The following is a 143,654-nucleotide window of genomic DNA, read 5'->3' as shown; positions in this document are numbered from 1 at the left end:
CATCTCTTTCGCCGCCGACCCCTGGAACGCCCTCCCTCTTTATCATCATCATCATCAATCATATTTATTGAGCGCTTACTATGTGCAGAGCACTGTCCTAAGCGCTTGGGAAGTACAAACTGGCAACATATAGAGACAGTCCCTACCCAACAGTGGGCTCACAGTCTAAAAGAGGGAGACAGAGAACAAAACCAAAGATACTAACAAAATAAAATAGAATAGATATGGAGAAATAAATTAAATAAATAAATAGAGTAAAAAAATATGTACAAACATATATACATATATACAGGTGCTGTGGGGAAGGGAGGAAGGTAAGATGGGGGGATGGAGAGGGGGATGAGGGGGAGAGGAAGGAAGTCCTCCTAGACTGTGAGCCCGCTGTTGGGTAGGGACCGTCTCTAGATGTCTCTAGATGTTGCCAACTTGGACTTCCCAAGCGCTTAGTACAGTGCTCTGCACACAGTAAGCGCTCAAGAAATACGACTGAATGAAGGAATATCCGACAGACAGTGACTCTCCCCTGCTTCAAAGGCCCATCTCCTCCAAGAGGCCTTCCCTGACTAATCCCTTCTTTCCTCTTCTCCCACTCCTGCGTCACCCTGACTCGCTCCCTTTATTCATCCCCCTCTCCCAGCCCCGCAACACTCATGTATCTAGCTCTGATCTGATTTATTTGTATTAATGACAACAACGATGACATTTGTTAAGCGCTTACTATGTGCAAAGCACTGTTCGAAGTGCTGGGGAGGACACAGGGTGATCGGGTTGTCCCACGGGGGGCTCACAGTTTTAATCCCCATTTTGCAGATGAGGGAATGGAGGCCCAGAGAATAATAATAATAATAATGATGATAGCATTTATTAAGCGCTTACTATGTGCAAAGCACTGTTAATAATAATGGCATTTATTAAGCGCTTACTATGTGCAAAGCACTGTTCTAAGCACTGGGGAGGTTACAAGGTGATCGGGTTGTCCCACGGGGGGCTCACAGTTTTAATCCCCATTTTGCAGATGAGGGAATGGAGGCCCAGAGAATAATAATAATAATAATAATAATAATAATAATGGCATTTATTAAGCGCTTACTATGTGCAAAGCACTGTTCTAAGTACTGGGGAGGTTACAAGGTAATCGGGTTATCCCACTGGGGGCTCACATTTAATCCCCATTTTCCAGATGAGGAAACGGAGGTCCAGAGAATAATAATAATAATAATAATAATGATGGGATTTATTAAGCGCTTACTATGTGCAAAGCACTGTTCTAAGCACTGGGGAGGACACAGGGTGATCGGGTTGTCCCACGGGGGGCTCACAGTTTTAATCCCCATTTTGCAGATGAGGGAATGGAGGCCCAGAGAATAATAATAATAATAATAATAATGATGGGATTTATTAAGCTCTTACTATGTGCAAAGCACTGTTCTAAGCACTGGGGAGGACACAGGGTGATCGGGTTGTCCCACGGGGGGCTCACAGTTTTAATCCCCATTTTGCAGATGAGGGAATGGAGGCCCAGAGAATAATAATAATAATAATAATAATAATAATAATAATGGCATTTATTAAGCGCTTACTATGTGCAAAGCACTGTTCTAAGCACTGGGGAGGTTACAAGGTGATTGGGCTGTCCCACTGGGGGCTCACATTTAATCCCCATTTTCCAGATGAGGGAACTGAGGCCCAGAGAAGTGAAGTGACTGGCCCAAAGTCACCCAGCTAACTGGCGGAGCCGGGGTTTGAACCCGTGATCTCTGACCCCACTGAGCTACGCTGCTTCTCCATTATTAACGCGTTAACATCCGTCTCCAAGTCTAGACTGTAAGCGCGTTGCGGGCAGGGCTGTCTCTCGCACCGTACTCTCCCAAGCGCTGTACGGGGCTCCGCACACCGTAGGCGCTCAATTAATCGTATTTATTGAGCGCTTACCGTGTGCAGAGCACCGTATAAACACGACCGACGGACCGAAGGAGCTCGACGGCCCGTGCCCCCCGCCCTTCCCGGTTTCCCTGCTCACCGCCGTCGCTCTTGGAGAAGAGGGCCGCGTTGATGTCGCGGTTGAGGGCGTCGCAGGCGCTGCTGTGGGCCTGCTCCGGGAACTTCCCCTTGAAGTCGTCCAGGCACTCGAGCGCTTCGGCCACGTACTTGAGCTCGAAGAGGCAGCGGGCCAGGCGGAAGTGGGCCTTCAGGTGGCAGGGGTTCAGGGAGATGGCCTTCAGGCAATCCCGGAGCGCGTCGTAGTGGTCCCCGTCCCTTCAGGGGAGAGGGGAAGGCGAGCGGGTCGGCCTCTCCCCCCACCAAGGAGACGATGCCCGGAACAATCCAATCAATCTGCGCCTCAGGCAGAAACTCCTCACCCTGGGCTTCCAGGCCGTCCATCCCCTCGCCCCCTCCTACCTCACCTCCCTTCTGTCCTTCTCCAGCCCAGCCCGCACCCTCCACTCCTCCGCCGCTAATCTCCTCACCGTACCTCGTTCTCGCCCGTCCCGCCATCGACCCCCGGGCCTGGAATGCCCCCAATCCCTCTGCCCATCCGCCAAGCTCGCTCTCTTCCTCCCTTCAAGGCCCTGCTGAGAGCTCACCTCCTCCAGGAGGCCTTCCCACACTGAGCCCCTTCCTTCCTCTCCCCCTCATCCCCCCTCCATCCCCCTCATCTTACCTCCTTCCCTTCCCCATAGCACCTGTATATATGAATATATGTTTGTACATATTTATTACTCTATTTTATTTGTACATATCTATTCTATTTATTTTATTTTGTTAGTATGTTTGGTTTTGTTCTCTGTCTCCCCCTTTTAGACCGTTAGCCCACTGTTGGGTAGGGACTGTCTCTAAATGTTGCCAATTTGTACTTCCCAAGCGCTTAGTACAGTGCTCTGCACAAAGTAAGCGCTCAATAAATACGATTGATGATGATGATGATGATGATGATGAACAATCGATCGTATTTATTGAGCGCTTACTGTGTGCAGAGCACTGGACTAAGCGCTTGGGAAGTACAAGTTGGCAACATATAGAGACAGTCCCTACCCAACAGTGGGCTCACAGTCTAGAAGGGGAAGACAGAGAGCAGAGCACTGTACTAAGCGCTTGGAAAGTCCAAGTTGGCAACATAGAGAGGTGGTCCCTACCCAACAGTGGGCTCACAGTCTAGAAGGGGGAGACAAACACCGCCTCACCCGGGTTTGCCGGCCCTAGCCGCAGCCCGGCCCCACACATAATAATAATAATGATAGCATTTATTAAGCGCTTACTATGGGCAAAGCACTGTTCCAAGCACCAGGGCTAAGGGCTAAGCATTCCCAGACTGAGCCCCCTCCTTCCTCTACCCCTCCCCGCCGCCTTACCTCCTTCCCTTCGCCACAGCACCTGTATATATGTATAGATGTTTGTACGGATTTAGTACTCTATTTATTTTACTTGTACATATCTATTCTATTGATTTTATTTTGTTAATATGTTTGGTTTTGTTCTCTGTCTCCCCCTTCTAGACTGTGAGCTATTACTCTATTTATTTTACTTGTATATATCTACTCTATTTTATTTTGTGAATATGTTTGGTTTTGTTCTCTGTCTCCCCCTTCTAGACTGTAAGCCCACTGTTGGGTAGGGACCGGCTCTAGATGTTGCCGACTTGGACTTCTCAAGGGCTTAGTACAGTGCTCTGCACACAGTAAGCCCTCAATAATTACGATTGATTAACTTGTACTTCCCGAGCGCTTAGTACAGTGCTCTGCACACAGTAAGCGCTCAATAATTACGATTGATTGATAACTTGTACTTCCCAAGCGCTTAGTACAGTGCTCTGCACACAGTAAGCGCTCAATCTCTCCCCCTTCTAGACTGTGAACCCGCTGTTGGGTAGGGACCGTCTCTAGATGTTGCCAACTTGGACTTCCCAAGCGCTTAGTACAGTGCTCTGCACACAGTAAGCACTCAATCTCTCCCCCTTCTAGACTGTGAACCTGCTGTTGGGTAGGGACCGTCTCTAGATGTTGCCAACTTGGACTTCCCAAGCGCTTAGTCCAGTGCTCTGCACACAGTAAGCGCTCAATAAATAGAGAAGCAGTGTGGCTCAATGGAAAGAGCCCGGGCTTAGGAGTCCGAGGTCATGGGTTCAAATCCCAGCTCCGCCAACTGTCAGCTGTGTGACCTGGGGCAAGTCACTTCACTTCTCAGTTCCCTCATCTGTAAAATGGGGATGAATCAATCAATCGTATTTATTGAGCGCTTACTGTGTGCAGAGCACTGGACTAAGCGCTTGGGAAGTCCAAGTTGGCAACATCTAGAGACGGTCCCTACCCAACAGTGGGCTCACAGTCTAAAACGGGGAGACAGAGAACAAAACCAAACATACTAACAAAATAAAATAAATAGAATAGATATGAATAATAATAATAATAATGGCATTTATTAAGCACTTACTACGTGCAAAGCACTGTTCTAAGCGCTGGGGAGGTTACAAGGTGATCAGGCTGTCCCACGGGGGGCTCACAGTCTTCATCCCCATTTTACAGATGAGGTCACTGAGGCCCAGAGAAGTGAAGTGACTTGCCCAAAATCACACAGCTGACAATTGGCAGAGCCGGGATTTGAACCCATGACCTCCGACTCCAAAGCCCGTGCTCTTCCCCACTGAGCCACGCTGCTTCCCGTGGGACAGCCCAATCACCTTGTATCCTCCCCAGCGCTCAGAACAGTGCTTTGCACATAGTAAGCGCTTAATAAATGCCATTATTATTATTATTATCATTAAATACGAATGAATGAATGAGGTGGCACAGGCTCCCGGGTCCTTACCGGGAGAAGATCCCAGTGATCGGCGGGCCGCGTTCCAGGAGGGAGGTGATTTACAGGCCTACCCCCGAGCCCCGCTGAGGTCCGACCCACCCCGACGACCCCGCCAGCCCAGGGGCCGGCCCCCCGTGAGCCGAAAAGCCGCCCCCCGGGCCTCCCCGCTGGCCCGGGTCCGCGGCTCCGGCCCCCGGCCCCGCCCGGGGCTCACCACTTGCGCTTCATGTAGGCCGCGGCCCTGTTGCCGTACAGCATGGCGTTGTGCGGTGCCCTCTGCACGGCCTTGCTGTACAACTGGATGGCCTGGGTCCACTGCTGGCAGGCGAAGGCCTCGTTGGCTTGCTGCTTCACCCGCTCCAGGGACGGGGGCAGCTCCGGCTGGGGGCTGCGGCGGGAAAGGAACCGCGGGGGTGGGCAGCCGGGGACGGACGAGCGAACGAGAGCGGGGCCTACGGGCCGTGCCAACCAGTGGTGCCCGGCCTCTGGCTTCCCTTGCCCAGTGACTGGACACTACGGACCAGCCCCGGCCGCACTGCCGGAGGCCAAACAGGAGCCCCGGGGCACGGTCACCTCTGGTCCTCAGACCGAGGGACCCCCGAGGTCATCGTCTCTCCGCTCCCCGGGTCTCCCGAAGGCCGACGGCGGGGCCGGGCGGGGAACGGCGGGCCCTTTTACCTGCTGTGGGCTCTTCCCTCAGCCAACCGGAAGCCGTTGCTATGGAGATGGAGTCCATTGGACACCCCGTTGGTGGGCACCTTCCCATTCTGCACCTCTGGGACCCAGGCGGGGTGGAAGGGAGGAGAGTCAGAGAGGAACAGGTCAAAAAAAAAAAGTCAACGCTTCCCCGCGGCGGGCCGGGTGTGGACCCTCCCCAAGAGGCAGGACCGTCGGGGAACGTTTGGCCCCGCTGGTCCCGGAGGGCTCGACTGTAAGCTCGCTGCGGGCAGGGCATGTGTCCGTTCGTTCGTGGTTGTATCGTACTCTCTCAAACGCTTAGTACAGCCAAACTCTCCGCTCGTCCCCCCCCGTCCCCCACACGCTTCTTCACTCAGTTGTATTTATTGAGCGCCTACTGTGCGCGGAGCGCTTTACTAAGCGTTTGAGAGAGTAGGAAACAACCACGAACGGACACATGCCCTACCCGCAACGAGCTTACAGTCGGGCCCTCCGGGACCAGCGGATGAGTGGAGCCCAAGGGGCCACAGTCACTTCCTGCCTCTCTAAGCCTTCATTCGTTCAATCGTATTTATTGAGGGCTTACTGTGTGCAAAGCACTGTACTGAGCGCTTGGGAGAATACGACATAGCAACAAACAGTCACAGTCCCGCCCCCAGCGAGCTCACAGTCTAGAGGGGGAGGCTTTGCGGCTACGGGAACTGATCGACGAAAGGAGGGCCATTCATTCATTCATTCAATCAATCGTACTTACTGAGCGCTTACTGTGTGCAGAGCACTGTACTAAGCGCTTGGGAAGGGCCAGGCCTGGGCTGGCAATCAATCAATCAATCAATCGTATTTATTGAGCGCTTACTGTGTGCAGAGCACTGGACTAAGCGCTTGGGAAGTACAAGTTGGCAACATCTAGAGACGGTCCCTACCCAACAGTGGGCTCACAGTCTAGAAGGGGGAGACAGAGAACAAAACCAAACATATGAACAAAATAAAATAAATAGAATAGATATGTACAAGTAAAATAAATAGAGTAATAAATATGTACAAACATATATACAGGTGCTGTGGGGAAGGGAAGGAGGTAAGATGGGGGGATGGAGGGGGGAGAGGAAGGAGGGGGCTCGTTATGGGCAGGGAAAGCGTCTGTTTAATGTTATAGTGGACTCTCCCAAGTGCTCAGTACAGTGCTCTGCACGTAGTAAGCGCTCAGGAAATTCACCTGACTGTAAGGTCATTATAGGCAGGGAATGTGTCTGCTAATTCTGTTGTATTGTACTACCCTAAGTGCTTCGTACGGTGCTCTGCACATAGTGTGTGCTCAATAAGTACGATTGATTGATCCAGTGGGAAGAGTGCCAGGCCACGTGGACGGACAGACAGAAGGCAAAGGTGCCGTGAGGCTAGCTTGCCAAAGGTGGACACTTTGGGTGCTGGGTGACCTTGGCCGAGTCACTTCTCCGAAGTGAGAAGCAGCGTGGCTCAGTGGAAAGAGCCCGGGCTTGGGAGTCGGAGGGCATGGGTTCAAATCCTGGCTCTGCCGCTCGTCGGCTGTGTGACTTTGGGCAAGTCACGACCTCCCTGGGCCTCAGTGACCTCACCTGTCAAATGGGGATTAAGATTGGGAGCCCCACACGGGACAACCCGATCACCTTGTATCCTGAGCAGTGCTTTGCCCATAGTAAGCGCTTAGACTGTGAGCCCACTGTTGGGTAGGGACCGTCTCTAGATGCTGCCAACCTGGACTTCCCAAGCGCTTAGTACAGTGCTCTGCACACAGGAAGAGCTCAATAAATACGACTGAATGAACGACACTCCCCAGGGGCACCGGACCCAGAGACCCCAGGTCAGGGCTGGGCTGACGGTCTGGGCCGCAGCCCCCCGTCGTGCTCCCCTTTCATCATCAATCGTATTTATTGAGCGCTTACTATGTGCAGAGCACTGTACTAAGCGCTTGGTAAGTACAAACTGGCAACATATAGAGACAGTCCCTACCCAACAGTGGGCTCACAGTCTAAAAGACTTTCCCCTTTCCCCCCTCCCCGGCCCAAAACCAGGCGGTTTGCACTCACCCCCCGAGGAAGGGCACTTCTTGGGCAGGAGGAAGGTGTACGGCCGCTGCTTGTAGGTCAGGTCAAACAGATAGACCTGGTGATGAAACGGATGGGAAAGACTTTTAGACTGTGAGCCCACTCTTTTAGACTGTGAGCCCACTGTTGGGTAGGGACTGTCTCTATGTGATGCCAATTTGTACTTCCCAAGCGCTTAGTACAGTGCTCTGCACATAGTAAGCGCTCAATAAATACGATTGATTGATTGATTGATTGAAAGGTGAGGGGTGCCCGCCGTCCGGATCGTCTGACCGGGCGGGAGGGCGTCCGAGGGGACTCCTGGGGGTGGGGCGGGACGGAGAAAGCCAGAGACCCCGGCCGGACGAGGAGATTCTGGACCCACCAATGCCACACTAGGGTCACTGGTGACCGGTACAAACCCCAGCTTCCTGCGTGAACTTTAGCCCCAGGCCGGGGCTGAGAGGTTCAGGCAATCCCCCGCAGTGAGACCAGTATGCTGGGAGCTGCTGGGAGGGCTGGTTTCGGCCACCCCACCCTGCCCCTTCCCCTGCCGGGGCCCCGCTCCTCCGGCCCGGGCCCCCCGCCCGGGCAGCGCCTACCTGCTCGCCCCCCATATTGACCAGCAGCTCGGTGCCGCTGGGGCTGAAGGTGACGTAGGTGGCGACCAGGACTCTCAGCCGGTTGTTGTAGTCGGGCAGTTTCACGGGTAGGTGCCCTGGCGGGGGGCGGGAAGGGAAGGGGGGGAGACGTGTCGGGACAAGCGACTGGCCTCCTCTGCAGCAGCTGCTTGCTAACAGGCCGCCCGCGGGGCAACTGGGCCACATCTCAGTGGCCACTGGGCCCGGGGAGTCCCGGAGCTGAGCGGGGGGCGGAGGGGGCCGAGCTGGGCGGTACCTGCCACGTAGTACTGGGCTGCGCCGTCGGGCAGCGGTTTCTGCCGATCACAGAAGGTGTGCACCGCGGCCAGCGGGCTCTGCTTCATGCTCTTCCTGGCCAAAGAACCGAAGCTACGGTCACCGCCCGGGCCCCCCGCCGCTCGCCCCACCCTGGATCAGGGGTGCCTTCCTCCACGCCCCCCCGGCCCGAGACCCAGGGGCACGACCCATCGGCGGGCACGGGGCGGCACCTGCCTGTGGTTGTGGATCATGCGGATGTCGTAGAGCCTGACGAAGGGCCCGCTGGCCCCCACGGCCAGGCAGTTGTTGTCCTGGGGGTTGACCGTCAGGCACTTGGCCTCCACCAGCTGGCCGCAGTACTCCGTCAGGTCGATGAGCACCTCCGAGTGCTTGCTGTTCTCGCGCAGGTCATACTGCCTGAGGGCGGGCCGGGGTGCCGTCAGAGCGGAGGGCGGGGGGCGAGGGACACCCTAGGGGGGCTCCGGCGGCCGCTCGCTTCCCCGGATTCGCCGGAAGGCGTGCCTCTCCCGACTCCCCCCGCCCCGCGCTGGACGCCCGGCCCCACGGGGACGGCGGAACCGGACCCGGGCCGGCGGAGAGCGCGGCGGGAGCGGGGCGGGGCCCGCCGTCACCTGATGAGCCCGTCCTCGGCCGCGCTCCAGAACGTGTTGGGCCACATGGGGGCCGTGGCGATGCGCTTCACGCGGTTGGTGTGGTCTCCGAACATGTGGATGGTCTCCTTCACGGTCAGGTCGTGCACGTGCACCTTGGAGTCGGCCGCGCCCGTGATGAGGATGCGGTCCCCGGCGTGCGGCAGGAACTGGGGGCGGGGGGGGATGAAGAGTGGACGGAGGCCTCAGCCCTGCCGGACCGCTCCCCCCAAGGCAGCCGGCTCCTCCTGACTCACCCGCCTCCCATCTCCTCCGCCCCACCTGCCCCGTCCTCGCCCAAGGCCTCCAGCGTACCCACCCCAGGGCAAGGACACAGCCGGGGGCGTTGGCACCCAGCCCCCGTCAAACCAGCGGGCAGGAGACCCCCGCCGGCCTGAACCTCCAGAGCCAGGGCAGCCCATAGGCCCTTCACTGCGGGGGTCCGCTGACCCAGCACCATGAGGTTGGTATATATAATACGATTGATGATGGTAAGTCCACGTCTTGGTGCTAGAGGGTATGCGGAGGGCGTTTAAGGATCCTTCCGGGTGTCCTCTCAGCGAGCATGGCCTAGCACCTGTATTTATGTTTGTACGTACTTATTACTCTATTTATTTTACTTGTACATATTTACTAGTCTATTTTATTTTGTTAATATGTTTTGTTTCGTTGTCTGTCTCCCCCTTCTAGACCGTGAGCCCGCTGTCTCTCTTCCTCCCTTCAAGGCCCTGCTGAGAGCTCACCTCCTCCAGGAGGCCTTCCCAGACTGAGCCCCTTCCTTCCTCTCCCCCTCGTCCCCCCTCCATCCCCCCATCTTACCTCCTTCCCTTCCCCACAGCACCTGTATATATGTATATATGGTTGTACATATTTATTACTCTATTTATTTATTTATTTATTTTACTTGTACATTTCTATCCTATCTATTTTATTTTGTTGGTATGTTTGGTTCTGTTCTCTGTCTCCCCCTTTTAGACTGTGAGCCCACTGTTGGGTAGGGACTGTCTCTATGTGTTGCCAATTTGTACTTCCCAAGCGCTTAGTACAGTGCTCTGCACATAGTAAGCGCTCAATAAATACGATTGATTGATTGATTGATTGTTGGGTAGGGACCGTCTCTCTACGTTGCCGACTTGGACTTTCCCAAGCGCTTAGTACGGCGCTCTGCACACAGTAAGCGCTCAATAAATACGATCGAATGAATGATTGAAATGACAGAAATCCCCCCAGGCCGGCTCCCCGCCTGCAGGGTCGGGGCAGGGGGCAGACCCTCGAAGGTGGGGAACGGGGGAGCCGACAGAGTCGCCTTGGGGAGGACCTCAGAGCTACCGGAGCCGGGCACGTTCCTCGGGGAAACTTGACTTCAGTCCCTTTCCCACATCCAGTCCGCCCCGCCGGCCATCGCGTGTTACGGCCCAGGAACACGTAGCAACTACAACAATCGTGATCATAATAATAATAGTAATTGGGTTGTTTTTTTTTTTTTTTTAAGTGCTTACTCTGTGCCAGGCACGGTACGGTGGGCTGGGGTGGATACGAGCAGATCGAGTCGGACAACAGTCCCCGTCCCACGTGGGGCTCACAGTCTTAATCCCCATTTTCCAGATGAGGTAACTGAGGCACAGAGGAGCGAGGCGACTTGCCCAAGGTCACACGGCAGACAAGTGGCAGAGCTGGGATTAGAGCCAGGGTCCTTCTGCCTCCCATTCATTCAATCGTATCTATTGAGCGCAATGTGTGCAGAGCACTGTACTAAGCGCGCCTGGGCGCTACCCACTAGGCCACGTTGCCTCCGCACTTCAGCCTCCAAGGGGGCCGCAGGGAGGCAGCTTTTGAGTTCTCCTGTCTGGGCATCGGGGAAGCTCATCGCTCTGTGGACGTCCCGTCGACACCTCAAGCTCAACATGTCCCAAGCTGAGGTTCTCATCTTCCCTCCCAAGTCCTCTCCTCCTCGTTTTTCCACCATCGTCGCCAACGTCACCACCAACCCCATCTTTGAAGTCCGCAATTTAGGCATCACCCCCGTCGACGGCTCCGCTTTCAACCCCGACGTTCGGTCGGTCCTCCCTCCGCAGACCCGGGAAAGACCAGCCGACTGGGCCCGGAAGCGTTCGGAGAGCCGGCCCCGCCCCTCACCTTGACGGAGAAGATGTTGGCCGTGTGGCCCGTGTGCATGGACAGCAGCTTCTTGTGATGCAGGGGGTCCCACACGATGGTGTGCTGGTCGTCGGAGCCGGAAGCCAGCAAGCTGAAACCCAGAGGCAAGCGTCTGAGCGTCGGCCCTCAAATCCCAACTCTCCAGCATTCCCTTCTCTTCCTTTCCCCTCCCGCTGTCTCCAGCCTTGACTCCCTCCCCTCTCCCCGCACGGAACAGAGGGTAGACTCCGGTGACCCCGGTTCTCCATCGGACACCCCGAATCACTCCCACCTGATTCTCCACAGCTTCTTGCCAAACCCAACCAACTCTCCTCCGTCCCCACCCTCCGCGACCTCTCGGCCGGCTGGCCGCACCCGTTTTTCCTGAAAACGCTACCTAACTTTGGCTTCGCCGACGTCATCCCCTCCTGGTTCTCCTCCTATCTCTCGGGCCGCTCCTCCTCGGTCTCTTTCCCAGACTCCTCCTCTGCCTCCCCTTCTCCCGCCGGGGTGTCCCTCGAGGGTCAGTTCTGGGTCCCCTTCTAGTCTCCATTTTTACAGCCGCTCCCTGGAGGACTCATTCTCTCCCACAGCTTCGGTTCTCATCTGTACAAGGACGCCTCCCAGCTCCACCTCTCCGGCCCCGACTCCTCTCCCGCTCTACAATCTCCCATCTCCTCGATCGCTCCGTGGATGTCACCTCAAGCTCAACGGGTCCCAAGCTGAGACTCTCATCTTCCCTCCCAAGTCCTCTCCTCCTCGTTTTTCCACCATCGTCGCCAACATCACCACCAACCCCGTCTTTGAATTGCTCAATTCAGGCATCACCCCCGTCGACGACTCCTCTTTCAACCCCGACGTTCGGTCGGTCCTCCCTCCGCAGTGCTTTCGGAATCCATCCCTTCCACTCCATCCGGCCCCTCTGCCGCATCTCACTTTGAACACTGCGTCGGCCTCCTCGTCGTTCTCCCCTCCTCCAGTCTCTCCCCTCTCCAGGCCACCCTTCACTCCGCTGCCCAGATCGTTTTTCTATAACACCATTCTGCTCACCTCTCCCCGGTTCTCAAACCCCTCCCAGGCACCGCCTCAAGCCAAAAATCCCCCTCGCCATCTTTAAGCTACTCAGCCGGCTCTTCCCCTCCAAACATCGCTCCTCTCTCCCTCCACCCCAGCCCGCACGCTTTGCTCCTCTAACTCCAACCTACGAACTGTGCCTCGATCACGTCTCCCTCGTCTTGGACCCCTTCCTCTCACCCTCCCTCCCGCCCGTAACTTCCTCCCTCTTTGTATCTGCGACGCCACCCGCTCTCCCAATCTTCAAAGCCCTTCTGAAATCCCATCTCCTCCAGGTGGTCTTCCCTGAGTAGCCCCTCATCTCCCCACCTACCGCTTTGGCCCCCTCACGCCTAAGTGCTTCAGTCACCCTAGCCCCCGGGACACCTATGTATATATCCCATAAACTCTCTTACTTCCTCCAGTCTGGAATTTATTACTGTGTCGGTGTTCCCGGCTAGACGGGAAGGCCCTGGAGAACGGGGATCGGGTCTTCTGGCTCTACTGCGCTCTCCCGAGCGCTTAGTACAGTGCACACACCGTCGGCGCTCTAGCAATGATTGATCACAGGCTTGCTGTTTGGCATTGGGGGGGTGGGCGGGGGCCGAGGAGGGGTCGCTACCTGAGCTCCTTCTCCCCGGCCAGCCATACCCCAAGCTCGGGCCAGGGTTCACAACTCACCCCCCATCCAGAGACCCCTCCCCTTCCTCCCCACTCCTCCTCCTCCTCCCGTCCCCCTCAGTGCAGCCTCACTTACTCCCCCTTCTCGTTCCATTCCAGACAGTTCACGCAGCCAGAGTGCCCCTGACGATAAAGAAGCGGGAAAAAGGAAAAGGAGGTGGGTCGCTACCCTGGATCGTCTGAAACCCTTCCAACTGGGGCACGGGACCACACCAAGCAGGGAAGAGGGCCGGGCCTGCCCTCACGGAGCATACATCCTCAGCCTGGGAGGCCTTCCCAGACTGAGCCCCTTCCTTCCTCTCCCCCTCGTCCCTCTCTCCATCCCCCCCATCTTACCTCCTTCCCTTCCCCACTACGCCTGTATATCATCAATCGTATTTATTGAGCGCTTACTATGTGCAGAGCACTGTACTAAGCGCTTGGGAAGTACAAATTGGCAACATATAGAGACAGTCCCTACCCAACAGTGGGCTCACAGTCTAAAAGGGGGAGACAGAGAACAAAACCAAACATACTAACAAAATAAAATAAATAGAACAGATATGTACTAGGGATCCCAGGGATTTTGGGAGGTATATATGTATATATGTTTGTACATATTTATTACCCTATTTATTTATTTTATTTGTACATATCTATTCTATTTATTTTATTTGGTTAGTATGTTTGGTTTTGTTCTCTGTCTCCCCCTTTTAGACTGTGAGCCCACTGTTGGGTAGGGACTGTCTCTATATGTTGCCCACTTGGACTTCCCAAGCGCTTAGTACAGTGCTCTGCACACAGTAAGCGCTCAATAAATACGATTGATTGATTGATTGATTGGGAGGGCCGACTGCTCTTGAAAGAGGGCGAGAAAAGAGCCGGGTTCCTACCTGCAGCTCAGCCTCCAGGCCCAGCCGGCGGATGAACGGGTCAGTGACGTGGTAGCGTCGCTCGAACCTCACGGCGCCCCTCTCCTGTGCAGCAAGCGAGCTCTGGTCAGCCCCGGGGGCGGGAGTCAGGGCCGGCCCGTGGGGTGGGACGGGCCCCCGGGGGTGGCCTACCTTTATCTGCCGATGGATGAGGTCCCGGGCGACGTTGGCCATGGTCTCGGCACGGAGTCGGGGCTGAGGAAGAGCTAGAGCCGGACCGGCCGTCCACACGGGCGTTACGGACCGGCCGGCTCCGCCCGGGGCCTCCGCACACGGGTACCGGGCATGGGTCGGCCCCCCCAACCCATCGGTGGCCCGGGCCACCGCGGAGGATGGAGGAAGGGGACGGGAGAGGAAAGGGGAGGTCTCTCTATGTTGCCAACTTGTACTTCCCAAGCGCTTAGTACAGCGCTCTGCACACAGTAAGCGCTCAATAAATACGATTGATGATGATGATAGGGGAGCTGTCTCCCCCGTTGCTCCCGGCCACAGCCTCCCGGGTAACCCCTGCCCGTGTAGACCCTCCCACGGACGGCCCACCCGACCACCCCGGCCTCACATTCCCGCTCCCGCGGGATGCAGGGAGGCCCCGCGGTTCAGACTGGCCCATCCACTTATTAATAATAATAACAATAATAGCATTTATTAAGCGCTTACTATGCACAAAGGACCGTTCTAAGCGCTGGGGAGGTCACAAGGTAATCAGGTTGTCCCCCCGTGGGGCTCACAGTCTTCATCCCCATTTGACAGATGAGGTCACTGAGGCCCAGAGAAGTGACTTGCCCAAAGTCACCCAGCTGACAGTCGGCAGAGCCGGGATTTGAACCCACGACCTCTGACTCCAAAGCCCGGGCTCTTTCCCATTGAGCCACGCTGCTTCTCTATTAAGCGCTTACTGTGTGGCAGTAAGCACTGGGGGAGAGCGCGATGAAACAATAAACAGGCAGATTTCCTGCCCGCAACGGGCTTTCGGAGTTGGGGTGCGGGGGGAGAGAGGAATCAACAGAAATATATGACAGATACGGACAGAAGTGCCGGGGGGATGGGGCGAGCAAAGGAAGCGAATCCCGGCGACACGGAAGGGAGTGGGAAAAGAGGAGAGAAGGGGAAGAAGGCCTCTTGGAAGAGATGTGGCTTCCCTACGGGGGACGGTGGCTGTCTGTCGGATTTGGGGAGGGAGGGCGGGGAGACAGGCAAGATCTAGAGAAGCAGCGTGGCTCAGTGGAAAGAGCCCGGGCTTTGGAGTCGCAGGTCACGGGTTCGAATCCTGCCCCCGCCACGTGTCAGCTGGGTGACTTTGGGCAAGTCGCTTCACTTCTCTGGGCCTCAGTTCCCTCACCTGTAAAATGGGGATTAAGACTGTGAGCCCCCCACGTGGGACAGCCTGATCGCCTTGTAACCTCCCCAGCGCTTAGAACAGGGCTTTGCACATAGTAAGCACTTAATAAATTATTATTATTATTATCTAGGCCCGGCGGGAGGGTAAGCGCTAGAGAGATAATGCTTCCCTTCCCCACAGCACCTGTATATATGTATATATACATATATACACCTGTATATATGTATATATGTATGTACATATTTATTACTCTATTTATTTTACTTGTACATATCTATTCTATTTATTTTATTTTGTTAGTATGTTTGGTTTTGTTCTCTGTCTCCCCCTTTTAGACTGTGAGCCCTCTGTTGGGTAGGGACTCTGTCTCTATATGTTGCCAATTTGTACTTCCCAAGCGCGTAGTCCAGTGCTCTGCACATAGTAAGCGCTCAATAAATACGATTGATGATGATATATGTTTGTACATATTTATTACTCTATTTATTTATTTAACTTACTTGTACATATCTATTCTATTTATTTTATTTTGTTAGTATGTTTGGTTTTGTTCTCCGTCTCCCCCTTCTAGACTGTGAGCCCGCTGTTGGGTAGGGACTGTCTCTATATGTTGCCGACTTGTACTTCCCAAGCGCTTAGTCCAGTGCTCTGCACGCAGTAAGCGCTCAATAAATACGATTGATGATGATGATATATGTTTGTACATATTTATTACTCTATTTATTTAACTTACTTGTACATATCTATTCTATTTATTTTATTTTGTTAGTATGTTTGGTTTTGGTCTCTGTCTCCCCCTTCTAGACTGTGAGCCCGCTGTTGGGTAGGGACCGTCTCTATGTGTTGCCGACTTGTACTTCCCAAGCGCTTAGTCCAGTGCTCTGCACACAGTAAGCGCTCAATAAATACGATTGATGATGATGATGATGATTTATTTTATTTTGTTAGTCTGTTTGGTTTTGTTCTCCGTCTCCCCCTTCTAGACTGTGAGCCCGCTGTTGGGTAGGAGACTGTCTCTATGTGTTGCCGACTTGTACTTCCCAAGCGCTTAGTCCAGTGCTCTGCACACAGTAAGCGCTCAGTAAATACGATTGATGATGATGATTTATTTTATTTTGTTAGTATGTTTGGTTTTGTTCTCCGTCTCCCCCTTCTAGACTGTGAGCCCACTGTTGGGTACGGACTGTCTCTATCTGTTGCCGACTTGTACTTCCCAAGCGCTTAGTCCAGTGCTCTGCACACAGTAAGCGCTCAATAAATACGATTGACGATGATGATTTATTTTATTTTGTTAGTATGTTTGGTTTTGTTCTCCGTCTCCCCCTTCTAGACCGTGAGCCCGCTGTTGGGTAGGGACTGTCTCTATGTGTTGCCGACTTGCAATAATAATGATGGCATTTGTTAAGCGCTTACTATGCGCAAAGCACTGTTCTAAGCGTCTCTATGTGTTGCCAACTTGTACTTCCCAAGCGCTTAGTCCAGTGCTCTGCACACAGTAAGCGCTCAATAAATACGACTGATTGATTGATATACGGGCACGTACGGGGCCGCTCCCTGCCTCGTTCCTTGGGGCGAGTGCTGCTCTCAGTTCTCCCCCATAGTCGCTATCTGCTCTCTCCATCCGCTGTCCCCTCTTCCCCCGGCATTCCCCACCGGATTCACTCTTCCCGAGCCGACGTCCGACCCGCTCCCGTCCAACCCGAGAGGCCAGCCTCCCTGCCACCTTGGAATTCCGACCCATTCGTCGCTGATGCGACTTTTAGACTGTGAGCCCACTGTTGGGTAGGGACTGTCTCTATATCATCATCATCATCATCAATCGTATTTATTGAGCGCTTACTATGTGCAGAGCACTGTACTAAGCGCTTGGGAAGTACAAATTGGCAACATCTAGAGACGGTCCCTACCCAACAGTGGGCTCACAGTCTAAAAGGGGGAGACAGAGAACAAAACCAAACATACTAACAAAATAAAATAAATAGAATAGATATGTCCAAGTAAAATAAATAGAGTAATAAATATGTACAAACATATATACAGGTGCTGTGGGGAAGGGAAGGAGGTAAGATGGTGGGGATGGAGTGGAGGACGAGGGGGAGAGGAAGGAAGTGGCTCAGTCTGGGAAGGCCAATTTGTACTTCCCAGGCGCTTAGTACAGTGCTCTGCACACAGTAAGCGCTCAATAAATATGATTGATGATGATGATGATGCCACAGAAGCCCCGAGCCGGAAGAAGGGCCCAGAAAGACCCAGCGTCAAGACCCCGGGATCTGGCGGGGGGAGAGGGTGAGATGCTCTTTTTCACCGGGGAGGTATTTGTTAAGCGCCTACTTTGTGCCGGGCAGCATTCGGGTTCTCCGGCGCGGAGAGGCCCCTTGAGGGAAGGCACCTGTGCCAACCTCGGAGGCCGCCCCCCACCCCGGCCCCTTTCACCTGACCCTTGACCCCCGGGCTGGCGGAAAGAGCCCGGGCTTTAGAGTCACAGGTCATGGGTTCAAATTCCGCCTCTGCCAACTGTCAGCCGGGCGACTGTGGGCAAGTCACTTCTCTGGGCCTCAGTTCCCTCATCTGGGAAAAGGGGACGAAGACAGAGCCCCACGTGGGACAACCTGATCACCTTGTAACTCCCCCAGCGCTTGGAACAGTGCTTGGCATATAGTAGGCGCTTAACAAATACCGAAATTATTATTATTCTCTGTGCCTCAGTTCCCTCATCTGTCAAATGGGGATGAAGACTGTGAGCCCCCCAACCTGATGACCTTGTAACCTCCCCAGCGAACAGAACGGTGCTTCGCACGTAGGAAGCGCTTAACAAATGCCATCATTATTATTAGAGGGGCAGCATTTGGGTTTTCTGGCGCGGAGAGGCCCCTTGAGGGAAGGCACCCGTGCCAACCTCGGAGGCCGCCCCCCCCACCCCGGCCCCTTTCACCTGACCCTTGACCCCCGGGTGGGCGGAAAGAGCCCGGGCTTGGGAGTCACAGGTCATGGGTTCAAATCCCAGCTCCACCACTTGTCAGCTGTGTGACTTTGGACAAGTCATTTAGCTGCTCTGGGCCTCAGTTCCCTCATCTGGAAAATGGGGATGAAGACTGTGAGCCCCCCGTGGGACAATCTCATCTCCTTGTAACCTCCCCAGCGCTCAGAACAGTGCTTTGCACATAGTAAGCGCTTAATAAATGCTATTATTATTATTATTATGTCAAAGGGCCCTGTCGGTGCCGAGTGTGGGGCAGGCAGAACTTCCTCCTCCTCCACTTCATCACCTTGTAACCTCCCCAGCGCTCAGAACAGTGCTTTGCATATAGTAAGCGCTTAATAAATCCTATTATTATTATGTCAAAGGGCCCTGTCGGTGCCAAGTGTCGAGTGGGCAGAACTTCCTCCTCCTCCACCTCATCACCTTGTAACCTCCCCAGCACTCAGAACAGTGCTTTGCACACAGTAAGTGCTTAATAAATCCTATTATTATTATGTCAAGGGGCCCCGTCGGTGCCAGGTCTGGGATGGGCAGAACTTCCTCCTCCTCCACCTCATCACCTTGTAACCTCCCCAGTGCTCAGAACAGTGTTTTGCACATAGTAAGCACTTAATAAATGCTATTATTATTATTATGTCAAAGGGCCCTGTCGGTGCCAAGTCTGGGGCGGGCAGAACTTCCTCCTCCTCCACCTCATCACCTTGTAACCTCCCCAGCGCTCAGAACAGTGCTTTGCACACAGTAAGTGCTTAATAAATCCTATTATTATTATGTCAAAGGGCCCTGTCGGTGCCAAGTGTCGAGTGGGCAGAACTTCCTCCTCCTCCACCTCATCACCTTGTAACCTCCCCAGCACTCAGAACAGTGCTTTGCACACAGTAAGTGCTTAATAAATGCTATTATTATTATGTCAAAGGGCCCTGTCAGTGCCAAGTCTGCGTTGGGCAGAACTTCCTCCTCCTCCACCCCATCACGTTGTAACCTCCCCACCGCTCAGAACAGTGCTTTGCACACAGTAAGTGCTTAATAAATCCTATTATTATTATGTCAAAGGGCCCAGTCGGTGCCAAGTCTGGGGCGGGCAGCACTTCCTCCTCCTCCCCCGCATCACCTTGTAACCTCCCCAGCGCTCAGAACAGTGCTTTGCACACAGTAAGTGCTTAATAAATCCTATTATTATTATGTCAAAGGGCCCTGTCGGTGCCAAGTGTGGGGCGGGCAGAACTTCCTCCTCCTCAACCTCATCACCTTGTAACCTCCCCAGCACTCAGAACAGTGCTTTGCACATAGTAAGCACTTAATAAATGCTATTATTATTATTATTATTATGTCCAAGGGCCCTGTCGGTGCCAAGTCTGGGGCGGGCAGAACTTCCTCCTCCTCCACCCCATCACCTTGTAACCTCCCCAGCGCTCAGAACAGTGCTTTGCACACAGTAAGTGCTTAATAAATCCTATTATTATTATGTCAAAGGCCCCTGTCGGTGCCAAGTTTGGGGCGGGCAGAACTTCCTCCTCCTCCACCTCATCACCTTGTAACCTCCCCAGCGCTCAGAACAGTGCTTTGCACATAGTAAGCGCTTAATAAATGCTATTATTATTATTATGTCAAAGGGCCCTATCGGTGCCAAGTGTGGGGCGGGCAGAACTTCCTCCTCCTCCACCCCATCACCTTGTAACCTCCCCAGCGCTCAGAACAGTGCTTTGCACATAGTAAGCGCTTAATAAATGCTATTATTATTATTATGTCAAAGGGCCCTGTCGGTGCCAAGTGTGGGGTGGGCAGAACTTCCTCCTCCTCCACCTCATCATCTTGTAACCTCCCCAGAGCTCAGAACAGTGCTTTGCACACAGTAAGTTTTTAATAAATCCTATTATTATTACGTCAAAGGGCCCTATCGGTGCCAGGTCTGGGGCGGGCAGAACTTCCTCCTCCTCATCACCTTGTAAACTCCCCAGTGCTCAGAATAGTGCTTTGCACACAGTAAGTTCTTAATAAATCCTATTATTATTATGTCAAAGGGCCCTGTCGGTGCCAAGTCTGGGGCGAGCAGAACTTCCTCCTCCTCCACCTCATCACCTTGTAACCTCCCCAGCGCTCAGAACAGTGCTTTGCACATAGTAAGTGCTTAATAAATGCTATTATTATTATTATTATGTCAAAGGGCCCTGCCGGTGCCAGGTCTGGGGTGGGCAGAACTTCCTCCTCCTCCACCTAATCACCTTGTAACCTCCCCAGCGCTCAGAACAGTGCTTTGCATATAGTAAGCGCTTAATAAATCCTATTATTATTATTATGTCAAAGGGCCCTGTCGGTGCCAAGTCTGGGGCGGGCAGAACGTCCTCCTCCTCCACCTCATCACCTCGTAACCTCCCCAGCGCTCGGAACAGTGCTTTGCACATAGTAAGTGCTTAATAAATGCTATTATTATTATGTCAAAGGGCCCTGTCGGTGCCAAGTCTGGGGCGGGCAGAACTTCCTCCTCCTCCACCCCATCACCTTGTAACCTCCCCAGCGCTCAGAACAGTGCTTTGCATATAGTAAGCGCTTAATAAATGCTATTATTATTATGTCAAAGGGCCCTGTCGGTGCCAAGTGTGGGGCGGGCAGAACTTCCTCCCCCTCCACCTCATCACCTCCCCAGCGCTCAGAACAGTGCTTTGCATATAGTAAGCGCTTAATAAATGCTATTATTATTATGTCAAAGGGCCCTGTCGGTGCCAAGTGTGGGGCGGGCAGAACTTCCTCCCGCTCCACCTCATCACCTCCCCAGCGCTCAGAACAGTGCTTTGCATATAGTAAGCGCTTAATAAATGCTATTATTATTATGTCCAAGGGCCCTGTTGGTGCCAAGTCTGGGACGGGCAGAACGTCCTCCCCCTCCACCTCATCACCTCGTAACCTCCCCAGTGCTCGGAACAGTGCTTTGCACACAGTAAGTGCTTAAGAAATCCTATTATTATTATGTCAAAGGGCCCTGTCGGTGCCAAGTGTGGGGTGGGCAGAACTTCCTCCTCCTCCACCTCATCATCTTGTAACCTCCCCAGCGCTCAGAACAGTGCTTTGCACACAGTAAGTGCTTAATAAATCTCCTATTATGATGACGTCCAAGGGCCCTGTCGGTGCCAAGTGTGGGGCGGGCAGCACTTCCTCTTCCTCCCCCCCATCACCTTCTAACCTCCCCAGTGCTCAGAACAGTGCTTTGCACATAGTAAGCGCTTAATAAATGCTATTAATCAATCAATCGTATTTATTGAGCGCTTACTGTGTGCAGAGCACTGTACTAAGCGCTTGGGAAGTACAAGTTGGCAACATGTAATTATTATTATGATGATGATGTCCAAGGGCCCTGTCGGTGCCAAGCGTGGGTCGGGGAGAACTTGCTCCTCGTCCTCTTCCCTTAGAGAAGCAGCGTGGCTCAGTGGAAAGAGCCCGGGCTTTGGAGTCAGAGGTCATGGGTTCAAATCCCGGCTCTACCAATTGTCAGCTGTGTGACTTTGGGCAAGTCACTTAACTTCTCTGGGCCTCAGTTACCTCATCTGTAAAATGGGGATTATGATTGTGAGCCCCACGTGGGACAACCTGGTCACCTTGTACCTCCCCAGTGCTTAGAACAGTGCTCTGCACTTAGTAAGCGCTTAATAAATGCCATTATTATTATTATTATTATTATTATTCCCTCCTTCCCGCTGACCTCTGACCTCCGGGCGGCCTGGCCCAGGAGGACTGGTCCAGTCATCATCATCATCATCAATCGTATTTATTGAGCGCTTACTATGTGCAGAGCACTGTACTAAGCGCTTGGGAAGTACAAATTGGTAACATATAGAGACAGTCCCTACCCAACAGTGGGCTCACAGTCTAAAAGGGGGAGACAGAGAACAAAACCAAACATACTAACAAAATAAAATAAATAGAATAGATATGTACAGATAAAATAAATAAATAAATAAATAAATAAATAGAGTAATAAATATGTACAAACATATATACATATATACAGGGGGTGGGTGGTCCGGGCAGCCCCACCGAGTCCTGGGCCCGGCCCCCCTCTGCCCCGGGGGGCTCCTGAGCCCTCCCCGGCCTCCTGGTCCCCAGGCGGGCGCTCAGCACAGTGCTGGGCACAGAGTCAGAGGTCATGGGTTCAAATCCCGGCTCCGTCAACTGTCAGTTGTGTGACTTTGGGCAAGTCACTTCACTTCTCCGGGCCTCAGTTCCCTCATCTGTAAAATGGGGGGTGAAGACTGTGAGCCCCCCGTGGGGCAACCTGATCACCTGGTATCCTCCCCAGCGCTTAGAACAGTGCTTTGCATCATCATCATCATCAATCGTATTTGTTGAGCGCTTACTATGTGCAGAGCACCGTCCTAAGCGCTTGGGAAGTACAAATTGGCAACATACAGAGACAGTCCCTACCCAACAGTGGGATCACAGTCTAAAAGGGGGAGACAGAGAATCAATCAATCAATCAATCGTATTTATTGAGCGCTTACTATGTGCAGAGCACTGTACTAAGCGCTTGGGAAGTACAAATTGGCAACACATAGAGACAGTCCCTACCCAACAGTGGGCTCACAGTCTAAAACCAGAGAGAACAAAACCAAACATACTAACAAAATAAAATAAATGAAAGTGCTTAATAAATGCCGTTAAAACAGAGTGAGCGCTTAACACATAGCACCATGAGGATGAGGGCGGGGGGGGGACAGAGAACAAAACCAAACATATGAACAAAATAAAATAAATAGAATAGACAGGTACAAGTAAAATAAATGAATAAATAGAGTAATAAATAGGTGCAAACATATATACAGGTGCTGTCGGGAAGGGAAGGAGGGAAGACGGTGGGGATGGAGGGGGGGGACGGTTACCTGTCAGGCCTCGTCTCCGGAGTGGCAGGCGGGGCCCATGCCCACCCTTGGGGTCAAGGGGTCAAGGGTCAGGGGTCAGGGCTCCAGGCTGCCCAGCCTTCTCATGCCCTCCACCCCCCCACATGCAAACACACACACGTACACGCACTCACACTCACCTATACACACATATACACACCCACAGACACACACAGACACACAAATACAGCCCCCTCCTGCTCTGTTTATCTCCCCCAGCTGTCCTGGGCCAGGGCGAACCCCCGCACTGCGCCTGCGCCACGCCGCTAACGCGGGCGCCCCCGCCCGGCCAAGAAGCTACGCTACGCCGCTGGCGCCCGGCCCCTTGGAGAATCGCCCCCGCCCACCCGTCTGCGCGCGCACACACCCGTTCAACGTCCGCCGGCCGCCGGCAGCCAATGGGAGGGGAGGGCGGGGGAAAGGAAATGAGGCCTCACGGGCGGGGGCCGCGGGGCACGCTGGGAGTTGTAGTCAATCAATCAATCGTATTTATTGAGCGCTTACTGGGTGCAGAGCACTGTCCTAAGCCCTTGGGAATCAATCAGTCGTATTTATTGAGCGCTTATTACTCTATTTATTTATTTATTTTACTTGTACATATCTATTCTATTTATTTTATTTTATTAATATGTTTGGTTTTGTTCTCTGTCTCCCCCTTCTAGACTGTGAGCCCACTATCATCTCTACGCTGATGACACCCAGAGCTACATCCCTGCTCTGTCCCCCTCTCTCCAGGCTCGCATCTCCTCCTGCCTTCAGGAAATCTCCATCTGGATGTCTGCCCGCTACCTAAAACTCAACATGTCCAAGACTGAACTCCTTGTCTTCCCTCCCAAACCCTGCCCTCTCCCTGACTTTCCCATCTCTGTTGACGGCACTACCGTCCTTCCCATCTCACAAGCCCGCAACCTTGGTGTCATCCTCGACTTCGCTCTCTCGTTCACCCCTCACATCCAAGCCGTCACCAAAACCTACCGGTCTCAGCTCCGCAACATTGCCAAGATCCGCCCTTTCCTCTCCATCCATACCGCTACCCTGCTCGTTCAAGCTCTCATCCTATCCCGTCTGGACTACTGCACCAGCCTTCTCTCTGATCTCCCATCCTCATGTCTCTCCCCACTTCAATCCATACTTCACGCCGCTGCCCGGATTGTCTTTGTCCAGAAACGCTCTGGGCATGTTACTCCCCTCCTCAAAAATCTCCAGTGGCTACCAATCAATCTGCGCATTAGGCAGAAACTCCTCACCCTGGGCTTCAAGGCTGTCCATCCCCTCGCCCCCTCCTACCTCACCTCCCTTCTCTCCTTCTCCAGCCCAGCCCGCACCCTCCGCTCCTCTGCCACCGCTCACCTCCTCACCATTAGGCCTCGTTCTCGCCCGTCCCTCCGTCAACCCCTGGCCCACGTCCTCCCCCTGGCCTGGAATGCCCTCTCTCTGCCCATCCACCAAGCTAGCTCTCTTCCTCCCTTCAAGGCCCTACTGAGAGCTCACCTCCTCCAGGAGGCCTTCCCACACTGAGCCCCTTCCTTCCTCTCCCCCTCGTCCCCCTCTCCATCCCCCATCTTACCTCCTTCCCTTCCCCACAGCACCTGTATATATGTATATATGTCTGTACATATTTATTACTCTATTTATTTATTTATTTTACTTGTACATATCTATTCTATTTATTTTATTGTTAGTATGTTTGGTTTTGCTCTCTGTCTCCCCCCTTTCAGACTGTGAGCCCACTGTTGGGTAGGGACTGTCTCTATATGTTGCCCACTTGTACTTCCCAAGCGCTTAGTACAGTGCTCCGCACACAGTAAGCGCTCAATAAATACGACTGATTGATTGATTGATTGATTGTTGGGTAGGGACCGTCTCTATATGTTGCCAACTTGTACTCCCCCTCGTCCCCCTCTCCATCCCCACCGTCTTACCTCCTTCCCTTCCCGACAGCACCTGTATATATGTATATATGTTTGTACATATTTATTACTCTATTTATTTATTTTACTTGTACATATCTATTCTATTTATTTTATTTTGTTAACATGTTTTGTTTCGTTCTCTGTCTCCCCCTTCTAGACTGTGAGCCCACTGTTGGGTAGGGACCGTCTCTAGATGTTGTCCTCTCGTCCCCCTCTCCATCCTTACCGTCTTACCTCCTTCCCTTCCCGACAGCACCTGTATATATGTGTTTGTACATATTTATTACTCTATTTATTTTACTTGTACGTATCTATTCTATTTATTTTATTTTGTTAATATGTTTGGTTTTGTTCTCTGTCTCCCCCTTCTAGACTGTGAGCCCACTGTTGGGTAGGGACCGTCTCTATATATTGCCAACTTGGTCTCCCCCTCGTCCCCCTCTCCATCCCCACCGTCTTACCTCCTTCCCTTCCCGACAGCACCTGTATATATGTATATATGTTTGTACATATTTATTACTCTATTTATTTATTTATTTTACTTGTACGTATCTATTCTATTTATTTTATTTTGTTAATATGTTTGGTTCCGTTCTCTGTCTCCCCCTTCTAGTCTGTGAGCCCGCTGTTGGGTAAGGGCCGTCTCTATACGTTGCCAACTTGGACTTCCCAAACGCTTCGTACAGTGCTCGGCACACAGTAAGCGCTCAATACGATTGATTGATTGCAGAGCACTGTACTAAGCGCTTGCACACAGTAAGCGCTCAACAAATATGATTGATTGCAGAGCACTGTACTAAGCGCTTGGGAAGTCCAAGTTGGCAACATCTAGAGATGGTCCCTACCCAACAGCGGGCTCACAGTCTAGAAGGGGGAGACAGAGAACGAAACAAAGCATATTAACAAAATAAAATAAATAGAATAGGTATGTACAAATAAAATAAATAAATAAATAAAGTAATAAATCCGTACAAACATATATACGTATATACAGGTGCTGTGGGGAAGGGAAGGAGGTAAAATGGGGGGATGGAGAGGGGGAGGAGGGGCTAGTCCTTAAGCCCCGGAGGGAACGGCTAACCCCCGCCTCGGCCTTTCGGTCAAAACCGTCGTAATAATAACGATGGTGTTTGTTAAGCGCTTACTATGTGCCAAGCACTGTTCTAAACGCTGGGAGGGGGAGAGGCAATGAGGCCAAATGGGTGGGGCCGCGGGGCATACTGGGAGTTGTAGTCCTTAACCCTCTGAGGGAACCGCTAACCTCCGCCTCGGCCTTTCGGTCAAAACCGTCGTAATAATAACGATGGTGTTTGTTAAGCGCTTACTATGTGCCAAGCACTGTTCTAAGCGCTGCTGGGGGGAGGAAATGAGGCCAAACGGACGGGGCCGCGGGGCACGCTGGGAGTTGTAGTCCTTAAGCCTCTGAGGGAACCGCTAACCTCCGCCTCGGCCTTTCGGTCAAAACCGTCGTAATAATAACGATGGTGTTTGTTAAGCGCTTACTATGTGCCAAGCACTGTTCTAAGCGCTGCTGGGGGGAGGAAATGAGGCCAAAGGGACGGGGCCGCGGGGCACGCTGGGAGTTGTAGTCCTTAAGTCCTCTGAGGGAGGTGTTGCCCTCGGCCTTTCTGTCATTTTCGTCAATCAATCAATCAATCAACCGTATTTATTGAGCGCTTACTGTGTGCAGAGCACTGTACTAAGCGCTTGGGAAGTACAAGCTGGCAACATATAGAGACAGTTCCCTACCCAACAGTGGGCTCACAGTCTAGAAGGGGGAGACAGAGAACAAAACCAAACATACTAACAAAATAAAATAAATAGAACAGATAGGTACAAGTATAATAATAATAATGGCATTTATTAAGCGTTTACTATGTGCAAAGCACTGTTCTAAGCGCTGGGGAGGTTACAAAGTGATCAGGTTGTCCCACGGGGGGCTCACAGTCTTCATCCCCGTTTTACAGATGAGGTAACTGAGGCCCAGAGAAGTGACTTGTCCAAAGTCACCCAGCTGACAATTGGCAGAGTCGCAATTTGAACCCATGACCTCTGACTCCAGAGCCCGTGCCCTTTCCATTGAGCCACGCTGCTTTTAATTACGATGATATTTGTTAAGCACCTACTATGTGCCAAGCACTGTTCTAAGTGCTGGGGGGGATACGAGGTCATCAGGTTGTCCCACGTGGGGCTCACTTTCATTCATTCATTCAATCGTATTTATTGAGCGCTTACTGTGTGCAGAACACTGTACTAAGAGCTTGGGAAGTACAAGTTGGCAACAAGTACAAGTTGGCTCACGATCTTCAACCCCATTTTACAGATGAGGAAACTGAGGCCCAGAGAAGAATAGTAAGGATGGCATTTGTTAAACGCTTACTATTCATTCAATTGTATTTATTGAGCGCTTACTGTGGCACTGTACTAGGCGCTTGGGAAGTACAAGCTGGCAACATATAGAGACAGTCCCTACTCAACAGTGGGCTTACTATGTGCAAAGCACTGTTCTAAGCACTGGGGAGATTACAAGGTGATGAGGTTGTCCCATGGGGGGCTCACAGTCTTCATCCCCATTTGACAGATGAGGTAACTGAGGCCCAGAGAAGTGACTTGCCCAAAGTCATCCACCCACAAGTGGCAGAGCTGGGATTTGAACCCATGACCTCTGACTCCAAAGCCCGGGCTCTTTCCACTGAGCCACAATGGTTCACGGGCTTGGGAGTCAGAGGTCATGGGTTCAAATCCCGGCTGAGCCCCCTCCTTCCTCTCCCCCTCCTCCCCCTCTCCATCCCCCCCGCCTTACCTCCTTCCCTTCCCCACAGCACCTGTATATATGTATATATGTTTGTACATATTTATTACTCTATTTATTTATTTTACTTGAACATATTAATTCTATTTATTTTATTCCGTTAATATGTTTGGTTTTGTTCTCTGTCTCCCCCTTCTAGACTGTGAGCCCACTGTTAGGTAGGGACTGTCTCTATATGTTGCCAACTTGTACTTCCCAAGCGCTTAGTCCAGGGCTCTGCACACAGTAAGCGCTCAATAAATACCATTGAATGAATGAATGAATATTCAATCGTATTTATTGAGCGCTTACTGTGTGCAGCGCACTGGACTAAGCGCTTAGGAAGTACAAATCGGCAGGGATCGAATGACCCAGTTGAACCAGTCAGGATCCAGTTTGGGGGACGGCTGGCTGCCCAGCAATGGGTCTTGTGTTTTCTGAAGTGCTGTCTGTCTCCTTTTGGACATTTTGGGGCCTTCAGTATCGTAAGCATCATCATCATCATCAATCGTATTTATTGAGCGCTTACTATGTGCAGAGCACTGTACTAAGCGCTTGGAAAGTACAAATTGGCAACATATAGAGACAGTCCCTACCCAACAGTGGGCTCACAGTCCCGTGGCTTAGCGGAAAGAGCACGGGCTCGGGAGTCAGAGGTCGTGGGTTCTAATCCCGGCTCCGCCACTTCTCTGCTTTGTGACTTTGGGCAAGTCCACTTCTCTGAGCCTCTGTTTCCCCATCTGTAAAGTGGGGATTAAGACTGTGTGTGGGACGACCTAATTATTTTGTGTCTACCCCAGTGCTTAGAACAGTGCTTGGTACATAGTAAGCACTTAACAAATACCAGCATTATTATCTAAGGTGGTAAGATGAGGGTGGAAGTCTTAGGATTAGGGATCATCATCATCATCATCAATCGTATTTATTGAGCGCTTATTATGTGCAGAGCACTGTACTAAGCGCTTGGGAAGTACAAATTGGCAACACATAGAGACAGTCCCTACCCAACAGTGGGCTCACAGTCTAAAAGGGGGAGACAGAGAACAAAACCAAACATACTAACAAAATAAAATAAATAGAATAGATACGTACAAGTAAAATAACTAAATAAATAAATAGAGTAATAAATATGTACAAACATATAAGCATGTCTTTTTATCACCCGTGTGTTTTCTCCCAGGGGTTGGTACAGTGTTGTGCACACGGTAAGCGCTTAATAAATATCACGACCATTACTGCCATCAGGGAAGGGGTGAGGCCGGAGAGGAGGCAGGGCAAAGAGCACTCACGTGATCTTCTTGTCCTCTTCCCACCCTTGCTTCCCTCCCACCTAATAATAATAACGATTCATTTATTCAATCTCCAAGTAAGCGCTCAATAAATACGATTGAATAATAATAAGAATAATAATTTTGGTATTTGTTAAGCACTTACTATGTGCAAAGCACTGTTCTAAGCGCTGGGGAGGATACAAGGTGATCCCTTCCCCACAGCACCTGTATATATGTTTGTACATATTTATTACTCTATTTATTTTACTTGTACATATCTATTCTATTTATTTTATCTTGTTAGTATGTTTGGTTTTGTTCTCTGTCTCCCCCTTTTAGACTGTGAGCCCACTGTTGGGCAGGGACTGTCTCTATATGTTGCCAATTTGTACTTCCCAAGCGCTTAGTACAGTGCTCTGCACCCAGTAAGCGCTCAATAAATACGATTGATGATGATGATGATGATCAGGTTGTCCCATGTGGGGCTCACAATCTGAAAGGAGCGCTTGCCCCTTCAAGAATACTTCTCTGTGCCTCAGTTTCTTCACCCGTTCTCCCTCTCCCTTAGACTCTGAGCCCCACGTGGGGCGTAAACTGTGTCCAATCTGCTTATATTACATCTACCCCCGGCATTTAGTACAGTGCTTGGCCTGCGGTAAGTGCGTGACAAATACCAAAATTATTATTATCATCACTATTATTATTATTACGAGAATGACTCGTTTGGAAGCTGCTATAGAACAAACAGAGAAGAAGAAGAAAAGAGAAGCGGCGTGGCTCAGTGGAAAAAAGCCCGGGCTTTGGAGTCAGAGGTCATGGGTTCAAATCCCGGCTCCGCCAATTGTCAGCTGTGTGAATATCGGCAAATCACCTAACTTCTCTGTGCCTCAGTTCCCTCATCTGTAAAATGGGGATGAAGACTGTGAGCCCCACGTGGGACAACCTGACCACCTTGTAACCACCCCAGCGCTTGCACACAGTAAGCACTTAATAAATGACATTATAAAAATAAAATAAAATAAAATGACCCAAACAAAGAAATGTTTTCAATCTACAACTTTCCCCTTTTCCCCCCCATTTTCGGCTGTGAGCTTCCAATGGGCCGAGTACAGGGTGGGAGACTTCCAGAAATGATCGCAAGCGGGACTTTATGTTCTCTTCCAGAGCGGGGATGGGAAACAGCGCTCTGCACACAGTAAGCGCTCAATAAATGCGATTGATTGATTTATATGTTTTGCTTTGTTGTCCGTCTCCCCCTTCTAGACTGTGAGCCCGCTGTTGGGTAGGGACTGTCTCTATATGTTGCCAACTTGTACCTCCCAAGCGCTTAGTACAGTGCTCTGCACACAGTAAGCGCTCAATATATATGATTGAATGAATGAATGAATATTCTATTTGGTTTTTGTTTTGTTTTGTTGTCCGTCTCCCCCTTCTAGACCGTGAGCCCGCTGTTGGGTCGGGACCGTCCCTAGATGTTGCCAACTTGTACTTCCCAAGCGCTTAGTACGGTGCTCTGCACACAGTAAGCGCTCAATAAATACGATTGAATGAATGAATGAATGAATATTTATTCTGTTTGGTTTATATGTTTTGTTTTGTTGTCCGTCTCCCCCTTCTAGACTGTGAGCCCGCTGTTGGGTAGGGACTGTCTGTCTCTGTATGTTGCCAACCTGTACCTCCCAAGCGCTTAGTACATGCTCTGCACATAGTAAGCGCTCAATAAATACGATTGAATGAATGAATGAATGAATCTCCGGCTTCCCTCTTCCTCCACCTCCTTAGTGACCTCAAGCCGGACCATTCCCAATCCCTGAAGCCTCTTGGCCTGACATCCCAGGAATTAGCCTCGGCGGCTGGACGGATGGGTAAGCGTAGCCCAATCCTCGCTGAAGCCGTGCGTTTTTCAACCGGCTCCGGTGCCGTTCCTGATTTCCGGATCAGGGCCCGCAGCCGAGGGGTTGAGTTGAGCCGGGAGCGGAGGGAACGGGAAGCCGCACGAACTCAGGAATGGCACGGAAGACACCCAGCGCGACCATTCTGGGCTGTTTCTTGACGGGTCACCACCTCCTGGGCTGCCATTTTAGACTGTGAGCCCACTGTGGGTAGGGACTGTCTCTATATGTTGCCAATTTGTACTTCCCAAGCACTTAGTCCAGTGCTCTGCACATAGTAAGCGCTCAATAAATACGATTGATGATGATGACGATTCATCAACAGTTGAAAAACATCCACATCGTCGTAGTGAACAGTGGCGGCAGGTTGGGTAGGGACCGTCTCTATGTGTTGCCAACTTGTACTTCCCAAGCGCTTAGTACAGTGCTCTGCACACAGTAAGCGCTCAATAAATACGATTGATGATGATGATGAGCGTCTTAAGGCTTCGACATAGGCCGGGGGCAGCAGGAATCCACATTTCGGCCAGTCAGCCTCCAAACGGAAGGGCCTGTGGGCTTTGGAGTCGGAGGTCATGGGTTCAAATCCCGGCTCCTCCGCTTGTCAGCTGTGTGACTTCGGGCAAGTCGCTTCTCTGTGCCTCAGTTACCTCATCTGTAAAATGGGGATTAAGACTGTGAGCCCCCCCGTGGGACAACCTGATCACCTTTTCTAGACTGTGAGCCCACTGTTGGGTAGGGACTGTCTCTATATGTTGCCAATTTGTACTTCCCAAGCGCTTAGTCCAGTGCTCTGCACATAGTAAGCGCTCAATAAATACGATTGATGATGATGACGATTCATCAACAGTTGAAAAACATCCACATCGTCGTAGTGAACAGTGGCGGCAGGTTGGGTAGGGACCGTCTCTGTATGTTGCCAACTTGTACTTCCCAAGCGCTTAGTACAGTGCTCTGCACACAGTAAGCGCTCAATAAATACGATTGATGATGATGATGAGCGTCTTAAGGCTTCGACGTAGGCCGGGGGCAGCAGGAATCCACATTTCGGCCAGTCAGCCTCCAAACGGAAGGGCCTGTGGGCTTTGGAGTCGGAGGTCATGGGTTCAAATCCCAGCTCCGCCGCTTGTCAGCTGTGTGACTTTGGGCAAGTCGCTTCTCTGTGCCTCAGTAACCTCATCTGTAAAATGGGGATTAAGACTGTGAGCCCCCCCGTGGGACAACCTGATCACCTTTTCTAGACTGTGAGCCTACTGTTGGGTAGGGACTGTCTCTAGATGTTGCCAACTTGGACTTCCCAAGCGCTTGGTACAGTGCTCTGCACACAGTAAGCGCTCAATAAATATGATTGATTGATTGATTGTAGCCTCCCCGGCGCTTAGAACAGTGCGTTGCACATAGTACACACTTAATAAATGCTATTATTAATATTATTATTACTACCACTAATAATATTATTCATTCATTCACTTCACTTCTCTGGGCCTCAGTTACCTCATCTGTAAAATGGGGATTAAGGCTGTGAGCCCCCCCCCCCCCCCTCCATGGGACAACCTGATCACCTTGTAACCTCCCCAGCACTTAGAACAGTGCTTTGCTTTGCACATAGTAAGTGCTTAATAAATGCCATCCATCATCATTCATTCAATCGTATTTATTGAGCGCTTACTGTGTGCAGAGCACTGTACTAAGCGTAATTAGTAATAGTATATTATAGTATATTATTAGTAATAATAAGTACTTATTAGGTGCCAGGTTCTATGCTGAGCACTGGGGTAGTAACAAGATAATTAATTTGGGCCCAGGCCCTCTGCCACCTGTGGCTTACAACCTAAGCCACATACCTGTATATATGTATATATGATTGTACATATTTATTACTCTATTTATTTATTTTACTTGTACATATCTATTCTATTTATTTTATTTTGTCAGTATGTTTGGTTTTGTTCTCTGCCTCCCCCTTCTAGATTGTGAGCCCGCTGTTGGGTAGGGGCCGTCTCTAGATGTTGCCAACTTGGACTTCCCAAGCGCTTAGTCCAGTGCTCTGCACACAGTAAGCAGCGTGGCTCAGTGGAAAGAGCCCGGGTTTTGGAGTCAGAGTTCATGGGTTCGAATCCTGGCTCTGCCAATTGTCAGCTGTGTGACTTGGGGCAAGTCACTTCACCTCTCTGTGCCTCAGTTACCTCATCTGTCAAATGGGGATGAAGATTGTGAGCCCCCCGTGGGCCAACCTGATCACCTTGTAACCTCCCCAGCGCTTAGAACAGTGCTTTGCACATAGTAAGCGCTTAATAAATGCCATTATTATTATTATTATTATAAGTGCTCAATAAATACGGTTGATTGATTAAAAGGGAGGAAGAGTGGGAATAACAATAATAATAGCATTTATTAAGCATTTACTGTGTGCAAAGCATCATCATCATCATCAGTCGTATTTATTGAGCGCTTACTGTGTGCAGAGCACTGTACTGAGCGCTTGGGAAGTACAAGTTGGCAACATATAGAGACAGTCCCTACCCAATAGTGGGCTCACAGTCTAAAAGCCCTGTTCTAAGCACTGGGGAAGTTACAAGGTGATCAGGTTGGCCCACGGGGGGCTCACAGTCTCAATCCCCATTTTCCAGATGAGGTAACTGAGGCCCAGAGAAGTGAAGTGACTGGCCCAAAGTCACACAGCTGGCGATTGGCAGGGCCGGGATTTGAACCCATGGCCTCTGACTCCAAAGCCCGGGCTCTTTCCACCGAGCCACGCTGCTTCTCTATCTCATTTTTCAGAGGAGGAAACTGAGGTCCAGAGAAGTTAAGTGATTTGCCCAGTGTCACACAGCAGATGGGAAACAGAGTTGGGGCTACATCCTGGGTCTTCTGACTTCTAGTCCTGTGTTTTTTCCACTGGAACAGTGCCTTTGAGCGTTCAGTCAACTTCCCCCCCTTCCTATCTTAACTCGCTGATTTCCTATTACAACACAGCACGTCCACTTCCCTCCTCTAACGCCAAACAAGTCGCTGCACCTCCATCTTTTAGACTGTGAGCCCACTGTTGGGTAGGGACCGTCTCTATACGTTGCCAATTTGTACTTCCCAAGCGCTTAGTACAGTGCTCTGCACACAGTAAGCGCTCAATAAATACGATTGATGATGATGATGATCTCGTGTCCCTCGCCGCTGAGCCCTCGCCCACGTCCCACAGATGTTGCCAACTTGTACTTCCCAAGCGCTTAGTACAGTGCTCTGCACACAGTAAGCGCTCAATAAATACGATTGATTGATTAGTTAAAAAAAAAAAAGGACCAGCAAGGGGGGTGAAAGGCCACCAGTTGTCTGGTTTTTTACTCCACAGTACGGTTCGCAATTAATCCGTCGCCTGTCTGGTACGTACTGAGTGCTTGGTAGGGACCGTCTCTATATGTTGCCGACTTGTACTTCCCAAGCGCTTAGTACAGTGCTCTGCACACAGAAAGTGCTCAATAAATACGATTGAAGGAATGCTACTGTGTGCAGAGCATTGGAGAGGGAAACCGTGTGGCCCTCTAGACTGCGAGCCCGCTGTTGGGTAGGGACTGTCTCTATGTGTTGCCGACTTGTACTTCCCAAGCGCTTAGTACAGTGCTCTGCACACAGTAAGCGCTCAATAAATATGATTGATTGATTGGCCCAGAGGAAACAGCATAGGCCTTAGTCAGAAGACCTGGGTTCTAATTCTGGCTGTTCTAATCCTGGCTCCACCACTTGCCTGCCGAATGACCTTGGGCAAGTCGCAACTTCTCTGTACCTCAGTTTACTCAACGGTAAAATGGGGACTCAATAGCTACTCTCCCTCCTCTTTAGACTACGAGCCCCATGTGGGACAGAGACTGTATCAGAACTGATGATCTTGTATCTCCCCCAGTGATTAGTACAGTGTCCGGCCCGTAGTAAGCGCTTAACGAATACCACAATTACTACTATTACTATTATTATTATTATTACTCTCCGCCAATTGCCAGCTGTGTGACTTCGGGCAAGTCAGTTAACTTCTCAGTGTTTCAGTTACCTCATCTGTAAAATGGGGATTAAGACTGTGAGCCCCCCGTGGGACAACCTGATCACCTTGTAACCTCCCCAGCACTTAGAACAGTGCTTTGCACATAGTAAGTGCTTAATAAATGCCATTATTATTATTATTCTCTGTGCCTCAATTTCCTCATCTCTAAAGTGGTGATAAAATATCCACTCTCCCTCCATCTTAGACAGGAGGGAGTAAGCGCTCAATAAATACAATTGATTATTAGACTCTTGAGTACTGGGTGGGGAAGAGGCCCTGTTTAATCTGATTAGCTTGTCTCTACTGCAGCGTTTAGCACAGTGCTTGGCACTTAGTAAGTGCTTAATAAACCCCCCTGTGAATGAACTGGGGGATGGGGCGGTTTTTTCCCTCCGATTCCCGCTGCTGGCGGCTCTGTGATTCATTCATTCTATATACATGTATATCCTGTATATATGTATATATGTTTGTACATATTTATTACTCTATTTATTTATTTATTGTACATATCTATCCTATTTATTTTATTTTGTTAGTATGTTTGGTTTTGTTCTCCGTCTCCCCCTTTTAGACTGTGAGCCCACTGTTGGGTAGGGACTGTCTCTATATGTTGCCAATTTGTACCTCCCAAGCGCTTAGTACAGTGCTCTGCACATAGTAAGCGCTCAATAAATACGATTGATGATGATGATTCATTCATTCAATCGTATTTCTTGAGCGTTTACTGTGTGCCGAGTGCTGTCCTAAGCGCCTGGGAAGTGATTCTGCACACAGTAAGCGCTCAATAAATGCGATTGATGATGATAATGATGATTCATTCATTCATTCATATTTCTTGAGCATTTACTGTGTGCTGAGTGCCGTCCTAAGCGCCTGGGAAGTGATTCTGCACACAGTAAGCGCTCAATAAATACGATTGATGATGATGATGATGATTCATTCATTCAATCGTATTTCTTGAGCGTTTACTGTGTGCCGAGTGCTGTCCTAAGCGCCTGGGAAGTGATTCTGCACACAGTAAGCGCTCAATAAATGCGATTGATGATGATGATGATGATGATTCATTCATTCAATCGTATTTCTTGAGCATTTACTGTGTGCCGAGTGCTGTCCTAAGCGCCTGGGAAGTGATTCTGCACACAGTAAGCGCTCAATAAATGCGATTGATGATGATGATGATGATTCATTCATTCATTCGTATTTCTGGAGCGTTTACTGTGTGCCGAGTGCTGTCCTAAGCGCCTGGGAAGGGATTCTGCACACAGTAAGCGCTCAATAAATACGATTGATGATGATGATGATGATTCCTTCATTCAATCGTATTTCTTGAGCGTTTACTGTGTGCCGAGTGCCATCCTAAGCGCCTGGGAAGGGATTCTGCACACAGTAAGCGCTCAATAAATACGATTGATGATGATGATGATGATTCCTTCATTCAATCGTATTTCTTGAGCGTTTACTGTGTGCCGAGTGCCGTCCTAAGCGCCTGGGAAGTGATTCTGCACACAGTAAGCGCTCAATAAATACGATTGATGATGATGATGATGATTCATTCATTCAATCGTATTTCTTGAGCGTTTACTGTGTGCCGAGTGCTGTCCTAAGCGCCTGGGAAGTGATTCTGCACACAGTTAGTGCTCAATAAATACGATTGATTGATCGATTGATTGATTCAGCAGCAGAAAGGCCCCAGCCCAGCTGGGAGACGTAATAATAATTACTCCCAAGCCCGTGCTCTTTCCACAAGTAGTTGATACATAGCAGTCTCATTATTATTGTTGTTATTGGGACAGTCACCAACCACAGGGAATCCTGTGCCTGGGAGGGGACGTGGCCTTGTTCTTGATGCCTTTCTGGTTGTCATGGCGATAAGTGGCATCAATCCCCCTGGAAGCATGGTAAGTGATGCCCCCGGGACTGGAGCCGGGGCCCGTGAGTTGGCAACTGAGTGAGGGAAAAGTGCCTGGTTTCTCTAAACTAATGATAATTGTGGTATTTGTTGGGCCCCAGGTGGGACAACTTGATTATCTTGTATCTACCCCAGCAGTTAAAACAGTGCTTGGCACATAGTAAGTGCTTAAAGAATACCATTATTATTATTATTATCATTATTAAGCAGTATGGCTCAGTGGAAAGAGCACAGGCTTGGGAGTCAGAGGTCATGGATTCTAATAATAATCATAATGATGGCATTTATTAAGCGCTTACTATGTGCAAAGCACTGTTCTAAGCGCTGGGGAGTTTAGAAGGTGATCAGGTTGTCCCACGGGGGGCTCCCAGTCTTAATCCCCATTTTACAGATGAGGGAACTGAGGCCCAGAGAAGTGAAGTGACTTGCCCAAAGTCACACAGCTGGCAATTGGCGGATAGTAATAATAGTAATAATAGTAATTATGGTATTCGTTAAGCGCTTACTACGGGCCAGGCACTGTACTAATCGCTGGGGGAGATACAAGATCATCAGTTCTGATACAGTCCCTGTCCCACGTGGGGCTCGTAGTCTAAAGAGGAGGGAGAGTAGGTATTGAGTCCCCATTTTACCATTGAGTAAACTGAGGTACAGAGAAGTTGCGACTTGCCCAAGGTCATTCGGCAGGCAAATGGTGGAGCCGGGATTTGAACCCATGAACTCTGACTCCAAAGCCCGGGCTCTTTCCAGTGGGCCACGCTGCTTCTCCAATTCTAACATTCTCCAAGGATTCTCCAAGAGCGTTCTCCAAGAATGCTCTCCGGATTCTAACCCCGGCTTCGCCACTTCATTCATTCATTCAATCGTATTTATTGAGCGCTTACTGGGTGCAGAGCATTCATTCATTCATTCCATCGTATTTATTGAGCGCTTAGTGTGTGCAGAGCACTGGACTAAGCGCTTGGGAAGTCCAAGTTGGCAACATATAGAGACGGTCCCTACTCAACAGTGGGCTCACAGTCTAGAAGGGGACTCACAGTCTAGAAGGGGGCTCACTTATCAGCTGGGTGACTTGGGGCAAGTCACTTCACTTCTCTGGGCCTCAGTTACCTCATCTGGAAAATGGGGATTAAGACTGGGAGCCCCACATGGGACAACCTGATCACCTTGTATCCCCCAGTGCTTAGAACAGTGCTCGGCACGTAGTAAGCGCTTAACAGATGCCGTCATCATCAACATCATTATTATTATTTTGTGCCAGGCACCATTCTAAGTGCTGGGGTGGATACAAGCCAATCAGGTTGGGCACTGTCCTTGTCCCACGTGGGGCTCACAGTTTTAATCCCCATTTTACAGAGAGGTAACTGAGGCCCAGAGAAGTGAAGTGACTTGCCCAAAGTCACCCAGCTGACAATTGGCAGAGCCGTACTTGTATGTATTTATTCTATTTATTTTATTTTGTTAATATGTTTTGTTTTGTTGTCTGTCTCCCCCTTCTAGACCGCGAGCCCGCTGTTGGGTAGGGACTGTCTCTATATGTTGCCAACTTGGACTTCCCAAGCGCTTAGTCCAGTGCTCTGTGCACAGTAAGCGCTCAATAAATACGATTGAATGAATGAATGAATGAATGTACATATGTTTGTACATATTTATTACTCTACTTATTTTATTTGTACAAATTTACTCTATTTTATTTTGTTAATATGTTTTGTTTTGTTGTCTGTCTCCCCCTTCTAGACTGCGAGCCCGCTGTTGGGTAGGGACCGTCTCTATAGGTTGCCAACTTGGACTTCCCAAGCGCTTAGTACAGTGCTCTGAAACACAGTAAGCGCTCAATAAATACGAATGAATGAATGAATGCATATATGTTTGTATGTATTTATTACTCCATTTACTTATTTTATTTGTACAAATTTACTCTATTTTATTTTGTTAATATGTTTGCTTTTGTTCTCCGTCTCCCCCCCTCTAGACTGTGAGCCCGCTGTTGGGTAGGGACCGTCTCTCTAGGTTGCCAACTTGGACTTCCCAAGCGCTTAGTCCAGTGCTCTGCACACAGTAAGCGCTCAATAAATGTGGTTGAATGAATGTATATATGTTTGTACGTATTTATTACTCCATTTACTTATTTTATTTGTACAAATTTACTCTATTTTATTTTGTTAATATGTTTTGTTTTGTTGTCTGTCTCCCCCTTCCAGACTGCGAGCCCGCTGTTGGGTAGGGACCGTCTCTATAGGTTGCCAACTTGGACTTCCCAAGCGCTTAGTCCAGTGCTCTGCACACAGTAAGCGCTCAATAAATACGATTGACTGAATGAATGAATGAAAAGTGACTTACCCAAAGTCACACAGCTGACAATTGGTGGAGCCGGGATTTGAACCCCTGGCCTCTGACTCCAAAGCCTGCCAACTTGTACTTCCCAAGCGCTTAGTCCAGTGCTCTGCACACAGTAAGCGCTCAATAAATACGATTGATTGATTTCCTCTGAGCCACGCTGCTTCTCTGAAAGGCCTGGGAAAAACTGCCAGGTCCCCTGGGAGCCGGGAAGGAGGAGAGGGGATTGGGAATGGGAAGAGGTGGGGCAGGGTGGGTCTTCCCAGCATCCCAGATTTGTGGGAACAAGTGAGATCTTGTCCCTGGACCTGCTGGGAAGACAGACGGGAACGAACCCCAACACACCGCGGCCCCAGCCCCCTGGCTACTGGCTACAATCAATCAATCAATCGTATTTATTGAGCGCTTACTGTGTGCAGAGCACTGTGCTAAGCGCTTGGGAAGTCCAAGTTGGCAACATCTAGAGACGGTCCCTACCCAACAGTGGGCTCACAGTCTAAAAGGGGGAGACAGAGAACATCCCCCTCTCCATCCCCCCATCTTACCTCCTTCCCTTCCCCACAGCACCTGTATATATGTATATATGTTTGTACATATTTATTACTCTATTTATTTATTTATTTTACTTGTACATATCTATGCTATTTATTTTATTTTGTTAGTATGTTTGGTTTTGTTCTCTGTCTCCCCCTTTTAGACTGTGAGCCCACTGTTGGGTAGGGACTGGCTCTAGTTGTTGCCAATTTGTACTTCCCAAGCGCTTAGTACAGTGCTCTGCACATGGTAAGTGCTCAATAAATACGATTGATGATGATGATACTAACAGAATAAAATAAATAGAATAGATATGTACAAGTAAAATAAATAAGTAGAGTAATAAATACGTCATAAATATAAATATTTATAACATAAATATATGTTGCCAACTTGGACTTCCCAAGCGCTTAGTACGGTGCTCGGCACACAGTAAGCGCTCAATAAATACAATGGAATGAATGAATCTGTAAAATGGGGATGAAGACTGTGAGCCCCCGTGGACAACCTGATCAACTTGTAACCTCCCCAGCGCTTAGAACGGTGCTTGGCACACAGTAAAGTGCTTAATACATGCCATCATTATTTTCCCCCCTTCTAGACTGTGAGCCCACTGTTGGGTAGGGACCGTCTCTAGATGTTGCCAACTTGGACTTCCCAGGCGCTTAGTACAGTGCTCTGCACAAAGTAAGCGCTCAATAAATACGATTGAATGAGTGAATGAATGAATCTGTAAAATGGGGATGAAGACTGTGAGCCCCCCGTGGGACAACCTGATCAACCTGTAACCTCCCCAGCGCTTAGAACAGTGCTTTGCACATAGTAAAGTGCTTAATAAATGCCATCATTATTTTTCCCCCTTCTAGACTGTGAGCCCACTGTTGGGTAGGGACCGTCTCTAGATGTTGCCAACTTGGACTTCCCAAGCGCTTAGTACAGTGAAGCAGCATGGCTCAGTGGAAAGAGCACGGGCTTTGGAGTCAGAGGTCATGGGTTCGAATCCCGACTCCGCCACATGTCTGCTGTGTGATCTTGGGCAAGTCACTTAACTTCTCTGGGCCTCAGTTACCTCATCTGTAAAATGGAGATTAAGACTGTGCGCCCCACGTGGGACAACCTGATCAGCCCGTATCCTCCCCAGCGCTTAGAACAGTGCTTTGCACATAGTAAGTGCTTAACAAATACCAATTATTATTATTATTATTATTACAGTGCTCTGCACACAGTAAGCGCTCAATAAATACGATTGATTGATTGGGTAGGGACCGTCTCTATATGTTGCCAACTTGGACTTCCCAAGCGCTTAGTACAGTGAAGCAGCGTGGCTCAGTGGAAAGAGCACGGGCTTTGGAGTCAGAGGTCATGGGTTCCAATGCCGCTCCGCCACATGTCTGCTGTGTGATCTTGGGCAAGTCACTTCACTTCTCTGGGCCTCAGTTACCTCATCTGTAAAATGGGGATCAAGACTGTGCGCCCCACGTGGGACAACCTGATCAGCCCGTATCCTCCCCAGCGCTTAGAACAGTGCTTTGCACATAGTAAGTGCTTAACAAATGCCAATTATTATTATTACTATTACAGTGCTCTGCACACAGTAAGCACTCAATAAATACGATTGATTGATTGGGTAGGGACCGTCTCTACATGTTGCCAACTTGGACTTCCCAAGCGCTTAGTACAGTGAAGCAGCGTGGCTCAGTGGAAAGAGCACGGGCTTTGGAGTCAGAGGTCATGGGTTCCAATCCCGACTCCGCCACATGTCTGCTGTGTGATCTTGGGCAAGTCACTTCACTTCTCTGGGCCTCAGTTACCTCATCTGTAAAATGGGGATCAAGACTGTGAGCCCCACGTGGGACAACCTGATCAGCCCGTATCCTCCCCAGAGCTTAGAACAGTGCTTTGCACATAGTAAGTGCTTAACAAATGCCAATTATTATTATTATTATTACAGTGCTCTGCACACAGTAAGCGCTCAATAAATACGACTGATTGATTGATTGGGTAGGGACCGTCTCTACATGTTGCCAACTTGGACTTCCCAAGCGCTTAGTACAGTGAAGCAGCGTGGCTCAGTGGAAAGAGCCCGGGCTTTGGAGTCAGAGGTCATGGGTTCGAATCCCGACTCCGCCACATGTCTGCTGTGTGATCTTGGGCAAGTCACTTAACTTCTCTGGGCCTCAGTTACCTCATCTGTAAAATGGGGATTAAGACTGTGCACCCCACGTGGGACAACCTGATCAGCCTGTATCCTCCGCAGCGCTTACAACAGTGCTTTTGCACATAGTAAGCGCTGAACAAATGCCAATTATTATTATTATTATTACAGTGCTCTGCACACAGTAAGCGCTCAATAAATACGACTGATTGATTGATTGGGTAGGGACCGTCTCTACATGTTGCCAACTTGGACTTCCCAAGCGCTTAGTACAGCGAAGCAGCGTGGCTCAGTGGAAAGAGCACGGGCTTTGGAGTCAGAGGTCATGGGTTCGAATCCCGACTCCGCCACATGTCTGCTGTGTGATCTTGGGCAAGTCACTTAACTTCTCTGGGCCTCAGTTACCTCATCTGTAAAATGGGGATTAAGACTGTGCACCCCACGTGGGACAACCTGATCAGCCTGTATCCTCCGCAGCGCTTACAACAGTGCTTTTGCACATAGTAAGCGCTGAACAAATGCCAATTATTATTATTCTTATTACAGTGCTCTGCACACAGTAAGCGCTCAATAAATACAACTGATTGATTGATTGGGTAGGGACCGTCTCTACATGTTGCCAACTTGGACTTCCCAAGCGCTTAGTACAGTGAAGCAGCGTGGCTCAGTGGAAAGAGCACGGGCTTTGGAGTCAGAGGTCATGGGTTCCAATGCCGCTCCGCCACATGTCTGCTGTGTGATCTTGGGCAAGTCACTTCACTTCTCTGGGCCTCAGTTACCTCATCTGGAAAATGGGGATTAAGACTGTGCGCCCCACGTGGGACAACCTGATCAGCCTGTATCCTCCCCAGCGCTTAGAACAGTGCTTTGCACAGAGTAAGTGCTTAACAAATGTCAATTATTATTATTATTACAGTGCTCTGCACACAGTAAGTGCTCAATAAATACGACTGATTGATTGATTGGGTAGGGACCGTCTCTACATGTTGCCAACTTGGACTTCCCAAGCACTTAGTACAGTGAAGCAGCGTGGCTCAGTGGAAAGAGCCCGGGCTTTGGAGTCAGAGGTCATGGGTTCGAATCCCGACTCCGCCACATGTCTGCTGTGTGATCTTGGGCAAGTCACTTCACTTCTCTGGGCCTCAGTTACCTCATCTGTAAAATGGGGATTAAGACTGTGCGCCCCATGTGGGACAACCTGATCAGCCTGTATCCTCCGCAGCACTTACAACAGCGCTGTTGCACATAGTAAGCGCTGAACAAATGCCAATTATTATTATTCTTATTACAGTGCTCTGCACACAGTAAGCGCTCAATAAATACAACTGATTGATTGATTGGGTAGGGACCGTCTCTACATGTTGCCAACTTGGACTTCCCAAGCGCTTAGTACAGTGAAGCAGCGTGGCTCAGTGGAAAGAGCACGGGCTTTGGAGTCAGAGGTCATGGGTTCCAATGCCGCTCCGCCACATGTCTGCTGTGTGATCTTGGGCAAGTCACTTCACTTCTCTGGGCCTCAGTTACCTCATCTGGAAAATGGGGATTAAGACTGTGCGCCCCACGTGGGACAACCTGATCAGCCTGTATCCTCCCCAGCGCTTAGAACAGTGCTTTGCACAGAGTAAGTGCTTAACAAATGCCAATTATTATTATTATTATTATTACAGTGCTCTGCACACAGTAAGCGCTCAATAAATACGATTGATTGATTGATTGGGTAGGGACCGTCTCTATATGTTGCCAATTTGTACTTCCCAAGCGCTTAGTACAGTGCTCTGCACATAGTAAGCGCTCAATAAATACGATTGATGATGATGATATGTTGCCAACTTGGACTTCCCAAGCGCTTAGTACGGTGCTCTGCACCCAGTAAGCGCTCAATAAATACGATCAATCAATCAATCGATTAATCAATCGTATTTATTGAGCGCTTACTGGGTGCAGAGCACCGTACTAAGCGCTTGGGAAGTCCAAGTTGGCAACATCTAGAGACAGTCCCTACCCAACAGGGGGCTCACAGTCGAAAACGAACGAACGAACGAACGAACGAACGAACGAACGAACGAACGAACGAACGAACGAACGAACGAACGAACGAACGAACGAACGAACGAACGAACGAACGAACGAACGAACGAACGAACGAAGACTGACTTCCGGTCTGAGTGGCTGAGGAGTGGGAGGTGAGCGCGAGGGGTCTTCCCGGCCGCCAGGGGTCGCGGGCCGAGCCGGGTGCGGCCGCTCTAGCCGTCGGGGTCGGGCGTCTCTGTGGTGAGTATAAAAGGCGGTGCCGGGCGGCGCGCGGGGTCAGTGCGCTGCAGCCCGGGCGGTGGGCGCGTCGTGAGCGTGTTGTGGGCGTACCGTGGGCGCTTTGTGGGCACTTCGCGGGCACCCCGTGGGCACGGACCGGAGGCCCACACCGGGACCAGAGCCAGGACAGGGACCGGAGCAGGAGGAGCCACCCCCGCAGGACCGGCCCCCCTGCCCACCCCTGCCAGGGTGCCAGCCGGGGTGCCAACCTCGGCCTCCCCTCCGCTGCCCCTTTCCCTTCACCCGCGAAGCCCCTCTCCTTCCAGCCTCCCTCACGGGGCCTTTCCCCAGCCCGGACATCTCCTTCTCCTCTGCCAGTCCTTCCCCTCTCCCCTGACCCTCCCCCCCATCTCCAGAGGGGTCCTCCCTTCCCCCTTATTTTGGGTCCGGGCATCTCCTTCCCCTCTGCCAGTCCTTCCCCTCTCCCCTGACCCTCCCCCCCATCTCCAGAGGGGTCCTCCCTTCCCCCTTTTTGTGGGTCCGGGCATCTCCTTCCCCTCTGCCAGTCCTTCCCCTCTCCCCTGACCCTCCCCCCCATCTCCAGAGGGGTCCTCCCTTCCCCCTTATTTTGGGTCCGGGCATCTCCTTCCCCTCTGCCAGTCCTTCCCCTCTCCCCTGACCCTCCCCCCCATCTCCAGAGGGGCCCTCCCTTCCCCCTTATTTTGGGTCCGGGCATCTCCTCCTCCTCTGCCAGTCCTTCCCCTCTCCCCTGACCCTCCCCCCCATCTCCAGAGGGGCCCTCTCTCCCCCCCTATTTTGGGTCCGGGCATCTCCTTCTCCTCTGCCAGTCCTTCTCCTCTCCCCTGACCTTCCCCCCCATCTCCAGAGGGGCCCTCCCTTCCCCCCTATTTTGGGTCCGGGCATCTCCTCCTCCTCTGCCAGTCCTTCCCCTCTCCCCTGACCCTCCCCCCCATCTCCAGAGGGGCCCTCTCTCCCCCCCTGTTTTGGGTCCGGGCATCTCCTTCTCCTCTGCCAGTCCTTCACCTCTCCCCTGACCTTCCCCCCCCATCTCCAGAGGGGCCCTCCCTTCCCCCCTATTTTGGGTCCGGGCATCTCCTCCTCCTCTGCCAGTCCTTCCCCTCTCCCCTGACCTTCCCCCCATCTCCAGAGGGGCCCTCCCTTTACCCCTATTTTGGGTCCGGGCATCTCTTTCTCTGCCAGTCCTTCCCCTCTCCCCTGACCTTCCCCCCCATCTCCAGAGGGGCCCTCCCTCCCCCCCTATTTTGGGTCCGGGCATCTCCTCCTCCTCTGCCAGTCCTTCCCCTCTCCCCTGACCCTCCTCCCCCATCTCCAGAGGGGCCCTCCCTTCCCCCCTATTTTGGGTCCGGGCATCTCCTCCTCCTCTGCCAGTCCTTCCCCTCTCCCCTGACCTTCCCCCCCATCTCTAGAGGGGCCCTCCCTTCCCCCCTATTTTGGGTCCGGGCATCTCCTCCTCCTCTGCCAGTCCTTCCCCCCCATTTTGGGTCCCCGAGCTTCCCCCGGGGCCCGGGGAATATTTCTCCATCCCTCGCCCCCCGGGGGACCCCGCCGGGCCGCGGTTTTCCCACGGGTCTATTTCGGGCCTCGAGGGCCTCGCCTGTGGCCCCCGCCCCTGCCGAGGCCGGGCTGCCCCCTATGCCCCGGCCTCCGGCCCCGTCGAGGTGAGGGTGCCCACCCCGGGGTGCCCCCCGGGGGAAGATGCCCGGCTCCCGGCTGCGCGTCTTGCCGTCGGTGTTGGCCGTGGCCGCCCTGGCCGGCCTGCTGCTGCCAGTCCTGCGGAGCCACGGCCTTCAGCCCGACCCCACCTCCGGGGCCAGGTCGGTGCCCGGGGAGGTCACCTCCGCCCCGCCGGACCCCCAGGAGCCCCGCTATGTCAACAACCACACGGGCGGCAAGGAGGGCAGGCCCAGAAAACCCTTCCCCGTCCTCTGCCTCGACTACAAACACGTGCGCATCCCCTTCGAGATCTCCCTCTGGATCCTGCTCGCCTGCCTCATGAAGCTGGGTAGGTGAAGTCGCCGGCCGGGGTTGGGGTCTGAGCCCCTCCAGCCCCGTGGATGGAGGGGGACCCATGTGCTAGACGCCCCCGGGCTCGCTTTTCCCTCTTCACACCTTGGACCCTGGCGATTTCCTGGGTGTCCGGGGAGATGCGAGCGGGCGCAGTCCCCGCCCACCCCCTTGGGATCACGGTCTTAAGGAAGGAGAGTGGAGATCTTACTCCCGTTTCACAGACAATAATAATAATCATGATGGCATTTATTAAGCGCTTACTATGTGCAAAGCACTGTTCGGAGAAGCAGCGTGGCTCAGTGGAAAGAGCCCGGGCTTTGGAGTCGGAGACCATGGGTTCAAATCCCGGCTCCGCCAATTGCCGGCTGTGTGATTTTGGGCAAGTCACATCACTTCTCTGGGCCTCAGTTACCTCATCTGGAAAATGGGGATTAAGACTGTGAGCCCCACGTGGGACAACCTGATAACCTTGTAACCTCCCCAGCGCTTAGAACAGTGCTCTGCCTATAGCAAGCACTTAATAAATGCCATTATTATTATTATTATTCTAAGCACTGGAAGGTGATACAAGGTGATCAGGTTGGCCCACGTGGGGCTCACAGCCTAAATCCCCATTTTACGGATGAGGTAAATGAGGCGCGGAGAAGTGAAGTGACTTGCCCAGAGTCACCCAGCTGACAATTGGCAGAGCCGGGATTTGAACCCATGACCTCCGACTCCAAAGCCCGGGTTCTTTCCACTGAGCCACGCTGCTTCCCCAGATGAGAGAATGGAAGCCCAGAGAGGGCCAGCGACTTGGCCAAGGTTGCACAGCAGGCTGTTGCAGAGCTGGGATTGGAATCTGGGGCGCCCAGTCCCGGCCTTTCTTCACCAGGCCCTGCTGAATGTCACAGGGAGGCATCAGTTCCAGTGATGGGAGAAAGGCCCACAGCCGGTTTTCTGGTGGTGGTGGTGGTTGGCACCTGCCGGGATGGCAGGCTCCCCTGCCCGGTCCAGGCCTGAGAGCCCGGCCGAGGCCGAGGCATCTCTGGACTCCGGTGGGACGGTTTCTGCTGTGGAGTTCTGTCTCTTCCTTGGTATTCTCTGTCTCTACCTTGCCCCGTGAGGGCAGCCTGAGGAAAGAGACCTCTGGCTGCTGCTTGGCGGGCACCGTGACCCCGCATGAGGTCAGACGTGGCCCCGTGGCTGAGTGTCTGCCACCCTGGGATGTCGGCTCTGGAGCTGGAAGCGCGATGCAGGAGGTGTTGGGATTCTCCCTGGATCCCTGTCCCCGCTGAGCAGCGGGAATCTTGGCCCCATTCCCGAGGCAGGGCCAGGTTTGCTCTTGGCCGGCAGGCAGAGCACACTTTGTGCCCGATGTCGGTGCCGCTTGGGCATCGGCAGAGCGGAGCTGGGAAGCCCAGGCGGAGGTGGCGGCGGCGGGCCTGGCCGAGGTGGCCCGAGGACTCCTGGTGACGCCAGGGGTGGAGTGGGGACCCTGGGCCGGGGAGCTGGCGGAGGTTGGCAGGGTGGCGTGTTCCCTGAAGCTCCCCAACTGAGCCCGCATTTCACCCCCTGCCAGACTGGGAAGTTTTTTCCCGGGGCCTGGTTTGGCCAGCTCAGGCTTAAGGTCCTGGGGTGACCCGCCTTGGTGTCCCCGTTCCGGTGAGCCGGGTCTGTCCGATGCCTCGGACTTGGGCTTTTGGACTGGGGTTGGACCGAGGCCCAAGGAGGAGTTGGGTCCTCCGGCCGGGACTGAGGGGGTCCACCCTCCCCTCTCCAGCCCCAACACCCTCCTGGGCCACCGACTCTCCCAAAGCCTGCGTAGCTGATTGCTGACCGGAGGCCGGGGGCCCCTTGCCCTCCTGGATTCCCTTCGTGACCTTGACTGGGCAGGTTCACCTCAAGGCCTCAGTCTCCCCGGTGTCAAATGGGTACGCTCCCCAGGGCCGAGAATAGATTGGGGGCGTAGAGGACTGAGGGGGCTGGGACTCTTGCTGCCACTTAGTTCAAGCCCAACCAGAGAGGGACACTGAGATGGGGACACACTGAACAGCGGCCCGAAGCCAGAGGAGGGGGAGAGGAGCCCGAAGCCTGGGCCTGGAAGAGGAGAAGTAGAACCTGGAGCCTGGGCCTAAAGGATGGGGAGAGGAGGCTGGAGCCTGGGCCTGGAAGAGCGGGGAAGTGAATGTGGAGTGGGAAGAGAGGTGGGGTTAGTATAGCCCACCTCTGCCGTCCCACTAGGAGCCATTTAATCGGCGGTTGACCGAGGGAGGGTCAAGGACTCACCGCCCCCTTGGAGCTGATCTGTCACGCGGGACATCCTGGCTGCTCGCTACATCCGGCCTCCAGACTTCAGATCCTGGGAATTGCCGGTTGACTTGGCTCCTTTTTCCCAGTCCTTCTTCCTGAAGCTCCAATCTCTGCTGATTTCTGGTGTGGGGGTAGAGCCATGGTGGGAGGCCGGCCGGGGTTCACCTGGTCACCCCTCAGGTACCGTGGTAGATAGAGCCGTGTTGTAGTCTCCCAAGCTCGTAGTACAGTGCTCTGCTCATGGTAAACGCTCAATAAATATGATAGACTGATTTGAGAGGCTGCCCCAGCCCGGGGTCACCCCTTATCATCATCATCAATCGTATTTATTGAGCGCTTACTATGTGCAGAGCACTGTACTAAGCGCTTGGGAAGTCCAAATTGGCAGCATATAGAGACAGTCCCTACCCAACAGTGGGCTCACAGTCTAAAAGGGGGAGACAGAACAAAACCAAACATATTCACAAAATAAAATAAATAGAATAGATATGTACAAGCCAAATAAATAAATAAATAAATTAGTCATTAAGCACTTACTATGTGCCAGACACTGGACTAAGCGCTGGGGTGGATACAAGTAAATAGGGTTAGGCACAGTCCCTGTCCCACAAGGGACTCACAGTCTCAGTCCCCATTTTACAGCTGAGGGAACTGAGGCCCAGAGAAGCGAAGTGGTTTGCACAAGGTCACACAGCAGGCAAGTGGCAGAGCTAGGATTAGAACCCGTGACCTTCCGACTCCCAGGGCCGCGCTCTCTCAACTGAGGCCGTCCCACTCCTCCCCGCCTGGCCGTCCCTCCCACCCCGATTCCGGCTCGGCTCCCCACGGCTGTACGGAAATTCCCCGGAACGGCGTGGCCCGGGGCCGGAGCGGTCGCCACTTAGTTGTGTGACTTTGGGCGAGTCACTTAGCTTCCCTGTGCCTCAGTTCCCTCACCTGTAAAATGGGGATTAAGACCGTGAGTCCCACGTGGGACAACCTGATCGCCTTGTAACCTCCCCAGTGCTTGGAACAGTGCCTTGCACATAGTAAGCGCTTAATAAATGCCATTAAAAAAAAAAAAGTCGAGGCTGCTGGCTACTTCCAAGAGTTCCACGTGCCAGCCACTTCCCCTTTCGGAGTTTCATTTCCCCATCTAGGGGGCTGAATTCCCCTTCCCCCGAATCCGGATGGATTGTGGCCAGCGGGGATGGGGCCTTGGCAAACTCAGGCTGTGGCTAAATTGGGCGTCTTTAATAACCAAGCCTCCCCTTGGGACTTAGGTTTGTCGGGCTTACGACCCGTTGTGGCGTTCTCGTCAATCCTCTAGATTGTGAGCTCCTTGTGGGCAGGGAACGTGTCTGCTAATTCTGTTGGATTGCACTCTCCCAAGCGCGTAGTATAGCGCTGTGCAAATAGTAAGCGCTCAAAAAATGGAAAAACAGCCTGGTGTAGTGGGTAGAGCATGGGCCAGCAGGTTGTGGGTTCTAATCAATCAATCAATCAATCGTATTTATTGAGCGCTTACTGTGTGCAGAGCACTGGACTAAGCGCTTGGGAAGTACAAGTGGGCAACATGTAGAGACAGTCCCTACCCATCAGTGGGCTCACAGTCTAGAAGGGGGAGACAGAGAACAAAACCAAAGATATTCACAAAATAAAATAAATAGAATAGATATGTACAAGGAAAGTAAATAGAGTACTCAATAAATACGATTAATTGAATATCTAATTAACTGAATTAATTGAATTAGATTAGATTAATCTAAGTCTAATCTAATTGAATTAGATTAATTGAATATTCCACCCTCAACATAGGGAGGAAGACCCAACATAATCCCAGCTCCACCACCCGTCTGCTGTGTCACCCTGGGCAAGTCACTTCACCTCTCTGGGCCTCAGTTTCCTCATCTATAAAATGAGGATTGAGGCCGTGAGCCCCACGGGGGACAGGGACTGCGTCCAACCCGATTTGCTTGTATCCATCCCAGCCCTTAGTAATAGTAATAATAACAATGTTGGCATTTGTTAAGCGCTTACTATGTGCAAAGCACTGTTCTAAGCGCCGGGGGGGATACAGAGTGATCAGGTTGTCCCACGTGGGGCTCACAGTCTTAATCCCATTTTACAGATGAGGTAACGGAGGCTCAGAGAAGGGAAGTGACTTGCCCAAGGTCACACAGCAGACACGTGGCAGAGCCGGGATTCGAACCCATGACCTCTGACTCCAAAGCCCGGGCTCTTTCCACTGAGCCACGCTGCTTCTCTTAGTACAGTGCTTGGCACCTAGTTAGCTCTTAAATTCGACAATTATTGTTAGTTATTATTCATTGATCGATTGGCAGTGGCAGGGGTGACAGGCTGGGTGGGTGGGCATGGGTTGGGGGAGGTCAGTAATGGCTATCTGTCTGTGCCTGCCTCAACATACCTCGTTCTCGCCTGTCCCGCCATCGACCCCCAGGCCTGGAATGCCCCCAATCCCTCCGTCCATCCGCCAAGCTAGCTCTCTTCCTCCCTTCGGGGCCCTACTGAGAGCTCACCTCCTCCAGGAGGCCTTCCCACACTGAACCCCTTCCTTCCTCTCCCCCTCATCCCCCTCTCCATCCCCCCATCTTACCTCCTTCCCTTCCCCACAGCACCTGTATATATGTATATATGTTCGTACATATTTATTACTCTATCTATCTATCTATGTATTTATTTATTTTACTTGTACATATCTATTCCATTTATTTTATTTTGTTAGTATGTTTGGTTTTGTTCTCTGTCTCCCCCTTTTAGACTGTGAGCCCACTGTTGGGTAGGGACCGTCTCTAGATGTTGCCAACTTGGACTTCCCAAGCGCTTAGTACGGTGCTCTGCACACAGTAAGCGCTCAATAAATACGATTGATTGATTGATAGTAAGTGCTTAACAAATACCATAATTATTATTATTAATAATAGTAATAACGATGGCATTTATTAAGCGCTTACTATGTGTAAAGCACTGTTCTAAGCGCCGGGGAGGTTACAAGGTGATCAGGTTAAGGGGATGGGGGAATGAGTTGGGTCGTGGGCAGCCAGCTGCGTCTCGGAGGGAGGGGTAGGGAGTGCCTCTCTCCCCCCCATCCCATCCCCGCCCTGCTCCCCAGGGCAGTTTGGTCAGATTCTCACCCAGGGCCAAACCCTCCTTTCTATCCACCAGCGGAGCCCTGGCATCTTCCAGCCCAACCTCACACTCATCATCATCATCATCATCAATTGTATTTATTGAGCGCTTACTGTGTGCAGAGCACTGTACTAAGCGCTTGGGAAGTCCAAGTTGGCAACACCTAGAGACAGTCCCTACCCAACAGTGGGCTCACAGTCTAAAAGGGGGAGACGGAGAACAAAACCAAACGTACTAACAAAATAACAAAATAAAATAAATAAATAGAATAGGTATGTAACAAAATAAAATAAACAGAATAGATATAATAGAATAATGAATATTCATTCATTCATTCCATCGTATTTATTGAGCACTTACTGTGTCGTGATAAGACTGTCGTGATAAGTCGTGATAAGACTTTTAGACTGTGAGCCCACTGTTGGGTAGGGACTGTCTCTATGTGTTGCCAATTTGTACTTCCCAAGCGCTTAGTACAGTGCTCTGCACATAGTAAGCGCTCAATAAATGCGATTGATTGATTTGATTGATTGCAGAGCCCTGTACTAAGCACTTGGGAAGTCCAAGTTGACAACATATAGAGCCGGTCCTCACCCAGCAGCGGGTTCACAGTCTAGAAGGGGGGGACAGACAACAAAACAAAACATATTATTCATTCATTCATTCATCCCATCGTATTTATTGAGCACTTACTGTGTGCAGAGCCCTGTACTAAGCGCTTGGGAAGTCCAAGTCGACAACATATGGAGCCGGTCCTCACCCAGCAGCGGGTTCACAGTCTAGAAGGGGGAGACAGACAACAAAACAAAACATATTATTCATTCATTCATTCCATCATATTTATTGAGCGCTTACTGTGTGCAGAGCCCTGTACTAAGCGCTTGGGAAGTCCAAGTTGGCAACATATAGAGCCGGTCCTTACCCAACAGCGGGTTCACAGTCTAGAAGGGGGAGACAGACAACAAAACAAAACATATTATTCATTCATTCACTCCATCGTATTTATTGAGCGCTTACTGTGTGCAGAGCCCTGTACTAAGCGCTTGGGAAGTCCAAGTTGGCAACATATAGAGCCGGTCCTTACCCAACAGCGGGTTCACAGTCTAGAAGGGGGAGACAGACAACAAAACAAAACATATTATTCATTCATTCACTCCATCGTATTTATTGAGCGCTTACTGTGTGCAGAGCACTGTACTAAGCGCTTGGGAAGTCCAAGTTGGCAACATATAGAGCCGGTCCTTACCCAACAGCGGGTTCACAGTCTAGAAGGGGGAGACAGACAACAAAACAAAGCATATTATTCATTCATTCATTCCATCGTATTTATTGAGCGCTTACTGTGTGCGGAGCACTGTACTAAGCGCTTAGGAAGTACAAGTTGGCAACATAAAGTATGTTATATATACATAATATATTAACAAAATAGAATAAATATGTACAAGTAAAATAGAGTAATAAATCTGTACAAACATATATACAGGGGCTGTGGGGAGGGGGAGAGGAAGGAGGAGGCTCAGTCTGGGAAGGCCTCCTGGAAGAGGTGGAAATAGAATGCAAATCCTCCGACTTCTTACCTCTGACTGTTGTAACCTCCCCAGCGCTTAGAACAGTGCTTGGCACATAATAAGCGCTTAATAAAAGTCATCATCATCATCATCAATCGTATTTATTGAGCACTTACTATGTGCAGAGCACTGTACTAAGCGCTTGGGAAGTACAAATTGGCAACATGTAGAGACAGTCCCTACCCATCATTATCATTATTATGATTTCCTTCCTTCTCCTCCTCCTCCTCCTCCTCCTCCTCCGTCCTGCTCTTGGTCCTCCAGCGGCGGGGACTCTCCCATCCCCGTCCCCTCCCTCCTTCCCTCTTCTCCACCCTTCCCAAATTCCCCAGGCCCGCATCCAAAACCCTCCTAAAATCCCGCTTTCTCTTATCGATTTCCCGGCGCCCTGAGCCGTTCCGTCCCTTCAGCCACCCCCAGCTCTCACAAACTTACCGATGCTCGTGGGTCTGTGTCCATTCGTTCCCTTTATCTAGAGAAGCAGCGTGGCTCAGTGGAAAGAGCACGGGCTTGGGAGTCAAAGATCATGGGTTCAAATCCCAGCTCCGCCGCTTGTCAGCTGTGGGACTTTGGGGAAGTCACTTAACTTCTCTGTGCCTGTTACCTCATCTGTAAAATGGGGATTAAGATTGTGAGCCCCCCATGGGCCAACCTGATCACCTTGTATCCTCCCCAGCACTTAGAACATTGCTTTGCACATAGTAAGTGCTTAAATACCAAAATTATTATTATTATTTATTTCTTTTGACCACTCCAGGAGCATATACTGGTAAGATCATCCACTTTGTTCAAGTGCAGGTTCTTGATAGGCAGGGAACGAGTCTTGTCTTGGAGTCTAGGATGGTGCCTCTGTAAACTCCTTCAATCAATCAATCAATCAATCAATCAGTCGTATTAATTGAGCACTTAATGTGTGCATAGCACCATACTAGGCGCTTGAGAGAGTACAGTATATAATAATAATAATAATAATAATAATGTTGGTGTTTGTTAAGCGCTTACTGTGTGCCAATTTGTACTTCCCAAGCGCTTAGTACAGTGCTCTGCACATAGTAAGCGCTCAATAAATATGATTGATTGATTGATTGATTGTGCCGAGCACTGTTCTAAGCTCTGGGGCAGATACAGGGTAATCAGGTTGTCCCACTTAGGGCTCAACAGTCTCAATCCCTGTTTTCCAGATGAGGTAACTGAGGCACCGAGAAGTGAAGTGACTTGCCCAAAGTCACACAGCTGACTAGTGGCGGAGGCCGGATTAGAACTCACGACCTCTGACTCCTAAGCCCGGGCTCTTTCCACTAAGCCACGCTGTTTCCCATTCCCTGCCCACAGTGAGCTTACAGTCTAGAGGGGGCAGGGTGTCTACCTCTGGTCCTTTCCCAAGACCCTAGGGCAGTGCTCTGCACACAATAGGCGCTCAGTAAATACCACTGAGTGAGCACTCAGTCAGTTCTACTGCTGCTATACAGTGGGTTTAGATGGTGGCGATGGCCAAAGCCACCCACAGTTGGATTTTCTCCCTTTTTTTCCACCTTTCCCTAAATAATAATAATAATAATAATGGCATTTATTAAGTGCTTACTATATGCAGAGCAAAGTGCTGTACTAAGCACCGGGGTGGTTACAAGGTGATCAGGCCATCATTATTATTATTATTATTACCATGTAACCTCCCCAGCGCTTAGAAAAGTGCTTTGCACATAGTAAGCGCTTAACAAATACTATCATTATTACTATTATTATCAGGTTGTCCCACAGGGGGTTCGTAGTCTTAATCCTCATTTTACAGATGAGGGAACTGAGGCACAGAGAAGTGAAGTGACTTGCCCAGAGTCACACAACTGGCAGTTGACAGAGCCGGGATTTGAACCCATGACCCTGACTCCAAAGCCCGGGCTCTCTCCACTGAGCCACTCCGCTTCTCCAGCAGTTGTATCCGTAATTTACATTACTGTCTCTAAACTGTAAGATCTTTGTAGGCAAGGATCGTGCCTGCCAACTGTGTTCTACTGTCCTCTCCCAAGCGCTTAGTACAGGGCTGTGAACACGGTAAGCGCTCAGTAAATACAGTGGATTGATAATTGAGCTGGGCTTCCTCTTTGGGGCAGTTTGATCAACCAAGGGAATGGTGTTCACTGTGTACATATTTATCACTCTATTTATTTATTTATTTATTTATTTATTTATTTATTTATTTATTTATTTATTTATTTATTTATTTCACTTGTACATTTCTATCCTATTTATTTTATTTTGTTGGTATGTTTGGTTCTGTTCTCTGTCTCCCCCTTTTAGACTGTGAGCCCACTGTTGGGTAGGGACTGTCTCTATGTGTTGCCAATTTGTACTTCCCAAGCGCTTAGTACAGTGCTCTGCACATAATAAGCGCTCAATAAATACGATTGATTGATTGATTGTTAGGGGGAGGGTCCTCCCTGGTTCATCTGGGGAGGGGAGAATGAGCCAGGGAGCTGGGAACAGGTAGGGTATTTTGATAAGCGCTTACTACGTGCCAGGCACTGTACTAAGCCCTAGGGTAGATACCAGCCAATCAGATTCGCAGTCTTAATCCCCGTTTGCCAGCTGAGGGAAACCGAGGCCCAGAGAAGCGACATAACTTTCTAGACTGTGAGCCCGCTGTTGGGTAGGGACCGTCTCTAGATATTCATTCATTCATTCAGTCGTATTGCCAACTTGTAGTTCCCAAGCGCTCAGTACAGTGCTCTGCACACAGTAAGCACTTAGTAAATACGATTGAATGAATGAACTTGGCCAGGGTCACACAGCAGATGGGCAGCAGAGCCAGGATTAGAGTAACAGTAATCATCATCATCATCAATCGTATTTATTGAGCGCTTAATAAATAATTATGGTATTTGTTAAGCTGTTTCGTGGCTCAGTGGAAAGAGCCCGGGCTTTGGAGTCAGAGGTCATGGGTTCGAACCCCGGCTCCGCCACATGTCTGCTGTGTGATCTCGGGCAAGTCACTTAACTTCTCTGAGCCTCAGTTCCCTCATCTGGAAAATGGGGATGAAGACTGTGAGCCCCCCGTGGGGCAACCTGATCACCCTGTATCCTCCCCAGCGCGTAGAACAGTGCTTTGCACATAGTAAGCGCTTTACAAATGCCTATTACTACTACTATTACTATGTGCCAGGCGCTCTGCTAACCAATCAATCAATCAATCAATTGTATTTATTGAGCGCTTACTGTGTGCAGAGCACTGTCATAAGCGCTTGGGAAGTACAAATTGGCAACATATGGAGACAGCCCCTACCCAACAGAGGGCTCACAGTCTAAAAGGGGGAGACAGAGAACGAAACCAAACATATTAACAAAATAAAATAAATGGAACAGATATGTACAAGTAAAATAAATAAATAGAGTAATAAATATGTACAAACATATATACAGGGGGTAAATATGTACAAACATATATGCAGGGGGGATACAAGCAAATTAGGTTGGACAAAGTCCCTGTCCCACGTGGGGCTCACAGTCTCAATCCCCATTTTCCAGATGAGGTCACTGAGGCCCGGAGAAATGAAATGGCCTGCCCAAGGCCACACAGCAGACAATAAGCGCTTAACAAATACCATCATTATTATTAATAAATGCGATTGATTGATGGTCCGGGCCTCTCTCCCAGCCGGGAAGGTAGAAGGATGCTCCCACTGGGCCGGGAAGGGTGGGGACTCCGTCCAGAACGGGGGACGGGAAGTGAGCGCTCGATTTTCTTTTGTTCATATGTTTTGTATTGTTGTCTGCCTCCCCCTTCTAGACTGTGAGCCCGCTGTTGGGTAGGGACCGGCTCTATATGCTGACAACTTGTACTTCCCAAGCGCTTAGTCCAGTGCTCTGCACACAGTAAGTGCTCAATAAATACGATTGATTGAATGAATGAATACGAATGAATGAATGAATGAAATTTTGTACATATTTATTACTCTATTTTACTTGTACATATTTATTATAATAAATAATAATAATGGCACTTATTAAGCACTTACTATGTGCAAGGCACTGTTCTAAGCGCTGGGGGTATACAAGGTGATCAGGTTGTCCCACAGGGGGCTCACAGTCTTCATCCTCATTTTGCAGATGAGGTAACTGAGGCCCAGAGAAGTTAAGTGACTTGCCCAAAGTCACACAGCTGACAAGTGGCAGAGCCAGGATTCGAACCCATGACCTCTGACTTCGAAGTCCGTGCTCTTTCCACTGAGCCATGCTGCTTCTCTTAATTTATTAATTTATTAATTTATTCTATTCATTTTGTTGATTTGTTTTGTAGTCTGCCTCCCCCTTCTAGACTGTGAGCCCACTGTTGGGTAGGGACCGGCTCTATAAGCTGACAACTTGTACTTCCCAAGCGCTTAGTCCAGTGCTCTGCACACCGTAAGTGCTCAATAAATACGATCGATTGAATGAATGAATACGAATGAGTGAATGAATGAAATTTTGTACATATTACTCTGTTATTTTACTTGTACATATTTATTCTATTAATTTTGTTGATATGTTTTGTTGTCTGCCTTCCCCTTCTAGACTGTGAGCCCGCTGTTGGGTAGGGACCGGCTCTATATGCTGACAACTTGTACTTCCCAAGCGCTTAGTCCAGTGCTCTGCACACGGTAAGCGCTCAATAAATACGATTGATTGAATGAATGAGTACGAATGAGTGAATGAATGAAATTTTGTCCATATTTATTACTCTGTTTATTTTACTTGTACATATTTATTCTATTAATTTTGTTGATATGTTTTGTTGCCTGCCTCCCCCTTCTAGACTGTGAGCCCGCTGTTGGGTAGGGACCGGCTCTACATGCTGACAACTTGTACTTCCCAAGCGCTTAGTCCAGTGCTCTGCACACCGTAAGCGCTCAATAAATACGATTGATTGATTGAAAGTAGTGGAGGGGGGATTAGAAGCCAGGCCCTCCTGACTCCCAGGCTGTGCTCAATCAATCAGTCGTATTTACTGAGCGCTTCCTATGTGCAGAGCACTGGACTAAGCGCTTGGGAAGTACAAATTGGCAAATTAGCTGTACCCAGCAGGCCGCCCTGAGTTCCCGGAGGGCTCCGGTGCCGTGTGCCAGAGCGTGCCCCCGCAGAGGTGGCTCCAGGTCGGGGGTGCGGGCCGGCCCCGGCGGAGGCCGGGCTTTCCCTGAGTCATCGGCACTGCTGCACCCGCGCTCCGCAAGCGTCTGACTCAGGCGACGTGTCTGAGCGAGGCCGTCTGCTCCCCTCGTTGGCCGCCCGCCCGCTCCCTGGCTCCGGAGCAATTGCGGATAAACATCCATCCACCGGGCCTCCGACGCGGCCCACCGTGAGCCCCGGGCGTTCGTCATTTCAGGTGGCCAGTCTCGTTTCAAAGCCGCCCAGCATCTCCCCCTCCTATCAATCAATCGTATTTATTGAGCGCTTACTGGGTGCAGAGCACTGGACTGAGCGCTTGGGAAGTCCAAGTTGGCAACATCGAGAGACCGTCCCTACCCAGCAGTGGGCTCACGGTCTAAAAGGGGGGAGACAGAGGACAGAACCAAACATATTCACAAAATAAAATAAATAGAATAGATGTGTACACGTAGAGAAATAGAGTACTCAATAAATACGATTAATTGAATAGCTAATTAACTGAATTAATTGAATTAGATTAATCTAATTCTAATGTCATTGAATTAGGTTAATTGAATATTCCTTCCTCAGAATAGGGAGGAAGACCCAACGTGGCAGCCAGAAGAGGTGCCTCTAGACTGTGAGCCCACTGTTGGGTAGGGACCGTCTCTAGATGTTGCCAGCTTGTACTTCCCAAGCGCTTAGTACAGTGCTCTGCACACAGTAAGCGCTCGATAAATACGATTGAATGAATGAATGAATCTACTGGGGAGGGGGCTTGCCCCTCCGGCCCCCGTGCCCTCCCCGGCTCCTTCGTCACTCTGACCTCAGCGGGGACCGCCTCTTGGGCTTGGAGTCATGGGCCTAATAATAATAATAATAATAATAAGAAGAAGAAGAATAATAAGAATAATAGTAATAATAATGATGGTATTTGTTAAGCGCTTATTATGTGCAAAGCACCGTTCTAAGCGCTGGGGGGTTACAAGGTGATCAGGTTGTCCCAGGTGGGGCTCACAGTCTTAATCTCCATTTTACAGATGAGGGAACTGAGGCCCAGAGAAGTGAAGTGACTTGCCCAAAGCCACACAGCTGACAATTGGCGGAGCCGGGATTTGAACCCCTGACCTCTGACTCCAAAGCCCGGGCTCTTTCCACTGAGCCATGCTGCTTCTCTAGACAGGTGCTTCGAACAGTGCATAGTAAGCGCTTAATAAATGCCATTATTGTTATTATCTTCTTTTCCCCGCACATAGAACAGTGCTTTGCACATAGTAAGCGCTTAATAAATGCCATTATTATTATTATTATCATCATCTTCTTTTCCCTGCACCGGGCACTTTTGTTTTCCGTGGTATTGAGAGCTTACTCTGTGCCAGGCACTGTAATAAGCGCTGGAGTTGATCCAAGCTTATCCGGTTGGACACAAATCCGTATGCCACATGGGGCTCACAGTCTTAATCCCCATTTTACAGATGAGGTCACGGAGGCACAGAGAAGTGAAGTGACTCGCCCAGGGTCACACAGCAGACAAGTGGCGGAGCTGGGATTAGAAGGCAGGTCCTTTTGACTCCCAAGCCCGGCTAAATCCACTAGTCTTTGACAGCAGTGATTTCCCCCAACATCCTCTCCTCATCCTAAGCGCTTGTACTTCCCAAGCGCTTAGTACAGTGCTCTGCACACAGTAAGCGCTCAATAAATACGATTGATGATGATGATGATGATGATCCCTAAGAAGGAGGCAGAGGCTTGTTCTCTGTCTCCCCCTTTTAGACTGTGAGCCCACTGTTGGGTAGGGACTGTCTCTATATGTTGCCAATTTGTACTTCCCAAGCGCTTAGTACAGTGCTCTGCACATAGTAAGCGCTCAATAAATACGATTGATGATGATGATGACAGGCCTGCACCTGTTTCACGGAGGCAGAAACCAGGGCCCACAGACGTCCAGCAGCTTGCCCCGGTTGTTCGTTCATTCAGTCGTATTTATTGAGCGCTTACTGTGTGCAGAGCACTGTACTAAGCGCTTGGGAAGTCCAAGTTGGCAACATATAGAGACGGTCCCTTCCCAACAGCGGGCTCGCGGTCTAGGAAACTGGTTATCCAGTCAGGGGTGAGACCCCGGGTCCCTTCTTTCCCAGCCCTGGGCTCTTCCCACTAGGGAAAACTGCCTTCCCTGGATCCCGGGGATCGTCTAGGGTCACAGGTTGAAGCTGGCAGGATGCCACCGTGCCCATGTCCCTGCCCCTCGGAGCCGGGAAGCGGCCCATGCTGCCGTTTATGGGTGTGCTGAGGGTACTTGGGGGCCGCCCCGCCCTATTGTCCGTGAGGGCCCGCGGACTCCTGGCAGCGGCATGGCGTGCCGGTTGTCATCCCATGACCGCAGTCTCCTCTCCCTGTCCTCCCTGTGCTTGGACTGTGAGCCCACTGTTGGGTAGGGACTGTCTCTATATGTTGCCAATGTGTACTTCCCAAGCGCTTAGTACAGTGCTCTGCGCATAGTAAGCGCTCAATAAATACGATTGATGGTGATGATGATGATGCTTCCCGCTCTCCCCCGGGCAGCAGCGCTGAGGATCGGTCAATACGATTGATGATGATGATGATGATCGGTCCGCTCGCCGGCCTCCTCTGGCCACTCGCCCCTCCGGCCTGGTCGCCGCAGGGAAGCCAAGGATGGCCAGGATATCCGATGGTCAAATGGACTTTAGCCACGGCAACGTGAGTGCTAAGCTCTGGGGAAGCTAGATGTCTCTCCCACTCTAGACTGTGATCTCGGTGTGGGCAGGCAATGTCACTGTTAATCAATCAATCGTATTTATTGAGCGCTTACTGTGTGCAGAGCACTGTACTAAGCACTTGGGAAGTACAAGCTGGCAACATATGGAGACACTCCCTACCCAACAGTGGGCTCACAGTCTAAAATAATAATAATAATAGCATTTACTAAGCGCTTACTCTGTGCAAAGCACTGTTCTAAGCACTGGGGAGATACAAGGTGATCAGGTTGTCCCACGGGGGGCTCACAGTCTTCATCCCCATTTTCCAGGTGAGGGAACCGAGGCCCAGAGAAGTGAAGTGACTTGCCCAAAGTCACCCAGCTGGCAAGTGGCGGAGCTGGGATTGGAACCCATGACCTCTGACTGCAAAGCCCGGGCTCTTTCCACTGAGCCATGCTGCTTCTCTAAAAGGGGGAGACAGGGAACGAAACCAAACATACCAACAAAATAAAATAAATAGAATAGATAGGTACAAGTGAAGTAAATAAATAGAGTAATAAATATGTACAAACATATATACAGGTGCTGTGGGGAAGGGAAGGAGGTAAGATGGGGGGGGGGATGAGGGGGAGAGGAAGGAAGGGGCTCAGTCTGTTTATTGTCGTATCGTATTTTCCCAAGTGCTCCGCACATAGTAAGCGCTCAATAAATGGGATTAAATGATGGAATGTAAGACACAGTCCCCGTCCCGCAAGGGGTTTCCTCGTTTTACTTGTTGGGGGGTGCTGCCGGGGTTCAGAGAGGTTGAGGGATTTTGCAGCGGGCCAGCGGCAGAGCTAGGATTACTACCCGGATCTCCTGACTTTCCATGAGGTCGGGCTGCCATCCCGGCAAGTTGCCCAGTGAGGGGAGCAGCTGCAAGCTGTGCCCGTTGGAGGGGAGGGACGCCTCCCATGCCCTCCCGCTCCAGTGGGCTCCCTCCGTTGGCACTCCCCCCAGCCGAAGACAAGGCAGCCACATACCCCCTTACCCTCGAGGGCCATCGGGATTCGCCTGCTGGGATGTGGGAGAGGAAGGAGCCGGGGTCTCGTTAGTACCGGTCTCTGCTTTGTGCAGAGCGCTGTGCTAAGCGCTTGGGAAGTACAAGTTGGCAACATATAGAGACAGTCCCTACCCAACAGTGGGCTCGCAGTTTCTCTCCTGACGCCCATTGCTCTACCCAACCCAGGGGGGAAAGCTTGAAGAGTGGAGCAACTGTGGCTACTCTTACCGTCAGCCCCCACCTCATCGGAAGTTTTTCCCATCAAGTAGCAAAATATGTTAGAGCCCTTTCAAAATCTGTGCTGATGCGCACCACTGAAAATCCTTTTCTCTCCGAATGCTTCCCTCGTCCCCCTCTCCATCCCCCCATCTCACCTCCTTCCCTTCCCCACAGCACCTGTATATATGTATATATGTTTGTACATTTATTTTACTTGTACATATCTATTCTATTTATTTTATTTTGTTAGTATGTTTGGTTTTGTTCTCTGTCTCCCCCTTTTAGACTGTGAGCCCACTGCTGGGTAGGGACTGTCTCTATATGTTACCAACTTGTACTTCCCAAGCGCTTAGTACAGTGCTCTGCACACAGTAAGCACTCAATAAATACGATTGATGATGCTGCCAGCCAGGAATAATCCCCATGGCCCCAAAGAGCCTCCCCGTTACCCCCGGGAGGAGTTGGGACTCGGGGGGCTGGGCACCCCCGGGGACTGGCACAGAGTGGGCAGCCGGCCGGGGGTGGCGGGGAGGTGAGTGCCCGGTCGGGAACAGAGAAGGGATCAGGGCCACTTGGTTGGTGCCACCCCTGCCTCTGACATCATTCATTCATTCAGTCGTATTTATTGAGCGCTTCCTGTGTGCAGAGCACTGTACTAAGCGCTTGGGAAGTCCAAGTTGGCAACATAGAGAGACGGTCCCTACCCAACAACGGGCTCACAGTCTAGAAGGGGGGAGACAGACAACAAAACACGTGGACAGGTGTCAAGTCGTCAGGTCTCTTCCTGCGATAATAATAATAATGTTGGTATTTGTTAAGCGCTTACTATGTGCCAAGCACTGTTCTAAGCACTGGGGTAGATACAAGGTAATGAGGTTGTCCCACGTGGGGCTCACAGTCGTCATCCCCATTTTACAGATGAGGGAACTGAGGCCCAGAGAAGTTAAGTGACTTGCCCAAAGTCACACAGCAGACAAGAGGCGGATCCGGGATTTGAACCCACGACCTCTGACTCCAAAGCCCGGGCTCTTTCCACCAAGCCATGCTGCTTCCCCAATGCCCGCAGTAATAATGGGGTGTCGGTTAAGCGGTTGCTATGTGCTAAGCGCTGGGGTAGTTATAAAATAATCAGGTCGCACACAGTCCCCCTCACACCCAGAGCTCGCAGTCTCGGGAAATGTGAATCAAATCCTCATTTTACAGGTGAGGAAACAGAGGCAGAGGGAAGTTAAATGACTGGCCCAAGGTCATACGGTGACCTAGTGAAGGGAATGGGAGAAGCAGTGTGGCCCAGTGCAGAGAGCCTGGGCCTGAGAACCCCGGGTCTAATCCCAGCCCCGTCACTTGCCTCCTCTCTGACCTTGGGCGAGTTACTTCTCTGCCTCAGTTTACTCATCTGTGAAATGGGGGTTCGATGACTGTTCTCCCTCCTACTTAGACTCGGGAGTCCTAAATGGGACAGGAACTGGGTCCCACCCGATTATCACTGCACTGCACACAGCGAGCGCTCAAGAAATATGACTGATTGATTGATTGATCCTCCATCTACCCCAGTGTTTAGGGCAGTGTTTGGCCCGCAGTAAATGCTTAATAGATGCCATTGTTATTATTACTGTTGTTACCATTAAGGGGAAGGAGCCGGGATTGGACCACGGGTCCTCTGAATCCCAGGCCCGTGCCCTCTCCGGGGCGGCCACATCTTGTGCCAGGGTCTCAACAGTGTGCAGTGGCAGACAGAAAGTGGCGGTGATTTCAGACCCCGACGGGGGGGATTTTCTCTCCGAAACTACCGGCCGTCTCTGTCCCCGGGCTTTCCCTGCCCCGGAGCCTGGGAAGCGGACGGCCTTCCCGGGCTGTGCCGGTCGGCAGGTCGGGGGAGTCACGTCCCCGCGCTCCCCAACCGAGCCCACGGCCGACTCTCTCCAACCTCCCCCCGGCCCCATCTGTTCCCCACCTGGGGCCCGGATGCCAGGCGCGTGGCAACCCGCTCGGCGGGGAATAAGTTGCCAGGAGGAGCCGGGGACAGCGGCAAGCATCATCATCATCATCAATCGTATTTATTGAGCGCTTACTGTGTGCAGAGCACTGTACTACGCGCTTGGGAAGTCCAAGTTGGCAACATATAGAGACAGTCCCTACCCAACAGTGGGCTCACAGTCTAAAAGGGGGAGACAGAGAACAAAACCAAACATACTAACAAAATAAAATAAATAGAATAGGTATGTACAAGTAAAATAAATAAATAGAGTAATAAATATGTACAAACATATATACAGGTGCTGTGGGGAAGGGAAGGAGGTAAGATGGGGGGATGGAAAGGGGGACGAGGGGGAGAGGAAGGAAGGGGCTCAGTCTGGGAAGGCCTCCTGGAGGAGGTGAGCTCTCAGTAGGGCCTTGAAGGGAGGAAGAGAGCTAGCTTGGCGGAGGGGCAGAGGGAGGGCATTCCAGGCCCGGGGGAGGACGTGGGCCGGGGGTCGATGGCGGGACGGGCGAGAGCGAGGTACGGTGGTGAGATCAGTGGCGAAGGAGCGGAGGGTGCGGGCTGGGCTGGAGAAGGAGAGAAGGGAGGGGAGGTAGGAGGGGGCGAGGGGATGGATGGACAGCCTGGAAGCCCAGGGTGAGGAGTTTCTGTCTGATGAGCAGATTGATTGGTAGCCACTGGAGATTTTTGAGGAGGGGAGTAATATGCCCAGAGCGTTTCTGGACAAAGATAATTAGGGCAGCAGCATGAAGTATGGAGAGGAAGCAAGCAGCATTCCTCTTCCCTCCCTTCCATCCCCGGGGGTCCTGGGTGGCCTGCCTGGGTGGGAGTTGGCCGGTTCCCGTGAGGTTTGCCCGGTCGGCCGTCCCGGGCAGGCCCACTGGGCACCAAGTCCCCTCTGCAGATGCTGATCGCTTTTAGACTGTGAGCCCAATGTTGGGTAGGGACTGTCTCTATATGTTGCCAATTTGTACTTCCCAAGCGCTTAGTACAGTGCTCTGCACATAGTAAGCGCTCAATAAATATGATTGATTGATTTATTGATCGCGCGCCCGGGGTGCCTGGCTCCACCCTGGGAGTACCAGGGTAGGCCGCGCCCCGTCCCGATGGAGTCCGCTGGCACGTAGCGGTCAAGGGGCCGCCTCGGACGGGCCGGATGTGGCCGCCCCGGCCTGGGAGCCCACGGGCATCTCGCAGGGAAGGGGGGTTGGCCTCGGGGACTCCAGCCTCGGCCACTGGAGGAAGCCTTGACTTGCTTCCTCAATTCACCCCGCTCCCAACCCCGTAGCCCTTAGATCCGTATCTGTAACTTATTTCTGTTAATATCTGTCTCAATCAATCAATCAATCGTATTTATTGAGCGCTTACTGTGTGCAGAGCACTGTACTAAGCACTTGGGGAGTACAAGTTGGCAACATATAGAGACAGTCCCTACCCAACAGTGGGCTCACAGTCTAAAAGGGGGGAGACAGAGAACAAAACCAAACATACTCCCCTCTAGACTCTAAGCTCATCGTAGGCAGGGAATGTGTCTGTTTTATTGTACTCTCCCAGGCGCTTAGAGCGGTGCCCTGCACACATTAAGCGCTCAATAAATACGATCGACTGACCGACAGGAAAGATTTGGGCTGAGAGACCAGTCCACGCGGGTGGACTCTCCTCGCCAAACCTGGCCCCTCGCCCCCTCTTCTCAAAAAAGGTTGTTTTTTGTGTTATTAAAATGGCATTTATTAAGCGCTCACTACATGCCAGAGCACAGGCTTTGGAGTCAGAGGTCATGGGTCCAAATCCCGGCTCCGCCACATGCCTTCTGTGTGACCTTGGGCAAGTCACTTCTCAGAGCCTCAGTTACCTCCTCTGTAAATGGGGATGATGACTGTGAGCCCGGCACGGGACAACCTGATCACCTTGTAGCCCCCCAGCGCTTCGAACAGTGCTTTGCACGTAGTAAGCGCTTAACAAATGCCATTATTATTGTTATTTATTATTATTATGATGATGCCAGGCGCCGTACCGAGCTCTGAGGTGGACACGAGACAGGTCCACCTCCCACGTGGGGCTCGCGGTCTTAATCCCCATCTGGCAGATGAGGTGACTGAGGCACAGGGAAGTGAAGCCCTCTTCCTCCCTTTAAGGCCCTGCTGAGAGCTCACCTCCTCCAGGAGGCCTTCCCAGACTGAGCCCCTTCCTTCCTCTCCCCCTCGTCCCCCTCTCCATCCCCCCCATCTTACCTCCTTCCCTTCCCCACAGCACCTGTATATATGTTTGTACATATTTATTACTCTATTTATTTATTCTACTTGTACATATCTATTCTATTTATTTTATTTTGTTAGTCTGTTTGGTTTTGTTCTCTGTCTCCCCCTTTCAGACTGTGAGCCCACTGTTGGGTCGGGACCGTCTCTCTATGTTGCCAATTTGTACTTCCCAAGCGCTTAGTACAGTGCTCTGCACATAGTAAGCGCTCAATAAATACGATTGATGATGATGATGAAGCGCCCGGCCCAAGGTCGCACAACAAAAAAGTGGCAGAGCTGCGACTGGAGCCCAGTTCCTCCGGCTGCCAAGCCCTCGCTCTTTCCACGGGGCCACACTGCTTCAAGCTGGAGGGTGAGCATGTGCGGGGTGGCCCCGATTGACCCTGGAGTGCTGTCTAGTGACTAATTTTCTCCGCTCAGCCCCCCTCCTCCTCCTCCCTGCTCCCTCTCTCCCCTCCCTCCTTTTCCCAAACTACAGCTGTTCCCGCTCCCGAGCAGCGGTGGTTCCCGGATGCCCAGACCCGTCACTGCCAGAGGTGCCCTGAGGATAGGGACCGTCGCTCTATGTTGCCAACTTGTATTTCCCAAGCGCTCAGTACAGTGCTCTGCACCCAGTAAGCGCTCAATAAATGGACGGAAAGGAATACCCAATCCCGGGAGGAGGAGGGAAGCAGGAGGGAGTAGCCGGTTGGGCCTGCCCGTTCACAGCAGGGGCCCAACCGTGGGATCGTCATCATCATCAATCGTATTTATTGAGCACTTACTGTGTGCAGAGCACTGTACTAAGCGCTTGGGAAGTACAAGTTGGCAACATATAGAGACAGTCCCTACCCAACAGTGGGCTCACAGCCCGGGGACGGGCGTCGGGACTGTCCGGTTTCTCGTCACCCCCGACGGGAAGTCTGCCCGTGGTCCACGGGATCCATTGGGAGGTGCGGATTCCCGAATGCCCATTTCCTAGCAGCCTGTCGCCTCCAACCGGAGAAGCAGCGTGGCTCAATGGAAAGAGCCCGGGCTTGGGAGTCAGAGGTCATGGGTTCAAATCCCGGCTCCACCCATCGTCAGCTGCTTGACCTGGGGCAAGTCATGTAGCTTCTCTGTGCCTCAGTTACCTCATCTGTAAAATGGGGATTAAGACTGTGAGCCCCACGTGGAACAACCTGATCTCCTTGTAACCTCCCCAGCGCTTAGAACAGCGCTTTGCACATAGTAAGCGCTTAATAAATAGAGAATAATAGAGAATAAATAATAGAGAAGCACCGTGGCTCAGTGGAAAGAGCCCAAGCTTGGGAGTCAGAGGTCATGGGTTCTAATCCCGGCCCCGCCACTTGTCAGCTGGGTGACTTGGGGCAAGTCACTTCACTTTTCAGGGCCTCGGTTCCCTCGTCTGGAAAATGGGGATTAAGACTGGGAGCCCCACGTGGGACAACCTCATCACCTTGTATCTACCCCAGCGCTTAGCATAGTGCTTGGCATATAGTAAGCGCTTAATACCAACGTTATTATTATTATTACCTGCTGTCCCCTGACCCCCCCCCCATCCCTGACGCTCCCCCAGTGACCCAACAAGGGCAGTTGTCCCCAGCTGGATCCCAGCCGCTCCTGAGGGAGTCACACTTCTTCCCTCCTCCTTGGTCCAACAGTGGGTGGGGTTGGGACTGACTGGAGCCATTCAGGCTGCCTCATCATCATCATCAATGGTATTTATTGAGCGCTTACTGTGTGCAGAGCACTGTACTAAGCACTTGGGAAGTACAAGCTGGCAACATATATAGACAGTCCCTACCCAACAGTGGGCTCACAGTCTAAAAGGGGGAGACAGGGAACAAAACCAAACATACTAACAAGGCCTCATGTCCTTCCCCCACGTCCTGTACAGCCTAGACCCCCCCCGGGAGCCTGGTTTCAGGGGTTCCCCTTTAGTGTGGAGGGAGGGTTGTGCTCACAACCAGCTGGTGACGGGGGGTGGGTTTAGGGGGAGCGGAAGGGCCCTGGTCCTACCAGTTGTGCCATCACAGCCCCTGAGGCTCTGAGGGCTTGGCCAACTGGTTCCATTCGCTCATTCATTCAGTCGTATTTATTGAGCGCTTACTGGGTGCAGAGCACTGTTCTAAGCGCTTGGGAAGTACCAATTGGCAACATCTAGAGACGGTCCCTACCCAACAGCGGGCTCACAGTCTAGAAGGGGGAGACAGAGAGCAAAACCAAACATATTAACAAAATAAAATAAGTAGAATAAATACGTACAAGTAAAATAAATAAATAAATAGAGTAATAAATACATACAAACATATATACATATATGCAGGTGCTGTGGGGAAGGGAAGGAGGTAAGGCGGGGGGGATAGAGAGGAGGAGGAGGAGGAGGAGGGGGCTCAGTCTGGGGCTCAGTCCACCCATCTACAACCTAGAGATTCCCCCACCCCCAACCTCCTCCCATCGGGAATCGTTGCTATTATTAGCCCGGATCAGGGATTTTCCACTTATCCACTCAGCCCCAGGCCCTCTGCTGGGGCTCCAAGACTATCTGTCCTCCCTCCCTCCCTTCCCTCCCTCCCTCCCTTCCCTCCCTCCCTCCTTCCCTCCCTCCCTCCCTCCTTCCCTCCCTCCTTCCCTCCTTCCCTCCTTCCCTCCCTCCCTCCCTCCCTCCCTCCTTCCCTCCCTCCCTCCCTCCCTCCCTCCTTCCCTCCTTCCCTCCTTCCTTCCTTCCTCCCTTCCTTCCTTCCTTCCTTCCTTCCTTCCTTCCTTCCTTCTTTCCTCCCTTCCTCCCTTCCTCCCTTCCTCCCTTCCTCCCTTCCTCCCTTCCTCCCTCCCTCGCTTCCTCCCTTCCTCCCTTCCTTCCTTCCTTCCTTCCTTCCCTCCCTCCCAGAACCCCCTAAGCCCTCCTGACTCTGCAGGGCCCAGGGTCAGGGGCCAATCAATCAATCAGTTGTATTTATTCATTCATTCAATTGTATTTAATCAATCAATATCATATTTATTGAGCGCTTACTGTGTGCAGAGCACTGCACTAAGCACTTGGGAAGTACAAGTTGGTTATTGAGCACTTACTGTGTGCAGAGCACTGTACTAAGCACTCGGGAGGTACAAGTCGGCAACATATAGAGACGGTCCCTACCCTACAACGGGCTCACAGTCTAGAAGGGGGAGACGGTACTTCATTCATTCATTCAATCGTATTTATTGAGCGCTTACTGTGTGCAGAGCACTGGACTAAGCGCTTGGGAAGTACAAGTTGGCAACATATAGAGACAGTCGCTACCCAACAGTGGGCTCACAGTCTAAGTGCTTGGCCCCAAGGGCTCCATTTTGCCCCTGACCCCCATCGCCCCCAGTCCTAGCTCTGGCCCTCCCCTCCTCTAGACTTCCCAGCGGCCAGAGCTGTGGGTTCTGAATAATAATAATAATAATGATAATAATAATAATAATGACATTTATTAATAATGATGGCATTTATTAAGCACTTACTACGTGCAAAGCACTGTTCTAAGCGCTGGGGAGGTTACAAGGTGATCAGGTTGTCCCATTGGTGGGGGGCTCACAGTCTTAATCCCCATTTTCCAGATTTGGGAACTGAGGCACAGAGAAGTTAAGTGACTTACCCAAAGTCACATCTGACAATTGGCGGAGCCGGGATTTGAACCCATGATCTCTGACTCCAAAGCCCAGGCTCTTTTCCACTGAGCCACGCTGCTTCTCTATTATTTATTCTCTATTATTCTCTATTTATTAAGCGCTTACTATGTGCAAAGCACTGTTCTAAGCGCTGGGGAGGTTACAAGGAGATCAGGTTGTCCCACGTGGGGCTCACAGTCTTAATCCCCATTTTACAGACGAGGGAACTGAAGCATAGAGAAGTGAAGTGACTCGCTCAAAGTCACACAGCTGACAATTGTATATGTATATACCTGTATATATGTATATATGTTTGTACATATTTATTACTCTATTTATTCATTTTACTTGTACATATCTATTCTATTTATTTTATTTTGTTAGTATGTTTGGTTTTGTTCTCCGTCTCCCCCTTGTAGACTGTGAGCCCACTGTTGGGTAGGGACTGTCTCTATATGTTGCCAACTTGGACTTCCCAAGCGCTTAGTCCAGTGCTCTGCACACAGTAAGCGCTCAATAAATACGATTGATGATGATGATGATGATAATTGGCAGAGCCGGGATTCGAACCCATGACCCCCGACTCCAAAGCCCGGGCTCTTTCCACTGAGCCACCCTGCTTCTCATGGCTGTTTCTGGGGGCTGGGAAGGGAGGGCCTGTCTCTTGTCTGTAGCCTTAGGGGCTTATCAGTCAGTCAGTTGTATTTATTGAGCGCTTCCTGGGTGCAGGCACTAAACGCTTGGGAGAGGACAATATAACAATAAACAGATTCCCTGCCCTTGATGAGCTTACAGTCTAGAGTGGTTTGCTCTCCTGCTTTCACCTTCCTGTTCCCAGCTGGGTTGGAAACCCGGGGTCCAGCAGTGCCACCCTCCCCCAATTCCCAAGGAAAGCGGATGAGAATTGTGGAATTTAAGTTCTTGGAAGAGCAGCGTGGCTCAGTGGAAAGAGCACGGGCTTTGGAGTAAGAGGTCATGGGTTCGAATCCCAACTCCCCCACATGTCTGCTGTGTGACCTTGGGCAAGTCACTTCATCATCATCATCATCAATCGTATTTATTGAGCGCTTACTATGTGCAGAGCACTGTACTAAGCGCTTGGGAAGTACAAATTGGCAACATATTGGCAAGTCACTTAACTTCTCTGAGCCTGTTACCTCATCTGTAAAATGGGGATTAAGACTGTGAGCCCCACATGGGACAACTTGATCACCTTGTAACCCCCCCAGCGCTTAGAACAGTGCTCTGCACATAGAAGGCGCTTAACAAATGCCATTATTATTATTAGGACAATATAACAAGAAACAGATTCCCTGCCCTTGATGGGCTTACAGTCTAGAGTGGTTTGCTCTCCTGCTGCCACCTTCCTGTTCCCAGATCAATCAATCAATCGTATTTATTGAGCGCTTACTGTGTGCAGAGCACTGTACTAAGCGCTTGGGAAGTACAAGTTGGCAACATATAGAGACAGTCCCTACCCAACAGCGGGCTCACGGTCTAAAAGGAGGAGACAGAGAACAAAATCAAACATACTAACAAAATAAAATAAATAGAATAGATGGGTTGGAAACCCAGGGTCTAGCAGTGCCACCCTCCCCCAATTCCCAAGAAAAGCTGATGAGAATTGTGGAATTTAAGTTCGTACTATATGCCAGCCACTTTACAAGATCATCAGGTCGGGCGCAATCCCCGTCGCAGATTCATTCAATCGTATTTATCGAGCGCTTACTGTGCGCGGAGCACTGTACTAAGCGCTTGGGAAGTCCAAGTCGGCAACATCTAGAGACGGTCCCTACCCAACAGCGGGCTCACAGGCTAGAAGGGGGAGACAGACAACAAAACCAAACATATTAACAAAATAAAATAAATAGAATAGTAAATATGGCTCAGTAAGAGGGAAAACAAGTTACCAGGCTGAGCCCCCTCCTCCACCTCCCCATCCCCCCGCCTTACCTCCTTCCCCTCCCCACAGCACCTGTATATATGTATATATGTTTATACATATTTATTACTCTATTTTACTTGTACATATTCTATTTATTTTGTTAATATGTTTTGTTTTGTCATCTGTCTCCCCCTTCTAGACTGTGAGCCCGCTGTTGGGTAGGGACCGTCTCTACATGTTGCCAACTTGGACTTCCCAAGCGCTTAGTCCAGTGCTCTGCTCACAGTAAGCGCTCAATAAATACGATTGAATGAATGCATGTTGCCAACTTGGACTTCCCAAGCGCTTAGTACAGTGCTCTGCACAGAGGAAGTGCTCAATAAAGCGCTCAGAGAAGCAGCGTGGCTCAGTGGAAAGAGCATGGGCTTTGGAGTCGGAGGTCATGGGTTCGAATGCCAGCTCCGCCACATGTTTGCTGTGTGACCTTGGGCAAGTCACTTAAGTTCTCTGAGCCTCAGTGAACGCATCTGTAAAATGGGGATTAAGACTGTGAGCCCCAGGTGGGACAACCTGATCACCTTGTATCCCCTCCAGCGCTTAGAACAGTGCTTTGCGATTGATTGATTGATTGATTTGCACATAGTAAGCGCTTAACAAATGACATCATTTATGTATTTTTTTTAAAATATGATTGATTGGAAGTTGTGGCCTGGATGGTAGGACTCTGAGGGCTTAGGGTGTCCCAGGGCATTTGGGGAACCCCCTCTTGCTCCGTTTCCTTTCCCCATCACTCTCCCATATCCCCCGCCCTTCCTATCGAAGCAGGGTGGCCTAGTGGATAGAGCCCCAGCCTGGGAGTCAGAAGGACCTGGGTTCTAATCCCGGCTCCGCCACTTGTCTGCTGGGCGACCTTGGGCAAGTCACCTCATTACCCTAGGCCTCAGCTCCCTCATCTGTAAAATGGGGATTGAGACTGCGAGCCCCACGTGGGACAGGGCTGGGTCCAACCCAATCACCTTGCATCTATCCCAGCACTTATTGCAGTGCCTGGCACGTAGTAAGCGCCAAACAAATTCAGCGCTTAGAACAGTGCTTTGCACATAGTAAGCGCTTAATAAATGCCATTATTATTATTATTATTAAATACCATTAGTATTTTCTCACGCACATGCCATCCGCTCAGGGCGAGTCCTGGAGCCGTGGCGGGCACCCTGCCCGCCGTGCTACCTGCGGGCTCGTACGGCAGCGGAGGGGTGCCAGTCAGGAAGCCGCGGCTGCCTGACAAAAGCGGCCCTTATATCCACTTCCTGGATGACGGGGCACAGAGTGGCGGAGGGGCCGAACCGGGGGCCCCCTCGGCCCCATGGGCGGGCAGAACTAAGAGCAGAATCAATCAATCATATTTATTGAGTGCTTACTGTGTGCAGAGCACTGTACTAAGCGCTTGGGAAGTGCAAGTTGGCAACATATAGAGACAGTCCCTACCCAACAGTGGGCTCACAGTCTAAAAGCAGGAAGCAGCGTGGCTCAGTGGAAAGAGCATGGGCTTTGGAGTCAGAGGTCATGGGTTCAAATCCCGGCTCCGCCACTTGTCAGCTGTGTGACTTTGGGCAAGTCACTTGACTTCTCTGGGCCTCAGTTACCTCATCTGTAAAATGGGGATTAATACTGTGAGCCCCAAGTGGGACAACCTGATCACCTTGTATCCTCCCCAGTGCTTAGAACAGTGCTTTGCACATAGTAAGCACTTAACAAATGCCATCATTATTATTATTATTATTAAAAGGGGAAGTTTGGGGGGGTGTCCTAGACTCTCGAGGGGCTTGTTGCTCACTCCAGCCCCCATTTTTTAAAATGGTATTTGTTAAGCAGTTTGCCCTGGTGTAGATAATAATAATAATAATGGCATTTATAAAGCGCTTACTATGTGCAAAGCACTGTTCTAAGCGCTGGAGGGGATACAAGGTGATCAGGTTGTCCCACGTGGGGCTCACAGTCTTAATCCCCATTTTACAGATGAGGTCACTGAGGCCCAGAGATGTGAAGTGACTTGCCCAAGGTCACACAGCAAACGTGTGGCGGAGCTGGGATTCGAACCCATGACCTCTGACTCCAAAGCCCATGCTCTTTCCACTGAGCCACGCTGCTTCTCTGAGCGCTTCCTCTGTACAGAGCACTGTACTAAGCGCTGGGGAGATTACAAGGTGATCAGGTTGTCCCGCGGAGGGCTCACAGTCAGTCCCCATTTTCCAGATGAGGTAACTGAGGCCCAGAGAAGTGAAGGGACTTGCCCAAAGTCACACAGCTGACAGTTGGTGGAGGTACGTTAGATACGTGCTAATCGGGGTGGACAGTCCCTGCCCCACAAGGGGCTCACAGTCTCAGTCCCCATTTTACAGATGAGGTAACGGAGGCCCAGAGAATCAATCAATCAATCAATCGTATTAATTGAGCGCTTACTTTGTGCAGAGCACTGTACTAAGCGCTTGGGAAGTCCACGTTGGCAACATATAGAGACGGTCCCTACCCAACAGTGGGCTCACAGTCTAGAAGGGTCTGGGGGTCCCGGTGGGCCGCCCCACCCTTCGCCCATCGGGCACCTAGGTGGGCGCAGCGAGAGAGGCAAGTGGGACCACTGATGGGGCCAGGAAACTCCATTTGGAAAGAAACCCCGTTTGGAAAAAGCGGGGAGACCCTGATCGGTCCGGGAAAGAAGGAGGGGTGGGAAGCTGGGTGAGTAAAGGGGGAATCTCAGCGACCCGCTGAGGGGAGCGGGAGCAATTTGAGGGGGAGCCAGCCTTGGCACCTGGCCGTGGCCCCTCGGGCCCTCTCCGAGGCGGCCACCAAGCTCCCCCCAAAACTACAGCGTACGGTCTCTGCAGTGTCCTTCCAAAGGGCAGCCCTTGCTGAGCGTGACCGGCATCCCTCGTCAACTCCTCGGAGCCGGGGCCGGGCTCGAGGGCCCGCCGCGCTCCGCCGTCCGTGTCCCTTGGCACAGTCCGCCCCGGGCGGGGAGCCCCAACAGGATCTCACTGGGTGTGAGGGTGAGGGTGTGGGTGTGTGAGGGTGGCCTTGCGTGGCTTTTGAGGGTGTGTGCGGGCTGTAAACCTGCCCAGCCTCCCTCCTCGGGCCGGTGCCCTTTCTGGGACCGGAGGGAAAGGAAGTGTATCAGCACCGGGGTGGGGGGAATGGCCCGTCCAACCGGCTCGGCTGGTCTCCCTTCCCCGGAGGGTCCCCAACCCCCCCGAGAAGGCCGCGTGTCGTGTCACGAGGCTGGGAGGGAGGAGGCGCCATTGTGGGCACCGAGTGCGAGCCCCCTGCACCTTGCGGAGGCCACTGAGGCGCTCCAGGCCCAGGCTACCGGGGGGTTTGTAGCCCGGCCAGGCCCCTGGGAAGACCCCCGTGACCACAGCCCTTGGTCTCCCTGGACCGACACCGAGCTGGGGGCCCTCAGGTGCAAAGTGGGGGCCGCCGCGTGGCCCTTTCCCTTAGTGTCCCTCCCTCCCTCGCCCGGGCCTGGCTGAACTTTCTCCCGGAGCCCAGCCCGCCCTCTCCAGTTTCACCGCATTCCTGCCCTTCCCATCCCGATGGGATCAAACCACATCACAGCCCGCCGCGGTCTGGGTCCGGGCCCGCGGAGAGCCGGGCAGGGATACTGTGGTCGTCGAGCTGACCGGGGACCGGCCTGCGCCTCGCCCCTGCTCACCTCCTGCAATCAATCAATCAGTCAGTCGTATTTATTGAGCGCTTACTGTGTGCAGAGCACTGTACTAAGCGCTTGGGAAGTCCAAGTGGGCAACATATAGAGACGGTCCCTACCCAACAGTGGGCTCGCAGTCTAAAAGGGGGGTGACGGAGAACAAAACCAAACGTACTAACAAAATAAAATAAATAGAATAGATATGTACAAGTAAAATAAATAAATAGAGTAATAAGTATGTACAAACATATATACATATATACAGGTGCTGTGGGGAAGGGAAGGAAGTAAGATGGGGGGATAGAGAGGGGGACGAGGGGGAGTGAACTCATTGTGGGCATTCATTCATTCAACCGTATTTATTGAGCACTTACTGTGTGCAGAGCACTGTACTAAGCGCTTGGGAAGTCCAAGTTGGCAACAGATAGAGACGGTCCCTACCCATCAACGGGCTCACAGTCTAGAACGGGGGGACAGACAACAAAACATATTAACAAAATAAAATAAATAGAATAAATATGTACAAGTAAAATAAATACATAAATAGAATAATCTGTACAAACATATATACAGGTGCTGTGGGGAGGGGAAGGAGAGGGCTCAGTGTGGGAAGGCCTCCTGGAGGAGGTGAGCTCTCAGTAGGGCATTTATTGAGCGCTTACTGTGTGCAGAGCACTGGACTAAGCGCTTGGGAAGTCCAAGTTGGCAACATATAGAGATGGTCCCTACCCAACAACGGGCTTCCCGCTCCAATCTCGGATGGCCCCGCCAGGAAGGGCGGGACCAAGGTCACGCTCCAGGTCTCCGGGACTGGCCAGGTGCCAGGATCCCGGGCACAGTCGACCTTCCCCACCCCTGGGAGGGCGGCCGGGCGCGTTGGCGCAGTCTCCCTGGGAGCAAGGAGCCTTTCTCCTTAACAGACCCGGCTGTTTTCTCCTTGGGCCTTAGGGTGAATCATCGATCCCGGCAGCGGCGATGGTGGCGGCATTCATTCATTCATTCAGTCATATTTATTGAGCACTTATTGTGTGCAGGCACTGTACTAAGCGCTTGGGAAGTCCAAGTTGGCAACAGGTAGAGGCGGTCCCCACCCAACAGCGGGCTCACAGTCTAGAAGGGGGTTGATTGAGGACAGTCGGATCAGACGCGCCCACCGAGCCTCCGCGGCCCAGGAGAGATGCTGAGCAGCTGTCGTCCCCATTTTCGGGAAACTGAGGCCCAGAGAAGAGAAGTGACTTGCCTGGGGTCACCCAGCAAGCTGGTTCTGGGCCTGTTCCCCTAGGAGACCACCCCGACCCCCGGTGGGAAGCCCCCCAGCTCAGGGAGCGGATTGGGGGGGGACCGTGGGAAGGGAGCCGAGCCGCCTCTGGTCCCCTAGCAACCGAACAAGAGACGGGAAGCAGATGGGGACCGGAAGGAGAAGAGAATTCCACATCCGGAGGCGGGAACCACAGGCAGGCAGCGATGCCGGTGTGGAAGAGCGGGCGGCCGGGGGAGGGAGGGGGCGAGGGTTGGAGAAAAGCGGGCGCCAAGCTGGGAGAAGCAGTGTGGTCTAGTGGAACGAGCACGTGGCTGGCAGTCAAAGGGAGTGGGTTCTAATCCCGGCCCTGCCACGTCTGCTGTGTGACTTAATAATGGCATTTATTAAGCTCTTACCGTGTGCCAAGCACTATTCTAAGCGCTCCGGAGGTTACGAGGTGATCAGGTTGTCCCACGGGGGGCTCACAGTCTTCATCCCCATTTGACAGGTGAGGTCGCTGAGGCCTGGAGAAGTTGCCCAAGGTCACACAGCTGACACCTGCTGGAGCCGGGATTGGCACTCATGACCTCCGACTCCAAAGCCCGTGCTCTTGCCACTGAGCCACGCTGCTTCTCTGGGCCTCAGTTACCTCGTCTGTAAAATGGGGATCAAGACCGTGAGCCCCACGTGGGGACAGGGACTGTGTCCAACCAGATCATCTCGTATCTACCCCAGCTCTTAGAACAGTGTTAGGCACGTAGTAAGCGCTTAACAGATAAAACAATTATTATCAGTAGTGGTATTAGCAGACTACCGAGCCCCTTAGCCTGCAGCCAGATGAGCGCCTTTCCCTGCCCAGTCCATCCAGTCGGTCGATCGCATTTATTAAGCACTTACCATGTTCAGAACACTGAACTAAGCCCTTGGGAGAATACAGTTTTAGCCCGTGAGCCCATTGTTGGGTAGGGACCATCTCTATATGTTGCTGACTTGTACTTCCCAAGCGCTTAGTACAGTGCTCTGCACACAGTAAACACTCAGTAAATACGATTGAATGAATGAATGAATAAAGTTAGCAAGCCCGGTTCCCCCCGCTCTCTTTGGGGGCTGTGGCCAGAATCCCCATGGAGGATGAAGCAGCCAGCGATGGGTATCACTAGCCCCGCAGGTTAATAAGAATAATGATAATGATGGCATTCATTAAGCGCTTACTATGTGCAAAGCCCTGTTCTAAGCGCTGGGGAGGTTACAAGGTGATCAGGTTGTCCCACTGGGGGCTCACAGTCTTCATCCCCATTTTACAGATGAGGCACAGAGAAGTGAAGTGACTTGCCCAAAGTCACACAGCTGGCAGTTGGCGGAGCTGGGATTTGAACCCATGTCCTCTGACTCCAAAGCCCAGGCTCTTTCCACTGAGCTACGCTGCTTCTCAATAATAATATCAATCAATCAATCAATCAATTGTATTTATTGAGCGCTTACTGTGTGCAGAGCACTGTACTAAGCGCTTGGGAAGTCCAAGTTGGCAACATATAGAGATGGTCCCTACCCAACAGTGGGCTCACAGTCTAGAAGAGGGAGACAGAGAACAAAACAAAACATATTAACAAAATAAAATAAATAGAAGATACGTACAAGTAAAACAAGTAAAAAGTCAAGGTGGGGCCGCCCAGGCCCCAGCCAAGCCCAGGGGAATCTGCTGCCTCGGGACCCATCTTGCCAACGGGGGACTTGCCTAGGGCTGGTCACTGCCAACTTGGACTTCCCAAGCGTCCCGTTTTCTTGACGGGACGATAAAGGATATCATTATTCTGGCTGTCCAGAGGCACTTTGATTTCCTTGAAAATTGACCTCCAGGAGGCCTTCCCAGACTGAGCCCCCTCCTTCCTCTCCCCCTCGTCCCCCTCGCCATCCCCCCCGTCTTACCTCCTTCCCTTCCCCACAGCACCTGTATATATGTTTGTACATATTTATTACTATTTTACTTGTACATATCTATTCTATTTATTTCATTTTGTTAATATGTTTGGTTTTGTTCTCCATCTCCCCCTTCTAGACTGTGAGCCCACTGTTGGGTAGGGACCGTCTCTAGATGTTGCCAACTTGGACTTCCCAAGCGTCCCGTTTCCTTGACGGAACGATAAAGGATATCATTATTCCGGCTGTCCAGGGGCACTTTGATTTCCTTGAAAATCGACCTCCAGGAGGCCTTCCCAGACTGAGCCCCCTCCTTCCTCTCCCCCTCGTCCCCCTCGCCATCCCCCCATCTTACCTCCTTCCCTTCCCCACAGCACCTGTATATATGTTTGTACATATTTATTACTCTATTTTACTTGTAGATATCTATTCTATTTATTTCATTTTGTTAATATGTTTGGTTTTGTTCTCCGCCTCCCCCTTCTAGACTGTGAGCCCACTGTTGGGTAGGGACCGTCTCTAGATGTTGCCAACTTGGACTGCCCAAGCACTTAGTCCAGTGCTCTGCACACAGTAAGCGCTCAATAAATACGACTGATCGATTGATTGACGCCCTTGTTGAAAATTTCACACCCGAGGCCGAGCGTCCGCCCGACCGGAGCCGGAATGTCTCGGGCGGGTGGCCGGCGAAGGGAGGGCCCGAGCCTCGGAGGGGAGACGTGCCAATCCGCCAGCACCCCGCGGGCGTGGGGTGGAGGCAGTCGCCATCATCTTTTAGACTGTGAGCCCACTGTTGGGTAGGGACTGTCTCTATATGTTGCCAACTTGTACTTCCCAAGCGCTTAGTACAGTGCTCTGCACACGATTGATTGATTGATTGATCCCCTCCCCGCCAGGGGACAAGTTGCGGGGTCCTCCGCCTTTCCGGGCTCACGTCCCCGGGCCGTGGCAGTGCCCGGGGGTGAGAAGGGGGATTGGGGCGAGGACGCGGGCAGACCACACTCGACCAAATCCCGGCCTCCTCTCTCCTCCGTGCCAGGCTTCCACGTGATCCCCACCATCTCTAGCATCGTGCCCGAGAGCTGCCTGCTGATCGTGGTGGGGCTGCTAGTCGGGGGGCTGATCAAGGGGGTGGGCGAGAGCCCCCCGCTGCTGCAGTCGGACATCTTCTTCCTCTTCCTCCTGCCGCCCATCATCCTGGACGCGGGCTACTTCCTGCCGCTGCGCCAGTTCACGGAGAACCTGGGCACCATCCTCATCTTCGCCGTGGTGGGCACGCTGTGGAACGCCTTCTTCCTGGGGGGGGCTCATGTACGCCGTGTGCCTGGTCGGGGGCCCGGCGCTGAGCGATATCGGGCTGCTGGCCAACCTGCTGTTCGGGAGCATCATCTCGGCCGTTGACCCCGTGGCCGTGCTGGCCGTCTTCGAGGAGATCCACATCAACGAGCTGCTGCACATCCTGGTATTCGGGGAGTCGCTGCTCAATGACGCCGTCACCGTGGTGAGTGAGGGGCCCGCCGCCCCGGGCCGGGGGGCTCTGGCGCCAGGGGGGCGGCGGGGGGTCGCCGTGCCCACCCTGGGGGGAGAGACCCTCGCCCGGGGCCAGTTGGGGAAGGACTGGGGAGCTGGGGAGGAAGCAGCCGGTCAGCTTACTGCACGCCGAGCACTGTCCTAAGCGCTTGGGAGAGGACGGTATAGCAATATGACAGACGCATTCCCTGCCCTCAACGAGCTTCCATCTACAGGAGGAAGCAGGGGGATTTAGGGCCTGCGAGAGGTCAGCTCTGAAGCGGGGGGCAGGAAGAAGAGGGCAGTGGGCAGTGCCACCAGCTCGACCCGATCGTCCCTTCCGGGGCTCGCGACCCCTTTGGTGGGCTCCCGGGCCCTCCTGATGCATTTTTGCATCGGCTTCTGGCACGTCCTAGTAATAACAATAATAATGGTGGCATTTATTAAGCGCTTACTATGTGCAAAGCACTGTTCTAAGCGCCAGGGAGGTTACAAGGTGATCAGGTTGTCCCCCGGGGGGCTCACGGTCTTTCATCCCCATTTTCCAGATGGGGGAACTGAGGCCCAGAGAAGTGAAGTGACTTGCCCAGAGTCACCCAGCTGACAGTTGGCGGAGCCGGGTTTTGAACCCGTGACCTCTGACTCCAAAGCCCGGGCTCTTTCCAATCAATCAATCGTATTGAGCGCTTACTGTGTGCAGAGCACTGTACTAAGCGCTTGGGAAGTACAAGTTGGCAACATATAGAGACAGTCCCTACCCAACAGTGGGCTCACAGTCTAAAAGTGGGCTCACAGGCTTCCATCATCATCAGCAATCGTATTTATTGAGCGCTTACTGTGTGCAGAGCACTGTACTAAGCGCTTGGGAAGTACAAGTTGGCAACATATAGAGACAATCCCTACCCAACAGTGGGCTCACAGTCTAAAAGTGGGCTCACAGGCTTCCATCATCATCATCATCAATTGTATTTATTGAGCGCTTACTGTGTGCAGAGCACTGGACTAAGCGCTTGGGAAGTCCAAGTTGGCAACATAGAGAGACAGTCCCTACCCACCAGTGGGCTCACAGTCTAAAAGGGGGAGAGAGCCACCGAGCCACGCTGCTTCTGTAGTAGACAGCAAGCTCATTGTGGGCAGGGAACGTGTTCACCGATTCTTCTGGATCGTATCCTCCTGAGCATTTGGTCCACTGCTCTGCTCTACTCAATCAGTACCATCGATTGATTGATCGGTGTGGCCGTGCTCGGACATCAGTCAGTCCTGGTAGCCAGTTGGCCACCATGTGCCCCTCCCCACCCACCGCGGGTAATCAATCAATCAATCAATCAATCGTATTTATTGAGCGCTTACTATGTGCAGAGCACTGCACTAAGCGCTTGGGAAGTACAAATTGGCATCACATAGAGACAGTCCCTACCCAACAGTGGGCTCACAGTCTAAAAGGGGGAGACAGAGAACAGAACCAAACATACCAACAAAATAAAATAAGTAGGATAGAAATGTACAAGTAAAATAAATAAATAAATAAATAAATGGAGTAATAAATATGTACAACCATATATACATATATACAGGTGCTGTGGGGAAGGGAAGGAGGTAAGACGGGGGGATGGAGAGGGGGACGAGGGGGAGAGGAAAGAAGGGGCTCAGTCTGGGAAGGCCTCCTGGAGGAGGTGAGCTCTCAGCAGGGCCTTGAAGGGAGGAAGAGAGCTAGCTTGGCGGATGGGCAGAGGGAGGGCATTCCAGGCCCGGGGGATGACGTGGGCCAGGGGTCGATGGCGGGACAGGCGAGAGCGAGGTACGGTGAGGAGATTAGTGGTGGAGGAGCGGAGGGTGCGGGCTGGGCAGTAGAAGGAGAGAAGGGAGGTGAGGTAGGAGGGGGCGAGGTGATGGACAGCCTTGAAGCCCAGGGTGAGGAGTTTCTGCCTGATAAGGTAAGGGTGAAGAGCTGAGCCACCGTCCTCCTCCCTTCCCCCCGTAACCACAGGTGCTCTACCACCTCTTCGAAGAGTTTGCCGGGTTGGAGCAAGTGACCTTCATCGACATCATCCTGGGCTTCCTGAGCTTCTTCGTGGTGGCCCTGGGCGGGGTGTTCGTCGGCGTGGTCTACGGGGTCATCGCCGCCTTCACCTCCCGCTTCACCTCCCACATCCGCGTCATCGAGCCGCTCTTCGTCTTCCTCTACAGCTACATGGCCTACCTGTCCGCCGAGCTCTTCCACCTGTCCGGCATCATGGCGTGAGTGCCGGCCGCGGGCGGGTGGGCAGCAGGGTCGCTCGCTTGGCCCGCTCGCTGGACTTCTCCGGGCCTCGGTCGCGTCATCTGCCAACTGGGGATTCGGTACCCGGCCTCCCGCCCGCTTAAACTGGGAGGGACAAGGGACCGTGTCCAACCCCAGCCCGTAGCACAGTGCTCGGCGCCTAGCGAGCACTCAGACGCCGTCATGGTGATTATCTTCGGTGGGGGCAGGCCAGCCACCCACTCCCAGGTGTTTCTCCCCCGGCCCAGGCTGATCGCGTCGGGCGTCGTGATGCGGCCGTACGTGGAGGCCAACATCTCCCACAAGTCTCACACCACCATCAAGTACTTCCTGAAGATGTGGAGCAGCGTCAGCGAGACCCTCATCTTCATCTTCCTGGGCGTCTCCACGGTCGCCGGTTCCCACCACTGGAACTGGACGTTCGTCATCAGCACCCTGCTCTTCTGTCTCATCGCCCGCGTCTTGGGTGAGGGCACCGGGGCGGGCAGGAGGGGAGACTGACCCTGAGAAAATTTAGACTGGGGTCTCACCTAACCACTTTAAAGAGCCCTTTATGCACTTTGATTTTCCACGTCCCTCCCGTGGTACCTCCGTATGTATCCGTCTGTGATTTATTTTAACGGCCGCCTCTTCCCCTAGCCTTTAAGCCCTCGGTGGGTAGGGATCGGATCCGTCTGCTCTACTGTATCCCTTTCTCCCAAGGGTTCTGTTCGACGCTCGATAAATACCGCCGACCGAGGAAGGGCGAGGCGGGGAGAAACGGCTGAGTAGATGCGAAAGCCGTGGGGCGTGTGTGTAATTTCACACGTGGGGGGTTGTGAGTTCCCAGGCGTGCAGTTGACGCAGATGGGGTGATGTGGCAGAGGATTGTGTATGTGTGTTGGGGCGGCGGGGAGTGTCTGTCCTCCGATCCAACGGACAATTGCGCTTCCCCCCCACTTCAAAGCCTTCTTGAAGGCCCATCTCCTCCAAGAGGCCTTCCCAGACTCATTCGTTCATTCATTCAATCGTATTTATTGAGCGCTTACTGTGCGCAGAGCACTGGACTAAGCGCTTGGGAAGTACAAGTTGGCAACATATAGAGACGGTCCCTACCCAACATCGGGCTCACAGTCTAGAAGGGGGAGACAGACAATAAAACAAAACATGTGGACAGGTGGCAAGTCATCACAATAAATAGAAATAAAGCCAGATGCACATCATTAACAAAATCAATAGAATAGTAAATATGTCCATATCCCACTCCCTTCTGCGTCGCCCTGACTTGCTCCCAGCCCCACCGCACTTCTGTGCCCAGGAGAAGCAGCGTGGCTCAGTGGAAGGAGCCCGGGCTTTGGAGTCGGAGGTCGTGGGTTCAAATCCCGGCTCCGCCAACTGTCAGCTGGGTGACTTTGGGCAAGTCACTTCGCTTCTCTGGGCCTCAGTTCCCTCATCTGGAAAATGGGGATTAAGACTGCGAGCCCCCCGTGGGACAACCTGATCACCTTGTAACCGCCCCAGTGCTTAGAATGCTTTGCACTTAACAAATACCATCATTATTATTATTATTATCTGCTATTTTATTTATTTGTGTTGATGTCCGCCTCCCCGACTCCATTCATTCATTCAGTTGTATTTATTGAGCGCTTACTGTGTGCAGAACACTGTACTAAGCGCTTGGGAGGTACAAGTTGGCAACATATAGAGACGGTCCCTACCCAACAGTGGGCTCACAGTGTAGAAGACTGTGACTTCTAGAACTCTAGACGGTACAGGAAACGTGACCGTTTATCGCCGTATTATACTCTCCCGAGTGCTTAGTACAGTGCTCTGCACACAGTAAGGGCTCAATTAATACGAGTGAATGAATGAATCCTGGACCCCCGCCCTCCCCAGGCAGGGGGGAATCTGATCCAAGGTGCCTAGTACAATGCTCCGCAAACAGTAGGCGCTCAATAAATAGCTCTGATAACGACGACCCCACTTCCGTAGGTGTGCTGGTTCTCACCTGGTTCATCAACAAGTTCCGCATCGTGAAGCTGACCCCCAAAGACCAGTTCATCATCGCCTACGGCGGGCTGCGAGGGGCCATCGCCTTCTCACTGGGCTACCTCCTCCAGAAGGAGCACTTCCCCATGCGGGACATGTTCCTCACCGCCATCATCACCGTCATCTTCTTCACCGTCTTCGTGCAGGTGGTCACCGCCATCCCCCCGGCCCGCGGCTCCGGTCGCTCGACCTCTCTGGGCCTCGGGGTCGGTCCCCCGCCGCAAATCAGGCCCCTGGGTGGCAGGGAGGGTCCAGACCTTCCCACTTCAGCTCCTGCTCGGTGCAGGGTGTCGGGAGGGAGGGAGGCGAGAGAGCAGGGGCTCGGCCTTTGGGGGAGAGGGGGGTCTCAGGGTCAGGACACGGGGCGCGTCTGGGGGGCCGGGGGCTTGGGGTAGCCGTGAGACCTCCGTCCCCACGCCCCTCCCACCGCAGGGGATGACCATCCGGCCCCTGGTGGACCTGCTGGCTGTGAAGAAGAAGCAGGAGACCAAACGCTCCATCAACGAGGAGATCCACACCCAGGTGAGGGCGTGATCAATCAATCAATCAATCGTATTTACTGAGCGCTTACTGTGTGCAGAGCACTGGACTAAGCACTGGGGAAGTCCAAGTTGGCAACATATAGAGACGGTCCCTACCCAACAGTGGGCTCACAGTCTATCAATCAATCAATCCATCAGTCGTATTTAGTGAGCGCTTACTGTGTGCAGAGCACTGGACTAAGCACTCGGGAAGTCCAAGTTGGCAACGTATAGAGACGGTCCCTACCCAACAGTGGGCTCACAGTCTATCAATCAATCAATCCATCAGTCGTATTTAGTGAGCGCTTACTGTGTGCAGAGCACTGGACTGAGCGCTGGGGAAGTCCAAGTTGGCAACATATAGAGACGGTCCCTACCCAACAGTGGGCTCACAGTCTATCAATCAATCAATCCATCAGTCGTATTTAGTGAGCGCTTACTGTGTGCAGAGCACTGGACTAAGCGCTCGGGAAGTCCAAGTTGGCAACATATAGAGACGGTCCCTACCCAACAGTGGGCTCACAGTCTATCAATCAATCAATCCATCAATCGTATTTAGTGAGCGCTTACGGTGTGCAGAGCACTGGACTAAGCGCTCGGGAAGTCCAAGTTGGCAACATATAGAGACGGTCCCTACCCTTCACAGTCTAGAAGGGGGAGACAGAACAAAACCTAACATATTAACAAAATAAAATAAATAGAATAGATATGTACAAGTAAAATAAATAGAGAAATATGTACCAACGTATACACAGTGGGATTTGAACGTCATGATGGCCCCGCGGGGGGTCTAGCGGGCCGCCTGGGGTTGGGGGGAGCTGCCCCTCCGGGCACCCCGAGAAGCGTCCTCAGCCGACCCGAGACTGAGGTGGGAAGGGGTTGGGAATGTGGGATCCGCGGAGCGGCGGGAGAGGCGGTGGGAGTGAAGGAAAGCGGGAGCGGCGAGGCCCAGTGGATAGAGCACGGCGCCGGGAGTCAAAAGGACCCGGCTTCTCATCCCGGCTCTGCCTCTTAACTGCTTGTTGTGAGACTTTGGATAAGCCACTTCGCTTCTCAGCACCTCAGTTGCCTCATCTGTATATATGTATATCCTGTATATACGTTTGTACATATTTATTACTCTATTTATTTTACTTGTACATATCTATTCTATTTATTTTATTTTGTTAGTATGTTTGGTTTTGTTCTCTGTCACCCCCTTTTAGACTGTGAGCCCACTGTTGGGTAGGGACCGTCTCTATATGTTGCCAATTTGTACTTCCCAAGCGCTTAGTACAGTGCTCTGCACATAGTAAGCGCTCAATAAATACGATTGATGATTTTGTTAGTATGGTTTTGTTCTCTGTCTCCCCCTTCTAGACTGTGAGCCCACTGTTGGGTAGGGACTGTCTCTATATGTTGCCAATTTGTACTTCCCAAGCGCTTAGTACAGTGCTCTGCACATAGTAAGTGCTCAATAAATACGATTGATGATTTTGTTAGTATGGTTTTGTTCTCTGTCTCCCCCTTCTAGACTGTGAGCCCACTGTTGGGTAGGGACTGTCTCTATATGTTGCCAATTTGTACTTCCCAAGCGCTTAGTACAGTGCTCTGCACATAGTAAGCGCTCAATAAATACGATTGATGATGATGATGATTTATTACTCTATTTATTTATTTATTTATTTATTTATTCATTTCTTCATTTATCTTACTTGTCCATATCTATTCTATTTTATTTTGTTAGTATGTTTGGTTTTGTTCTCCGTCTCCCCCTTCTAGACTGTGAGCCCGCTGTTGGGTAGGGACTGTCTCTGTGTGTTGCCGACTTGTACCTCCCAAGCGCTTAGTACAGGGCTCTGCACACAGTAAGCGCTCAGTAAATACGATTGATTGATTGATCTGTAAAGTTGGGATTCAGACTGTGAGTCCCACGTGGGACGTGAACTGTGTCCAACCTGACAGGAGAAGCAGCGTGGCTCAGTGGAAAGAGCCCGGGCTTTGGAGTCAGAGGTCATGGGTTCGAATCCCAACTGTCAGCTATGTGACTTTGGGCAAGTCACTTCACCTCTCTGGGCCTCAGTTACCTCATCTGTAAAATGGGGATTAAGACTGTGAGCCCCCCATGGGACAACCTGATCACCTTGTAACCTCCCCAGTGCTTAGAACAGTGTTTTGCACATAGTCAGTGCTTAATAAATGCCATTATTATTACCATTGTTATTACCCCAGCATTTAGTACAGTGCCTGGCACCTAGTAAGCACTTAACAAATTCCCTCCCCCTAAAAAGAGAAGCAGTGTGGATCAGTGGAAAGAGCCTGGGCTTTGGAGTCAGAGGTCATGGGTTCGAATCCCAGCTCCCCCAGCTGTCAGCTGTGTGACTTTGGGCAAGTCACTTCACCTCTCTGGGCCTTAGTTACCTCATCTGTAAAATGGGGATTAAGACTGTGAGCCCCCCATGGGACAACCTGATCACCTTGTAACCTCCCCAGCGCTTAGAACAGTGCTTTGCACATAGTCAGTGCTTAATAAATGCCATTATTACCATTATTATTACCCTAGCATTTAGTACAGTGCCTGGCACCTAGTAAGCACTTAACAAATTCCCTCCCCCTAAAAAGAGAAGCAGCGTGGATCAGTGGAAAGAGCCCGGGCTTTGGAGTCAGAGGTCATGGGTTCGAATCCCAGCTCCCCCAGCTGTCAGCTGTGTGACTTTGGGCAAGTCACTTCACCTCTCTGGGCCTTAGTTACCTCATCTGTAAAATGGGGATTAAGACTGTGAGCCCCCCATGGGACAACCTGATCACCTTGTAACCTCCCCAGCGCTTAGAACAGTGCTTTGCACATAGTCAGTGCTTAATAAATGCCATTATTATTACCATTATTATTACCCCAGCATTTAGTACAGTGCCTGGCACCTAGTAAGCACTTAACAAATACCCTCCCCCTAAAAAGAGAAGCAGCGTGGCTCAGTGGAAAGAGCCCGGGCTTTGGAGTCAGAGGTCATGGGTTCGAATCCCAGCTCCCCCACTTGTCAGCTGTGTGACTTTGGGCAAGTCACTTCACTTCTCTGGGCCTCAGTTGCCTCATCTGGAAAATGAGGGTTAAGACTGTGAGCCCCACGTGGGACAACCTGATCACCTTGTAACCTCCCCAGCGCTTAGAGCAGTGCTTTGCACATAGCAAGAGCTTAATAAATGCCATTTTTTTTAAAAAAAAAAGGCCAGTCTGGCAGAACTGTGGAGTTAGGGTCAGGGGGGAGGAGCGTAAAATCACGGGGGTCATCCCATCCAGCCCCCAGCCTCTGGTTTAGCCCGTGCCTAATCCAGTGCAGGTTTCGGGGAACCCACGGGACCTCCTCACCCCAAGGGGCCTGGCCTTGAGGAACGCTTGCTGGAAAAAGAGTGTGGGTGGCCTGCTGGAGGCCAGCTACCCCCTCTTGGCTAATCCTTGGGGCCTCCAAGAGCCCCAGGGGGTTGGAGTCTTTTTTTTTTATGGTATTTTTAATCAATCAATCGTATTTATTGAGCGCTTACTGTGTGCAGAGCACTGGACTAAGCGCCTGGGAAGTCCAAGTGGGCAACATATAGAGACAGTCCCGACCCAACAGTGGGCTCACCGTCTAAAAGGGGGGAGACAGAGAACAAAACCAAACATGCTAACAAAATAAAATAAATAGAATAGATATGTACAAGTAAAATAAATAAATGTAATATGTAATTAATATGTAATTAATATGTAATATGTAATAGTAATATGTACAAACATAGCATCATCAATCGTATTTATTGAGCGCTTACTATCAGTCAATCAATCAATCGTATTTATCGAGCGCTTACTATGTGCAGAGCACTGTACTAAGCGCTTGGGAAGTACAAATTGGCAACATCTAGAGACAGTCCCTACCCAACAGTGGGCTACTATGTGCAGAGCACTGTACTAAGCGCTTGGGAAGGACAAATATATACCTATATACAAGTGCTGTGGGCTCACTATGTGTCAAACACTGTTCCGGGCACTGGGGTAGCTCCAATTTCATCACGCTGGATACAGTCCCCGTCCCACGTGGGGCTCCCAGTCTGAGTAGGAGGGAAAGCAGGCCTTTTGCATCTGAGGAAACTGAGGCACGGGGAAGCGAAGTGACCCGTCCAAGGTCACACAGCGGGCAAGGATTGGGATCCAGGTCTTCTGGCTCTGCGGCCCGGGCTTTATGCACCAGGCCACGCTGCTTCCCGCTCCCGGGTGGGGAGGACGGGGCTCGGGGGGCTCACCGGCCGCCCCGTGACCAGGCTCGAAATCGGTTTTAGTTCCTGGATCACCTGCTGACGGGCATCGAAGACATCTGCGGCCACTACGGCCACCACCACTGGAAGGACAAGTAGGTGCCGGGTGGGCGGACCAGGGCCTGGCCGAGCCCCTCCCTCCCCCGGGTCCCCGGGAATTGGGCACCCCCCGGGTCCCCGGCCGAGGCCCCGGGCAACCTCGCCCTCTCCCCGCGACCTCCCGCGCCCAGGCTGAACCGCTTCAACAAGAAGTACGTGAAGAAATGCCTCATCGCCGGGGAGCGGTCCAAGGAGCCGCAGCTCATCGCCTTCTACCATAAGATGGAGATGAAGCAGGCCATCGAGCTGGTGGAGAGCGGGGGTGTGGGCAAGATCCCCTCTGCCGTCTCCACCGTCTCCATGCAGTGAGTGCGCGGGCCCGCCGGTGGGTGGGAAGCGGGGCGGGGGGCTCAGGAATAATTGATGATAATAATAATGCTATTCGCTAAGCGCTTACTCTACTATAGGCCAAGCACCGTTCGAAGCGCTGGGGTAGAGACAAGGTCGTGAGGCTGTCCCACATGGGGCTCACAGTCTTCACCCCCATTTTGCAGAGGCGGTAACTAAGGCACAGAGAATAATAATAATAATGGCGGCATTTATAAAGCGCTTACTACGTGCCAAGCCCTGTTCTAAGCGTCGGGGAGGTTACAAGGTGATCAGGTTGTCCCACGGGGGGCTCACAGTCTTCATCCCCATTTTGCAGAGGAGGTAACTAAGGCACAGAGAAGAATAATAATAATGATGCATTTATAAAGCACTTACTACGTGCCAAGCACTGTTCTAAGCGCTGGGGAGGTTACAAGGTGATCAGGTTGTCCCACGGGGGGCTCACAGTCTTCACCCCCATTTTGCAGAGGTGGTAACTAAGGCACAGAGAATAATAATAATAATGATGGCATTTATAAAGCGCTTACTACGTGCCAAGCGCTGTTCTAAGCGCCGGGGAGGTTACAAGGTGATCAGGTTGTCCCACATGGGGCTCACAGTCTTCATCCCCATTTTGCAGAGGCGGTAACTAAGGCACAGAGAATAATAATAATAATGATGGCATTTATAAAGCGCTTACTACGTGCCAAGCGCTGTTCTAAGCGCCGGGGAGGTTACAAGGTGATCAGGTTGTCCCACATGGGGCTCACAGTCTTCATCCCCATTTTGCAGAGGCGGTAACTAAGGCACAGAGAATAATAATGATGGCATTTATAAAGCGCTTACTAGGTGCCAAGCACTGTTCTAAGCGCCGGGGAGGTTACAAGGTGATCAGGTTGTCCCACAGGGGGCTCACAGTCTTCACCCCCATTTTGCAGAGGCGGTAACTAAGGCACAGAGAATAATAATAATAATGATGGCATTTATAAAGCGCTTACTACGTGCCAAGCACTGTTCTAAGCGCTGGGGAGGTGACAAGGTGATCAGGTTGTCCCACAGGGGGCTCACAGTCTGAATCCCCGTTTTACAGATGAGGGAACTGAGCCCTCTTCCCGTAATTAATAATTATAATAAATACGATTGAATGAATGAATGAATAATGTGGGTTGTTTTGTTGTCTGTCGCCCCCGTCTAGACTGTGAACGCGCTGTTGGGTAGGGACCGTCTCTAGATGTCGCCAGCTTGGACTTCCCAAGCGCTTAGTACAGTGCTCTGCACACAGTGAGCGCTCAGTAAATACGATTGAATGAATGAATAGTACGTGTTAAGCGCAGAGAAGCAGTGTGGCTCAGAGGAAAGAGCCCGGGCTTTGGAGTCAGAGGTCATGGGTTCAAATCCCCACTCCACCAATTGTCAGCTGTGTGACTGTGGGCAAGTCACCTCACTTCTCTGGGCCTCAGTTCCCTCATCTGTCAAATGGGGATTAAGACTGTGAGCCCCCCGTGGGACAACCTGATCACCTTGTATCTTCCCCAGCGCTTAGAACAGTGCTTTGCACATAGTAAGCGCTGAATAAATGCCATTATTATTATTATTATTACTATTTGCCGAGCACTGTTCTTAGAAGTTGATCAGGTTGGACACAGTCCCTGTCCCCTGTGGGGCTCACGCTCTTAATCCCCTTAAAATGGGGATGAAGACTGTGAGTCCCCTGTGGGACAACCTGATCACCTTGTAACCTCCCCAGCGCTTAGAACAGTGCTCTGCACATAGTAAGTGCTTAATAAATGCTTAAAAAAAAATCTCCATTTTCCAGATGAGGTAACTGAGGCCCAGAAAAGTGAAGTGACTTGCCCAACGTCACACAGCAGACATGTGGAATGGAATAATAATAATGATGATGGCATTTATTAAGCGCTTACTATGTGCCAAGCACTGTCCTAAGCGCTGGGGCGGTTACAAGGTGATCAGGTTGTCCCACGGGGGGCTCCCAGTCTTCATCCCCATTTGACAGATGGGGGAACTGAGGCCCAGAGAAATGAAGTGACTTGCCCAAAGTCACACAGCTGACAAGTGGCTGAGAAGCAGCGTGGCTCAGTGGAAAGAGCTCGGGCTTTGGAGTCAGAGGTCTTGGGTTCGAATCCCAGCTCCGCCACATGTCTACCGTGTGACCTCGGGCAAGTCATTTAGCTTCTCTGAGCCTCAGTTCCCTCATCTGTAAAATGGGGATGGAGACTGTGAGCCCCACGTGGGACAACTTGATCACATTGTATGCCCCCCCAGCGCTTAGAGCAGTGCTTTGCACATAGTAAGCGCTTAACAAATGCCATCAAAAAAAGAAAAAAGACTGTGAGCCCCCTGTGGGACAACCTGATCACCTTGTAATCTTCCCCAGCGCTTAGAACAGTGCTTTGCACATAGTAATAAATGCCATTATTATTATTATTATTATGAAGGGGCGGAGCTGGGATTTGAAGCCAGGACCTCTGACTCCAAAGCCCGGGCTCTTCCCACTGAGCCACGCTGCCTCGCGGGATGGGTGGGAGCCCGGTGGGCGGGCTGGTGGGGAGGGGGGCATCCTTCATCCCGGTTGCCCCCGGCCTCCGCCCCAGAAACATCCACCCCAAGGCGCTGCCCGCGGAGCGCATCCTGCCGGCGCTGTCCAAGGACAAGGAGGAGGAGATCCGGAAGATCCTGCGCAACAACCTGCAGAAGACGCGGCAGCGGGTGAGCCCCCGCGCGCCGTGGGGGCCCCCTCCCCTAATCAATCAATCAATCAGTCAATCAATCGTATTTATTGAGCGCTTACTATGTGCAGAGCACTGTACTAAGCGCTTGGGAAGTACAAATTGGCATCACAATGGCATCAAATAGCCCTACGGGTCCGTCCGTCCGTCCCGTCTGCTTCCTTGGGTGCCTGGGCCCTGCCTCTTGTGACGCACGCGGGCTCCCGTCCCTTCGGCCCCCCAATCCCCCTGTCGCGGCGTGCTCGCGCAAATCCACAGACACACACACACACACTGTCCCCCCCACTCCGTCCTGACCCCCCAACCGCCCTTTCAGCTGCGCTCCTACAACCGGCACACGCTGCTGGCGGACCCCTACGAGGAGGCCTGGAACCAGATGCTGCTGCGGAGGCAGAAGGCCCGCCAGCTCGAGCGGAAGGTGACCGGCAGTGGGGCCGAGGCGGGTGTCGGGGCCCCCCGCCAATAATAATAATAATAATGATGGCGTTTGTTCAGCGCTTACTATGTGCAAAGCCCTGTTCTAAGCGCCCGGGAGGTTGCGGGGTGATCAGGCTGTCCCCCGTGGGGCTCACAGTCAATCCCCATTTTACAGGGGATGGGGCTCCCCGCCAATAATAATAATAATGATGGCATTTGTTCAGCGCTTACTATGCACAAAGCACTGTTCTAAGCGCCGAGGAGGTTACGGGGTGATCAGGCTGTCCCCCGTGGGGCTCACAGTCAATCCCCATTTTACAGGGGGCGGGGCTCCCCACCAATAATAATAATAACGATGGCATTTATTCAGCGCTTACTATGCGCAAAGCACTGTTCTAAGCGCCGGGGAGGTTGCGGGGTGATCAGGCTGTCCCCCGTGGGGCTCACAGTCAATCCCCATTTTACAGGGGGCGGGGCTCCCCACCAATAATAATAATAATGATGGCATTTGTTCATCATCAATCGTATTTATTGAGCGCTTACTGTGTGCAGAGCACTGTACTAAGCGCTTGGGAAGTACAAATTGGCAACATATAGAGACAGTCCCTACCCAACAGTGGGCTCACAGTCTAAAAGGGGGAGCGCTTACTCCCTTTGTTCAGCGCTTACTATGCGCAAAGCACTGTTCTAAGCGCCGGGAAGGATACAAGGTGATCAGGTTGTCCCCCGTGGGGCTCAGTCAATCCCCATTTTACAGGGGGCGGGGCTCCCCACCAGTAATAATAATAATGATGGCGTTTATTCAGCGCTTACTATGTGCAAAGCACTGTTCTAAGCGCTGGGAAGGATACAAGGTGATCAGGTTGTCCCCCGTGGGGCTCACAGTCAATCCCCATTTTACAGGGGGCAGGGCTCCCCGCCAATAATAATAATAATGATGGCATTTGTTCAGCGCTTACTATGTGCAAAGCACTGTTCTAAGCGCTGGAAAGGATACAAGGTGATCAGGTTGTCCCCCGTGGGGCTCACAGTCAATCCCCATTTTACAGGGGGCGGGGCTCCCCGCCAATAATAATAATAACGATGGCGTTTGTTCAGCGCTTACTATGCGCAAAGCACTGTTCTAAGCGCCGGGGAGGTTGCGGGGTGATCAGGCTGTCCCCCGTGGGGCTCACAGTCAATCCCCATTTTACAGACGAGGGAACTGAGGCACAGAGAAGTTAAGTGACTTGCCTGAGGTCCCGCAGCTGACAGTTAGTGGAGCTGGGATTCGAACCCGTGACCTCTGACTCCAAAGCCCGGGCTCATTCCACCGAGCCACGCACTACACCGCCCACCCACCGTCCCACCCCGAGACCTCAGCTGCCGGAGACCTATCTCCCCTGACTTCAGTCAATCAATCAATCGTCTCCCCTGACTTCAGTCAATCAATCAATCGTATTTATTGAGCGCTTACTGTGTGCAGAGCACTGGACTAAGCGCTTGGGAAGTGCAAGTCGGCAACACATAGAGACAGTCCCTACCCAACAGCGGGCTCACAGTCTAAAAGGGGGAGACAGAGAACAAAACCAAACGTACTAACAAAATAAAATAAATAGAATAGATATGTACAAGAAAGATAAATAAATAAATAGAGTAATAAATATGTACAAACATATATATATACATATGTATATACATATATATATATATATATATATATATATATATATATATATATATATATATATATATATATATATATATATATATATAACTTGCCCTCTCCCCGCCCCCTGAGGCCACAGCCGCTGCTTCAGAGGCCCGGCTCTGCCCCTGCGGTGGCCCCCGGGCGCCCCGTTCCCCTCTCCCACCGGACCCCTCCGCACTTCATTCATTCAGTCGTGTTTATTGAGCGCTTACTGTGTGCAGAGCACCGTACTAAGCGCTTGGGAAGTCCAAGTTGGCAACATCTAGAGACGGTCCCTCCCCAACAGTGGGCTCACAGTCTAGAAGGGGGAAAAATAATGATGGCATTTATTAGGCACTTTACTATGTGCAAAGCACTGTTCTGAGCGCCGGGGAGGTTACAAGTTGATCAGGTTGTCCCGCGGAGGGGGGCTCACAGTCTTCATCCCCATTTTACAGATTCATTCATTCATTCAGTCGTATTTATTGAGCGCTTACTGTGTGCAGAGCACCGTACTAAGCGCTTGGGAAGTCCAAGCTGGCAACATCTAGAGACGGTCCCTACCCAGCAGTGGGCTCACAGTCTAGAAGCACATCATCATCATCATCAATCGTATTTATTGAGCGCTTACTGTGTGCAGAGCACTGTACTAAGCGCTTGGGAAGTACAGTTTGGCAACATATAGAGCGGCTTCTCTCTCCGGGTGGGGTCCCCGACGGGGAAGCGAGAGGGGGAGCCCTGGACTCGGAACAGCCCAGGGTCCGAAGCCCCCAACCCACAGCTGACCAGACTCTCACTCTCCTCTCTCTCAGATCAACAACTACCTGACCGTCCCGGCCCACAAACTGGACTCTCCCACCATGTCCCGTGCTCGCATCGGATCGGGTACGGGGGCCGCGGGGGCTCGGAGGGGGCTGCCCCGGCGCAACGGGGGGCTCCGCTCACTCTGTGTTTAGGGGGGTCGGCTCGGCCAGCCCCTTCTCCCCACTGGGCAGAGGGGAGGATTCCCTTCACCGGACGGCGCCGGGGCCCCCGCTTTTGGAGCTTATCTAATAATAATAATAATAATGGCATTTATTAAGCGCTTAGTATGTGCAAAGCACCGTTCTAAGCGCTGGGAAGGTTGCAAGGTGATCAGGTTGTCCCTCGGGGAGCTCACAGTCTTCATCGCCATTTTCCAGATGAGGTAACTGAGGCCCAGAGAAGTGAAGTGACCTTCCCAAAGTCACCCAGCTGACAGTTGGCAGAGCTGGGGTTTGAACCCGTGGCCTCCGACTCCAAAGCCCGGGCTCTTTCCACTGAGCCACGCTGCGAGGGCAGCCGGGTGGCTCGAGGTTGCTGGGTGGGCCCCGGGGGTCTCTGCCCCTCGCCCCTGCTCCTGCCGTCTCCCCACCCTGACCCTCTCCCCGCCCCCCCGCGCAGACCCCCTGGCCTACGAGCCGAAGCCCGACGCGGAGCACCTGCCCACCATCACCATCGACCCAGCCTCGCCCCAGTCCCCCGAGTCGGTGGACCTGGTCAACGAGGCGCCGAAGGGGCCGGGGCCGGCCCCGGGCGCGGAGGAGGACGACGAGGAGGGCGAGCAGGGCCTCGTCATGCGGACCAAGGAGCCCCCCTCGCCCGGCACGGACGACGTCTTCACCCCGGGGGCGGACGACAGCCCCGGCCACCAACGCATGCTGCGCTGCCTCAGCGATCCGGGCCCGCAGCCGGAGCCCGGCGAGGGGGAGCCCTTCATCCCCAAGGGGCAGTAGGTCGGCGCCGCCCCTGGGCCGCCGGGACCGGACCCGCGGCGGGCGCGGGCCGGGGCCCTCCCCCCGCTCAGCATGGCATGCGGGCACCGAGCCCGGCGCGCCCACCCGCACGGCTTCCCCGCCCCGCACGGCCCCGGGACCCGCCGCCGGCCCAGCCGGAGGGCAGCGTACCGCCTTCGGTGCCCTACCCCCACGCCATTCTGCCCCCGTGCCCGCCACCCTCCGACTCCAAAGCCCCGGGCCGTGCCCACCGTCCCCCCTCAGCCACCTCAAAGCTTTCCGGTTCGGGCCCCCGGCCGGAGGCGGAGCAGACGGGGCCCCGGCCCAGCTCACGGACCGTGGGGCAGAGACCCCCTTGCCGGGCTCCCCACCCACCCCCACGCCGGGGGCCAGGAGAGCCGGGGCCCCCCTCCCAGCTCTGGTCTTCAGTCGATCAACGGTATTTATTGTGCACAGAGCACTGTACTAAACGCTGGGGGCCTCGCAGCCGCCCCCTTCCTCTTCCCACCGGCGATCCTCCGATCGGATCCCGTTCTTCGTTCATCGATCACCGTGTATAACCAAAGACTCCCGCTCGGCCACCCGGACTCCCGGCCAAGCCCCCTCCTAAGGTCCTTCTTCCCCTGGCCGGGGGTCACCTCTAGATGAATCGGTCCGCTCGGAGCGGGGATCTCGGCCCCTTCCCTCTGTCGCAGCCTCTCCGACGGTTCCTGCGGGATCTGCCCGACCCCGGGAGCAGGAGAGGAGTGGGGCCGCCGGTCCGTCCCGTTCCGTTACTGCCTGGGAACGGCTCTGGGCGGCGATGGACCGGTCGGACGGATCCACGGGGCCTCTGCCGGCCGGGCCCGAGGCCCTCACCTGCCCCGCTCGCCTGTGACGGATTCCACGATTCCGGAGGGCCCTTTTGAAGGGAATTGGCTTAAGAAGGGAAATCGCCCCTGCCCCGCTTCCTGATGCCACCGGCCCCCATCCCTCTCCGGCGGAGGCCGAGTCCGTGCTTCCCGCCAAGGGCCGCGGGTCCCCGACGGGGGCAAGAGCTTGAGGGAGGGGGCCCGGCCCGGCGCTGTGCCTTCTCCCGCTGGCCACGGCCCTGCCTCGTGCTGTCCGTCTCTCGTCCGTCTCTCTGTGATCACGGTATCGGTCCACCGGCCCACTCCACTTGCTCCCGCTCTTCCTGCCGCCCCCACCGTATCCACTCCAGCCCGGGAGGGAGCTCCCCTTACACACCAGCTCGGGAGGGGGTCTGGGGTCATCGCCCCACTCCCACCCCCCAGTAGTCCGGCCGGTCCCTGGGCGGCATCAGCCCCCGGACCCCATCCCCGCGATCGTGCAATATTCCCGGCAGGCAGCCGGGCCAGGCCGGTCTTGCCCGTCCATCCGTCCGTCCGTCCGTCCCCTCCCCACCGTCTGCGTGAACGCACCGTCTCTGGCAGGAATAATCAAGCAATGAAAACACACCCTTGTACAGAGCCGTGTGTAAAAAAAAGAAGAAAAAAAAAAAGCAGAGAGGAAGAATCTTTTTTCATATTCTAATAAATTAATGTGAATTTTTGGTAGGCTCTCAGGTTGGGCTCTGGGGATCGCCACCGATGGCCGCGGGAAGAGGAGAGGGCCACGGACTTGGGTAGTGCAGGGGGCTTCTCGTGGCCTGGCCTCAGTTTACCCCCCTGCTCCAACCGACTCGGTAGGTGTAGTGTGGGGCCGTAGCCACCAGGCGGCAGAACGCGCCCGGTTTCTGCTTGCCGGAGGCCGCCTCCGCTCATTCATTCATTCATTCAATCGTATTTATTGAGCGCCTGCTGTGTGCAGAGCACTGTACTGAGCGCCTGGGAAGGACAAATCGGCAACAAAAAGAGGCAATCTACACAACAACGGGCTCACAGTCTAGAAGGGGGCAACGCAAAACAAGTACGTGTCAATACTACAGGTGTCAGTGCCATACCAACCTGGGCCCTCCCCCAAAAGAAACTCATAATAATGATGGCATTTATTAAGTGCTTACTATGTGCAAAGCACTGTTCTAAGCGCTGGGGAGGTTACAAGGTGATCAGGTTGTCCCACAGGGGGCTCTCAGTCTTAATCGGGAGAAGCAGCGTGGCTCAGTGGAAAGAGCCCAAGCTTTGGAGTCAGAGGTCAAGGGTTCAAATCCCGGCTCTGCCAATTGTCAGCTGGGTGACTTTGGGCAAGTCACTTCTCTGGGCCTCAGTTACCTCATCTGTAAAATGGGGATTAAGACTGTGAGCCCCCCCCGTGGGACAACCTGATCACCTTGTACCGTCCCCGGCGCTTAGAACAGGGCTTTGCACATAGTAAGTGCTTAATAAATGCCATTATTATTATTAATCCCCATTCTACAGTTGAGGTAACTGGGCTTCTATGAGAAGCAGCATGGCTCAGTGGAAAGAGCCCGGGCTTTGGAGTCAGAGTTCATGGGTTCAAATCCCGGCTCTGCCAACTGTCAGTTGTGTGACTTTGGGCAAGTCACTTCACTTCTCTGGGCCTCAGTTCCCTCATCTGTAAAATGGGGATTAAGACTGAGCCCCATGTGGGACAACCTGATCAACTTGTATCCTCCCCAGCGCTTAGAACAGCACTTTGTGCGTAGTAAGCGCTTAACAAATACTGACATTATTATTATTATTCTCTGGGCCTCGGTTCCCTCATCTGGAAAATGGGGATTCGTTCATTCATTCAATCGTATTTATTGAGTACTTACTGTGTGCAGAGCACTGGACTAAGCGCTTGGGAAGTACAAGTTGGCAACATCTAGAGACGGTCCCTACCCAACAGTGGGCTCACAGTCTAGAAGGGGGAGACAGAGAACAAAGCAAAACATATTAAAATAAAATAAATAGAATAAATATGTACAAGTAAAATTAATAGAGTAATAAATCTGTACAAACATCTACACATATATACAGGTGCTGTAGGGAAGAGAAGGAGGTAAGGTGGGGGGGGATGAAGGGGGAAAGGAATCAATCGTATTTATTGAGCGCTTACTGTGTGCAGAGCACTGTACTAAGCGCTTGGGAAGTACAAGTTGGCAACATATAGAGACAGTCCCTACCCAACAGTGGGCTCACAGTCTAGAAGAAAAGGAAGGAGGGGGCCCAGTCTGGGAAGGCCTCCTGGAGGAGGTGAGCTCTCAGTAGGGATGAAGACTGTGAGCCCCACGTGGGACAATCTGATCACCTTGTATCCCCCAGCGCTTAGAACAGTGCTTTGCACATAGTAAGCGCTTAACAAATACCATTTTAAAAAAAAGTGCCTCCTCTCCCTGTGCCTCTGGCCCAAGAGACCGTCCCAGGAATCCACCCCAGTCCATGGCGGTAGCTATGCCCTCTGGCCGACTCCACAGGCCTCAGCCCCCAATTAATAGCAGCGTGGCTCAGTGGAAAGAGCCTGGGCTTCGGAGTCAGACGTCTTGGGTTCAAATCCCGGCTCCGCCGCTTGTCAGCTGGGTGACTTGGGGCAAGTCACTTTATGATGATGATGATGATGGTATTTGTTAAGCGCTTACTATGTGCAAAGCACTGTTCTAAGCGCTGGGGAGGTTACAAGGCTGTCCCACAGGGCTCACAGTTTTAATCCCCATTTTCCAGATGAGGTAACTGAGGCCCAGAGAAGTGAAGTGACTTGCCCAAAGTCACACAGCTGACAGTTGGCGGAGCCGGGATTTGAACCCCTGACCTCTGACTCCAAAGCCCGGGCTCTTTCCACTGAGCCGCACTGCTTCTACTTTACTGCTCTGGGCCTCAGTGGCCTCATCTGGAAAATGGGGATGAAGACTGAGCCCCGCGTGGGACAACCTGATCACCTTGTATCCTCCCCCAGCGCTTAGAACAGTGCTTGGCACATAGTAAGCGCTTAACAAATACCATTATTATTATTATAATACCCTGTCTTCTTGCCAACTGCCCAAGCCACGTGCAGATTCCAGCCTGGCACGGTGCCCACAGTCCCTGGCATTGGCCAACGTGAGCCAGGGGACAGCCCAGCCCAGAGACCACCCGCGCCCGGGCTCAGCCCACACCAATAAAGGATCCCCACAACCCCCAGTTACTGGGCCTGAGCTCAGACCAGCAAGCCAAGCCTCAATCAATCAATCAATCAATCGTATTTATTGAGCGCTTACTGTGTGCAGAGCACTGTACTAAGCGCTTGGGAAGTCCAAGTTGGCAACACATAGAGACGGTCCCGACCCAACAGTGGGCTCCCAGTCTAGAAGGGGGAAGAAGCCTCACTAAGGGGAAGCCCGGGGGTTACCATGGAAACTTGAGAAGCAGCGTGGCTCAGTGGAAAGAGCCCGGGCTTTGGAGTCAGAGGTCATGGGTTCAAACCCCGGCTCCGCCAATTGTCAGCTGGGTGACTTTGGGCAAGTCACTTCACTTCTCTGGGCCTCAGTGACCTCATCTGGAAAATGGGGATTGAGACGGTGAGCCCCCCGTGGGACAACCTGATCACCTTGTAACCTCCCCAGCGCTTAGAACAGGGCTTTGCACGTAGTAAGCGCTTAATAAATGCCATCATTAATTAATTAATTAACTTCATCTACCTTGGAGAAGCAGCGTGGCTCAGTGGAAGGAGCCCGGGCTTTGGAGTCAGAGGTCAGGGGTTCAAATCCCGGCTCCGCCAACCGTCGGCTGGGTGACTTTGGGCAAGTCACTTCACTTCTGTGGGCCTCAGTTCCCTCATCTGGAAAATGGGGATTAAAACTGTGAGCCCCCCGTGGGACAATCTGATCAATCAATCAGTGGTGTTTATTGAGCGCTTACTGTGTGCAGAGCACTGTATTAAGCGCTTGGGAAGTACAAGTTGGCAACATATAGAGATGGTTTCTACCCAACAGTGGGCTCACCGTCTAGTCTCCACAGTGGGCACCCTCTCTCTCGCCCTCCTGCAGGTCACTGAGCTCCCGGAGCCTATCCTGCTGCTGCCCACAGGTGTAGACCACCATGCAGGGGACACCAAGTGCCCATTTGGTGCTTTGAGATCACCGGGGAAGGGTCTCTGCCTCCTCCCTTCTGGTGGGACTTTGCTTCAGCTGCCGGGCAGTGGGGCGGGAGGGAGAGAGGGGCTGCGGGGAGTCATCATCATCATCATCAATCGTATTTATTGAGCGCTTACTATGTGCAGAGCACTGTACTAAGCGCTTGGGAAGTACAAATTGGCAACATCTAGAGACAGTCCCTACCCAACAGTGGGCTCACAGTCTAAAAGGGGGAGACAGAGAACAAAACCAAACATACTAACAAAATAAAATAAATAGAATAGACATGTACAAGTAAAATAAATCATCATCATCATCATCAATCGTATTTATTGAGCGCTTACTGTGTGCAGAGCACTGTACTAAGCGCTTGGGAAGTACAAATTGGCAACATCTAGAGACAGTCCCTACCCGACAGTGGGCTCACAGTCTAAAAGGGAAGTCCTGAGAACAGTGCCAACTTCTGAGGCCTGGAGCTTTGTGCGGATTAGGCTCCGACCCCGGCGTCTATCCCGGGCACCGTCATGCCCTGGGCAAGCCCGGCCCCCCCCAGCTCCAGGGGCTCCTGCGTGGGCACAGGGAATGGGGAGCATGTGCCAGGGGGTACCTGACAAACTCCTCTTTCTTCTGGGGAGGTGGGTATGGCTGCCCAGAAGGACTCCCTCCCAACCACGAGAAGCAGCATGGTGCGGTGGGTAGAGCATGAGCCTGCGAATCAGAAGATAACAATAATAATAAGGGCATTTATTAATCAATCAATGAATCAATCGTATTTATTGAGCGCTTACTGTGTGCAGAGCACTGGACTAAGCGCTTGGGAAGTACAAGGCGGCAACACATAGAGACGGTCCCTACCCAACAGCGGGCTCACAGTCTAGAAGGGGGAGCTATTAAGCGCTTACTATGTGCAAAGCACTGTTCTAAGCGCTGGGGAGGTTACATGGTGATCGGGTTGTCCCACGGGGGGCTCACAGTCTTCATCCCCATTTGACAGTTGAGGTAACTGAGGCCCAGAGAAGTGAAGTGACTTGCCCCAGGTCTCACAGCTGACAAGAGCGGGGATTCGAACCCGTGGCCTCTGACTCCAAAGCCCAGGCTCTCTCCAATCAATCAATCAATCATATTTATTGAGCGCTTACTGTGTGCAGAGCACTGGACTAAGCGCTTGGGAAGTACAAGGCGGCAACACATAGAGACGGTCCCTACCCAACAGCGGGCTCACAGTCTAGAAGGGGGAGCTATTAAGCGCTTACTATGTGCAAAGCACTGTTCTAAGCGCTGGGGAGGTTACACGGTGATCGGGTTGTCCCACGGGGGGCTCACAGTCTTCATCCCCATTTGACAGTTGAGGTAACTGAGGCCCAGAGAAGTGAAGTGACTTGCCCCAGGTCTCACAGCTGACAAGAGTGGGGATTCGAACCCGTGGCCTCTGACTCCAAAGCCCAGGCTCTCTCCAATCAATCAATCAATCAATCAATCATATTTATTGAGCGCTTACTGTGTGCAGAGCACTGTACTAAGCGCTTGGGAAGTACAAGTTGGCAACATATACAGTCCCTACCCAACAGTGGGCTCACAGTCTAAAAGGGGGAGACAGAGAACAAAACCAAACTTACTAACAAAATAAAATAAATAGAATAGATATGGACAAGTAAAATAAATAAATCAATCAATAAATAGAGTAATAAATCTGTACAAACATATATACATATATACAGGTGCTGTGGGGAAGGGAAGGAGGTAAGATCTCCACTGAGCCACGCTGCTTCTACCGCGTGGACTTAGATCTTGGGTTCTGATTCTGCCCCTGCCACAGGTCTGCTTTGTGACCTTGGGCAAATCAGTTCACTTCTCTAGAGAAGCAAGCGAGGCTCAGTGGAAAGAGGCCGGGCTTGGGAGTCAGAGGTCATGGGTTCTAATCCTGACTCCGCCACTTGTCAGCTGGGTGACTTTGGGCAAGTCACTTCACTTCTCTGAGCCTCAGTTCCCTCATCTGTAAAATGGGGATTAAGACTGTGAACCCCATGTGGGGCAACCTCATTACTTTGTATACCCCACCAGCGCTTAGAACAGTGGTTGGCACATAGTAAGCACTTAACAAATTCCATCATTATTATTATTAGCTAGCTCTCTTCCTCCCTTCAAGGCCCTACTGAGAGCTCACCTCCTCCAGGAGGCCTTCTCAGACTGAGCCCTTTCCTTCCTCTCCCCCTCGCCCCCCTCTCCATCCCCCCATGTTACCTCCTTCCCTTCCCCACAGCACCTGTATATATGGATATATGTTTGTACAGATTTATTACTCTATTTATTTATTTATTTATTTTACTTGTACATATCCATTCTATTTATTTTATTTTGTTAGTGTGTTTGGTTTTGTTCTCTGTCTCCCCCTTTTAGACTGTGAGCCCACTGTTGGGTAGGGACTGTCTCTAGATGTTGCCCACTTGTACTTCCCAAGCGCTTAGTACAGTGCTCTGCACACAGTAAGTGCTCAATAAATACAATTGATTGATTGATTGATTGATATTATTATCATTTCTCTGTGCCTCAGTTCCCTCATCTGTAAAATGGGGATTAAAACTGTAAGCCCCATGTGGGACAACCTCATTACCTTGTATCCCCCCACCAGCGCTTAGAACAGTGCTTGGCACATAGTAAGCGCTTAACAAATGCCATTATTATTATTATTATTTCTCTGTGCCTCAGTTACCTCACCTGTACAATGGGGATTGAGACTCCGAGCCCCACATGGGACAGGGATTGGGTCTAACCTAATTTGCTTGTATCCACCTTAGTGCTTACTACAGTGCCTTGCACATACTAAGTGTTTCACAAGCTCAGTGGAAAGAGCCCGGGCTTTGGAGTCAGAGGTCATGGGTTCAAATCCCGGCTCCGCCACTTGTCAGCTGTGTGACTTTGGGCAAGTCACTTCACTTCTCTGTGCCTCAGTTACCTCCTCTGTAAAATGGAGATTAAGACTGCGAGCCCCCCGTGGGACAACCTGATCACCTTGTAACCTCCCCAGCGCTTAGAACAGTGCACTGCACATAGTAAGTGCTTAATAAATGCCATTATTATTATTATTATTGTTATTAATAACCAGACTGAGCAGATAGAGAGCAGGGCAGGGGCAGGCATAGCACAAACTTCCTGAGGGCCCGAGAAGCACTTGGTAGGAAGGCAGGTGCAGGTAATAATAATAATAATAATGGTATTTTTAAGCGCTTACGTATTTATTACTCTATTAATTTGTTTATTTTACTTGTACATATCTATTCTATTTCTTTTATTTTGTTAATATGTTTTGTTTTGTTCTCTGTCTCCCCCTTCTAGACTGTGAGCCCGCTGTTGGGTAGGGACCGGCTCTAGATGATGCCAACTTGTACTTCCCAAGCGCTTAGTCCAGTGCTGTGCACACAGTAATTGCTCAATAAATATGATTGATGATTGATTGCTGGGCACTATACTAAGTGCTTGGTAGAACCTGTATATATGTATATATGTTTGTACATATTTATTACTCTATTTATTTATTTATTTATTTTACTTGTACATATCCATTCTATTTATTTTATTTTGTTAGTATGTTTGGTTTTGTCTCCCCCTTTTAGACTGTGAGCCCACTGTTGGGTAGGGACTGTCTCTCTATGTTGCCAATTTGTACTTCCCAAGCGCTTAGTCCAGTGCTCTGCCCACAGTAAGCGCTCAATAAATACGATTGATTGATTGATAGGACTGGCTCCAGGGCCGGAGTGCCCGACACTGACCTCCCCACCCAGCGGATGTCAATCAATCAATCAGTCGTATTTATTGAGCGCTGACTGTGTGCAGAGCACTGGACTAAGCGCTTGGGAAGTCCAAGTTGGCAACATCTAGAGACGGTCCCTACCCAACAGCGGGCTCACAGTCTAAAAGGGGGCAGAGTTGGGCAGAACTGGGCAGACGGCCTGCAGCTGGCGGCGATGCCCGGGGCTCCCCTCAGCCGCCTTATCGCTTCCCAAATCGGAGTGAGCCCCTCCCTGAAGATCCCAGGAATCTCTTACTCCTTCCTTGGCAGGGATAAGGAGGAGACAGGAGGGGCATTCTCTGCCCAGGCCCTCGGCCCTCTCCACGCCCTCGGCCCTGTGCCCATCCCCGGCCTCCTGCCAATTTGGCCCTGCTGCCCAGCCCCGCGGCGCCCTGCCCCTCTCTCTTCAAACCCCACTAGGCCCACGAGAGGGGAGAGCGTGGGGAGTTGGGTGGACACCACCCGCAGCGGCCCCGTGCTGGGCATCCAGCTCACCAGTTTGGGAGAACTGTTTATTTATTTTATTTGTACCTATCTATTCTATTTATTTTATTTTGTTAGTATGTTTGGTTTTGTTCTCTGCCTCCCCCTTTTAGACTGTGAGCCCCCTGTTGGGTAGGGACTGTCTCTAGATGTTGCCAATTTGTACTTCCCAAGCGCTTAGTCCAGTGCTCTGCACATAGTAAGCGCTCAATAAATACGATTGATGATGATGATGACTCCGCTCCCAGCTCCGGGCTGCGGCCCTGGCCGCACTTCCTGCAACCGTTTGGGGCACAGAAAAACAGAAAAAAATCGTGGTATAATAATAATAACGATGGCGTTTGTTAAGCGCTTACTATTCATTCATTCAATCGTATTTATTGAGCGCTTACTGTGTGCAGAGCACTGTACTGAGCGCTTGGGAAGTACAATTTGGCAACATCTAGAGACGGTCCCTACCCAACAGTGGGCTCACAGTCTAGAAGGGGGAGCACTGTTCTTAGCGCTCAGGGGGCTACAGGATGATCAGGTTGTCCCACGTGGGGCTCACGGTCTCCATCCCCATTTAACAGATGAGGGAACTGAGGCTCAGAGAAGGGGAGCGGCTTGCCCAAAGTCACACAGCTGACGAGTGGCGGAGCTGGGATTTGAAGCAGCGTGGCTCAGTGGAAAGAGCCTGGGCTTTGGAGTCAGAGGTCATGGGTTCGAATTATTATTATCAGTAGTGGTCAAGACCACAGAGAGAGACGTCTCCTGCTATGGGGGTCTCTAGAGATGGGACGGGGTGGGAGGGGAAGGTCAGGAGCTGGGATCCAGGCTCAGAAGCAGCGAGGCCTAGTGGAAAGAGCCTGGGCCCGGGAGTTCGGGGAATTAGGTTGTTAACCTCGCTCCGTGACCTTGGGCAAGCTGATTTACTTCTCTGGGCCTCAGTTCCCTCATCGGCAAAATGAATATTCAATATCTATTCTCCCTCCTATTTAGATTGTGAGCCACATGTGGGACCCCATTGTCTTGTATCTCCGTCCCAGACTGAGCCCCTTCCTTCCTCTCCCCCTTGTCCCCCTCTCCATCCCACGTGTCTGCTGTGTGACCATGGGTAAGTCACTTCACTTCTCTGAGCCTCAGTTCCCTCATCTGTAAAACGGGGATTAAAACTGTGAGCCCGCCGTGGGACAACCTGATCACCTTGTATCCCCCCCAGCGCTTAGAACAGTGCTTTGCACATAGAAGCCCTTAACAAATGCCATCATCATTATTATTATTATTATTATCTTACCTCCTTCCCTTTCCCACAGCACCTGTATATATCTATAGATGTATGTACATATTTATTACTCTATTTATTTATTTATTTTACTTGTCCATATCTATTCTATTTATTTTATTTTGTTAGTATGTTTGGTTTTGTTCTCTGTCTCCCCCTTTTAGACTGTGAGCCCACTGTTGGGTAGGGACTGTCTCTTTATGTTGCCAACTTGGACTTCCCAAGCGCTTAGTACAGTGCTCTGCACACAGTAAGCGCTCAATAAATACAATTGATTGATTGATTGATTGGTTTAGTCCAGTGCTTGGCACAATAAACGCTTAACAAATGCCACTACAATCATTAGGAGCTGGCAAACACCTGCTCCACACCGGAGAGGGGGAAGAGCCGTGGCCGACGCGGAGGCAAGTCTGGGAAACCCCAGGCCTTTAGTAGTAATAATAATAATTAATTTTTGTATTTGTTAAATAATAATGATGGCATTTATTAAGCGCTTGCTATGTGCAAAGAACTGTTCTAAGCGCTGGGGAGGTTACAGGGTGATCAGGTTGTCCCCCGGGGGCTCACAGTCTTCATCCTCATTTTCCAGATGAGGGAACTGAGGCCCAGAGAAGTGAAGCGACTTGCCCAAAGTCACACAGCTGACAGTCGGCGGAGCCGGGATTAGGATCGCGATCCTCTGATTCCCAAACCTGAGCTCTTTCCATTAGGCCGCGCTGCCTCGGACGGAGGGCGTGAGGAGTGAGGGGCAGGTGATGCCCATCTTGGTGGGATTAGCTTCCAGGGGTGACCATCCTGGATAATCTTCTCCCTCTGCCCCTTGGGAGCTTCCGGGCTGCCAGCCCACCCATTATTCATTCAGTCAGTCAGTCATTCATTCAATCGTATTTATTGAGCGCTTACTGTGTGCAGAGCACTGTACTAAGCGCTTGGGAAGTCCAAGTTGGCAACATCTAGAGACGGTCCCTACCCAACAACGGGCTCACGGTCCATTAGCAAGGCCAGAGGGGAGGTCCAGGCTGCACCTGGACCTAGCTAATAATAACAATAATAATAATAATAATAGTGGTAGTATTTATTAATCAATCAATCAATCGTATTTATTGAGCGCTTACTGTGTGCAGAGCACTGTACTAAGCGCTTGGGAAGTCCAAGTTGGCAACATATAGAGACGGTCGCTACCCAACAGTGGGCTCACAGTCTAAAAGGGGGAGACAGAGAACAAAACCAAACATACTAACAAAATAAAATAAATAGAATAGATAGGTACAAGTAAAATAAATAAATAAAGTAATAAATATATACAAACATATATACATATATACAGGTGCTGTGGGGAAGGGAAGGGGGTAAGATGGGGGGGATGGAGAGGGGGACGAGGGGGAGAGGAAGGAAGAGGCTCAGTCTGGGAAGGCCTCCTGGAGGAGGTGAGCTCTCAGTAGGGTCTTGAAGGGAAATGCTTACTATGCTTATTAAATACTTACTATGTGCCGCCCACTGTAGTAAATGCTTGGATAAATACAATATCGTCAGGTCGGGCCCTGTTTCTGTCCCACGTGGGGCTCACGGTCTAAATAAATAGCCTAGAGAAGAGGTATCGAGTCCCCATTTTACAGATGAGGAAACTGAGGCCCGGAGAGGTTAAGTGGCTTGCCCAAGGTCACACAACAGGCAGGTAGCAGAGCCGGAATTAGAACTCAGGTCCCCCGACTCTCTAGGCCCAGGCTCTTTCCACAAGGCCACGCTGCTTCCCCCCCGGCACTGTCCCTGCCAGGGAAATAATAATAATAATGATGGCATTTGTTAAGCGCTTACTATGTGCAAAGCACTGTTCTAAGCGCCGGGGATACAATGTGATCAAGTTGTCCCATGTGGGGCTCACAGTCTTAATCCCCCTTTTTACAGATGAGGTAACTGAGGCTCAGAGAAGTTAAGTGACTTGCCCAAGGTCACACAGCAGACTTGTGGCAGAGCTGGGATTCGAACCCATGACCTCTGACTCCAAAGCCCGGGCTCTTTCCACTGAGCCACGCTGCTTCTCTGCAAGCGCTTGGGAAGTCCAAGTCGGCAACATCTTGAGACGGTCCCTACCCAACAGTGGGCTCACAGTAAGCGCTCAATAAATACGATTGATTGATTGATCGATAGAACATACGCCCTGCCCACAGTCCAGAGGTGGGGGGGGGGGGGGGGGGGGGACGGGCCCAAGCGCTTAGTACAGCGCCCTGCACACGGTAAGCGCTCACGAAATGCGATTGAATTTCATATTTCATTGTACATATTTTTTTTTACTCTATTTATTTATTTAATTTATTTGTACATATCTATTCTATTTTATTTTGTTAGTCTGTTTGGTTTTGTTCTCTGTCTCCCCCTTTTAGACCGGGAGCCCACTGTTGGGTAGGGACTGCCTCTATATAATAATGATGGCATTTGTTAAGCGCTTACTATGTGCAAAGCACTGTTCTAAGCGCCGGGGGTGGGGGGGGGGGAGATACAATGTGATCAAGTTGTCCCACGTGGGGCTCACAGTCTTAATCCCCCTTAATCAGATGAGGTAACTGAGGCTCAGAGAAGTTAAGTGACTTGCCCAAGGTCACACAGCAGACATGTGGCGGAGCTGGGATTCGAACCCAGGACCTCTGACTCCAAAGCCCAGGCTCTTTCCACTGAGCCACGCTGCTTCTCTGCAAGCGCTTGGGAAGTCCAAGTCGGCAACATCTTGAGACGGTCCCTACCCAACAGTGGGCTCACAGTAAGCGCTCAATAAATACGATTGATTGATTGATCGATAGAACATACGCCCTGCCCACAGTCCAGAGGTGGGGGGGGCGGGGTGGACGGGCCCAAGCGCTTAGTACAGCGCCCTGCACACGGTAAGCGCTCACGAAATGCGATTGAATTTCATATTTCATTGTACATATTTTTTTTAACTCTAATTTATTTGTACATATCTATTCTATTTTGTTAGTCTGTTTGGTTTTGTTCTCTGTCTCCCCCTTTTAGACCGGGAGCCCACTGTTGGGTAGGGACTGTCTCTAGATGTTGCCCATTTGTACTTCCCAAGCGCTTAGTCCAGTGCTCTGCACCCAGTAAGCGCTCAATAAATACGACTGATGATGATGATGATTGAGTGACTGAACGAACGAGTGAGTGAGTGGGTGTGGGCGAGAGCCGGTGGCACCGGGCGCCCGACCCAGACAAGCGTTGGCAGGACGGGGCAGGAAGGCCGCAGACAACCGACACACAGCAGCGGTTCCCATGGGACGAGTCAGCCGGGCCCGGGGCAGGGGCAGGGCACGTTTGGGGATCCGGAGGGGCGTCCTCCACAGCCGTTCCCCATTCCCAGAAGGGTCCGGCCTGGGGCGGCTCCCCCACTGGACCGCCACTTGGATGCTGGGCCTCCCTGGATCCAGCCTCAAGGCCTCCCGGCCTCCCTCCGTCGCTTCCCCCAGCTGCGAGGGGGCCGGCCCTCTCGGGGTCTCCCAGAAAATAATAATAATGACGGCATTTATTGAGCGCTTACTATGTGCAAAGCACCCTTCTCAACGCTGGGGAAGTTACAAGGCGATCTCACGGGCGGGCTCACAAATAATTTGCTTCTGGCTGCCATGTTGGGTCTTCCTCCCTATTTTGAGGGAGGAATATTCGATTAATAATAACAATGATGGCATTTATTAAGCGCTTACTATGTGCAAAGCACCCTTCTCAACGCTGGGGAAGTTACAAGGCGATCGCACGGGCGGGCTCACAAATAATTTGCTTCTGGCTGCCATGTTGGGTCTTCCTCCCTATTTTGAGGGAGGAATATTCGATTAATAATAATAATGATGGCATTTATTAAGCGCTTACTATGTGCAAAGCACCGTTTTCAGCGCTGGGGAAGTTACAAGGCGATCCCACGGGCGGGCTCACAAATAATTTGCTTCTGGCTGCCATGTTGGGTCTTCCTCCCTATTTTGAGGGAGGAATATTCTATTAATAATAATAATGATGGCATTTATTAAGCGCTTACTATGTGCAAAGCACCGTTCCAAGCGCTGGGGAAGTTACAAGGCGATCCCACGGGCGGGCTCACAAATAATTTGCTTCTGGCTGCCATGTTGGGTCTTCCTCCCTATTTTGAGGGAGGAATATTCGATTAATAATAATAATGATGGCATTTATTAAGCGCTTACTATGTGCAAAGCACCCTTCTCAACGCTGGGGAAGTTACAAGGCGATCTCACGGGTGGGCTCACAAATAATTTGCTTCTGGCTGCCATGTTGGGTCTTCCTCCCTATTTTGAGGGAGGAATAGTCGATTAATAATAATAATGATGGCATTTATTAAGCGCTTACTATGTGCAAAGCACCGTTCCAAGCGCTGGGGAAGTTACAAGGCGATCCCACGGGCGGGCTCACAAATAATTTGCTTCTGGCTGCCATGTTGGGTCTTCCTCCCTATTTTGAGGGAGGAATACTCGATTAATAATAATAATGATGGCATTTATTAAGCGCTTACTATGTGCAAAGCACCGTTCTCAACGCTGGGGAAGTTACAAGGCGATCTCACGGGTGGGCTCACAAATAATTTGCTTCTGGCTGCCATGTTGGGTCTTCCTCCCTATTTTGAGGGAGGAATAGTCGATTAATAATAATAATGATGGCATTTATTAAGCGCTTACTATGTGCAAAGCACCCTTCTCAACGCTGGGGAAGTTACAAGGCGATCTCATGGGCGGGCTCACAAATAATTTGCTTCTGGCTGCCATGTTGGGTCTTCCTCCCTATTTTGAGGGAGGAATATTCGATTAATAATAATAATGATGGCATTTATTAAGCGCTTACTATGTGCAAAGCACCCTTCTCAGCGCTGGGGAAGTTACAAGGCGATCTCACGGGCGGGCTCACAAATAATTTGCTTCTGGCTGCCATGTTGGGTCTTCCTCCCTATTTTGAGGGAGGAATATTCGATTAATAATAACAATGATGGCATTTATTAAGTGCTTACTATGTGCAAAGCACCGTTCTCAGCGCTGGGGAAGTTACAAGGCGATCCCACGGGCGGGCTCACAAATAATTTGCTTCCGGCTGCCATGTTGGGTCTTCCTCCCTATTTTGAGGGAGGAATATTCGATTAATAATAATAATGATGGCATTTATTAAGCGCTTACTATGTGCAAAGCACCGTTCTCAGCGCTGGGGAAGTTACAAGGCGATCGCACGGGCGGGCTCACAAATAATTTGCTTCTGGCTGCCATGTTGGGTCTTCCTCCCTATTTTGAGGGAGGAATATTCGATTAATAATAACAATGATGGCATTTATTAAGCGCTTACTATGTGCAAAGCACCGTTCCAAGCGCTGGGGAAGTTACAAGGCGATCCCACGGGCGGGCTCACAAATAATTTGCTTCTGGCTGCCATGTTGGGTCTTCCTCCCTATTTTGAGGGAGGAATATTCGATTAATAATAATAATGATGGCATTTATTAAGCGCTTACTATGTGCAAAGCACCCTTCTCAACGCTGGGGAAGTTACAAGGCGATCCCACGGGCGGGCTCACAAATAATTTGCTTCTGGCTGCCATGTTGGGTCTTCCTCCCTAATTTGAGGGAGGAATATTCGATTAATAATAATAATGATGGCATTTATTAAGCGCTTACTACGTGACAAGCACTGTTCTAAGCGCTGGGGGGATTGTGAGTTGGGTAGGGACTGTCTCTATATGTTGCCAATTTGTACTTCCCAAGTGCTTAGTACAGTGCTCTGCACATAGTAAGCGCTCAATAAATACGATTGATGATGATGATGATATGGGACAACCTAATCGCCTTGTATCCCCCAGCACTTAGAACAGTGCTTTGCACATAGTAAAGCACTTAACAAATACCGTCATTATTATTATTATTATTATTACAAGGTGAACGAGGTTGTCCCATGGGGGGCTCACAGTCTTCAGCCCCATTTTCCAGAGGAGGGAACTGAGGCCCAGAGAAGGGAAGTGACTTGCCCAAGGTCACACAGCTGACAAGTGGCGGAGGCGGGATACAAACCCGTGACCTCTGACTCCCAAGCCGGTGCTCTTTCCACTGAGCCACGCTGCTCCTCCGTTATTAGATAATCTAATCTAATTCAATTAATTCAGTGAATTAGCTATTCAATTAATCGTATTTATTGAGTACTCTATTTATTTACTTTACTTGTACATATCTATTCTATTTATTTAATTTTGTGAATATGTTGGGTTTTGTTCGCTGTCTCCCCCTCCTAGCCTGTGAGCCCACTGTTGGGTAGGGACCGTCTCTAGATGTTGCCCACTTGGACTTCCCAAGCGCTTAGTACAGTGCTCTGCACACAGTAAGTGCTCAATAAATACGATTGATTGATTGATTGATTGATTGATTGAGAGAAGCAGCCTGGCTCAGTGGCTAGAGCCCACGCCCAGAATGCCCTCCCTCCGCACACCCGCACCCTTAGAGAAGCAGCGTGGCTCAGTGGAAAGAGCCCGGGCTTTGGAGTCGGGGGTCATGGGTTCAAGTCCCGGCTCCGCCGCTTGTCGGCTGGGTGACTTTGGGCAGGTCACCTCGCTTCTCTGGGCCTCAGTTGCCTCGTCTGTCAAATGGGGATGAAGACTGTGAGCCCCCCGTGGGACAACCTGATCACCTTGTAACCTCCCCAGCGCTTAGAACAATACTTGGCACATAGTAAGCGCTTAATAAATGCCATTATTATTGTTAGTAGTAGTAGTAAGTGCTTAATAAATGCCATTATTATTATTTATTATCCCCATTTCCCAGATGAGGGAACTGAGGCCCAGAGAAGTGAAGTGATTTGCCCAAAGTCACCCAGCTGACAGTTGGCGGAGTCGGGATTTGAACCCATGACCTCTGACTCCAAAGTCCAGCTTTTTTGCACCGAACCCCGCTGCTCCCAGATTCCAGGTCCAGATTCCAGGTCCGACGGGCCAGGTGGTCCTGGTTGGGCTTGCCGGCCCAATCCTGCCGGGGCTCGCCCCTGGCCGCGGCCCAGAGAGTCTCGTCACGGCAGCACAGGGCTGGGGCCCAGGGAGGGGCCGGCCCTCCGGGGCCCCAGCAGGTGTTGGCCGAGATTCCAGGGGCGCTGACGGGGACAGAACGGACGGGACGGACGGCGGGGCGGCCACTGACGAGAATGATGACGATGGTATTTATTAAGCGCTGACTCTATTTCCCAGCGTGGCCTGACGGAGACGGCGCGGGCTGCGGACGCGGAAAGACCTAGACTGGGAGCCCGCTGTTGGGTAGGGACCGTCTCTAGATGTTGCCAACTTGGACTTCCCAAGCGCTTAGTACAGTGCTCTGCACACAGTAAGCGTTCAATAAATACGATTGATGATGATGATGATGATGACTCTATTTTCCAACATGGCCTGACGGAGACAGCGCGGGCTGCGGATGCGGAAAGACCTAGACTGGGAGCCCGCTGTTGGGTAGGGACCGTCTCTAGATGTTGCCAACTTGGACTTCCCAAGCACTTAGTACAGTGCTCTGCACACAGTAAGCGCTCAATAAATACGATTGATGATAATGATGATGATGATGATGGTATTTATTAAGCGCTGACTCTATTTCCCAGCGTGGCCTGACGGAGACAGCGCGGGCCGCAGACGCAGAAAGACCTAGACTGTGAGCCCGCTGTTGAGTAGGGACCGTCTTTATATGTTGCCAACTTGGACTTCCCAAGCGCTTAGTCCAGTGCTCTGCACACAGTAAGCGCTCAATAAATACGATTGATGATAATGATGATGATGATGATGGTATTTATTAAGCGCTGACTCTATTTCCCAGCGTGGCCTGATGGAGACAGCACGGGCCTCGGACGCAGAAAGACCTAGACTGTGAGCCCGCTGTTGGGTAGGGACCGTCTCTAGATGTTGCCAACTTGGACTTCCCAAGCGCTTAGTACAGTGCTCTGCACACAGCAAGCACTCAATAAATACGATTGATGATGATGATGGTATTTATTAAGCGCTGACTTTATTTTCCAGCATGGCCTGACGGAGACAGCGCGGGCCGCGGACACAGAAAGACCTAAACTGTGAGCCCGCTGTTGGGTAGGGACCGTCTCTAGATGTTGCCAACTTGGACTTCCCAAGCGCTTAGTACAGTGCTCTGCACACAGTAAGCGCTCAATAAATACGATTGATGATAATGATGATGATGATGGTGGTATTTATTAAGCGCTGACTCTATTTCCCAGCGTGGCCTGATGGAGACAGCACGGGCCTCGGACGCAGAAAGACCTAGACTGTGAGCCCACTGTTGGGTAGGGACCGTCTCTAGATGTTGCCAACTTGGAATTCCCAAGCGCTTAGTCCAGTGCTCTGCACACAGTAAGCGCTCAATAAATACGATTGATGATGATGATGATGATGATGGTATTTATTAAGCATTGACTCTATTTTCCAACGTGGCCTGACGGAGACAGCGCAGGCCGCGGACGCAGAAAGACCTAGACTGTGAGCCCGCTGTTGGGTAGGGACCGTCTCTAGATGTTGCCAACTTGTACTTCCCAAGCGCTTAGTACAGTGCTCTGCACACAGTAAGCGCTCAATAAATATGATTGATGATGATGATGACGATGATGATGATGGTATTTATTAAGCGCTGACTCTATTTTCCAGCGTGGCCTGATGGAGACAGCGTGGGCTGCGGACGCAGAAAGACCTAGACTGCGAGCCCGCTGTTGGGTAGGGACCGTCTCTAGATGTTGCCAACTTGGACTTCCCAAGCGCTTAGTCCAGTGCTCTGCACACAGTAAGCGCTCAATAAATACGATTGATTGATTGAAACACCTGGGTTGTGATCCCAGCCGTCAGCTGTTTGACTGTGGGCAGGTCACTTAACTTCTCTGTGTCTCACTTCCCTCATCCGTAAAATGGGGATTAATAATAATAATACTAATAACGCTTACTATGTGCAAAGCACTGTTCCAAGCGCTGGGGAGGTTACAAGGTGATCCCAAGCACTTAGTACAGTGCTCTGCACACAGTAAGCGCTCAATAAATACGATTGATGATGATCAGGTTGGCCCTCGTGGGGCTCACAGATTTAATCCCCATTTTCCAGAGGAGGTAACTGAGGCCCAGAGAAGTGAAGTGACTTGCCCGCAGTCACCCAGCTGACAATTGGCGGAGCCGGGATTTGAACCCATGACCTCCGACTCCAAAGCCCGGGCTCTTTCCTACTGAGCCACGCTGCTTCTCCAACTTGGAAGTCCAAGTTGGAGAAGATATCCCTTCCCCACAGCACCTGTATATATGTATATATGTTTGTACATATTCATTACTGTATTTATTCATTTATTTATTTATTCTACTTGTACATATCTATTCTATTTATTTTATTTTGTTAGTATGTTTGGTTTTGTTCTCTGTCTCCCCCTTTTAGACTGTGAGCCCACTGTTGGGTAGGGACTGTCTCTATATGTTGCCAATTTGTACTTCCCAAGTGCTTAGTACAGTGCTCTGCACATAGTAAGCACTCAATAAATACGATTGATGATGATGATGATGATATAGAGACGGTCCCTACCCAACAGCGGGCTCACAGTCTAGAAGACGCTTTAGTGCTTTGCACATAGTAAGCGCTTACCAACTTGTACTTCCCAAGCGCTTAGTCCAGTGCTCTGCACACAGTAAGCGCTCAATAAATACGATTGATTGATTGATTGATAAATGCCATCATTATGATCTAACCTAGCACTTAGAACAATACCTGGCACGTAGTAAGTGTTTAACAAATACCGTTAAAAAAAAAATTCCAGGATAAAGATATCCCGGCCCCGTGAAATCGCACCCGTGCCTCGGTTTCCCAAGGTTCCGCCATTTTGAGGCCAGTCAGGCCCAAGGCCTACCGAGTTTCTCCGCGAGTCCAGTGCTCTGCACACAGTAAGCGCTCAATAAATACGATTGATTGATTGATTGATTGAAGTCCAAAAATCTTGAGGCCCAGTTCTAAGGTCCTCAAGACTTTCTGTGGGGTAATCTTGGGCCCGATTGGGTCAGGGGACGCTACCGTGACCCCCCCAAAAAACTCTCCACGGACTCTGCCGTCTTGGGGCCAGCCAAGCCAGGGCCTTGAGACATCGGGCTTCCACCCCATTGCTCTTCAGATGCTGCTGAAAGCAGCGTGGCTCAGTGGAAAGAGCCCGGCCTTTGGAGTCAGAGGTCGTGGGTTCAAATCCCGGCTCCACCAACTGTCAGCTGTGTGACTTTGGGTAGGTCGCTTAACTTCTCTGGGCCTCAGTTACCTCACCTGTAAAATGGGGATTAAAACTGTGAGCCCCCCGTGGGACAACCCGATCACCTTGTAACCTCCCCAGTGCTTAGAACAGTGCTCTGCACATAGTAAGCGCTTAATAAATGCCATTATTATTATTATTACTGAAAGCAGCGTGGCTCAGTGGAAAGAGCCCGGGCTTTGGAGTCAGAGGTCGTGGGTTCAAATCCCTGCTCCGCCAACTGTCAGCTGTGTGACTTTGGGCAGGTTGCTTCACTTCTCTGAGCCTCAGTTACCTCACCTGTAAAATGGGGATTAAAACTGTGAGCCCCCCATGGGACAACCTGATCACCTTGTAACCTCCCCAGCGCTTAGAACAGTGCTCTGCACATAGTAAGCACTTAATAAATGCCATTATTATTACTGAAAGCAGCGTGGCTCAGTGGAAAGAGCCCGGGCTTTGGAGTCAGAGGTCGTGGGTTCAAATCCCTGCTCTGCCAACTGTCAGCTGTGTGACTTTGGGCAGGTTGCTTCACTTCTCTGAGCCTCAGTTACCTCACCTGTAAAATGGGGATTAAAACTGTGAGCCCCCCATGGGACAACCTGATCACCTTGTAACCTCCCCAGCGCTTAGAACAGTGCTTTGCACATAGTAAGCGCTTAACAAATACCATCATTATTATTATTATTATTATTTTTACTGAGGGGATGGGCAGCAGCTGCCCCCGTCAAGCACAAAACCATCCTGCCACCTCCCACCCCCAGCTAGAAGCTGGAGACCTGGGGGCTAAATAATCACTGTGGTATTTGTTAAGTGCGAGGAGCAGCGTGGCTCAGTGGAAAGAGCCCGGGCTTTGCAGTCAGAGGTCATGGGTTCAAATCCCAGCTCTGCCAATTGCCAGCTGGGTGACTTTGGGCAAGTCACTTCACTTCTCTGGGCCTCAGTGACCTCATCTGGAAAATGGGGATTAAGACTGTGAGCCCCCTGTGGGACAACCTGATGATCTTGTATTCCCCCCAGCGCTTAGAACAGTGCTTTGCACATAGTGAGCGCTCAATAAATGCCATCATCATTATTATTATTATTATTACTACACGCCAGACACTGTACTAAGTGCAGGAATTGGTGCAAGCTAATCGGGTTGGACACGGTCTCTGTCCCACCCGGGGCTCCAAGTCTTAATCCCCATTTTCCAGATGAGGTAACTGAGGCCCAGAGAAGTGACTTGCCCAAGGTCCCACAGCAGACAAGTGGTGGAGGCAGGATTAGAACCCACAACCTTCTCACTCCCAGGCCCTGCTTTATCCACTACACCATGCTGAAGAGCTCTGAGGTCCTGGCTAGGGGCTGGCCTTACCTGAACCCCCTACATTTTGTTTTAATGGCATTTATTAAGTGCTTACTATGTGCCAAGCTCTGTTCTAAGTGCTGGGGAGGTTACAAGGTGATCAGGTTGTCCCACAGGGGGCTCACAGTCTTCATCCCCATTTTCCAGATGAGGCAACTGAGGCCCAGAGAAGTGAAGTGACTTGCCCAAAGTCACCCAGCTGACAATTGGCGGAGCCAGGATTTGAACCCATGACCTCTGACTCCAAAGCCCATGTTCTTTCCACTGAGCCACGCTGCTTCTCTAGAGTCCCGACCTCCAGCCGGGCCCCCAGGCTGAGCGGAGTCAGGGTTGGGGGGCTCCCCCAGAGCCCTGCCTGGCCTCATTCATTCATTCATTCAATCGTATTTATTGAGCACTTACTGTGTGCAGAGCACTGTACTAAGCGCTTGGGAAGTACACGTTAGGAACATATAGAGACAGTTCCTACCCAACAATGGGCTCACAGTCTAGAAGTGGGAGACAGACAACAAAACATATTTTATTTGTACATATTTATTCTATGTATTTTATTTTGTGAATATGTTTTGTTTTGTTGTCTGTCTCCCCCTTCTAGACTGTGAGCCCACTGTTGGGTAGGGACCGTCTCTATATGTTGCCAACTTGGACTTCCCAAGCGCTTAGTCCAGTGCTCTGCACACAGTAAGCGCTCAATAAATACGATTGATTGATTCAAGGCCCTATTGAGAGCTCACCTCCTCCAGGAGGCCTTCCCAGACTGAGCCCCCTCCTTCCTCTCCCCCTCCTCCGCCCCTCCATCCCCCCACCTTACCTCCTTCCCTTCCCCACAGCACCTGTATATATGTTTGTACGGATTTATTACTCTATTTATTTTACTTGTACATATCTATTCTATTTATTTTATTTTGTTAATATGTTTTGTTCTGTTGTCTGTCTCCCCCTTCTAGACTGTGAGCCCACTGTTGGGTAGGGACCATCTCTAGATGTTGCCGACTTGGACTTCCCAAGCGCTTAGTCCAGTGCTCTGCACACAGTAAGCGCTCAATAAATACTATTGATTGATTGATTAGAGTCAGGCCAGGTGGGTGGGAGTGGGCCACAGAGCTTGCCCCGCACCTGGCAGGGGTGGGGAGGCCAGCAGGGTCAGTTTGGAGAGATGGAGAACGTCCCAAACACACACACACACACACACACACACACACACATATATATATATATATATATATATATATATATATATATCTCCAGGAAAAAAAAAGACATCCCCCTCTTCCCTTCCCACTCCCAAAGCTAGGGCTGGGGAGGGAGTGAAATCATTGAAATCCGCAGATTCCCAAAAGCCTCGCTGACCTAGCTGACCTTTCTCAGGTTTGGAGTTTTCCCCCTTCTCCTGCCCTTCAAGGACGGAGGTAATAATAATAATAATAATAATAATAATAATAAGATGGTATTTGTTAAGCGCTTACTATGTGCAAAGCACTGTTCTAAGCGTTGGGGGGATACATGGTGATCAGGTGGTCCCACGTGGGGCTCACAGTCTGAATCCCCATTTTACAGAGGAGGGAACCGAGGCACAGAGAAGTGAAGTGACTTGCCCAAAGTCATTCATTCATTCAATCGTATTTATTGAGCGCTTACTGTGTGCAGAGCACTGTACTAAGCGCTTGGGAAGTACAAGTTGGTAACATATAGAGGCAGTCCCTACCCAACAGCGGGCTCAATCAATCAATCATATTTATTGAGCGCTTACTGTGTGCAGAGCACTTACTTAGCGCTTGGGAAGTCCAAGTTGGCAACATATAGAGATGGTCCCTACCCAACAGCGGGCTCACAGTCTAGAATGGGGAGACAGACAACAAAACAAAACATATTAACAAAATAAGTCACACAGCTGACAGTTGGCAGAGTCGGAATTTGAACCCAGGACCTCTGACTCCAAAGCCCGGGCTCTTTCCAATGAGCCACGCTGCTTCTCTGGAGGTGCCAGCATTCAGGAGCAGACCCCTAAGCCTGAAACCTGGGGCCTGGGAGGAAGAAACCCCAATAACCCACTGCTTTGGTGGATAATTCTGGATAATGGGGAGTGGGATCAATAAATCAATTAATCAGTGGTATTTGTTGAGTGCTTACCGTGTGCAGAGCACTGTTCTAAGCCCTGGGGAAAGTACACTACAACAGAGTTGATAGCCATGTTCCCTCCCCACAGTGAGCTTACAGTCTAGATGGGACAGAGACTGACATAATAAATAATAATAATAATGGTATTTGTTAAGCACTTACTATGTGCCAAGCACTGTTCTGAGCGCCGGGGTAGATACAAGGTCATCGGGTTGTCCCACTGTCCTCATTTGACACATGAGGTCACTGAGGCCCAGAGAAGTGAAGCGACTTGCCCAAAGTCACACAGCTGACAAGTGGCGGAGCCGGAATTAGAACCCAGGACCTCTGACTCCCAAGCCCGGGCTCTTTCCACTGAGCCACGCTGCTTCTCTTATTATTATTATTATTGTTAGACTTAGCAGACACGTTCCCTGCCCACAGCAAAATCCCGAAGGGGCTATAAACCCACTGAGCCTCCTTGGGCGACCTCCACCCATTTGACTCTTCTCCCCGTCTTTTTCCTCCTACCCAATGGATGACGCCCTTCCTCCTGTTCTTCTTCTCCTTCCTCCGCCTCCTCCCTCCTCCTCCCTTTCCTCCCTCCCTCCTCCATCCTCCTCCCTCTCTCCCCTCCCTCCTACTTCCCTCCCTCCTCCCTCCCTCCTCCTCTTTCCTCCCTCCTCCCTCTCCTTCCTCCTCCTCCCCTCTCCTCCTCCCTCCTTCCTCTCTCCTCCTCCCTCGCCCTCCCGCCTTCCTCCCTCCCTCCCTCCTCTCCTTCCTCCCTCCCTCTCCTTCCCTCCCTCCCTCCCTCTCCTTCCCTCCTCATTCCTCCTCCTCCCCTCTCCTCCTCCCTCCTTCCTCTCTCCTCCTCCCTCGCCCTCCCGCCTTCCTCCCTCCCTCCTCCTCCCTCTCCTTCCTCCCTCCCTCCTCTCCTTCCTCCCTCTCCTTCCCTCCCTCCCTCTCCTTCCCTCCTCATTCCTCCTCCTCCCCTTTCCTCCTCCCTCCTTCCTCTCTCCTCCTCCCTCGCCCTCCCGCCTTCCTCCCTCCCTCCTCCTCCCTCTCCTTCCTCCCTCCCTCCTCCCCCTCCCTCTCCTTCCTCCCTCCCCCCCTCCTTCCTCCCTCCCTCTCCTTCCCTCCCTCCCTCCCTCTCCTTCCCTCCTCATTCCTCCTCCTCCCTCCTCCCTTCTTCTTCCTCCTCCTCCTCCTCTCCCTCCTCCTTCCCCTCCTCCTTCCCCTCCCTCTCCTTATCCTCCCTCCTTCTTCTTCTTCCTCCTCCTCCTCTCTCCTCCCTCCTTCCTTTCTCCTCCTCCCTCCTTCCTCTCTCCTCCTCCCTCTCCCTTCCGCCTTCCTCCCTCCTTCCTCTCCTTCCTCCCTCCTTCTCCCTTTCCCTTCCTCCTCCCTCCCTCACTCCTCCTCCCTCTCCTTCCTCCTCCTCCTCTCCCTCCTCCTTCCCCTCCTCCTTTCCCTCCCTCTCCTTATCCTCCCTCCTTCTTCTTCTTCCATCTCCCCCTCCTCCCCCCCCAAGTGGTCACTGTCCCTTTAAATCCCAACGCTCTCTCTCCCCCCCCCACCCCTCCCACCCGTCCGGCCCAATCCGGTTGCGGGAATCCCACGGCGGCCCCCGCCTCCAACGGCAGCCCCCCTCGCCGGCCCGGGTGACGCACATGCAAATCAAGGGAAGGGCGGGCCCCGCCCGGGCCAATCGGCGCTCTGGGGGCGGGTCCCGGCGAAGAGCGACGGCGCGGCGGACCAATGGGAGGGCGGGGAGGCGGAGGACCAATGGGAGCGCGGCGGGCGGGGGCTATATAAGGCGGCGCCGGGGCGCGGAGCGGGCTGTCCCGGCTGGCGGTGGAGCGGCGCGGTCGGCTGGCCGGCGCTGAGCTGGGGCGGGGTGGAGCCGGGCTCGCCAGCGCCTCCGTGCGGCCGGACGCGGAGATGCCGTCGAAGATGGGGCCCGGGGCCGCGGCTCCCGCCCCGCAGCCCGCCCCGCAGCCCGCCCCGCAGCCCGCCCCGCACGGCCCCCGGGGACGGTTCAGCGGGCTGTGCTGGGCGCAGGTGCAGCGTCTCGATGCCATCCTCAACGAACCCGTGCCCATCCACGGCCGCGGAAACTTCCCCACGCTCACCGTGAGGCCGAGGCACATCGTGCAGGTCAGCCGGGAACGGGCCATCGCAACATTACTACTAGTATAGTCATAGCATCGTTTATAATAATCATAATGGTAGCATCTATCATTTTATTTTGTTCGGATGTCTTGCCGTCCGGCTCCCCCTTCTAGACGGTGAGCCCAATCAATCAATCAATCGTATTTATTGAGCGCTTACTATGTGCAGAGCACTGTACTAAGCGCTTGGGAAGTACAAATTGGCAACACAGCCCACTGGTGGGTAGGGACCGTCTCCATCTGTTGCCAACGTGTACAGCGCTCTGCACACAGTAAGCGCTCAATAAATACGATTGACTGATTAGCGCTTGGTACAGTGCTCTGCACACAGTAAGCGCTCAATAAATACGACTGATTGATGGATTAGCGCTTGGTACAGTGCTCTGCACACAGTAAGTGCTTAATAAATACGATTGATTGGATTAGCGCTTGGTACAGTGCTCTGCACACAGTAAGCGCTCAATAAATACAATGGATTGATTGATTGGCGCTTGGTACAGTGATCTGCACACAGTAAGTGCTCAATAAATACGATTGACTGATTAGCGCTTGGTACAGTGCTCTGCACACAGTAAGTGCTCAATAAATATGATTGATTGATTGAGCGCTTACTATGTGCAAAGCACTGTTCTAAGCGCTGGGGAGGTTACAAGGTGATCAGGTTGTCCCACGGGGGGGCTCACAGTCTTCATCCCCATTTGACAGATGAGGGAACTGAGGCCCAGGGAAGTGAAGTGACTTGCCCAAAGTCACCCAGCTGACAAGTGGCAGAGCCGGGATTTGAACTCATGACCTCTGACTCCAAAGCCCGGGCTCTTTCCACAGAGCCACGCTGCTTCTCCAATAAATACGATTGATTGATTGATTGAGTGCTTACTATGTGCAAAGCACTGTTCTAAGCGCTGGGGAGGTTACAGGGTGATCAGGTTGTCCCACGGGGGGCTCACAGTCTTCATCCCCATTTGACAGATGAGGGAACTGAGGCCCAGGGAAGTGAAGTGACTTGCCCAAAGTCACCCAGCTGACAAGTGGCAGAGCTGCGATTTGAACTCATGACCTCTGACTCCAAAGCCCGGGCTCTTTCCACGGAGCCACGCTGCTTCTCCAATAAATACGATTGAATGAATGAATGAATAATAATAGTTAATAAATTGAATGTTCAATTGAAATATACCTAATAATGATGGCATTTTTAAGCGCTTACTATGTGCAAAGCACTGTTCTAAGTGCTGGGGAGGTTACAAGGTGATCAGGTTGTCCCGCGGAGGGCTCACAGTCTTCATCCCCATTTTACAGGTGAGGTAACTGAGGCCCAGAGAAGTGAAGTGACTTGCCCAGAGTCACCCAGCTGACAATTGGCAGAGCTGGGATTTGAACTCATGACCTTTGACTCCAAAGCCCGGGCTCTTTCCACTGAGCCACGCTGCTTCTCCATATTATATTATAATACAATATTATAATATAATATTATAATATAATGTTATAATATAATATTATAATTAATATATGTATATGTGGTGTGTGGAATGCATACCGTGGAGGAAAAATGGGTGTCCACACCATCCCAGCATAAAGCCCGAAGCAGGCAGCAGTTCTCAACCTTTCCGGTTCAGTTTTTAGCAACCGATGGGAATATTTGAGTTTTAAAGCTAAAGGACACAATTGTGTCTGATGGAGCCCTGACATCAGGGAAATTTGAAGTCTCCATTTTCAGCCCAGATTGAAAATAACCCATCTGGTGAAGTGGTGGTTAAAATTTCTGATTAATCCACAAAACTGAGCAGAGGTTTTGACAGTGTTTTCAGCCTTAGTAACCCATCTAGTGAAGTGGTGGTTACAATTTCTGAGTAAGCCACAAAACAGATCAGAGGTTTTGACGGTGTTTTTAGCCTTAAGCATCAATGATTGTGATATAATATGATAATCTAAATTATTATGTTATAATATTATATATTATAATATATAACACATTATAATATATTATCATATATGGCATAATAATCAGCGTGGCTCAGTGGAAAGAGCCTGGGCTTTGGAGTCGGAGGTCAGGGGTTCAAATCCCGGCTCTGCCACTTGTCAGCTGTGTGACTTTGGGCAAGTCACTTCACTTCTCTGGGCCGCAGTTCCCTCATCTGTAAAATGGGGATTAAGACTGTGAGCCCCCCGGGGAACAACGTGATCACCTTGTAACCTCCCCAGTGCTTAGAAAAGTGCTTTGCACTTAGTAAGCGCTTAAGTGCCATTATTATTATTATTATTATTATCTAATTTATTATAACACAATATCATATATTACAATATATAATACAGAATCTAATTTATTATAATTCAATATTATTTATTATAATTCAATATTATATATTATAATGCATAATATAGTGATATAATTTATTATGATGTAATGTTATATATAATATAATATAATTTATTATATTATAATTTTGTATATTATATATAGCACAATAATATGATTTATTGTAATATGCTGTTATAGTATTATTATATAATATAATAATATTATAATGAGAAGCAGCATGGCTCAGTGGAAAGAGCCCAGGCTTTGGAGTCAGAGGTTATGGGTTCAAATCCCGACCCCACCACGTGTCAGCTGTGTGACTTTGGGCAAGTCACTTCCCTGGGCCTCAGTTCCCTCATCTGGAAAATGGGGATTCATTCATTCAACCGTATTTATTGAGCGCTTTCTGTGTGCAGGGCACTGTACTAAGCGCTTGGGAAGTACAAGTTGGCAATATATAGAGACGGTCCCTACCCAACAGCGGGCTCGCAGTCTAGAAGGGGATTTGAGTTATTTGAGCGCTTACCGTGTGCATTCATTCAGATTTATTGAGTGCTGGGTGCAGAGCACTGTACTAAGCCCTTGGACACGTACAGCCGAATTATAATCAATCTATGGTCTTTCATTCATTCATTCATTCCATCGGATTTATGGAGCGCTTACTGTGTGCAGAGCATTGTACTAAGCACTTGGCGTGGCTCAATGGAAAGAACACGGGCTTTGGAGCCAGAGGTGGTGGGTTCAAATCCCAGCTCCGCCACTTGTCAGCTGTGTGACCTTGGGCAAGTCACTTAACGTCTCTGGGCCTCAGTTACCTCCCCTGGAAAATGGGGATGAAGACTGTGAGCCCCCTTGGGACAACCTGATCACCTTGTAACCTCCCCAACGCTTAGAACAGTGCTTTTAATAAATGTGAAGACTGGGAGCCCCCTGTGGGACAATCTGATCACCTTATAACCTCCCCAGCGCTTAGAACAGTGCTTTGCACATAGGAAGTGCTTAATAAATGCCATTATTATTATTATTATTATTATTAAAGCCCTACTGAGAGCTCACCTCCTCCAGGAGGCCTTCCCACACTGAGCCCCCTCCTTCCTCTCCCCCCCACCCCACCTTACCTCCTTCCCCTCCCCCCAGCACCTGGATAGTCATTCATTTATTCAATCATACTTATTGAGCGCTTACTGTGTGCAGAGCACTGGACTAAGCGCTTGGGAAGTACAAGTTGGCAACATTCATTCATTCGTTCATTCACTCATTCAATCGTATTTATTGAGCACTTACTGTGTTCAGAGCACTAGACTAAGCGCCTGAAGTACAAGTTGGCAACACTCATTCATTCATTCAATCGTATTTATTGAGCGCTTACTGTGTGCAGAGCACCGGACTAAGCGCTTGGGAAGTATGAGTTGGCAACATCTAGAGACGGTCCCTACCCAACAGCGGGCTCACAGTCTAGAAGGGGGAGACAGACAACAAAACAAAACATATTAACAAAATAAAATCAATAGAATAAATATGTACAAATAAAATAGAGTAATAAATCTGTACAAACATATATACATATATACAGGTGCTGTGGGGAGGGCAAGGAGGTAAGGCGGGGGGGATGGGGAGGGACATATATGTCCCTATGTGTATATATATGTATGTATATGTTGCCAACATGGACTTCCCAAGCGCTTAGTACAATGCTGTGCACACAGTAAGCGCTTAATAAATATGATGAAATGAATGAATGAATAATAATGGTATTTATTAATTGCTTACTATGTGCAAAGCACTGTTCCAAGCACTGGGGAGGTTTCAGTAATGATGATGGCATTTATTAAGCGCTTACTATGTGCAAAGCACAGTTTCAAGCACTGGGGAGGTCCAACTTGTACTTCCCAAGCGCTTAGTACAGTGCTCTGCATGCAGTAAGTGATCAATAAATATGATTGAATGAATGAATAATAATAATAATGATAGCATTTATTAAGCGCTTACTATGTGCAAAGCCCCATTCCAAGCGCCGGGGAGGTTTCAACAATAATAATAATAATAATAATAATAATAATGATGATGGTATTTACTAAGCACTTACTATGTGCAAAGCACCGTTCCAAGTGCTGGGGACGTTACAATAATAATAATGATGATGATGGCATTTATTAAGCGCTTACTATGTGCAAAGCACTGTTCTAAGTGCTAGGGAGGTTACAAGGTGATCAGTTTGTCCCACAGGGGGCTCACAGTCTTCACCCCCATTTTCCAGATGAGGGAACTGAGGCCCAGAGAAGTGAAGTGACTTGCCCAAAGTCACCCAGCTGACAAGGGGCGGAGCCAGGATTTGAACCCATGACCTCCGACTCCAAAGCCCGGGCTCTTTCCACTGAGCCACGCTGCTTCTCTAGATACATACATAAATACGTATATAGATGTTTGTACGTATTTATTACTCTATTTTATTTGTACATATTTATTCTATTTATTTTGTTAATATGTTTTGTTTTGTCCGTCTCCTCCTTCTAGACTGTGAGCCCGCTGTTGGGTAGGGACCTTCTCTAGATGTTGCCAACTTGTACTTCCCAAGCGCTTAGTACAGTGCTCTGCACACAGTAAGCGCTCAAATACGATTGAATGAATGAACCCCAGCGTGCAGCGCAGGGCTCGGCACTTCGGAAGCTCATAATAATAATAATAATAATAATAATAATAATAATAATAGCATTTATTAAGCGCTTACTAAGTGCAAAGCACCGTTCCAAGTGCTGGGGAGGTTACAATAATAATAATAATAATAATGGCATTTATTTTATTTTGTTTATGTTTTGTTTTGTCTGTCTCCCCCTTCTAAACTGTGAGCCCGCTGTTGGGTAGGGACCGTCTCTATATGTTGCCAACTTGTACTTCCCAAGCGCTTAGTCCAGTGCTCTGCACACAGTAAGCGCTCAATAAATATGATTGAATGAATGAATTAAGCGCTTACTATGTGCAGAGCACTGTTCTAAGCGCTGGGGAGGTTACGGAGAAGCAGCATGGCTCGGTGGAAAGAGCCCGGGCTTTGGAGTCAGAGGCCAGGGGTTCAAATCCCGGCTCCACCAGTTGTCAGCTGTGTGACTTTGGGCAAGTCACTTCACTTCTCTGGGCCTCAGTGACCTCATCTGTAAATTGGGGATTAAGACTGTGAGCCCCACATGGGACAACCTAATTACCTTGTAACCTCCCCAGCGCTTAGAACAGTGCTGTGCACATAGTAAGCGCTTAATAAATGCCATTATTATTATTATAATTAAGCGCTTACTATGTGCACGGCACTGTCACCTTGTAACCTCCCCAGCGCTTAGAACACTGCTGTGAACATAGTAAGCACTTAATAAATGCCATTATTATCATTATTATTATTAAGCGCTTACCATGTGCACAGCACTGTCACCTTGTAACCTCCCCAGCGCTTAGAACAGTGCTGTGCACATAGTAAGTGCTTAATAAATGCCATTATTATTATTATTAAGCGCTTACTATGTGCACAGCACTGTCATCTTGTAACCTCCCCAGCGCTTAGAACAGTGCTGTACACATAGTATGCACTTAATAAATGCCATTATTATTATTATTATTATTAAGTGCTTACTATGTGCACAGCACTGTTCTAAGCGCTGGGGAGGTTACAAGGTGATCAGGTTGTCCCACGGCGGGGGCTCACAGTCTTCATCCCCATTTGACAGACTTGTACATATTTATTCTATTTATTTTATTTTGTTTAATATGTCTTGTTGCCCGTCTCCCCCTTCTAGACTGTGAGCCCGCTGTCGGTTAGGGACCGTCTCTGTATGTTGCCAACTTGGACTTCCCAAGCGCTTAGTACAGTGCTCTGCACGCAGCAAGCGCTCAATAAATACATTTGTATGAATGAATGACAGATGAGGTCACTGAGGCCCAGAGAAGTGACTTGCCCCAAGTCACCCAGCTGACGAGTGACGGAGCCGGGATTTGAACCCACCACCTCCTAACTCCCAAGCCCGGGCTCTTTCCACCGAGTCACGCTGCTTCTCATTTTATTCATTCAATCGCATTTGTTGAGCCCAGCGCTTAGAACAGGGCTTTGCACATAGTAAGCGCTTAATAAATGCCATCATTATTATTATTATTGAGCGCTTCCTCTGTGCAGAGCACTGTCCTAAGCGCTTGGGACCGTACAAATGGGCCGCAGATAGAGACAGTCCCCGCCCACCATTATCTTGTGTCTACACCGTGCTTGACACATAGGAAGCGCTTCCCAAATACCAAAATTCATTAAATTAATGAATGCCCGCACCCCGGAATAAATGATTCATTCGTTTATTCAGTATTTATTGAGCGCCGGAGGCCGGGGATTCGTTTATTCATTCAGTATTTATTGAGCGCAGGAGGCTGGGGATTCGTTTATTCATTCAGCATTTATTGAGCGCTTCCTTTGTGCAGAGCACTGTACTATCCCCTTCCTCTCCCGACAACATTTGTATCTATTTCTATGTATTTATTACCGTGAGCCCATTGTTGGGAAGGGACCGTCTCTATATGTTGCCAATTTGTACTCCCCAAGCGCTTAGTACAGTGCTCTGCACACAATAAGCGCTCAATAAATACGATTGAATGAATGAATTACTCTATTTTATTAATGGTGATGGGTTTATAGCTATAATTCTAGTTATTCTGATGGCATTGACGCCTGTCTACTTGTCTTGTTGTCTGTCTAGCCCCCTTCTAGACTGTGAGCCCGTTGTGGGGTAGGGATTATCCCTCTACCCAAGCGCTTAGTACAGTGCTCTGCACACGGTAAGCGCTCAATAAATACCACTGAATGATTAACCACTAAGAGCTTGGGAAGCTGGCAGCTAGGCCGAGGTCGGAAGGGGGCTGGACGGAGGGAGACTTGATGTTATTTTTTTTCCCCTCCCGACCTCCCATTCATTTATTTAATCATATTTATTGAGCGCCTGTTGTGTGCAGAGCACTGTACTAAGCGCTTGGGAAGTACAAATCGGCATAGAGATGGTCCCTACCCCACAATGGGCTCATAGTCTAGAAGGGGGAGACAGACAACAACACAAATAGACAGGTGTCAATACCGTCAGAAAAACTAGAATTATAGCTATGTACACAGTAATAAAATAGAGTGATAAATATGTACAAGCGCTTAGTACAGTGCTCTGCACACAGTAAGTGCTCAATAAATACCATCTGAATAATTAGAATTACAGCTATTTACACAGTACTATAATAGTGATAAATATGTACAAGTGCTTAGTACAGTGCTCTGCACACTGTAAGTGCTCAATAAATACCATTCAGATAACTGGAATTATAGCTATGTACACAGTAATAAAATAGAGTAATAAATATTTACAAGCGCCGAGTACAGTGCTCTGCACACAGTAAGTGCTCAATAAATACCGTCTGAATAACTAGAATTATAGCTATGTACACAGTAATATAATAGTGATAAATCATCATCATCATCATCAATCGTATTTATTGAGCGCTTACTGTGTGCAGAGCACTGTACTAAGCGCTTGGGAAGTACAAATTGGCAACATATAGAGACAGTCCCTACCCAGCAGTCGGCTCACAGTCTAAAAATATGTACAAGCGCTTAGTACAGTGCTCTGCACACAGTAAGTGCTCAATAAATACCATCTGAATAACTAGAATTATAGCTATGTACACAGTAATAAAATAGAGTGATAAATAGGTACAAGCGCTTAGTACAGTGCTCTGTACACAGGAAGTGCTCCATAAATACCGTCTGAATAACTAGAATTATAGCTATATGTACACAGTAATAAGAGTGATAAATATGTACAAGCACTTAGTACAGTGCTCTGCACACAGTAAGTGCTCAATAAATACCGTCTGAATAACTAGAATTATAGCTATGTACACAGTAATGTAATAGTGATAAATATGTACAAGCGCTTAGTACAGTGCTCTGCACACAGTAAGTGCTCAATAAATACCATTTGAATAACTAGAATTATAGCTATGTACACAGTAATAAAATAGTGATAAATATGTACAAGCGCTTAGTACAGTGCTGTGCACACAGGAGGTGCTCAATAAATACTGTCTGAACAACTAGAATTATAGCTATGTACACAGTAATATAATAGTGATAAATATGTACAAGTGCTTAGTACAGTGCTCTGCCCACAGTAAGTGCTCCATAAATACCGTCTGAATAACTAGAATTATAGCTATGTACACAGTAATAAAATAGTGATAAATATGTACAAGCGCTTAGTACAGTGCTCTACACACAGTAAGTGCTCAATAAATACGACAATGAATGTACAAATAAAATAGAGTAATAAATATGTATAAATAGACACAAGTGCTGTGGGGAGGGGAAGGGGGTAGGGCGGAGGGGGAGGTTGGGGCGGGTCTCATTCATTCCTTCAGTCGTACTTACTGAGCGCTTCCTGTGTGCAGAGCGCTGGGCTAAGCGCTTAGCACTGTAGTAAGGTCTCCGTGCGGAGGGGCCGCCGGCGGAGCTGCCCGGGGGGCAGGGGAGAAATGCAGCTGGCCCGGGCCCAGCTGGGCGCTCCTCCGCCTGCTCATTCCTTCATTTATTCATTCAGTCCTATTTATTGAGCGCCTACTGTGTGCAGAGCACTGGACTAAGCACAAACGGGCAACAGAGAGAGACCGACAAGGGGCGCGCAGTCTAGAAGGGGGAGACAGACAACCGGAAGGATGGGAGGGCCCGGGAAAGGAGGCTGCGGAGGGGGGAGCTCTGCCCCCTGGCACTGCCCACTTCCCCACCTCATCATCATCATCATCATCATCAATCGTATTTATTGAGCGCTTACTGTGTGCAGAGCACTGTACTAAGCGCTTGGGAATATAGAGACAGTCCCTACCCAACAGTGGGCTCACAGTCTGCAAGGGGACCCACCTGGCTCCGGATCCGCCGGTTGTGACCTTTCTCCTCCCCATCCTGGCTGTAGACCATGGCCTGTTGTGCCCGCCCGCCTGCCTTTCCCTTTTTTCCCCCCCCCCGGCCCTGTCAGTCAATCAATCAATCGTATTTATTGAGCGCTTACTGTGTGCAGAGCACTGTACTAAGCGCTTGGGAATATAGAGACAGTCCCTACCCAACAGTGGGCTCACAGTCTACAAGGGGACCCACCTGGCTCAGGATCCGCCGGTTGTGACCTTTCTCCTCCCCAGCCTGGCTGTAGACCATGGCCTGTTGTGCCCGCCTGCCTGCCTCTCCCTTTTTTCCCCCCCCCCCGGCCCTGTCAATAACTCAATCAATCGTATTTATTGAGCGCTTACTGTGTGCAGAGCACTGTACTAAGCGCTTGGGAATATAGAGACAGTCCCTACCCAACAGTGGGCTCACAGTCTACAAGGGGACCCACCTGGCTCCGGATCCGCCGGTTGTGACCTTTCTCCTCCCCAGCCTGGCTGTAGACCATGGCCTGTTGTGCCCGCCCGCCTGCCTCTCCCTTTTTTTTCCCCCCCTGGCCCTGTCAATCAATCAATCAATCGTATTTATTGAGCGCTTACTGTGTGCAGAGCACTGTACTAAGCGCTTGGGAAGTACAAGTTGGCCCTGTCGCTCCTGACCACCCCCACCCCCTCGCCCACCTGGCCCCGGAGCTGCTGGCAGGCCTATGTCTTGGCCCCTTCACCCCTTCTCCCACCCATCCCCAGGCCCGGGGCTGCCAGTCCAGCCTATCATTCATTCAGTCGTATTTATTGAGCGCTTACTGTGTGCAGAGCACTGGACTAAGCGCTTGGGAAGTCCAAGTTGGCAACATATAGGGACGGTCCCTACCCAACAGCGGGCTCACAGTCTAGAAGGGGGAGACAGAGAACAAAACCAAACATATTAACAGAATAAAATATGTGCCCGCTCCTCTGTCCACCCCCCAGGCCCGGGGCTACCAGTCGGGCCCTGTCCCCTCTCCCCACCTCCTCTGTCCCCTCCAGCCCCCCGTTGCCATGGGGCTGCCAGTCCGGCCCTGTCCCGTGCCCCCCATCCTCTGTCCACCCCCCGAGGCCCGGGGCTGCCCATCCTCCTCTTCTGTCCCCTCTGCCCATCGCCCCCGCCCCAGGCCTGAGGTTGCCAGGCCTGCCCCTCGCCCTCCCCACTCCTGTCCGGCCTCTAACCGAGGGGACACAAGGGGCAGGGTCTCCGTGCCCCCGGGGTGGTCGGGGGGACCGAGGCCTCCCGGCCCCTAAGCCAATTTCTCGGATGTGGAGAGGGGCAGGGTGCCTCCCCAAGTTTAACCAGAGCCCTGCCCCCACCGAGCTAAGGGACTCCGGGCCCAGCGGGCAGGGCGCTGGCACCGGGCTGCCCGGCGGGCACCGCGCCCCCAATTCTTCCCCACTGACTCACAAGGCTGAAGTCACCCGCTCCCCTTCTAATTAAACAGCCGCCACCGTCACCCTCCCCTCACCCCAGGAAAACCAGTTCCGTCCCCCTGGCAGGGGGGAGATGCCTGGGGATAGAAGATGTCCGGCTGCCAGGTGGGGCGGGGGCCGCAAGGCCCTGCTGAGAGCTCACCTCCTCCAGGAGGCCTTCCCAGACTGAGCCCCTTCCTTCCTCTCCCCCTCATCCCCCTCTCCATCCCCCCATCTTACCTCCCTCCCTTCCCCACAGCACCTGTATATATGTATATATGTTTGTACATATTTTTTTACTCTATTTAATTTATTTGTACATATCTATTCTATTTATTTTATTTTGTTAGTATGGTCTCTGTCTCCCCCTTTTAGACTGTGAGCCCACTGTTGGGTAGGGACTGTCTCTATATGTTACCAATTTGTACTTCCCAAGCGCTTAGTACAGTGCTCTGCACATAGTAAGTGCTCAATAAATACGATTGATGATGATGACTGGGGCGCTCGCCCCACTCCCACCTCCGGACCTGAGGCCGGCCGGCCCGCCGTCAGTGATGGGGGTGGGGGTTCGAGGTCCTGCTGGCTCCAAGGGGCTTCTTGAGCTTATCCCCCCCGGGCCGGGGGCCACCAGTCCCACACCAGACACTTCTGGGCTCTTGGTGAGGAACTGTAGATTCCTCTAGTGCCCGCTGAGGCCCAAGAGAGGGCAGATCTGCCAGGCCCCGGGGGTGGGCGTGGGGTGGGGGGCCCCCCCTCCTGAACTCCCCCTGACCCAGCGGGCCTCCTGACAGACGTCACCCACGGGGAGGCCTTGGCTCAGAGCTCAGGGTGCCCACAGGGCTGAGCAGTGCCAGGGCCGGGTGCCAGCCTAAAGGTCAGCCCCGGGCTTTCCCGAGTTGGGCTCCGGCCTCCGGGGAGGGGCCGTCCGGGAGCCAGGTTGGGGAAGGGGGTCCTGAGGACGGGCCGGGGTGAGTCCCCCCCGCCCCGCCATCACAGGGGCAGGCGTTCAAAGCCAGAGGCCGTGACGGAGGGGAGGTGGGGGAGCTCGGGGTACGTTCATTCAGTCATATTTATTAAGCACTTACGGTGTGCAAAGCCCCGCATTGAGCTCTTGGGAGGGTACGATAGACGCGTTCCCTGTCCACAACAAGCTTCCAGTCTAGAGGCTTGTCCTCCATCGAAGCAGGTGGGCTCCAGGCTGGGTGGCTCAGGGGGAGGTGGGCATCGGCCCCAGCCTTCTGGAGGTCAAAACCCCGGCGGCTCGTCGCGCCGCACGCCAGGTCATGTTGCCAGGAGGGGGTAACGTGCCATCGCTGACACGCCCGCATCTTTGAACCCTTCCCCCTACGACAGGCCTTGGCGGGGGGGGCGGGGGGCACCATCTTGGGCACAGCTGACGGCTTCCAAAGGAGCCCGGGTGCCAGGCTCGTCCCGGGACCGGGTTGAAGCGTCCGTCTCCCGCCCCTCCCTCCCTCCCTCCCTCCCTCCCTCCGGCCTCTGAGCCTCCGTCGGGCCTGTCTCCGTCCAGGTGGTCCGGAGCCGCCTGGAGAAGCAGGGGGTCCCCGTCCACAACGTGCGCCTGAACGGGTCGGCCGCCAGCCACGTCCTCCACCAGGACAGCGGCCTGGGCTACAAGGACCTGGACCTGATCTTCGCCGTGGACCTCCCCGGCGAGGAGACGTTCCAGCTGGTCCGCGACGTGGTGCTGGACTGCCTGCTGGACTTCCTGCCGGCCGGGGTCAGCAAGGAGAAGATCACGCCGCTGACCCTGAAGGAGGCCTACGTGCAGAAGCTGGTGAAGGTGTGCGCCGACGGGGACCGCTGGAGCCTCATCTCGCTGTCCAACAACCGCGGCAAGAACGTGGAGCTGAAGTTCGTGGACACGCTGCGCCGCCAGTTCGAGTTCAGCGTCGACTCGTTCCAGATCGTGCTGGACTCCCTGCTGCTGTTCGCCGAGTGCTCGGACGCGCCCATGAGCGAGGCCTTCCACCCCAGCGTGACCGGCGAGAGCATGTACGGCGACTTCGGCGAGGCCCTGGGCCACCTGCGCCGCCGGCTGATCGCCACCCACCACCCCGAGGAGATCCGGGGCGGGGGGCTGCTCAAGTACTGCAACCTGCTGGCCCGGGGCTTCCGGCCGGCCCCGGGCACGGACGCCAAGGCCCTGCAGCGCTACATGTGCTCCCGCTTCTTCATCGACTTCTCGGAGCTGGCGGAGCAGCAGCGCAAGCTGGAGTGCTACCTGCAGGACCACTTCGCCGGCCTGGAGGACAGGCGCTACCACTGCCTGCTCACCCTCTACCGCGTGGTCAACGAGAGCACGGTCTGCCTCATGGGCCACGAGCGACGCCAGACCCTCAACCTCATCGCCGCCCTGGCCCTGCGCGTCCTGGCCGAGCAGCGCCTGCTGCCCACCGTGGCCAACGTGGCCTGCTTCTACCGGCCGGCCCCCTTCGCCGGCGAGCTCGGCGGCAGCTACTACGTGGCCCAGGTGCAGCCGCTCCTGCCCTGCAGCCGCGCCTACCCCACGTGGCTGCCTTGTAACTGAGGGGGCGGCGGGCGCGGGGGGCCTGGCCGCCTGCCGGGGTCTGGGCCTCCCCGTCCGTGCCCGTCGACACCACTGTGCTGTAGTCTGTTTACCGAGGGGTCCGGGGGGGCGGGGGGGGGGTAGGGAAACCGGGGTGTGGGGCGACCAAGCCGGTCGGGGAGGGGGGACCCCCTCTCCCCGCCGACTCGGTCGCGGGCGCCGGGCCGGCCCTCGTGGTCTGGGCTGGCATCAGGTCACCGCAGAGCACAAGCCCGGGTGAGCCGCACACCCCTCCGCCCGGCCGGGCCCCGCGGACACAGAAGAACGGAGAGCCACGGCCGGGCCGGGCGGCCTCCCCGGCGGGGGCGGCCCCCCGGGCCCCCCTCACGCTAGGTCGGGGAAGGGCCGGGACTGGGGAGCAGAGACTTCGTTTCGGACTCGTGGCGGCGGAGACGGCTGCCGCTTAAAAAAATAGAAAATGTAAAAGAAAATAGGAAAAAAATAATCCTGTTGGGGCCAGCCCCCGGGGGGACCGGGAGCTCTTCCCCGGGGCGGGGGCCGCGATTTTGGCCCAGCCCCGCCGTGGCCCACGGTGACGGGGAGGGGGCCGCGTGCTTGACGGGGGTGTCGGACCCCACCTGTACCGGCGATGCCGCTGAACTGCTAATAAAGACTGAATCCTTGGACTGCCTCGTCCCTGCCCCGGTGGGGAGGGGTGGGAGCATGTGGGCCCACTGCCGTCACCACTCCCGTCCTGCCCGCAGGTCTCACTCCCCTACCCCCTGCCCGCAGGGAGGATGCTATCGCCTGCTCTGCCCGGCGGCCCCCTTTGGCCTGCACTTTTGGGGGGAGGTCTTTAGCCGGGGCGCGAGGGGCAGACTAGGCCTGCTTATTTGCCGCCTCCCTCTACTCCCTGTAAGACTCTTCCATTCCCCCTCTGGGGCTGGGTAAGTCACTTTTTTTGTGTGTGCGTGTGTGTTTTACAGTAAGGCCCTGCCGCACGGATGCCCGGTGGGTTGCCCTGGCTGGAGTGGGTGTCTGTGTGTGGGGGGTGTGTGTGTGTGCACCTGCTGGACCCCCCAGACCCGAGCTTGGGCCCTCAGAGGGCAACAGCAGATGAGATGGGCTGAGGGCGAAGCCTTCCCCCACCCGCCCAAGCTCTGGATTCCTTTTGTTAACGATCAAATAAACACAATCTATTTTTCTCTAAGCCCGTGTGTCTGTGCTGTTTCGCGGGCCGGGCCCCCGCCTCCCGCTACCCAGGGGCAGAGACGGAGATGGAATTGAAACCCTGACTGCGTGCCACCGAGGTCGATCCCCAAAATTCCCTAATAAGGAGGCCGCTGGAGCGGGAGCTGTCAGGATAAACTTGCTGCTGAGGGTGGGGAGTCGCTCCTCCCTCCATCTGTCCCTTTGGGCTGTGGGAGCCTCCCCGTGTCTGCCCCTTCCCACCCCCCCGCTTGGCAGGGCGGGATGGGCACGGGTCCAGGCCCCGGGGCTGTGCCCTCGGGCCCGTGAGCGGCCGCCGAACCGGTCCGCTTGGTAACCTGGAAGGAATCCCCCGACGCGGTGATCTCAGCATGGCCGGGCCCGTCTCCGAGCGAGACGGGGCTGGCCCGAGGAGGGAAGTTTTCACCATCTGGGGGTCTCCCCCTCAATAATGATGATAGCATTTATTAAGCACTTACTACGTGCGAAGCACCGTTCTAAGCGCTGGGGGGTTACAAGGTGATCAGGTTGGCCCACGGGGGTGCTCACAGTCTTCATCCCCATTTTCCAGATGAGGGAACTGAGGCCCAGAGAAGTTAAGTGACTTGCCCAAAGTCACCCAGCTGACGGTTGGCGGAGCTGGGATTAGGGTCTCCCCCTCAATAATAATGATAGCATTTATTAAGCGCTTACTACGTGCAAAGCACCGTTCTAAGCGTTGGGGAGGTTACAAGGTGATCAGGTTGTCCCACGGGGGGCTCACAGTCTTCATCCCCATTTTACAGATGAGGGAACTGAGGCCCAGAGAAGTGAAGTGACTTGCCCAAAGTCACCCAGCTGACAGTTGGCGGAGCCGGGATTTGAACCCACGACCTCTGACTCCAAATCCCGGGCCCTTTCCACTGAGCCACGCTGCTCCTCTAGACACCCCCTCTCTGTAGAGGTCTCCCCCTCCACCGGCTGCCTCCTCTGGCGAGTCCCTTCTCCTCTCACCTTCTGGCTGGAAACCAAGAGGCCGAATCCGCGAAGGGAAGGGCGGGTGGGCATCTCTCTGCTTCGTCGCCCACCCGGACCGACCCCGCAGCCTCGCCTCTCCCGCCGCCACGCCGTCCTGGGTGGCTCAGACTGCCCACGCCGTTCCTCGTCACCCTCCGGAATTGGGGCCTCGACCCCCTTCCCCCGCTTAGCCGGTCCGGCCGTTTAGGCCCAAGGCCATCATCATCAATCGTATTTATTGAGCGCTTACTGTGTGCAGAGCACTGTACTAAGCGCTTGGGAAGTACAAGTTGGCAACATATAGAGACAGTCCCTACCCAACAGTGGGCTCACGGGGGAAGTCCGGCCCGGGGTCCTGCGGGCCCCGTGCCGTGGCCGGAGGCGGAGGGACAGGGGGACTCCCTGTCCGAGTCTCCCCCGGGGGCGTCTATCTGCCCCCGGTGCCCCCCGGGACTTGGCAGGCGACGGTGCCAGCGTCAGCACTGGCATCTGGCTCCCGGAACGGCTGCGATTAGGCCTCGGCAGGCCGGCGCGCTCTCCGGGCCGGAGGACAATGGGGAGGCTGTGCCCTGGGACGGGGCGCACGGCCGTGGGCGGTGGGCGGGGGTGCCCGAGCAGCCGGCGGCTCATGGCGGCCCGGGGCCCGCTGCCAGGCGGGCCTGGGGCAAGGCCGCGAGCCGGGCCTGCTGAGTGCGGGGGAGAGGGAAAGCGCTCATCACAGGGCCCCCGTGCCCCGTCACCCCGACGCCAGGTCGGACGCTCCCCGAGCCCTTTCATCGTGGGCCCCGGCCCGGGTGAACTCATCCACGCTCATCACACCCGTCTCCATGTTTTGTTTCGTCATCCACCTCCCCCTTCTACACTGCGAGCCCGTTGTCGGGTAGGAACCGTCTCTGCACGTTGCCGACTTCCCAAGCGCTTAGGACAGTGCTCTGCACACAGTAAGCGCTCAATAAATGCGATTCCCCCGGGCCTGGAATGCCCCCAATCCCTCTGCCCATCCGCCAAGCTAGCTCTCTTCCTCCCTTCAAGACCCTGCTGAGAGCTCACCTCCTCCAGGAGGCCTTCCCACACTGAGCCCCTTCCTTCCTCTCCCCCTCGTCCCCCTCTCCATCCCCCCCATCTTACCTCCTTCCCTTCCCCACAACACCTGTATATATGTATATATGTTTGTACATATTTATTACTCTATTTTATTTGTACATATCTATTCTATTTATTTTATTTTGTTAGTATGTTTGGTTTTGTTCTCTGTCTCCCCCTTTTAGACTGTGAGCCCACTGTTGGGTAGGGACTGTCTCTAGATGTTGCCAATTTGTACTTCCCAAGCGCTTAGTACAGTGCTCTGCACATAGTAAGCGCTCAATAAATACGATTGATGATGATGATGATGATGAATTAGCGGCCGGTGGAGCAACCGCTTGGCCCCGGGGGGCCTCGGGCCTCCTTTGGGGCTCAGTCGGGGGGGAAGGACCCCATCACCGGGTCCATCCGCCCGGCTCCCAGGAAGCGAGATCGTTCTCCCGAAATCCCGGCTCCGCCGCTTGTCCGCTGGGTGACCTCGGCCAAGTCACTTTCCTTCTCTGGGCCTCAGTTCCCTCATGGGAAAATGGGGGTTGAAACTGTCTCTATATGTTGCCGATTTGTACTTCCCAAGCGCTTAGTACAGTGCTCTGCACATAGTAAGCGCTCAATAAATACGATTGATGATGATCCCCGGGTGGGGCGGGGACCGCGTCCAACCCGATTTGCTGGCATCCACCCCAGCGCTTAGTACGGCAGCCAGCACATAGTAAGCGCTTAACAAATACCACAACTATCGCTATTATACCAGCCAACCCCGGAAAAGAACGGACCGTGAGCGTGGCTGGAGGCCTCAGTCAGTCGATAGTATTTTACCGAGCACTTACTGCTTGCAGAGATATATTCTATTTATTTTATTTTGTTAATATGTTTTGGTTTTTTGTCTGTCTCCCCCTTCTAATAATAATAATAATAATAATAATAATGATGGCATTTATTAAGCACTTACTCTGTGCAAAGCACTGTTCTAAGTCTTCTAGACTGTGAGCCCGCTGTTGGGTAGGGACCGTCTCTAGATGTTGCCGACTTGGACTTCCCAAGCGCTTAGTACAGTGCTTACGATTGAATGAATGAATGCTTCACACACAGGAAGCGCTGAATAAATACGATGGAATGGATGACTCCCCACAGCACCTATGCCTCTATCTGTAATTTATTATTTTATCTACTTGTATTAACGTCTGTCTCCCCCTCTAGCCTGTGAGCCCGCTGTTGGGTAGGGACCGTCTCTAGATGTTGCCAACTTGGGCTTCCCAAGCGCTTAGTCCAGTGCTCCGCACACAGGAAGCGCTCAATAAATACGACTGAATGAATGACTCCCCACAGCACCTGTGTCTCTATCTGTAATTTATTGTTTTATCTACTTGTATTAACGTCCGTCTCCCCCTCTAGACCGTGAGCTCGTTGTTGGGTAGGGACCGTCTCCATATGCTTCCAACTTGTACTTCCCAAGCGCTTAGTACAGTGCTCTGCACACAGTAAGCGCTCAATAAATACGATTGAATGAATGAATGAATAAATACGATTGAATGAACGAATGAATGTACTGAGCACTTGGGAGAGTGTGATAGAACTAGTAGATGCTATTCATTCAATTGTATTCATTCAATTCAATTCAGTCATATTTATTGAGCGCTTACTGTGTGCAGAGCGCTTGAGAAGTACAAGTTGGCAACATATAGAGACGGTCCCCACCCAACAGAGGGCTCACAGTGTATTAAGCGCTTACTGTGTGCAGAGCACTGTACTAAGCGCTTGGGAAGTACAAGTTGGCAACATATAGAGACAGTCCCTACCCAACAGAGGGCTCACAGTGTATTAAGCGCTTACTGGGTTCAGAGCACTGTACTAAGCGCTTGGGAAGTCCAAGTTGGCAACATATAGAGACGGTCCCTACCCAACAGAGGGCTCACAGTGTATGAAGCGCTTACTGAGTGCACAGCACTGTACTAAGCGCTTGGGAAGTACAAGTTGGCAACGTATTGAGACGGTCCCTACCCAACAGAGGGCTCACAGTGTATTAAGCGCTTATTGAGTGCAGAGCACTGTACTAAGCGCTTGGGAAGTACAAGTTGGCAACATATAGAGATGGTCCCTACCCAACAGAGGGCTCACGGTGTATTAAGCGCTTACTGAGTGCAGAGCACTGTACTAAGCGCTTGGGAAGTGCAAGTTGGCAACATATAGAGACGGTCCCTACCCAAAAGAGGGGTCACAGTGTATTAAGTGCTTACTGGGTGCAGAGCACTGTACTAAGTGCTTGGGAAGTACAAGTTGGCAACGTATAGAGACGGTCCCTACCCAACAGAGGGCTCACGGTGTATGAAGCGCTTACTGTGTGCAGAGCACTGTACTAGCGCTTGGGAAGTACAAGTTGGCAACATATAGAGACGGTCCCTACCCAACAGAGGGCTCACAGTGTATTAAGCGCTTACCGTGTGCAGAGCACTGTACTAAGCGCTTGGGAAGTCCAAGTTGGCAACATATAGAGACGGTCCCTACCCAACAGAGGGCTCACAGAGTATTAAGCGCTTACTGAGTGCAGAGCACTGTACTAAGCACTTGTGAAGTACAAGTTGGCAACATATAGAGATGGTCCCTACCCAACAGAGGGCTCACAGTGTATTAAGCGCTTACTGGGTGCAGAGCACTGTGCTAAGCGCTTGGGAAGTCCAAGTTGGCAACATATAGAGATGGTCCCTACCCAACAGAGGGCTCACAGTGTATGAAGCGCTTACTGGGTGCAGAGCACTGTACTAAGCGCTTGGGAAGTACAAGTTGGCAACATATAGAGACGGTCCCTACCCAACAGAGGGCTCACAGTGTATTAAGCGCTTACTGGGTGCAGAGCACTGTACTAAGCGCTTGGGAAGTCCAAGTTGGCAACATATAGAGATGGTCCCTACCCAACAGAGGGCTCACAGTGTATGAAGCGCTTACTGAGTGCAGAGCGCTGTACTAAGCGCTTAGGAAGTACAAGTTGACAACATATAGAGACAGTCCCTACCCAACAGAGGGCTCACAGTGTATTAAGCGCTTACTGAGTGCAGAGCACTGTACTAAGCGCTTGGGTGAGTACAAGTTGGCAACATATAGAGGTGGTCCCTACCCAACAGAGGGCTCACATCATCATCATCATCAATCGTATTTATTGAGCGCTTACTATGTGCAGAGCACTGTACTAAGCGCTTGGGAAGTACAAATTGGCAACACACAGAGAAAGTCCCTACCCAACAGTGGGCTCACAGTCTAAAAGGGGGAGACAGAGAACAAAACCAAACATACTAACAAAATAAAATAAATAGAATAGATATGTACAAATAAATAAAATAAATAAATAGAGTAAAAAAAATATGTACAAACATATATACATATATACAGGTGCTGTGGGGAAGGGAAGGAGGTAAGATGGGGGGATGGAGAGGGGGACGAGGGGGAGAGGAAGGAAGGGGGCAAGTTGGCAACATATAGAGATGGTCCCTACCCAACAGAGGGCTCACGGTGTATGAAGCGCTTACTGGGTGCAGAGCACTGTACTAAGCGCTTGGGTGAGTACAGTGCAACAACAAAACAGTGACATTCCCTGTCCAAATGTAGGGCAGTCTAAAGCACTATCCCTGCCCCTAAGGAGATTGCAATCCGGGGAGGGAGGCAGACTTTCAAAGAATTTGCCGAGACGGAAGAAGGAAAAAGGGAATATGGGTGCTTAACCACAAAGGTGTGTGAGGTAAGTACCGAAATGCTATGGGAGATTGAGTTCACCAGTGCTTAGGTAGCACGGAAGGGCTGAGGCCGCAGTCATCTGAGATGACGGGCGATTAATGGGGATTAATCCCCAGCGTTTAGAACAGTCCAGTGCTTAGAACAGGGCTTTGCACATAGTAAGCGCTTAACAAATACCATTATTATCATCATCATCAATCATATTTATTGAGCGCTTACTATGTGCAGAGCACTGAACTAAGCGCTTGGGAAGTCCAAATTGGCAACATCTAGAGCCAGTCCCTCCCCAACAGTGGGCTCACAGTCTAAAAGGGGGAGACGGAGAACAAAACCAAACAAACAAAATGAAATAAATAGAATAGATATGTACAAGTAAAATAGAGTAATAAATCATCATCATCATCATCATCAATCGTATTTATTGAGCGCTTACTATGTGCAGAGCACTGAACTAAGCGCTTGGGAAGTACAAATTGGCAACATCTAGAGCCAGTCCCTACCCAACAGTGGGCTCACAGTCTAAAAGGGGGAGACGGAGAACTAAAACCAAACAGACTAACAAAATAAAATAAATAGAATAGATATGGACAAGTAAAATAAATAAATA

General features: G+C 51.6%; 3 protein-coding genes across 3 annotated transcripts in view; 2 read left to right on the top strand and 1 right to left on the bottom strand.

Annotated features, from left to right (window-relative positions):
- Window positions 1–23,305, bottom strand: part of WDTC1 (WD and tetratricopeptide repeats 1) — a 24,853-nt gene extending 1,548 nt beyond the window's left edge. The window contains exons 1-13 of the mRNA XM_038758504.1: window positions 23,056–23,305; window positions 13,998–14,071; window positions 13,827–13,910; window positions 13,031–13,077; window positions 11,221–11,332; window positions 9,067–9,254; window positions 8,669–8,851; window positions 8,433–8,527; window positions 8,138–8,253; window positions 7,539–7,614; window positions 5,473–5,569; window positions 5,009–5,182; window positions 2,021–2,256 (exon numbers count right to left, since the gene is read on the bottom strand). Of these exons, the coding sequence (XP_038614432.1) occupies window positions 2,021–2,256; window positions 5,009–5,182; window positions 5,473–5,569; window positions 7,539–7,614; window positions 8,138–8,253; window positions 8,433–8,527; window positions 8,669–8,851; window positions 9,067–9,254; window positions 11,221–11,332; window positions 13,031–13,077; window positions 13,827–13,910; window positions 13,998–14,039 (1,450 nt within the window). The 5' untranslated portion in view covers window positions 14,040–14,071; window positions 23,056–23,305. The remainder of the gene's footprint in view (window positions 1–2,020; window positions 2,257–5,008; window positions 5,183–5,472; window positions 5,570–7,538; window positions 7,615–8,137; window positions 8,254–8,432; window positions 8,528–8,668; window positions 8,852–9,066; window positions 9,255–11,220; window positions 11,333–13,030; window positions 13,078–13,826; window positions 13,911–13,997; window positions 14,072–23,055) is intronic.
- A 22,587-nt stretch (window positions 23,306–45,892) lies between these two features.
- SLC9A1 (solute carrier family 9 member A1) lies at window positions 45,893–96,830 on the top strand. The gene is given in 13 exon segments (XM_038758401.1): window positions 45,893–46,199; window positions 79,922–80,181; window positions 80,183–80,383; window positions 82,379–82,629; window positions 82,900–83,117; window positions 84,623–84,825; window positions 85,112–85,201; window positions 89,488–89,558; window positions 89,694–89,867; window positions 92,484–92,598; window positions 92,935–93,036; window positions 95,517–95,589; window positions 96,127–96,830. Coding segments are annotated over 13 exon segments (2,397 nt in total). The 3' UTR covers window positions 96,459–96,830.
- A 25,690-nt stretch (window positions 96,831–122,520) lies between these two features.
- TENT5B (terminal nucleotidyltransferase 5B) lies at window positions 122,521–136,148 on the top strand. Its single transcript, XM_038758184.1, has 2 exons — window positions 122,521–122,823; window positions 135,038–136,148. The coding sequence occupies exons 1-2, from the start codon at window positions 122,608–122,610 to the stop codon at window positions 136,055–136,057; spliced, it is 1,236 nt and encodes a 411-aa protein (XP_038614112.1). The 5' UTR covers window positions 122,521–122,607; the 3' UTR covers window positions 136,058–136,148.
- The last annotated feature ends 7,506 nt before the right edge of the window (window positions 136,149–143,654 follow it).

The sequence above is a fragment of the Tachyglossus aculeatus genome, chromosome 16 (genome assembly GCF_015852505.1).
Source record: "Tachyglossus aculeatus isolate mTacAcu1 chromosome 16, mTacAcu1.pri, whole genome shotgun sequence".
NCBI classification, from domain to species: domain Eukaryota; kingdom Metazoa; phylum Chordata; class Mammalia; order Monotremata; family Tachyglossidae; genus Tachyglossus; species Tachyglossus aculeatus.
The sequence above is the reverse complement of the archived record's forward strand: the minus strand, read 5'-3'. Positions and strand labels throughout refer to the sequence as shown.

Excerpts from the sequence above, each read along its gene's own strand:
- TENT5B (XM_038758184.1), top strand. The coding sequence starts at position 122,608 with ATGCCGTCGAAGATGGGGCCCGGGGCCGCGGCTCCCGCCCCGCAGCCC. Across the intron at positions 122,824-135,037 it reads GGCCGAGGCACATCGTGCAG|GTGGTCCGGAGCCGCCTGGA; the intron begins GTCAGCCGGGAA and ends GTCTCCGTCCAG.